Source organism: Delphinus delphis, chromosome 14 (assembly GCF_949987515.2).
Source record: "Delphinus delphis chromosome 14, mDelDel1.2, whole genome shotgun sequence".
Classification (NCBI taxonomy): domain Eukaryota; kingdom Metazoa; phylum Chordata; class Mammalia; order Artiodactyla; family Delphinidae; genus Delphinus; species Delphinus delphis.
This window is the reverse complement of record NC_082696.1, coordinates 72,443,896-72,588,074: the sequence shown is the minus strand read 5'-3', so window position 1 is coordinate 72,588,074 and position 144,179 is coordinate 72,443,896. Positions and strand designations below refer to the sequence as shown.

Sequence of the window (144,179 nt, the reverse complement as noted above, 5' to 3'; positions counted from 1 at the left end):
AACCAAACCATTTTGGTGCATCTCATTTTTGTTGCAAGGAATACCCTAAAAGACTTCCTCATCCAGGAAGAAGATGCTGGAAATACCTGCTGTGAGAATTCCTCCTGAGAAAGCAGAATCAGCATTTCTGTAAGAAGCTTAGAGTTTCAAGGCACCAAACACAGTAGTAGAGAAATTCTCTCTTCTAATAGTTTGCAGACTGGTAAGGAGAAGCAAGATATCCCAACAGGAAGGAAGCCAAGAGACCTGGGGCTGAACTGGCTAAGAGAACACACAAAAGTAAAATCAGGTTTTGCTGGTTTCAGAAGCCCCTTGTCAGCAGCTGTCTGTTACATTTTCTGTTCCAATTATATTCACAATGTCTGGGCAGAATAAGACCCTTCCACTAACCTCCTCTTAAGGATAAAATTATATGAGCCCTTCTGCGTCTCAGAAAATGACTTATTCTAGATGTATCCAGTAAATGCAGGGTAAGTGTATATGGTGTTCTGCATAGGATCGCCTCCTTTTTACTGACTAATTGAGATGGTCATTTTTATAGAAAAATAAATTTGGTTTTGAAACAAATGCTTTCAGTAAAGGGAACATGGGATGCTTAATAATGACATAATTGAAGATGGCTCTGCTACAGAGGTGATGAAATCATGTAAGCAAACAATTAAGGGCTGAATCTGTGTTTCCAAGGTTGAGTCAAACCACGGACCCATCATGACTTTACTATGTCAGAGAAATCTGTGAAATTGGTATTTTGGGGTCTGACAGATCTGAGTTTGAATTGAATCAGCCTCTTATGAATAAGTTCTGAGATCCTGAACATGTTATTTAATCACTATAAACTCACTTTACCCATATGGAAAAAGGAAATAATACCCATCTCAAAGGGTTGTTATAAAAATTAAAAGAGATCAAAGGAGGAGGCAGGTTTAAATAAAACGCTATTTGTCAAAAATATACACAGTATGATTTATCTCCCCTTCCTCCCTTCCTTTCTTCCTTCCTTCCTTTCCTCCTCCTTTCCTTGCTTCCTTACTTCTTTTTCAAAAGCAAAAATCAAAACAAAACTCTGTATGTGGCTAGATGGATTGAGGATCCTGAGGGCTTTAGAGAGTCACAAGTGGTCTGGTTTGTCTAAGGCCTTGGGCCTTGGCTTTGTTGCCTGGGGCATAGAAACAGAGACTGGAGAAGAATGTGAAGGTTTGAGCGTATTTGGGTGGGAGGGAAGTAGCACAATACCTCTGAGAACCTCTCTCTCTGTTCCATGTCACTAATTTTCCTGCGCCGTGGATCACTCCCCTCAGCTTACAAACACCCTGTTGTTTCTCATCTTAAAGCAACAACTCTTACTTCCCACATCAGCTCCTGCCTATTTCTGAGTTCCCATTCATAGCCAAGCTCTTCCCCCTGAGATTTATCTGTACTCTCTCTCTCTCTTTCTCTAATTCAATTCTTCTCCTTCTCTCCGGAATCCATCCTAATCCATCTGTCACACCACTACTCCACTTAAATTGCTCTCACAGAATCACCCGTGACTGTTACTCTGCTGAATTCAGTGGGGAATTCAAATGCTCATCTTGGTCTCGGTCACATTTGACACAGTAGATCACTCCCTCCCCTGAAACCGTGTCTGCTTTGACCTCCAGGACACAGATGCTCCTGGTTTGCTGCCATGGTCAGTAGCTGGCCTCTCTCACCATCTTCTGATTTGGTTTTTCCTCATCTCCCTGACCTCTTACAGTTGACGCATTCCAGGATCTTGTCTTTGAGCCACTCTCCTGGACCTTCCATCAGTGATGCCTTTTAGTTTTGGCCTCACGTGCGTGTACAGGCTTATAACTCCAAATCCATGTTTCTGACCCAAGTCCCTGCCCTGAGACCCAGACCTTTATATCCAGATGGTCGCTTCTAGCATCTCCACTTGATAGCTAATAGGTAATCTCTGACTAAACGTGCCTAAAATTTAACTCCTGATCTACCCCTAAAAACTTGCTCCCCTACAGTGTATTCATCCCAGGGGATGGTAATTCCGACATTTCAGTTGAGTCCCCCTTGAGTCCTCTCTTTCCCTCACTCCTTACATTTAATCCATGAGCAAGTACTGTTGGTTCCACCTTCAAACTAGACCACTCGTCCCCACCTCCACTCACCGCCCTGGCCCATGCTGAGATCATCTCTCTTTAAGTTTATTTTAATAGCCTGCTTTCTAGTTCCATTGCCTCCATTCCTAGAATGTACTGTCCAAAAGCCAGAGGGATCCTTTTAAAATACTGTTTGCTCAAAACCTTTTAGAAACTTCCCATAGCACTTAAAGTCAAAGTCTTTACCGAGGCCCCACGTGATCTGGCCTCACTTTACGTGTGAGCACACATGCATACACACATGTACACACACATACACCCTGCCCATACTCCCTATCTTCCTTCTTTGCTTTTATTTCTCTTTATCATCACATAATTTTCATTTATTTTGTTTAGTAACTGCCCCCCACTACATACACAAGAGCATAAACTCTGTGAGGACAGGAATGTTGGCCTATACTATTCGCTGATATAACCTTTGTGCTTAAAACAGTGCCTGGCACATAGCAGGTGCTCAACAAATCTGTATGGCATTAATGAATGAATAAATGAATTTGACATCATGAGAACCCTACATATTTACATTTCTGATAGACCTGGTCATGCAAGGTAATACCCTCTTATCAGCGCATCCCAAATGAAATAAAATAAAACAAAATAAAATAATATTATGGACCAACTAAACTTGTATCATGCCTTAGTTCCTCCAGAAACGTTTCTTATCAAGGTAAGTGAGCCGAGCCCCTGATTCCCCCCCAGAGGGGGAAAACAAAGCAAATACTTGGAGTATGGATACCAACAGAACTGGGTACCCTCAGTTGCCCTGGGAACTCTATCCAAGCCCATTTTCTCCATGGACTCTAACCTAGAATGTCTCAGCCATCATCCAACCTGTCAGAGCTTCTTTTCCTTCATCCTTTTCCCTAGAATCATTCCCTTTCTCATTTATATGCATGACTTTCTGCAACTGGCTAGACCACGAATAACACACTCATTGGATAAAATGACAATAATGACAGCAGCAGTAGAAGCAGCTCATCCAGCACTTGTGCCAAGCACTGTGATAAATATTTTGCACACGTGAGGTCATTCGGTGTTCACAACAGCACTCAGAAGGAGGTACTATCATCACCCTGATTTTGCAGAGCAGGACACTGATACTTAAACGAGGTAAAATAACGCTTCATCTCAACACAGCGGATGGCAGAGTTGAACTCTGTTAGGTCCTCCTAACTACCAGCTAACACACAGCACCTCCAAGCTTACTAAAAATATTCATTTTCAGGGCACTTTCCTGGAGGCCCTCATTCATCAGGATCTGAGTGGAGCTGGGAATCTGTGTTTTTAACAACAGCTCCACTATTGTGGAGGCAATTCTTTTTGTAAGTCTGTGAAAGACTACACTAATTATCCTGCCTCTCGGTCAGGCAGTTTGATAACTGTAAATTGAAAATGACAAAGAGAACGGCTGATTTATAGGGTGCTCCCTGCTGTACTCTCCCCTGCTAATCAGGATAAAAGCCTTTGTGACCCGTACAGTGCTACACAACAGGCGGTCACAGATGTGTGTGTGTCATCGTTGTGTTTAAATTTCATATATTTTCTATATTAGCAGCAGTCAGGTAGTTCTTCAGGCACCTGTCACTCCCTCTTATTAGGCCCTTTCTAATGCAATGCTCAGAATTATAACTGGAAAGAAAGAAATGATTCTGAATCAGTTAAGTCTTTCGCAGAAGTCGTTTACATTTTGTGTGCTTTTTGCCACTTTCTCTGAGCACACACCTTGTCCTCACCCATCTGCGCGTCCAGTGGTGAGGGCATCTAGGGCACCTCCTTCACTCTCAGCTCTGAGCTGTGGATGGTGAAGCATCCAGAAAAAGGATGCTGAAAGTCTGTGACCCCCACGCTGAAGCAATTTCTTTCCTTACTGTGGAGACAGATAAATAAATTGGCAAAATACGCAGCTAACTGTATGAATACATGGTACTAATTATTTAAAAATATAATTAAAAGAATGGTCCCAAAAGAAAGTGATTTCTGACGTCAGAAAGACCACAGACTTTTGAGCCAGTGATACTCAGGAGTCAATCCCACTTCTTGTTTGATGAAAACTCAGAATTCTTCATGACAAGGAATGTCAGTGTAATAAAATATATTCATAGAAAACATTCCGAGACCAGTTGCTGGATATGGACAGACTCTAGGGTTAAAATAGGGAATATCCCAAAGGAAGAACACATTGTTCAGCGGCTTTCTCACTTGGGACCCTTCTCATACATTCTGGTGACTTGCATTCTAATCTCTGGGGGAAGAAATCAATTTAAGCTCATTTTGCTCTTTGTCTTCTAGGCATAAGCTCTGTTTCTGGAAAGCAATCATACATGCTTATGAGATGAATCATAAAATGTTTCTCCTATTAATAATCATGTGTTTCCACTATTAATTCTACAAACTAACCACACAGCAAACTTTTAGTATGTTCTAATCAAAAATCTTCACACACACACACACACAATTCATGGTTAAGAGAGGCTGTATTTATTCTCCCCGTTATTCTTTCCTTACAAACTACGTATCTTAGTCTCTTGAACAATGGGCTATAAAATGAGGTTCCTTCAGTTCTTATCTTGGCTACCCAATCCCTTGGCCTTGATTTTGTATTTGACAAGCTGCCTACCTGGTCTGTGTCTCAATTCCCATTGGTAAAGTGAGAAAAGCATCACAAACAACTCAGCAGGTAACTGAGAAGAGGTTCCAATAAAGAACTTCAAGGAGTTTTCAACACTCATATTTGCACGGGTTCTAATGAATGCATAGCACTAGGTCGAGCCCAAGGATTAGATTTCAAAAGAGCAGCAGAGAGTAGGAGGGGTGAGTGGTGACCTCCATCTTTGTAGAGGCCCAATGTGGGTGGAAAGTTTCTTTAGTCTCAAAAACTTTAATGCAAGTACTAGAAATGCTGCTATGTGTCCAGATCAAGAGAGTCATAATATGAAACTATAGAGAAAGAGAATTCAAAATTAGCAAAGGATTTCTTTAAAATCCGGATACAGTATTATGGTATCACACACAAGTATATATATATATATAATATATATATAATATATATATATACACACATAAAGTGTAACAGGCATAATGGGAAAAGAAAATGGCACTGAACAAACAAAAACACAGAAAGTGATTCTGAAAAGTAAAGAGTATAATATGAGTATAATCTACTCGATAAAATCAATGTTTAAAAATATGTATTAATGGGGCTTCCCTGGTGGCGCAGTGGTTGTGAGTCCGCCCGCCGATGCAGGGGACACGGGTTCGTGCCCCGGTCCAGGAGGCTCCCACATGCCGCGGAGCGGCTAGGCCCGTGAGCCATGGCCGCTGAGCCTGCGCGTCCGGAGCCTGTGCTCCGCAACGGGAGGGGCCACAACAGTGAGAGGCCGGCGTACCGCAAAAAAAAAAAAAAAAAAAATATATATATATATATATATATATATATATGTATTAATAATCATTCGTATTTTGGCTTCCTTCCTTCCTCCATTTAATTCATCCTTACCGAATGCCTACCATTGGCTACCTACTGGTGAAACAACTGTAACATGGAGTCAAGGTCCATGTTATTTGTACATGCTAATGAAAGAAAGAGCTGATTTTAGAATTTTTTTAAAAATATTTTGCAATTTGCTAAAAAAAAGTCTTAAATAAAAATGTACATAGACAGTTCCTACCCTTGGTTATTGGTATTCTAAATGACAAAAGCACGTTACCAGGCAACACCTTGCTAAAACCCACTTTTAAAAACCTCGCGATTCTTCTCTTTGAGATAAAGAGTAAAAACCAGGAGGAAATACTAAAGGGGAAAGAAGTGTCAGTCACTGAAAGCCTTTGGTCCAGGGGATGGGGTGGAATGGATGGTGCCGTGGGAGTGAGAGGTCCTTCCCGTGAAAGAAGGCAATGAGAATGGCTTCCCGTGATCCACGACGCCTGCAGCAGTGACACCTAGGAAACACACTCACAAAAATAAACATGTAGCATATGGGTTAAGACCATGGATTGTGGAGTCAGACTGCCGGTGTCTGAATGCTGACTTGGACACTTACATCCCACACGACCTTGTGTCACGGAAAGTGTGTATCTCGGCTCTCTCACCTGTCAAATGGAAATGGCTGTGTCCACTTGTGCTCGATGGGAGAAACAGACACAGTCCTTGACTCCTCCCAATATCCATGCCCCCTGTGGCTCCTCTCATCAAAAAGGGCAGCCTCTTTCCCTTGACTATAGGCTGGCCTTCTGACTCTTTTGGCCAACAGAATTCACTGGAAGTGACACTGTATCAGCTCCAAGACCAGGTCTCAAGGGACCTTGCTCTCTTCCACTCTCCCCCGAGGCCCTGAATTCCCCTTGCAAACAGGGTGCTGCTGGGTGATGAGCAATCACATGGACCAGAAGCAGTGAGTCAGCCCAGTGGTCCCACGTGAGACTACAAGGATAGAACAGAGCTCAGCCCAGGCTGCCAGGAGACACACTGGCCTTGCCTAGATCAGGACTGCCCACCTGACCCACAGACTAGTGAGTAATATTAAATGATACGGATGAAGCCACTAAGCTTTAGGGTGGCTTCTTACACATAGAAAGCTAACTGATACACATCAGACAGGGTCAGTGTGAGGATTAAATGCAGTCAAATAATGTCTGGCATGTAACAGTCCTATGTAAGTACTTGCTATTGTTATTAAAAGAGATGATTTTCAAAATTGAGACAATTTGCCTAACAACCTCTAAATCAAAGCTGGACCTCTCACTGGCTTTGCTGGTGACAGATGGTGGCACAGTGGTTGTGGATATGACATCTACTAGTCAGGCTCCGATCTCTGGGATCTCCTAACTTTTTGTGCAAGTGATTTGCATCAGAGAACAATGCTTGTCTAAACCGTTCCAAAATCACTGACTAATTGGCTAGGTGGAAGGAAATTAAAAATGTATAAAGGATCAGGAAAGCCAACTATTTGATCATCACTTTTACTCACGAATCTCAATAGTCTGGTTAGTGTCTTCCCTCCTATTAATCATATATAAGCAACTTCTCAAAGCGAGCAGTAAACCTGGGAAATACTTTTATGAATATATTTATAATACACTGCAGTCCCATATTCCTGGTCTCCTCAAGCCAGAAGCATAAAGACAGTCACTGTTTTTGGCCAGAGGTCCATGGTACTTCCTCATGTTTCATAAACAATGTCCTTTTTTTAATAGCTCCTTTTGCTCTGTCACAATTAGCTTCTACTTTGTCTTAAAACTTAATACCAACCTATATGTCATTTTCAATCCATTACGATGCAGAGAAACTGTCTTATGCATTTGCGTGAGATGAACTGTGAATATCCCGCCAAGTTGATTTAATGAATTTCAATATGACATTCTTATCTTTCCTTTATTAAATTTAGTTCTTGGGAATTCCAAGGCCTTCTACAGAGGATCCAAATGCCCTTTGGTAACTGCCACCCACATCTTTTTTAACGATGTTGATACTTTTGGTTAATGTTTTCTTTTGTAACTACAAAAATTCATTGCAGAGAACATTGGTCTCTCTCTTTCTCTTTCTGTCTATCTCTGTTTTTCTGTCTCTCTCTGTCTCTGTCTCTGTCTCTCTCTCTCTCTCTCAGAGAATATAAGGGAATTTGAGGTGGTGTTTCTATTTCTCTACCCAACTTAGTGGACTTGCTAAATATAGAAATTTCACTTCCAAATAAGGAAGCTTTGATTGAATTACAATGTTAGAAAAAAAAAACAGGCAAGATTATCTTATTCTTTTTTTTAATCAGTATCATCAGCCATCATTTGAATGTAAAGAACAACAGCTGCTTGACTTCATACTAGACTCTTATCCTTCTAAAAGCTTAATGTATTCCCAGTCACCACATGCATAAAATATTGACTGCCCAAATAACAATGTATTTAGGAATTTAGAGAGTTCACATGTAAAAACAAATTGATAAAACTAGCATAGCAAATAATTTTAGTACTAGACTACAATTTATTAACTAGCATGTTCCTCACCCAGGAATCCCATGTGGCTGTACCACACTGAGACAAATTCTTTCACCTATTGGTAAGGCAGGAGGCTCATATGAACATTCAGAGGGCAGCCTTCCGTGGGTTGGTAAAGAATTGGAAAGTCAGGGAGGTGTCTTCCTAGATGTTCATAAGTTGGTTTGCACTGGGCTTCTCACTTGTGCTGAGATCAGAAATACATGATGTAGCTGATTCACTTCGTTATAAAGCAGGAACTAACACACCATTGTAAAGCAATTATACTCCAGTAAAGATGTTAAAAAAAAATACATGATACACACACACGCGCGCGAACCTTTATATATATATCATCATCAATTCTTCAGTACTTCTGAAACATTACAGCTTCTTTTAAATTATTTTTTAGAAAGCCATGGGAAAGGGAAGGTTCAACTGGTGCTACTGACCCCGCATTCATAGAGAACTAATTCTTAGAGTCTGCCAAACAGCTGGTCCCACCAGTGGGCCAAGAAGAGTCTGAACAAGCTTTTATTCCTCCTGGAATAACAGTGGGAGAATTGGGAGAGAAAACATCCAGCATCATAGGATCTTGGATCTAGACTATAAGAGATTTTAAAAGATAAAGCCTGACCCCTGTATTTATATTATCCAGCCAAAAGACACTGTTAAACTCTAAATCATACAAAATCCTCTAATGTTCCCTTTACTCACTCAGAAAATGGCCTACAAGGCCCTATGCTGTCTGTCCTCCCCTCCCCGACCACTGGCCTCATCTTCTGCTCCGTTCTCGCACTGACTCACCTGCAGCCACACTGGCCTCGCTGCCTAGATGCACTCCTACTGCAGAGCATTTGCATTCCCTGCCCCTACTCATTCCCACCTGGCTCTACCCTTATCATTTTGAGGTCTTTCCTCAAAAGTTAGCTTCTCTAGGTCCATCCACCTCACTACAAATAACTCAATTTCGTTCCTTTTTATGGCTGAGTAATATTCCGTTGTATATATGCGCCACATCTTCTTTATCCATTCATCTGTCGATGGACACTTAGATTGCTTCCATGTCCTGGCTATTGTAAATAGAGCTGCAATGAACATTGTGGTACATGACTCTTTTTGAATCATGGTTTTCTCAGGGTATATGCCCAGTAGTGGGATTGCTGGGTCGTACGGTAGTTCTATTTTTAGTTTTTTAAGGAACCTCCATACTGTTCTCCATGGTGGCTGTATCAGTTTACATTCCCACCAACAGTGCAAGAGTGTTCCCTTTTCTCCACACCCTCTCCAGCATTTATTTATCATACAGAGTGAAGTAGGTCAGAAAGAGAAAAACAAATAACTTATGCTAACACATATATATGGAATCTAAAAAAAAAAAAAAAGGGTCTGAAGAACCTAGGACAGGAATAAAGATGCAGACATAGGGAATGTCCTTGAGGACACGGGGAGGGGGAAGGGGAAGCTGGGACGAAGTGAGAGAGTGGCATGGACATATATACACTACCAAATGTAAAGTAGATAGCTAGTGGGAAGCAGCCGCATAGCACAGGGAAATCAGCTGGGTGTTTTGTGACCACCTAGAGGGGTGGGATAGCGAGGGTGGGAGGGAGGGAGATGCAAGAGGGAAGAGATATGGGGACATATGTATATGTATAGCTGATTCACTTTGTTATAAAGCAGAAGCTAACACACCATTGTAAAGCAATTATACTCCAATAAAGATGTTAAAAAAAAGAAAAAAAAAGTTAGCTTCTCAGTGAGGCCTTTCCCAGGCTACCCTCATTAAAACTGGAAAAGAAAAATCCACCCTCCGCACTCCTCATGCCCTTGCTTTTGGCACACCACTACTTAAACCACCTTCTAACACCCCCTAGAATCTATGTATGCATTTTGCGTGGGGCTCGCCTCTCCCCACTAGAACGCAAGTTCCACGAGCTCCACCTCGGCCTTTCACTGCCGTTTCCTCAGAGCCCACAGCACTGCCTGGCGCACTAGAGGCACTCAATCCATACTGAGAGAATAAATGAGAAACTGATGTTCCAAGGAGTCAACGATTTTCACAAAGTCACACCTTGGAATTCAGCCACATGGCAGGACTAGACACTAATTTTTCTGACATCCCCTTTATGAAAATTAAATAATATGATAGCAACATATTAAAGGCTTATAAATATAATACAGGTGCCAGTCTGAAACACAAGCCTCTAAAAATTTATATAGACCTTTTTTTACTTAAAAAGCAAGCTTACACGAATTCTATTTCAATTTTCCTGACCACCCTATCAAGGATAAATTAGTATTTCTATTTTATAAATTATAAACTTGATGCTCAAAGAGATTAAAAGATAAGTTAAGTTGGAAAGAGACCTATTAAAGATAATCTCCTGTCCATTGAAAGAATTCTTCATTTTGCAAAATGATGCAACGCAGAATTTCATTCAGTGATAGCTCTCCTAGTACCAAAGTTTAAAAATACAGTTCAGTGTGCCCATAATGTTTCAGATAAATTATTAAGGCAGAAAGCAAGTGTTCCATTAGTACCAGTTCATCTAGATTTCATCCTTCACTTTGCCTTAAGCTTTTATGAGCATAATTCCGAGGCCCAAGAATAACTGTATAACAGTTTACTTTCCTTTCTATATATTTTGATTTTATGTGGTTGTGTGTGTGTGTGTGTGTGTGTGTGTGTGTAATTTTGTTTTGTTTCAATTTGAGAGGATTTACCAGTCTATTAAAGGGTCTGGGCCTATCTAGAACGACTCCAATCACCAAAAGAGTCAGTGTATTTAAAAATCGAAACAAAACAAAACAAAAACACTCAGGGAAAACAAACAAAAAGAAACAGGAAAGAGAAAGGACAAATATTTTTTTAAATAATTAGCTGGGGAGAGTGCAAATGTTATCCCATGAAATTTTAATAACATTTAACAAATAAGCTGCCTTCAGCCTGCAACTGAGATTGGTCTCACAAGCAAATTGTACTTCCGTCAATCTTTTGTCCTAGGAGAGAAAGCCTTCATGCCCTCATCTTACAAGTCTGCAGTCAAAAGTCAGGTGGAGAATTTCAGAGTTCATCACGCAGTCCCAAAGGAAGCAGAGCCTGAAATGGAGCAATGAGCTTCATGGAATCATAAAGGTGACCTACGGCCATCTCAGGTGCTATGACTTTTTCCTTCCTGAGAGCTGAGGATCCTTATGGCTTTGTACTTCACAGGGCCGAGGAATGGAGGAAAGAAGCTTCCTACAAAGGCACTGTCAAAGGAGTCTCCCATTGTTTTGACTGGCCATACCAATTGACATCCTAGTTTAAATTTTTATCAAACTTATTGAGAACACCCCAGTGCACAAGGTGATTGCCTGGGGACAGACCACCATATGAGCATGACATTCTATGAAAAGATTGGAGACTAATCATAAATGAATTCAATCCAAATAATTTTAAAAGTTAGTAACTGAAAAAAAAAGAAAAGGAGTGATAATAGTGAACTAAAAAAAAAAAAAATTCCTTGAGTATCATCAAAGGGAAATATCTCTTTGTTAAGCATTCCAGGAATGTGATATATGTATCCATGGCTTGTGAGATCTCCACATTGTTTACAGTAGCTTATAAATTGCTAAGGTGCCTGAGTTAGGTACTGGCACATTCTTCTTAAACGCGCCCCAGTGAAGCAAATACAAACACCCAGCATTTGTGCTGAGTATAACCCTTACATCTATCTGTAGGGCATTCACAGGCATGTGAAGATATGAAATCTATCAGGTTTGATCACTCTAAGAATTAGAAAAGCTGGGCCTACAAGATATACTCAAGATACCTTAAGTAAACGCCCTTCTACCACAGCTAGATGGAATGTCTTTTGAAATCCAACTAAAAATTTCTCCCATTGCTGAGTCAATTATAATAAGAACACAGCTAGAAACTCACAAAAGTGAACTGATTTACAAGAAGAAGAAGTAGGGTCTAAGGTCTTTCCTGTGTGCAATGTGTTTACCACAGAGACAAAATTTATCTAGGGCAAGAATGTGTATTACACAACACAGGTCAAGTACTGATGTAACAGCCATCTTTATCAAAATAAATACAAAACTAATCGATTACAGGAAAAAGTCCCTAAGACAATGTTTCCTAATGTAGTAATTAAGAAACGTAAGTATGCAATGAATTCTCTGCAAACAGAACAGTACTAAATTTGTCTTTTACAGACATAAACGACACAAGAGTTTTCATTCTAAAGTAGAATATTGAAAAATCCTTAAGGTCAATGAAAAAACAACTAAAAAAAGGAAAATTCATAGATCCTAGGCTTCAAAGAAATATACAGATCACTTCTATCTTCAGCATTTTAAGGTACCATAATATTTAAGTCATTCTAGGGAGAGGAAAATTGATTAGCAACCACTACAGAAAATTCTTTAAAAACCAGCCTAGAAACTCCACTGTAATTATTAATTATAAACTTGATTTTTATGGACTTTTTATTTTTTTACTAAAACTAACCAAAATTAAGCTCCTGGCTCAATTAGATAGAGATGAACAACAAGACACCTTCCTGTTTGAGAGTTTAGAGTGTAAAAATCCTCTATTTTCTGGCTTGGTCTGAGAATAAGGCTCCTATGGATTACCCATTTTCAAAGTATTAGAAAGCACTAAAATTACATTTAGTGAGTTTAAACTTGGTGGCAGAGGACACAGACAGAATCAAAGCCGTTACAGAAATTTTCACTACTCCAGAATCCCAATTATGGCATCACTTGGCATAGAACTGTATATGGGGGGCGCAGGGGAGGGTTCTGGTCAACAGAATTCGGATTGAGTCATCCCTCAACTCTGCCTGTAAAAGCTGAATAATCTCAATAAATTACACCTTGTTGGATCTTATTTCTCAACCCTTTAATCATCTTTAAGACTCTCCTCTGAACAACTTGCAACTGTTCTTCATTCTTCTCTGGCTTCTAAGTTTTAAGCTACTGGATCAAATGTCAAAGGAAGCTATTATTAGTCTTTAGACCAGAAATTAGAATAATTTCAGGAATAGACATACTCTTACAAGTTATGACTTAAATGAAAGCTACATAAATTGAAGCATTTAGCTCTATCACCTCAATGGAGTAGGTTACCATGAGGGAATTCTTTTATAGTGTTTTATTATGTATAGAAAAGAGATTTTACTCAAATAACTTGTTATAAATTTACTTTATCTGAAATGTTGGGAGGAGCAAAACAGAAAGTGATTTCAAATGTTCGTTGGCTATACTTTTAGGAACACCAACTGACTTACAAGTAGGAAAATGCTTATAGCAAAAGTACATAGTTTTATTAGAACACGCATCTATTATTGACATAACCTTTTGATGGAAAATATACATACTTTTTCATAGGCACACATACCTATTATTGACATGACCTTTTGAAGGAAGGGGTATGCATTTTTTTATTAACACACATACCTGTGATGACATTTTGATATACATGATATTTTTGGTGGAGGATCCTGAATCCCTTCCTCTCAGGCCTACCTGAATAGAAAAAAGGAATCCAGTCATCCTTTCCCCTTCAGTGGGGTGTCACCTAGTCTATTTTTAATATTCTTCTCCATTCCCACCTCCAAATGCCTTTTAAAATACTCCTGGACCGGGCTAGAAGCCTGGCAGAGTTTTCCCAGGCCTGTGAGGGTGCTGGGGTAGAGATGCAGGAACGGAAGGAAGAGAGACAGGTGGGTTTAATCCACTCAGTCTGGAGACCAGCTCAGCCCCTCCGGTTCACATCCAGCCTGCGGCTTAAGGCACAGATTTAGTTAGATGGTGCCCAGTCACATCACTGGCCTTTCACTGTCCCCAGTCAGGTTAAGCAAAGCATGGAAGTGTTAGTATATGTTCACAAAGCCTTTGACACTCCTTCCATCAAAAAGTGGAGTCTGATTCCCAGTGATTTACTTCTGAAAAATAAGATGTGGCAGAGATGACCCGGGACAACTTCAGAGGCTGGATTAGAAAAGGTCATCGGGCTTCCACCTGGCTCTCTCCCCTGGGACATGTACCTTGGACACCCTGAGCAGCTCTATAATAAGTCCAGCTGAGCTGAAGCTGCCATGCTGGAGAGATCACGTGGAGAGACCACCAAGAGAAAGAGAGAGGGGCCTAGGAGCCCCAGTTATTTTTGTCTCCAAGTGTTTGGGTTCTCCCAGACCCCAACTGGCATCAACAGCCGGCCTGTGAATTGACAGCCTCTAGCCCAGATTCCAAGCCATCCTGATGGAGCGGACACAAGCCAGTCCCGCTGAGCCCTGCCCAAACATCAGCTTTGTGAGAAAATTAAATATTGATACAGTTTTAAACTACCTATTTGGCGGGTAGTTTGCTACATAGCAACAGACAAGTGGAACACAGACCTTACTTCTACCCGTAGAGAAAACCAGCTTCACGTAGGGTAAAGGTGGTGGGGGAGGGATGAATTAGGAGATTGGAATTAACATATTCCCACTACTATGTATAAAATAGATAATCCACAAGGACCTACTGTAGAGCACAGGGAACTCTACTCAAGACTCTGTAATAACCTATACGGGAAAAGAATCTGAAAAAGAATGGATAGATATATATGTATAAACGAACCACTGTGCTGTACACCTGAAACTAATGCAATATTGTAAATCAACTATAGTCCAATATAAAATAAAAATTAAATTAAAAAAAAGAAAAGAAAAATGGCTAAATTGGTGGTCTCCAAATTTTTTGACCACCCTCAATAAATGTTTGTTTACTTAGTCATTGATTTAACACACACGACTACACTAATGCACTGTACGTGAATTTAAACCTTTCGAAGGATCAGTTAAAAATAGAAATTCCTTTTATGCCAGGCCTCTAAGTTTCAGCCACTTTTCTTTTTTAACATCTTTATTTCAAGTATAATTGCTTTACCGTGCTGTGTTAGTTTCTGCTGTATAACAAAGTGAATCAGCTATACGTATACTTACATTCTCATATCCCCTCCTTCTTGCATCTCCCTCCTACCCTCCCTATCCCACCCCTCTAGGTGGTCACAAACCACCGAGCTGATCTCCCTGTGCGACGCAGCTGCTTCCCACTAGCTACCTATTTTACATTTGGTAGGGTATATATGTCCATGCCACTCTCTCACTTCATCCCAGCTTACCCTTCCCACTCCCCATGTCCTCAAGCTCATTCTCTGTCTGCGTCTTTATTCCTGTCCTGTCCCTAGGTTCTTCAGAACCATTTTTTTTTTAGATTGCATATATATGTGTTAGCATACAGTATTTGTTTTTCTCTTTCTGACTTACTTCACTCTGTATGACAGACTCTAGGTCCATCCACCTCACTACAAATAACTCAGTTTCGTTTCTTTTTACAGCTGAGAAATATTCCATTGTATATATGTGCCACATCTTCTTTATCCATTCATCTGTCAATGGACACTTAGGTTGCTTCCATGTCCTGGCTATTGTAAATAAAGCTGAAATGAATATTATGGTACATGACTCTTTTTGAATTATGGTTTTCTCAGGGTATACACCCAGTAGTGGGATGGATGGGTCGTATGGTAGTTCTATTTTTAGTTTTTTGAGGAACCTCCATACTGTTCTCCATGGTGGCTGTATCAATTTACATTCCCACCAACAGTGCAAGACGGTTCCCTTTTCTCCACACCCTCTCCAGCATTTGTTGTTTCTAGATTTTTTGATGATGGTCATTCTGACTGGTATGAGATGATACCTCATTGTAGTTTTGATTTGCATTTCTCTAATGATTAGTGGTGTTGAGCATCCTTTCATGTGTTTGTTGGCAATCTGTATATCTTCTTTGGAGAAATGTCTGTTTAGGTCTTCTGCCCATGTTTGGATTGGGTTGTTTGTTTTTCTGATATTGAGCTGCCTGAGCTGATTGTATATTTTGGAGATTAATCCTTTGTCAGTTGCTTCATTTGCAAATATTTTCTCCCATTCTGAGAGTTGTCTTTTCATCTTGTTTATGTTTTCCTTTGCTGTGTAAAAGCTTTTAAGTTTCATTAAGTCCCATTTGTTTATTTTTGTTTTTATTTCCATTTCTCTAGGAGGTGGGTCAAAAAGGATCTTGCTGTGATTTATGTCATAAAGTGTTCTCCCTATGTTTTCCTCTAAGAGTTTTATAGTGTCTGGCCTTACATTTAGGTCTTTAATCTATTGTGAGTTTATTTTTGTGTATGGTGTTAGGGAGTGTTCTAATTTCATTCTTTTACATGTAGCTGTCCAGTTTTCCAAGCACCACTTATTGAAGAGGCTGTCTTTTCTCCATTGCATATTCTTGCCTCCTTCATCAAAAATAAGGTGACCATATGTGCGTGGGTTTATCTCTGGGCTTTCTATCCTGTTCCATTGATCTATATTTCTGTTTTGGGGCCAGTACCATACTGTCTTGATTACTGTAGCTTTGTAGTATAGTTTGAAGTTAGAGAGCGTGATTCCTCCAGCTCCATTTTTCTTTCTCAAGATTGCTGTGGCTATTTGGGGTCTTTTATGTTTCCATAAAAATTGTGAAATTTAAAAATATAAATTCTAAGAGATTTTTTTCCCTGCTCCAAAAAGGTTATCATGCTCACCCAACTTTGAAAACTCCTGGAGTCAGAATGTGAACTGTTTAGATAATAGCTCTGAAGTTCCAAGTGATTAGACAGCACACTAGTCAGGAACAGATTAAAAGTGTTAAGGTTTGAGGAAGTATGGTATTTACTGAATCTTTTTTTTTTTTTTAATCATTTAGCAAACAACAGGGACTTTTGGAATAGAAGGAGGCCTTGGAAATTTTAGGTAAAATTTTCTCTACTTTGGTATCAGCCATGCAAGTAATTTGTTATAAATATCAGTTAAAATACAGCAATTCATGAAGCATTTCTCTTTTTAATAAATTTGAATGGGTCCCAGAAAGTCCCCATAATGAGCTCTACCTAGCTGCTTGTACTCAGTGATACTTCCTGGAGGCATCATGCATTGGTCAGGATCACCACCTTGCAAGCCACCATGGGGGTTAAATCCTCTGGAGTTGGCCCGCTGCTCTCGCACTTACAGTCTGTACCTTTAGGTAACTACTGAGCTTCTTTCAGTTTCTACTCCTGCAAATGGTGCCAATAATGATGTGTGACTCATAGGGTGTTTTGAGGAGTCAACAAAGGACGTAAAGCTCTCAGCACCATGCCTGCCCTGAAATGAGCGCTCAACTAATGTTAACCACCGATTTCTGTTGCGATTGTTGTTACAGAAAAAGGAAGAATTACATTTTTAAATTTGAGAAATGAGTCAAAAATACGTGTCCTGCCTGTAAACGTTATTCTTTCAGTCAAGATCAAGGCAAAAAACTAGCCCACTCCCCACCCAATCTCAGGCTCCCAGCTTCCCACTCCTCCATCCCAGCCCACCCTCAAGTTATTTGTAAGAGGGGCAGCTGAGGTATAGAGGAGCAAATAACAAAGCTGATTAATGACAAAGGCTGTACTGAAATTACAGAACTAGATGCACAACAGAAATACCAGTGTATTTTGGAGTAAGAAGATGGGGTTCATCATTTTCCTCTTATGTAAATTGGGAGTCATACTAAAATTCTTAATGCTCTTGTATAATGCAAATCAAAATATATGTAATATAGTGTTTGTTACACAAGTGTAAGGTGGTCATGCAAAAATGTTTTCTCACTAGACAAAATGTGTGAAGCCACCATACCAGTGGTTCCCACACTTCTCTGTGCCTCAAAATCTCCCACAGAGCTGGTTAGAAATAGAGATGTGCAAGGAAAGCGAGTTCTATAACAAGGTCCTGGGGAGATCCTGATACATGGGAAACTGAGACTCTCTGTGGTACCACTTTATAAGACAGACAAGTGAGAAAAACAGGTATACATTCATACATCCTCCACAGGTTCCTGACAATCAGATCTCTATTGCATCAATAAGATTTGGTAAGAAAACTACATATTGAGTACTTCAAACATGTATTGAAGGACTTCCCTGGTGGCACAATGGTTAAAAATCCACCTGCCAATGCAGGGTACACGGGTTCGAGCCCTGGTCTGGGAAGATCCCACATGCCATGGAGCAACTAAGCCCATGCGTCACAACTACTGAGCGTGTGCTCTAGAGCCCGCAAGCCTCAACTACTGAGCCCATGTGCCACACCTACTGAAGCCCATGCACCCAGAGCTCGTGCTCTGCCACAAGAGAAGCACCGCAATGAGAAGCCCGCGCCCCACAATGAAGAGTAGCCCCAGCTCGGCACAACTAAAGAAAGCCCGTGTGCAGCAACGAAAACCCAATGTAGCCAAAAGTAAAATAAATAACTTTACTTAAAAAAAACACACACACATATTGAAGAAAATGCACTGACAACCCCAAACACTTGATTAGGTCACCAACCAAAAGGGGGCGAGACTTAATCAATGAGTCCCTTAAATGCTTTCCACACACCCTAGAGAGCAGAGGGCTGGCCACTCATGAGTGAAACCAAACATTGATCTATTCTTACTTCCCCACCTGCAACTCATAGTCTGTATATAAGCTGCCCGGTATCTGTCAATCATTCATTCCATAAACATTCATTAAGCTCTATATTAGCAACTGGGGGTGCAGTGGTGAGCAAACAGCTCTTGGGGTCTGGAACCGTTTGGGCAGGTTCATTCTAGTCTTGGTGACAATCTACAACATGAATTACTTGAAGTACTGATGTTTTAAAGTTTTCAGATTTAAAACATATTACAGCTGTTTAAAAGAAATGTTATACCCATTATCTCATTAAGTCGGTATAGCAAAGACCTAAGTTATTTAGAGTTATTTACTACTAGTCCATTTTTACATTGAGGAAACAAAAATCCAAAGAGGTTAAGTACCTTGTCTAAAGTTAAATATGTTGTAAGCGGTGGGACCAGAATGTCTAGGCTAAGTGACACAGATTGGGCACTATTGGCATCTGCAAAGCAGGGGTTCTGAGCAGAGTTGTGCTTCAGAAACACTATGTAAAAATTATAGATGTTCTTGCATCACTCCAGGCTAAATAAAAATCACATGAAGGGGTTTCCTTAAGTGCCATCTTAGAAATACATCAACTAGTACTAGTACAGAACTAGAATCCAGGTCCTCAGCTCTGGTCTTGCCCTTCGCCCCCAATCACCCTCGACTATTTACCAAGTGACAAAGAATCCTGTTGACATTGTGTATTGAGAAAGGCTTGTGACATCATTAGGCAGACACTGCAGACTAGGAGAAAAATGCTAAGGAACGTTTCGGGTGGCAAAAGTAAACAGGTGTGATCGGCCTGTAGCACAAGAAAACTAATGAACATTTCAGGAATTATAGAAATGTATTCAGAGTTTTGTAAGAGGTTAGCATCTCTCATTACACTCTTTACCTTTCCTTTCAGACATTTTCTTCAAAATAAGGGAAAAAAACCCATATTCAAAAGCAGCCAGCTGGTAGCAAGTACTGTCAGTAAGACGTGATGTACGCCAGGCTAATTGATCACTTTTTAAAGATTAAGTGGCCCGTTCTCTGTAATACGACATACAGAAAACAGCTTTGACAGCACTGAAGTAGTTTGCTGAATTCTGAGTGCAAACTAAAAATTTAAATCATGCTTATTTTTTCTCAGGTAATCCACTCACAATAGGCAATTTACATGATCTCATCGTATAAGAAAAGCTCAGATGCTCTTCCTGAATCTTCTACCTGCTGTGTTGCTATGATGCACCTGCCATTTGGATAGATGGTTGATAGAGGGGGTAGAAGGACCTGGATACCAATTTGCCTTGTGTGTCTCAAGCAGAAATAGTCTCCCTCTGGGTAATCACTGAACAGGTTCCAAAGGCCTTTATGTCTTACATACAAGCTCTGTCTCTCTGGGTCTCATTTTTTTTTTACCTTAAAAGTGAGATTATCACAATACCCTTTAATCTAATTCTCAGGATTATTTTGACGATTAAATGGAAAACACAATTATTTAATCAAATTAAACATGTACTACTGATATTATACACTGTCCGGAAGGCCTGCTATGGGAACTGCTCACATCGTAGAACCACTTTTTCTTAGGGTTCACGCTAACTCAGCTGGGCTTGTGCGGCGCATTCTTTCTCCTGATCTTCAGTTTAGGGGATGGAGAGAAACTGCAGCACTGACCATCCACAGCCAAGGGTGAGAGGTGGAAGGGGGTGGAGAGGTTAGGACAGAGCAAAGAGCGTGAAGTTCAAGACTCGCCCTGGAATCCTCCCTCTTCTCCCTTCCAGCTGGAGAGCTAGAACTCAATCCCTCCTAAATTCCATTTCCTACTCAGTAAAGTGGTGAAAATATTGGTACTATTAGCTGTTAACAAGATGATAGATGATGTACGCCAAGTGCTAAGCATCGTGACCCCGAGGAAGAACTCAACAAACGTCAGGTCCTCCCTCCAAATGGCCTGGAAAGATCTCTCTCTCTCTCTCTCTCTCTCACACACACACACACACACACACACACACACACACACACACGGGACGGGGAACCGGAGAAATGGAAGACTTCTCATGGAGTTGGGACTCAGAATCCTGGCATGCACATACTGTCGAAGGTTGTCCTTTCATGGAAATGAGGAAAAACTATCTCTTTATATGCCCATCTTTTAGAGATTTCCTCTGCTGGCTCTTCAAACCTTGAGTTGATTCAGAAGCCCCACACCTACCTGCTTTATAATGGAGCTTTATGTGAGATGCTCAGTACTTTTTATGAAATATATCATGCTTGTTTCACTTCTCTCGACCAATTTCCCTCCCAACATCCCTTCTCATGAAAATTGCCATGGCTTAAGTGGTTTGGGACTTAGGACGAGATGGGGAGAGTTCAAGTTGGTTTTAATGAATACAAGTGGCAATAATGAAAGTCTGAAACTAACTTTTAAGTGATTTCTTGAAGTCCGGGATCCTTATTGCACCAGATCTTCAACACCTTTGGCAATTACAGAACCTCACCTAAAATCAGAAGCCTTACTGTGACCATATGCAACACCACAGCAGGCACGGGGTCTGACAACACAAGAGCATTCTGCAATTGGCATACTCCTGAAACATCAACAACAAATGGTCATGACACATATAAATGCCCCAGGACAGGGGGCATTTTGTTTGTTCCGTGAGGCTTGACCAGCTGAAGATGCCAGTGGAAATGCCAACAGTCTCATCAGCTGAAAGGGCTAATGAACACGCTTCCCTTTATACACTGGCCCCTACCCTTACTTCAAATAGGAGACAGACCTCAGTCTCTGTATTCACTGTCTGGAAAACTTCTCTCAGGGATTCCTGAGTTCTGAGAGATGTAGCAGGTGATGAAAAAGAGACTAGTCACGGCCCAGGACAACTGAAGTCCTCAGTTTACCGGGCTACCAGATGAGGTTTGATTTGGGAACAAAGAGAACAGACCCATGGGCGCTAGAAGATGGGCTTCCTGTCACTCTCGTCCTAAGCACCAGGCCACATAAATGCTGTCCACACAAGCTGGCCCACTGTTCTCAACTGCTAGAGCACAGGAACCAAGAAGAGGTTTGAAGACTCCTGCCCTAAACATCCCCACAGACACCGTCTCTCTCCTATTGTTTGGTGCTCCGTTCCTATCTCAAGCCTGGAATTTTTCCACCCGGGTCTCCTCTGGACCCCTTCCCCTGGACCCCTTCTTACAACTTCTTTAACACCTTCCCCAATAGATATTTTCGCTGCACCTCTCATCCTGGGCCAAATGGGATTCGGTCATTCATTCACTCACCAAAATTTAACGAGCATATCCTGCATAGTAGGCGTTATTTTGGACCCTAAGCACATGGTGGTAAATTAGACAAAGTTCTTGGCCTTCATGGAACTTCATTCTACGGTGACAAATAAACCATAAATCAAGAAATAAATCCAGTTATAGTACAATTTCAGGTAGAGACAAATGTACTGATAATACGCATCTAAAATTAGGATAAAGGCTTAGAGTAACTTGGTAAAAATGCTAGAGGGAAACTATTTTAAGTAGGAGTCTCTCTCTGAGAAACTAACATTTCAATAACTGATGATGGTAATAATAATAATAATAAAGTGAGGGTACAAGAGATGCAGAAATCTGGAGAAAGAGCTTTCCAAGGAGCTGGAACAACCAGCAGATGCTCTAAAGTGGGAACGAGCCTGGCCACTCATAGTTTGGCAAGTTCACTGCTGCTTTGAGTTTTATTTGTTTGTTCATATCCCTGTTTCGCTTTTCAATTAAGACTGCTAGTGAAAGGAGCCAGCTTTGTACAACCCTTTGCAACTCTTCACAGAGCATCAAGCCAAGGGTATGAGAAAGTATTAAATGTTTTGATGATGGTGAAAGCTGTGGATTTCTCCTACCCAATGCAGGCCAGGGGAGTACATAAATAACCAATGACAGTTAGAAATGTTCCTTAAATAAAATCTCTACCCTGACAAAACAAATACCCAGACTGACAACACAACCGGTGCTCCACAAATTGGGAGGGGGTAAGGTCTGGGGTGCGGGGTGCGTTTGGTGCGTTAGAAGCATCTGAGAAAAGGACATTCACAGCTCTGGAGAAAAAAAAGCAGCAAAGACTAAGTTGTAATAACTTCAAGATGACAGTTAACCAGACGTGCTTATGTAAGAAACATTCAAGGGAATTTTAATGTGCTGCAGCAAACAGGATTATAGGGCAGTAAAATTTCAAGGTGCATTCTAGTTAAGCCCTAAAGATTTTCGCAGTGGTTTTGAAAAGAGAACGCAAGTGTCCAGAAGGTCGGGGAGAATTTTTGCTTCCCTCTACAGAAATTGCAAAATATCTACTTTTTATCCTTTCCTGCCCAAACAAGCAAATGGCTAGTGCCTGTCCACACAGGGGCTACCTGTGGGGAGATCTGCCTCTGAAAGCTCCCAAGAAGGCACATTTCAAGGGCTACTACCCTCATCCAGACTCCCCATTAGTCCACAGGGCTCTTTACGGTACCCCACGCAGAGCTAAGCCTCCTGAGTAATTAACCCCAGGGTAGCTGAAAAAATTAAATTTCAGCAAGTAAGTTCTGCTTGTAAGTTGAACCTAGCCTTCTAAAGGTCAATGGACCAGTCCTTTCACTTCTTTTGGGTCTCAGAGTCTAGCACAGGCTAAACACATAAAAGGCATTCAGCAAATATTTAATGAATGAACCATGTTTCAAAGGGTTTGCTGCTACACATACTCTCTGTGAAAGCAGTGAGTGTTTCATGGTACCTGAAGTTAGATATTAACAAGCTATAAAGTGTTCTGGACTCTAATTGTATACTAGGAAACTTTTTCAGCCTTATTTTGTAATCCCATATAGGTTATAGGGTTACCTGATAAAATACAGGACTCCCAGTTAAATTTGCATCTCAGATAAATACAGATAAGTTTTCAGTATAAGTATGTCCAAAATATTGCATGGCACATACTTAACACTTTAAAAAAAAATTATGGCTTCTCTGAATTTCAAATTTAACTGGGCGTCGTGTGTTTTTATTTACAAAATCTGGCAACTCTAATTCAGCCTTTGGGCCTTGAACCTGATTGAATTTGTTTCTCTTCTCTGATAACTGGACTCTAAAATGCAGATATTTTAATACTTTTTTATTATTCCCTATTAAAATAAAGAACAAATGAAGCATGATCGTCTTTACCTTATTGGCAGAGATATACAGGAAGATACTCCAGACCTTATGCAATTCAGAATTATGCACAGAATGGCGTTATCCATAGTGCCTACTGTAGCTCGTTATGTTGAATTTTGCTAAAAGAAGAAAAAAAAAAAAGAATAGGGTTTCAGCCGTTTTCTAATGACATGGCCAGATGATGCCACAAAATCTTGGCGTTACTGATAAGTACACACTGTACTGGAAAATCAATAGTTTCTGAAGGGGATCCTGAAGGGAACTTTCCATTATGGAGGTTAGAAATAACTTAACCCCACACTCATAAATTCCTGCAGGTGGGGTGTTCCGTGTCCCTCGGCAGAAAGCACAGGCCTTGTCCTAACTTCATAAACAGCAAAGCTGGAATGACTGCTTTTAAAAATTACTAAGGGCATCTATTTTTGAAAACAGCATTTTTCAACGATTTTTAATGCCAGTGATTGAGGTGAGAAAGTAAACAGAAGAACAGCTGTCCCTTCACTTTAAGAAAACCTGATACGCTGAAAGAGCTTAGGTAAGCAGGTAAATTGTGAAAGTGGTTATTTATATTAAATAATAATTCATTTCAACACTCCATGAACTATTAGCCTCCCCTGGCATTTAGAAAAAATCATATCATTTACTCCCTCGCAAAGAGTTCCTCAACAACTCCCCAGGGTTTTCTGTATATTAGGGTGATGAAATTTTAGTCCCTTGCTCATTTTAAAACTCCACATTTATAGATATCTACACAATGGTTTGTAGTTACATTTAGTATTCCCTTTCCTTAAAACTCTAAGGTAATATGAACTCCTCCTGCTATTCTACAGAAAAACACTTGCCTATAACTCAGCTCTCTTCAACCCGTTTCATTTTCTCCAAAACTTGTAGATAAAGCTTCTCTAAAACTTTGGAGTAAAACACATCATTTTATTTTTACTGGTTCATACGCTCTCCTAACACTTCAAGTATGGTAGACATTAAAAAAATAAAACTCACTATTCATTATTCATTTTACAAATGGAGTCACTTCCCTAGAAATAGCAAAGAAGAATCACTCAGTCTTCATTTTTTAATAAATGTTTTATTTGAGAATAGTTTTAGATTTACAGAAAAATTGTGAAGAGAGTACAGAGAGTTTGCATATACCCTACACCCACTTTCCCCACTGTTAATGTCCTACATTAGCATGGTACATTTGTCATAACTAATAAACAGATATAAAAATGTCATTATTTCAGGAATACAGTACTTTATTCAGATTCCCTTAGATTTTACCTAATGTCCTTTTCTGCTCCAGATCCCATCCAAGATACCACATGACGTTTCGTTGTCATGTCTCCTTAAGGCTCCTCTCGGCTGTAGCAGTTTTCAGATTTTCCTTGTTTTGATGATTTAAGGAATACTAGTCTGATATTTTATAGAATGCCCCTCAATTTAAATTTGTCTGATGCTCTTCTCACAATTAGACATTACGGGTTTGGGGAGGAAGATTGCAGAGGCAAACTGCCATTTTCACCACGCCGTAACTATCTGTTATCTTCATGATTTATCACTGGTGACGGTCTGTCAGGTCTCCACGCTGCTACAGTTACTGGATTATTTGGAATTCTGCACAGGGAATTTATCTTTTTGCCTCCATTTATTTATTTATTTATGCAATCATCTATTTCTGTGTGGATGCATGGATATTTTACACTCTGCATTATAATCCAATACTATTTATTTTTTGCTCAAATTGTTCTAGCTTGGCCATTGGAGTTCTTTCAGGTGGCCCCTGTGTCCTTTTGACATGGCCCCCACCCCACATCATTTTGGGTTTTTTCTTTTTTTTTCTGGCACATCCTTTCTTTCTGGAACTGTAAGATGCTCCAGGTTCCTCTGGTATATTCCTTGCCCCAGCCCTTGATCCAGCCATTTGTCAAAGGTGGCCTAGAGCACAGCATTAGAAACCAAGACCTGGGCCTTGCTGGGTGAAAGCCCCTGTCATTTTAAAATCATTTCTCCTCCCCTCCCCCTCCTGCTTGACTGTATCTGCTATTAGACCGCAGGACATTCACATTATTTCAAACTTGGTTCTAAGAAGGAAATTACAGTTTAATTTCTTAGGTATCTGATGATTTTAACAGTTCTTATTCTACTTTATATTTTAAAACTATGATTTTAATTTCCTTGTTTTTGCTTTCCGGGTATTAATTTTTTGTGTTTTGTTTTTCTTCTTAAAGCCACTGAATGTTAAGGTAGTAAGATTCCTAAGGAAAAGAAGGGTGTGTTACTTCTCTCCAGGTTTAGCTAGGTGCAGTCTGGTAATTCAACTAGAAATAGCAGGGTGTATGTACCTAAGTCCAGGAGGAGCTTAATATATACTGTCCTTATTCAACCCTGGCTGAAAAAGGACTCTGTGATGACCACAGACATGCAAGGGATGGTTGTAAAAAAATGAAGAGGTTGCAACAAAGGAAGAAGAGAATGACACACAAATAACACTACCAAACCAAATAACCACCTCGTATTTTATGATGTATATGACAGAAAACTGGCTTTGAATACCAGGAATGGCTCTTTCATAGACGCAGAGTCAAGCATGTACTCTGTCCAACGTCAGGACTTTCAACGGTTTTAAAAGCCACAAGGACGTCCTATAATAGCTGAGGCTTACCAAATTCTCATGCTACTAGTACTGAGAAAGTCTCCAAAATGACACAAAGAAGAAAAATTAATAAATAAATAAATGGATGCTCCCTGGCGATCTGAACAGGTGAGATTACCTATTTGAAATGCTCATCGAAAGGGCAACATCTTTGCAGCCAGCATATGCATACAAAGCACAACATATTAGATCCTGTGATTGCCCTTCCTTCCACTTTCTCTTCCACTTAGTGCCTTCCTTCCTCCCGAGGCAAACACTCTGAATAACACTACAGAGCCTCAAATGGATGATATATATAAAACCAGGGATGACTGAATCACAACGCTTACGCTACTCCTAAAAACCAAGGCCCCCTCAGGGCTACAGCAAACCTACAGTCCAGAGCCAGGAGTCTCTACCGATCCTGGAAAACAGCTCTGACTGGGTCACTCAACACAGCTAAGCCCACAACCAGATTCAAAATGTTGGCACCCATTATCTAGATTCTAATGGATATTACTGAGCCAGTTCAGAGATGGGCTGGCTGCAAGCTGGGCGTTTTAATGACTTGCACTCCAATCAGAAGTTGATAAAGGTGGGTCGCCTCCAAACACTGCTTCATCTTTTCTCATAGACACAGGTTGGATTCAGAGGATATGGTCTTTAGCCAGCACAGAGATGGAAAACAACGCACAAATCAATAGAAAAAAATAACTTCTTTTTATTTACAAAAAAAAAAATCCAAATATTGGATGCTGTAAACAAAATTCACAATCTGTTCCCTCTAGCGCTGATTCAAATAAGTCAGTTTTTAAGAGTCCATTCTCCAGCAACTCCTTTTCTGCCTGTGACACAGACTAAAGTGAAAGTATTCCAAAAGAGTGACCCCAGGTGTGGCGTGCTGCCATCAGGGCCTCTTGGAGCAGGCGATGGTTGTAGAGAGGTCGGAGAGAGAGACAGCCAGCGGGCAGAGCATCCTCCATTCTGCAAGGATTTGCAGCCAGTCTCGCCAAGTCACTTGACATCTTCCAACTTTGTACTGTGACCATGGACTTTGTTAGCAAGCCATTATTACGACAAAGTATTACACAGAGATTCTTTCTTAGCGCTGAAAAGGCTATACTATAAGAGATCATAAAGAAATACTATATTCCAACAGGTGGTATATATGAAATTACTTTTTTTTTTTGGCTTTTTGGTTTCATCTAACACACGCTGTCTTCAAACAACAAAAAAGCCTACTTTCGAACTGCTGACAGCTTTTAACATAATACATTTCATTTACAAAATAGTTAACAATATTTATTTGACAAGCATTGCAATGAAAACAACTTGACGCACAATAAGGCAACCTACGATCAGCAAACAGAAAGGGGTGGCAAAAAAACGGTATGTTCACTTTTCTTGGCGTTTCCTCCTTGGCTTGGCTTACAGACATTCTTCCATCCTTGCAATTCTGGAGCCACGTTAAAACAATCCACCCAATATGAAAGAGAGCAAACACTTCATCCCGTTTCTGGAAGGGAAAAGTCCATCTTGATGTAGCACGTCTTGAGGCAACGAGATTTTACTGCAAATGAAGTCAACTTGTTAAAAGGGCACTGTCACAGGTGAAGTGTTCCCTGACATGCCAGGCTGAACAGGTGAGAAGAGACTCCAGAAGATAAAAAACTTCTTCCTGCTTTAAAGTAACAGCACACTCGACCAGATAAACACAAAGGTAAGCAAATCACAGGCACTAATCAGGAATTGAGAGCTGTCCTTTTCTCTGACCTATGACACACGGCTCTCTCTCACCAGACATTCAAATGTTTAGGCCACACATCCACAAAGAGAGACATATATTCCACTGTTTGTTCAACTACACGTGCACAAGACTATAGTACATACAAAAGGGAAATAAATTATATAAATCTTAAATGCTGAAGGTTGTCTTGAGTACAGCCTGTTCTATCTGAATGCCAGGTGCTGGCATTTCCAACTATGCTACCAGCCCCAGAGTAAGCAAGAAAAGAACATAAATATCTGAGAAAACAAATGAAAAGCGTATTTTCCAAGAAGGCCCCTCCAAACAAAAATCTGTGTCATAAAATAACACCAGATTGTCGCTATGGCAGAGCCAGAGACCTCCAGATTCTTTCTGAAATAGTGGACGACTCATCGGTCAAGAGTTAGGATGAGAAGGAAGAAGGCAGATCACCAGCTACTCCTCCTCTGTTCCCGAGGGTTCCCTTAGTTTTCTTTTAGGAAACATCCGAACAGGTAAGGAGGCGGAGCTCTGGCTGCTGACAGTTAAGTATCAGGCTTAATCTGCAAATGGAATATTTCCTGGGAATTTACAATGAATTTTTCAAACCCAGGGCTGGAGTGAGGGAGTCTGAGCCAACGTGGGAGAAGAAAGAGTTCCCTACATAACAGTGAGTGGCAGTGCAGTAGCTGTTACAGCTCAGACAGAATTCACAGGGACGCTGCTACGACAAACCCATCAAGTTCTGGTTAAGGCTTCAAAGAAAGATGCACAAGAAAGGTAGTGCGGGTGGATTAAACCAGCATTGAGCATCTGAAGGATGCCCAGATAACAAATAAATTACATTGCCAACAGGATGATGCTAGTTTCTTCCCCAATCCCTCTTTAACTGATGACAAAAATCTGGTCGACTCTTCACAGGAACGATCAGAGTAAGCAGTCATCCACCAGACTTGGTAGGGGTTGTGTAGCTGTTTCACAATACAAAGGGAAGGTTGTCGGGTGTTAGATTTGTTTTTAACAAATACATTTTCAAAGACCAGTGTCCAAAGGAATTAAGGGCTGAGAGAAGGGATGGGTTTGGGATTAGCTGTCACTGAACTGAAACAGTAATGCCGGTTCATTTCACAAAGGTGTAACTGGTCTCTTGGGAAACAGAAAATAAAGTTGGATCTGATTGAATGCAAAGTGAGTGAATTTAAAGTACAGTACTAAATACTTAAATGCAGTGTGACAAACAGGTCAAAGATGTTTCATATTGGCATGAATTTATAAAATTTTATATATAATATATATTTCATATATAAATTTTAAGTAATCGTGCAAATACTCTTTAAAAAGGGTCATTTCACATTTACTAAATTCTAGTGGTCCTGGAATGCACAATGCATTCATTTAAAAATTCATTTAAATATTAATAAGTAGTGTTCAGATCACCAGAAATTCTTTTTAGCAGTCAGGGATTTAAACAGACTATCACTGATCCATGATCCACTGGATTATACACCAGGGAGGTATGCAAGTATTACTAAAAGTAAAAGGGTTCAAACTATCAAAATGGCAGTTTAGTGTAAAAAACGAGTGCTCTGCCCAACAAATATTCTCCCATTTGTGGAATTCTATGACTCACAAAAAAAAAAAAAAAAAAAAAAGGAAAAAAAACCTCACTAAAAATGTATAATCTCTGCTCTTCCTATCAAATATATTAATTGTTTTCCTCCTTCATTCGCTTTAATTTTTTTAGATGTGGGTTTTAATTCATCACTGCAATATGCCCACGTCTCATGTCATCCTGTTGAAAACATAAAAGCACACAGTATTTAAACATTTCCTATATGCTACATTTTTCTAGACCATAATCAATGTACTGTGTGTATATACACATATCACAAATATGTATATATATACACATAATATACACACACATACACATGTACCTAGGATAATATCACACCAACAAGGTTAATTTTATACAAGTATTTGTCAAGAAAAAATAGGGCATCTCCTCCACCATTCACAAGCTTATGTGTTGTTTTATTTTCTTCTTGAGTCCCTGATAAAATAGTCATTAAACCATAAAATTTTTCCACTTCAAATTTTCAGAAGGCAACAGGCACTTTGATGTATATTGGTGTGTAACAAATATAGTAACTCTTTATATATTCTATTTCTTTTCTACTTGGGTATTTTTATCTGTTAAATCTTTGGTCCTTGAGCATACTTTCTTTGCTACAGCTGTTTTTGCTTGCATTTTCACATTTAAAAAATGCGAGCTATGCACGCAGCTGGAAATAATGGATTGTGTCATCATAAGTTCTGCTGTTTGTTATGAGAATTGCACCCTACTACTGCTCATTCGGAGCAAGCCATTTCTATTAGCGCAATGGGAGAGTTCCACAGAAAGCACTTGCTACAAGCCTCAGATAGTAATCCCAATGTTGGAGTCCCCCTTCCTCCTGTACAGTTGTTACTATCTGAACTCCTGAATTGATAATTTCGTTGGAGTGAGACCCTTTTTTCCTCTGTATTTTCCCTTTTGTGAATTCCGTCTTATAAGAAACTCTCCACTTGTCTTTTTTTCCTATGGCAAAGCTATGGGAGCAGGTACTGCAAACCCATATTGTCATCAAGCTTTTTTTCTCTTGTTATTTTAGGAGAACCTGGTTGTTTTTAATGACAGGTCTCTTTTGTTTCAGGACAGAATCCAGTTGGGTAGGAGAATGAGGGAAGGTTGGCGGTGGTGGTGGGGCGGGTTATTTTGAGATCATGCTCCCATACCTAGGAAAAGATCCACAAGCTTTGCCAAGTTTAAAACCAGGAGCAGATCATCATTGCACAAAACATATCCCTAATCATGGCTGGGTCACTCAGCCTTTTTCTTTTTTCTTTTTTTTTTTTTTTTCCTATCTTGTCTGAAATGGCTTCCCCACAGGACACTTTTAAATGATTCCTAATTGCAAGGTAGCCAAGTAGAGTATGTCTGTTGCTGGCATGTGAACACTGGCTGGACCTGTGCAATGTAGTAATTGCTAAAGTTGGCATCTGCTACATACGGGGCTGGCTGGTAATAGCAAGTGACATTAGCCACGTTAGGGATGACATTTTGGTCAGCTAGCACCCGGATAGCCAGCATTGTGATCAGGTTTAAAGTCTGTCTTCTTTCATGTCCCATCAGGCACACGGTACTCTCATTCACCACTCCATGAAGGGTCATGAGATAGTCATACTTGCGGTCTTCCAAGCCCACGAAGTGGTTCTGCAAATAGGACTCCAGTTTTCTCTGCTGCTCTCCAATGTCTGAGAAATCGATGAAAAACCTAGAACACATATACCTCTGAAGGGTCTTGATCTCATCAGAGGCGGGCCTAAAGCCCCTCACTAAGAGGTTGCAGTACTTAAGCAGGCCTCCCCCTCTGATTTCCTCCGGGTTCCGGGTGGCAATGATCTTGTTACAAAGGTGATCAAAGGCTTCGTGGAAATCGCCATAGACGCTCTCCCCGATTATTGTGGGGTGAAACGTTTCAGTCATTGGGTTCTCTGAACATTCGTAAAAGAGGAGAAGAGAGTCTAATTTGATTTGAAAAGAATCTACACTAAATTCAAACTGCCTCCGGAGGGAATCCACAAATTTCAGTTCCACATTTTTGCCACTGTTGTTTGACAGGGATATAAGACTCCAGCGGTCAGAGTCATTGCACACTTTAACCATTTTCTGCACATAAGCTTCCTACAATTTAAAAGACAAAACAAAAAGATGAGCAAACCTAGAAAAAAATAATCAATAAATAAGTACATCCTCGTCACAGCTGAGAATTATTTTGCTCCTTCCCTTTTGTTTTGTCAGGTTTCAGCAAAACACTACCTGCAGGCTTAAACATTAAACATAAACAGTCTTCTCAAAACAACAAGAACAAAAAGAAATACATTTAACGAGTGGTTTTGCCGTCTGGGAAAGAGAGTAGAAATAATGGTGTGAGGCTTTTGGCAGACATAGCGCAGTACTAGGAGGTTCTGTTGTCATGCCTGACTTTCAAAATGTTATTTTTTGAGAATGATCTTATAGGTACAATATTCACACAATATCACCACAATATTCAAAAGACAGAAGGGCCTACAGGGAAAAGCTAGTCTGCCTCTCACCCTAGTCCCTAGTCACCTAGTTCCCCTCCTGCTAAGGGAACCGATAGGATTTGTATCTTGACGGTCCCGCCAGGGCTCCTGCAGTTAAAATCAAATATGAACGAAATTAAGACATTCTGGGAGGCTGGTTCCTCGGATAATTTTACCTAATTGTATAAAACGAGCTTTGGACCAAAGTGGGGAGGAGGGGACCCATTATATCCTGAACACATGAACCAACCTGGAAAAGCACCATATATATGCTTAACACACGGCGTCACGTGAAGGCAGCTAGGAAATCTATTCACATTCTCCAATACAATAATAAGAACATTGACTAGCCTCTGCTGCAGGCTGCTCTTTTCCCAGAGACTAAATCATCAAATGACTCAAAAAAAAAAAAAAAAAAGAAAGGTTCACATCATTTCACTCTTCCACTTATCAGAATCTCCTCTGGACACGACTCAATAAAGGAAAGCCAAGAGTTAAAAAATGAGAAGGAAGAGAAGGCAGGGCAGAGGAGGAAGCAGAAGACTTGGAAGCTGAAGCAGCTTAAACACTCAACACAGTCCACGCACCTTGGTTTCCTCAGGAAAAAAACTCAAAAGCAAAATCAGCCAGGGCGCCCACCTGGGTCCGGGCCGCGGACGTGCGCCCCTCTGCCCGCCGCGCCGCCCCCGCGCCCGGCCCGCCGCCGCCCCCGGCCCCTCTCGGGAGCTTTACCTTGAGTGTGAGTGGTGTGATCTTCTCTTTGTTCACCCCTTCGGGTAAGAAGTCCAACAGGCAGTCCAGCACGACGTCCTTCACAGTCTGAAACTCCTCTTCCCCGCGCAGGTCGGCGCAGAAGATGAGGTCCAGATCCTTGTAGCCCAGGCCGCTGTCCTGGTGCAGAACGTGGCTGGCGGCCGAGCCGTTGAGGCGCACGTCGCGGACGCCGATGCGCTTCTCGGCCAGGCGCCGCCGCACCACCTTCACGATCAGGCTGGGCTGCAGCTCGAGCGTGGGGAAGTTGCCGCGCCCGTGGATCGGGATGGTCTCGCTCAGGATGCCGTCCAGCCGCTGCACTTGCTCCCAGTTCAGCACGTTGCAGTGCGCCGTGGGGCTTTCGCAATAGTCCAAGCAGTGCCCGCCGCCGCCGCCGCCGCCGCCGAAGTCGCCGCCGCTAAAGTCTCCGGCCAGGGGGATGTAAGGGCCGCCGGCCAGCTCGTCCTCAGCCATGGCAAAGTACCCTTCGCCTTCCGCCATGAAGTGCCCGCCGAACGCCACTGGGCCCTGGTCGGTCCTAAAAGAGAACAGAGGGAAGGAGCGCGCTGAGACGCGCGGCGGACTGGCGGACAGGGGCCCGAGGAGTAAGGAGCGCGCCCCCTCCCCGCTTCGCCCCCCGCCTCAGGGGCTCCCCGGAGACTCTCCCTCCCCAGGCCCCCGCGGCCTCCGGCCCGCGCGCGCCGCGCCCCGCAGAGCAGCCCCGCACCAAAAGTATCTCTGATGCATCTGGAAAGCGCAAGCGAGAGTCCCGTCTGTGTCACCTGGAGGCGGCCGCCCCTTCTAGGAGCGCGGCGAGCGAGGAACTGCGAGGCGGCAACACTTCAGGAGCCGCGAGTGCGCTCCCGGCAGCGGCGAGCGACTTAGTCCTTCCCAGACCCCCGCAGCCCGCGCCGGCCACTCCCGCCCCTCACCCCGCCCGCGCCGCCTCAGCCGCGGTGGTCCCGGAGGTGGCGGCTCCTGCTGCCGCCGCCGCCGCCGCCGCACACACTCCCGTCTGTGGAGCTTTAGCAGTTGTGCGGGAGAAATGTCCTCAGTACTTTTTTTATACCGGGGCCTCTCTGCGCTTCCGGGGCCCGGCGCCGCACGCTCGCCACACCCTCCTCATCTGCATAGGGCGCCGCCCCCACCCGCCCCGCGGCCGGAGCCCTTGCGGAGCCTAGCGCTGCAGCAGCGGGCCCGGTCCCCGGGGCGGGAAGCCGGCGGCGATTCCAGTGTGCACTGATGTGCGTAGACATATATTTGATGTATGGACCCCCCACACACCCCGCCCCTCTTATTCTTCCCTCCAACGACGAAACACTTCCGATGCCTCAAGTGTTCTAAATGGCCCTCACAACTGGTTCCCGGCTAAAGTCGCGCAACTGCAGCAACTTCCAACATAAAATTCTCGCCGTTTATGGCGCGTCATTGTAGCTTAATGACGGGGCTCCAGAGGTTCTTTCGACCCCCCCCCCCTTTTAAAGTGTGTGGTGTAGGGCTAGGCCGTTTACTCCGTTAATAAACCGGGCCTCAGAGTGAACTAAAGCGTCCACTTCCCCGTGCCAATCAGGCGCCACGCGTAAGGGGCAGGGGAAGCTCCCCAGGTTTCGATTCTCGAAATCTCGGGCGGCGCGGGGAACTCCGGGCGAGCCCACGGAGCGCGGGGGCGGGGCCGAGCGTGAGTCCGTCTCCCGCGCACGGGCGGCTCGGGGCGGCCGGGGGCGCGGCGCGCGTCCCCGACCGGACGCCCCGGCGCGTTGGGCGGCCCGGCGGGCGCGCAGCCGGGGGCCGAGAGCGAGGCGGGCCCGGAGCGCGGCGCGGGGAATGCGCGGCCGCCAGGTCGCGCGAAGGGCCGCTGTGCAGGGCCGGACGCTCGGCGGTGCGGTGTCTCGCCGACAAGTGAGGAGGCGAAGTGTGGTCGTCGTCGGGCGCTAAGGTTTGCCTTTTTCAAGTGAATGCGAATGTCATTGTGACACGAGCTAGTTTTCCACGACCCGCGATAGTACGAGTTCAAAGGACACAAGCGTTCCTCCCCCAGCCCCTCAACTTCAGTCGCCTCGGCGGCGCGAAAGGAGTGTAGCATTATGTTCGCGCGCAGTCGCGCTCGCACCCACGTCTTTGCCAGAAAGCGCGCCCTTTCTTCGGGCCGTCAGTTCCGGCCGCTAGTTGCCTTTCCCAAACTGAGAGTCACTTTCCTTCGCGTAGAGGCTGGGGGCGGGGGGGAGGGGGTGTTGGGAGGGTAGGGAGGGAAAGGGGAGAGAGGGACGCGCCTGGGAAGCTGAATACTCCCGCCCGTGGCCCCGCGCGACCCCAGCTGCCCGGTCTGTGAGGGAGAACGGCCCGCCCTCTCCAAACTGGGGGAGCCCCGGCCTCGTCACCAAAGCAGCGCGCCAGGCGCGCCGGGGAGGGGGCCGGTCACCCGCGGAGCACCCAGCTGCGTGGCAACGCCGCCCCCTGCCGGTGCCCTGCGGAGCTGCGTTCCCAAAGCGGAGGAACCGGCTGGACCTCAGACGGAGGCCCTGATCCCTCAGCGCCGGCCTCCACGGTGGGGTGGTCGGGGAAGGGACCCTAGGACGACCAACCACACAATTCTCACAGGCCCGTCGCTTCCCCAGAAGCACATTCATGTGTCCAGCCACCCATGCATAAATGCATCCATTCTGCTCCTGCATTCAGAAGAAGCACATATAGGCATGTGGCTTGACCACCTGTTATGTGCCAGGCACCAAGTTGAGTGCTGAGGATTTCAGAATTACTGCGTTTCGAGCAGTCTAGTGGGCATGACAGGCAAGTAGAGAATTATGGTTCAACTGTACATGTGTTATGGGGGAGGAACGATGTGACACAGAGCAGCGGTGGGCTCAGGGGAACTAGGGGAGAAGAGTGGAGGACAGATGTCCTTTGGATCGGATCATGAAAAGTGGCTTTTTCTTGGTAGTTGAGGAAGAAGGAGAAAAGCACTGTCAGCAAAGGGAAGAGTGTAAAGGAATTAGAGTTTGAGCAAGGCTGTATAGACCACCACGGTAAGAAAGGAGATTGGGGTATTTCCAGGAACTTACTGAGCACCTCTGGGATATACTCTGCTTAGGTCTTTACACCTAGCACCTCATTTAATCTTCAGTTGAGAAGATATTCTTCTCAGTTGAGAAGGGATTTGGAAACAGAGGAACTGGGAGGTAAAGAGATTTGCCCCTTTCATGGCTAATAAGTGGTGAAGTCAGGCCTTGAACCCAACCCATTTCTCTGGGAGTGCTGTTTAGCCATCGTTTTTTAGGAATGGGATACCTGTAGCTTACCAGTACCTCCCATTGGAAGGTAGCACAGCAGCAAGTACAGCAGCAAAAACGATTTGAAAGAAAAAGAAAAGGCCTGTTAAAAGTGCTTCTCTCAAAGGCTAATATGAATTCTGCCCCTGAAAACAAGGGCAAAGGAATAGATCATGTATTAGGTACACTGCACTAAAAAGAAATCAAGGGCTTAGCCCCACTGCCATTATTTTGTACTTAAACCCTTTTTCAAAAAATAAAGTGGAAAAAAAAAATCAGAAGAGTCTCAGAGCCTCTGAGCACCGGGGCTTCACTTATGCCCAGGATTTTGTTCTGTAGGGCTAAAGGAATCTGCATTTCAGCACGTCGCCCGTGTGATGCTAACACGGGCCCAGCCACACTCTACACCGAGCTAACAAGGGCCACTGCAGCCTGGTTCTCTAGGTGGGCACCCTCTCCCCAGCAGAGGCTGCTCTTTTCTGCCCAGCTGCTCTCATGGCCTCCCCCAAGAGTGGAGGGCATGGCTGAGAGGCAGAACTGGAGCCTGAGGCCAGATACAGAGAGACTGCGATGCATGAGACCCTGTGCAAGGGGAAAAGATGAGAGTCCCAGCAGCAGTGGGGCAAGACCCCTTCTCTCAAGCTGCCAGGGCTTTGTGGCTGACACTTCCCTGACCCCTTAACAAAGCATTCCCCATCCCCATTCGGGTTCTCCCTTCATAGCAACCTTCCAAATCTCCGTAATCGAGACCCACCGCCTCCTGCCCTGGGACATCTGGGATCTCTTACTGTTGGCAGCACTGGATGGTGCTTTGACTGGATTCATATGGGCCTGATTCATAGTGGCCACTGGATACATATTGTTGCATGAAAGCATCTGTTGTTCTTTGTCTCTCTTCTCCCCGTCTTCCAACTGAGATATTTACATTCTGGAGAGAAAAAAAATGTTCATCCTTACATGAAATTGCAAATTTTGCAATTGCAAGCATTTTTTTCCCTAGAAACCAAAGTAATTATCAAATGAGAAAGTCTGTACTCTCCAAACACATTCACAAGCAAGGTCATCGCTCAACACAGTTATCCTTGGATTAAATTTAGCTGCAGAGTTGTCATATATGTGTGTGTGTGTCTATTAGGCTTTAGCTTCTGAACCTTTTTGGTAAATAATGTACTTTTCCTCATCTAAAAGGGGAAAAAAAGATCTATGGCAATATAATGCTGTAAGTCCGTATCTGTAATCCTTAAAAGAAAGCTTTACATACATTTCTGAGGAAAACAAAAACAAAAAAACCACGATTAGTTGACCTTGCTTTAAAAGTTACAGTGACAATCAATCTGGACTTAGCACAATAAGGAGAAATTCAGTTTTGGCCTGAATAATACCATTATTGAGTTCGTTATAATGTGCCAGACAGTATGCTCAGTATTTTATATACACCATTTCTTTTAAACTTTCTCCAAATATCAGAGGTTTGCATATCACATCCCCATTTTCCAGATAGGGAAGATGAGGCAGAGGAAGGTTAAGGAACTTACAGAAGTGGCAGAGCCTTGGTTCAGAGCCATGTGTGTGTCTGCTCTCCATCTCTTTCCCTGCCTTCTGCCTGTCTTCTCATTTTCCTTTTAGACTTAAAACTGAACTGGAAATGCACTCTGCTCCTTCCTTCTTTCCAAGTTCTGTACGTTCAGATTGGACACATCACTGAAGCCCAAGGTGTTTTATCCCGAAACAGCTCTTGGGGCCAGAATGCACCTGCCTGGGCTGATGGGAGTCGCAGGGGGACCTAGCAAGCCAGCAGCCTTCCAGAGAGCCTACGAGAAAAACACACACACACACACACACACACACACACACACACACACACACACTGTAACGGGGTGGGAGGTTCAGAGTCTGCACCAAGTTCACTTAGCAGTTGTGCTGCCCTTCCCATTTTGCTTTGTCTGCTTCCTGCCTTTTCAGGAATGGTTTCAGAAAATAAGCAGCAAACAAGTATGCAGTGATTCCCTCAAGCTCTACGCAGAAGGAGAGAGAGAAGAGCTCAGAACACTGCTGTTAGGAACACTTCTTTTCTCTCCCCGGATTCTTGTCTCGCTCTTGATCTTTTCACACCAGCCCTGTCCACTCTTTCCATTGATTATCCACCTTCCCCTGCTTCTGCTCTTTGATCCTTTCCACCAAAAGTGACAGGACCCTGCAGAAACTCCTTGCCCCTCTCCCTCCCCAGGGTCAGAGCAGTGGCAATGTGGGGAATTTGGGCTACTCCCCACCTCCTTGCCATTCACCGCCTTCCTAGGGCGAAGCCCAGTGGTTCCTGAGGCAACTGAGGGACAGACAGGTGTCCTCCTCCGGGCATGCCCGTGCAGAAGTCCACATTGCAGGGCAAACCAGAGAGCTCTCTGCCGTCCTGTTAGGGTTAGTAGAACAGCAGTCAGTTAAAGGGCCTCGTGTAAAAATTAAAACTCACTTGGGAAACTACATTACCTCTTTTCCCAGGGAATGCTGCTTACAAAATGACTCTCCCCATGTTTTTTTCAGGGAAATAAATGTTTATTCAGGGCCTATCAAAGTCCAGAAACATGCTAAGTCATACAGCTTCTAGTCTTGGGAATAGCAGTCCATCATTTTATTACTTGTATGGTTATTAGCAATCAACAGTTTAGTTCTATATTTTAAACTATTCAAACCTTTTCATTCTGTACTATCTCATTTTATCTTCAAAATTATTCTGACCAATGTGCAGTCCTAATTTTAGAGATGAAGAAAGTCTAGGTAGTTTTTCGTAAGTTTACATAGCTAGTTCTGGAAAAGTTAAAGCAAGACTCAGTTGCTCTCAGTCACGGGCCAGCACCCCTTTCTTGGGATCACACTGTTTCATCTTCTATCTGAGTGTATTTAAATAATCGATAACAAATCGTTCAGTTTGAAGAGATCCTCTAGCCACACAGAGGGTCATTTGTATGGACTGCATTCTCACCTGTGAACATCTTATAAAAGCATCTGTACTCTACAGTTGAGCATCTTCTAAGTGTCATTTCCTAAGTTTATTTTTAAGAGTATTTATTTGAAGTATATGACCACATAAAAATAGTTCTTTGCACAGTCAGAGATCAGTGAGCTTAGGAAATTCAATATGCAAGCAACACAGTCCTGTGTCATCACTCTTAAAATCAAACTCAATACAGATCATCCTTTAATAAAGGTTTTCATCAGAAAGACGAGCCAGTATTTTCTTGTGCTACTGTCAGTGCCGATTATGCCGGAAGTTCTTCCTGTTTTGACATCTTGGTGAAACGCTTACCGTTTAAATCAATGTTGCAAGTCCCTTGGACCAGACTGTTTTCTTTCCTCCAAACAAAAGAGACATTCAAAAGTCACATTCATTTGGCAAAATGTAAACTAGAAATATACATGTATTTTCAAAACCTACCAAATATGAATAAGTAAACTGTTTTTCCCCAAAGTCATATTTATATTATGAGTTTTTCCTTCTGCAGTTTGTATTAGAAGAATGTTTAACTTCTCTGAAGAAAATGGCGATGTTTACTTGTGGTGCTTGTAAAGCTTTGAGAAGGGCACAAAGGGGGAATATAATGAATTATTCCTTTTTTCTAAAAGGAATTTGGCCAAACTATGTATGTACCTTATGAAAAGGGGGAAAAAAAAGACCATCTTCTATGGGTATATCCAGCTCATTCATATACATTTTTAGCCAATTCTTACCTTGTACCTATGTTGATATATTTATTGGCCACGGATAGTTGATTTATATGAGCTTTCAACATTTCAGAGATAATTAAACATGGTATATATCTATTTTACTAGCACCATTTTGATATGCCAAATCCAGAAATTGCATAACTACCATATGAATTTATAGCAGCTACAAAAAATATACTTGCTCACATGCTTAGACCATTCACTGATTCAATAATGCATATACTTCCTTGTTTGAAAGGATTATTTTTTAACATTTCTACCATCACTTTCTTTGTTAAAGTCTTTTCCTCTTCTTTCCCTTAACCTCAAAATTAGCTGCTGCAAAGAAAGAAATCACAAATTAAATAGTACAATTAATGTTATCCTGATGTTTGGGAGAAATTGCTCCAGAATATTGTAAGCAACCAAAAAGCACATTGTCTTAGAAAGTCTGAGAAGCTGAATACAACAAATAATCTTTAAAAGAAAGTTTTTTTTCCCAAAGCTACTAGGGTGATGAACACATTTAAAAGACAGGGTTTTTTTTTAAACTGTTCAAGTTGGACTCTGGGAAGATAAATTTGACCACCTTGAAAATTCTGGGCTCCTTAAGTAAAATATGAATGGGAAAACCAACTGCAGACTCTCTAAGCACTAAGACACCTGAATTTATTCTAGCAATACGGGATAAAAGAGATTCAAGTTTAACGTTCTAATAAAAGAAAGGCTTCAGGATGCTAGTGGATTAGGCATTACTTGAGAAGGTGTAGGGGGAAAGCAAGAGCTATCAAAGTTGTTAATATTTGAACCATGGAAGCTTCTGACTGGAGATCGATTTCTAAGAAGCCACAACTCTAGCCGGGGTCCTAGAGGTTAAAAGGGAGTTTGCACTAACACATAATTGAGTAGCCACAGTTTAGATAACTCTAAAGGGCCATAGAACTGCCCTCCAGGTTTTGATATTTGTAATCACTCAATGAGGTCATTGTTTAGCATAAAAGAAGTGACATTCTTGATTTTTTCTTATCAGAAAGCCATTTTACAATATTAAAAAAGAAAACAAATGGCACATGAGATTCTTTGCTCCACAACCTCTCCCTGGTTTCCATTAAAATTCTGAAGATATTTGGTTTTCCCTCCACTGGCATTAATCTGGTAGCCATACTGTCCCCATCTACTCAACGTGAGTTCTCTGTGAGCAGTAATTCAACGTACTTGCACTGACCAAGAATATATGACTTTACTGTGTGTTAAAAAGAAATGCTTCTTGTGAGCACTTGTGACTTGTCTAGTTTATTCTAATCTTCTACTCCTGACATGTCTTGGAACATTATCTCTGTCCTTCTTTGGGTTACAGGGCTTGTTGAGAAAGTCACCGGTCACAGGTGTGTACATGTGACACCGGCACCTTGAACTCTCTGGAGCACTGGAAACTCCTGCAGGTTAGTCCATTTCTTTCTCAGAGTAACACATCTATATTTTTAATTCATTATTTAAAAAATAAAGTCAATAATCATAAAAATAAAACAGTAAGAATAGTCATATTTAACTTTAAATTTTACTATAACATTATAATTATGTAGTACATTGCAATGTTTTCTATTTTATATGTTATAATTCTCGACCAAGTGCAGAGATGACTTTTAAATATTTCTGACATGAAAGTAATTACCCTTTGCTTATTGGATAGATCATTATTTTGAGTCACACTTTCTTCATAAATCAAAGAAATTGAGTTATCATGACTAATTCTTAATCTGCTTTGTGTCTAAAGCTAGCAAACATTTGGATTAAAACATTGAAAAACAAGGTAATTATTTAGTTGTTTTATCTACATGATATTAAACAGCCAGATGTCTGGTTAAACTTCTTATGCTTAATAGAGCAAAATGGAAATTTCAGTTGTCTTCTAAATTTAATTAAAGACCAATTTGATCAAAACATTTACTCTGGAACTTACATTATTGATTTTGAATGCCCGTATTGATCAAATTAACCAGACGCTTTGCAAACTGTACTTCAAGCTGCACTAAAACCTGGGTAGCCTGAGCCTTTAGCTTCCCTTAAATCCCAATGCAGTGCACAACCCCTGAATACGTGAGTTGCAGTTGTGTGTGTGTGTGTGTGTGTGTGTGTGTGTGTGTGTGTGTGTGTGTGTGTGTCTTGTGGGAGGGGGTTTGGTCACAGCCGTAGTGGGAAGTGAGCCTATGGGTATACACATCTGCTTATATCTCCCCTAATTTTTTCTCTAGGTGTTTGTTCTTTCCCACATCCTTTCTCATTCCCTATTCATTAATACAGATAAATGACTGTGGAATCAATCTAGTGCTATCAGCTGCTGTTAACCTTTTGTAAATCCTTAAGGTCTGATCACTATGGTTACCTAAAAATCACCTGGCAAATAATCTAGATTAAATAGCCTAAATATGTCCTGTGTGTCTCTAGTAAAAATTCTCTATTTAGGAAGATAATGTTTTCAGTTGGAATATGGTCAACTTTAAAGTTTTAATAAATATCCTCAATGCCATCATGAAACAGTTTCCAAACTTATGATCATTTGATGACTCATTTTTCTGAAGCCCCAATTACATATGATTAATGGATTTTATTGCAGATTTAACTTTTCTCTCTTGTTTATTCTTCAGTGTTTCTGGGAATACTTCAAAAGTTTCCACCACATTCTGTTTTTTAATCAAGTGATTTATGAAGAATACTCAGTTTTAGATTTCAAATTGTGCTTTCATACATGAGCTATAAAACTTAAAATATAACATTTACTTGTATAAGGATGTTATGTTACTACTTATTCAAATTTTATAGTAATAAGCGTATTGATAAAAACTTTTCTTATTTTCTTAGAACATTTAAGTATAGTGACTGTATAGCTCAAATTTTAAAAAGTATGTGGTCTGAAAATACTAATAGGCTTACGAGAACAAAGGGACAGTATATATTTTTTTAACATCTCTATTGGAGTATAATTGCTGTACAGTGGTGTGTTAGTTTCTGCTTTATAGCAAAGCGTATCAGCTATACATATACAAGTATCCCCATATCTCCTCCCTCTTGCGTCTCCCTCCCACCCTCCCTACCCCACCCCTCCAGGCGGTCACAAAGCACTGAGCTGATCTCCCTGTTCTATGCGGCTGCTTCCCACTAGCTAGCTATTTTACATTTGTTAGTATATATAAGTCCATTGCCACTCTCTCACTTCATCCCAGTTTATCCTTCCCCCTCCCCATGTCCTCAAGTCATTCTCTAGGTCTGCGTCTTCATTCCTGGGACAGTATATTTTAAGTCTGTTTAGTTCTTCAAAAATCTAAGATCTCATGGTCATCCATCCACCATACAGGATTCTGATTATGCCTTCAGTTCATTCCTCTCTGACAGCAGCATTTCATATCATCTGTTGGCCATTGTGAAGTTATAGCAGAAATGAAATGTAGGGGTTTCAGTTCAACATTCACAAACCCATAGACGTATCACCATACTCTCCCACTTAAAGATTTTGTACACCTAACTGAAGCACTGATCACAAATATCAGTTGTAAAATTGAAATGTAAATTATTCTCTCAAAGCCTGTGGACAAATGTGGTGTCTCCCTGAAGAGCACTATAATCTTCTCAAACGCAGGGGCCCCAGTTTTAGTCTCTTGCTGTGACTTTATCTATAAGGCTCCCTTCATCTTTGGCCTCAGTCCAATTTGCTTTCATTTGGGGCCAATGCCACTTTGTTTGTTTAAATCCAATTTTGGCTAATAAATGCTTACAATGTATTTTACTATGTTTAATAGCACTAGGAAATTGAACTTTGATTACAATTAAGTAGAACATAGCAAATATGATATCATTATAGCATAAGTTGTTTCAGCATCTGTGTTAGATTACATTATCCAAACACATGAAACAGTCAAATTTCTGACTTGACCATCCCCTGCAGGCAGTGACCAGCTGCTTCTTGCCAGTTGAAGTCTGTTTTTTGTTATTGCTTTGCCTGTCAGTGGCTCATCCTCATAATTCCAGAAATGCTGTTGAATTCCCAGTTGTTTCCTATATTTTTTATCTGTTACATTATTCCAGAATTATAATTGAAGGAGAAAGAAAGAAAGAAAGAAAGGATGGAAGGAAGAAAGAAAGAAGGAAGGAAGGGGAAATAAAGAAAGAAAGAAAAAGAAAGAAGGGAAGGAGGGAAGGAAGGAAGGGAAAGAGAAAGAAAGGAAAAGAATGGCTGCTCTTACAGAACTTCACAAACCATTTTCAATCAGGATTTAGGTAAGAGGTCAAACTCTAGTCCAAAAATAGCCAGTTCATTTTGTTTTTAATAAATTTTAATTCAAAGCATTTTGGCCCTAGGGAGAAACTAGGTTTGTTCCAAAGGTCCAGAGATGCTAGAGATCAGCTGTCTGTGTTCCTTTAACCTCATGGCAAGGCTGCCTTAGTTAATGCCACATTTTCCTTATTATTCATTACTTGGGAAAAGTCAATGGCTGACATAGAAATAGCTGAGTGCATTATTCTAAAATGAAGTGATTAAATCATGAGGTTGAGAGTCGGATGCAGGAACCCTGGGGATGGATATTTTTTCCTAGTTCTTAAGACAGATTTTTTTCTATGAGAACTCACAACAACAATTAATCCCTTCAAAATGACGGGGCCATAGTAAACTCTATTCAAGGTTGAGCCTCAGGGGGTGTGGGGAGGAGCAAAATAGTTAACACAAATCTCTGTTGAGGAATTATAGGGGCCCAGAAAGATGTGGACTGAAACACCCACATGTACATTTATGTCATAGATTTGGAGAAACGATCCCCCGGTGCTGAGCTGAGAAGGAATAAACATAAGATTATTATGGTGGGCCAAGCTGCAAGGGTAGACTGGGCAATAGGAAGTGAGAAAGTGCATGGTGGTGTATCCCAGAGCGTGCCTGGTGCTCTGCAGGCTAGCTCTACCGCAGGAGCTGGAGTGGGGCCCTAATGCTTAGGAGCAAAAGCCCCCAGTGGCAGAAGGGGTTACCCGGGGCCAGGTGGTGCTCTCCTGGGCATCAGGCCCCAGGAGGTTCAGATGATGCTCCCAATATCTGACTTCAGGGAATTCTCTCTAAGGACGTCTACCTTGAGGCCCAGCCAAATTTATCTTTTTCCAAGTCCCACCTGGACTCCAAAGCAGGTATATCCAGATCTCCATCCTCCAGCTGGCTGCTGGTGAGGGGTGACACTGTGTACAAAATCTGCTTGTAGATCTGGAACTGCTGGGATAGAAAGAGGGACCTTTAATCCCTAGGACAAAGAGGTTTACGGTGCCTCTTCACCAGGACTTCCGGTGTAGTAAACTGGTAGGTTATCCATGGTCTCCATAACAGGAAGGATCTTCAAAGTTAGAGAAGATGGAAACATCTTCCTTATTCAAACACCACATAAAACCCTCTAATTAAGTTCTGAGCCAAGAAGAGATCTCAAAAAGAACAGCCAGCTGGCAGGAGCTGGCCCTACCAGCAGCCTCTGACCCATGTACCTAAGCACTGTCTTTCTGTGCGGCCTGTCACTTTGATTACCTCTGTCACCACTAATTCTGGGACCTGATGGCTTCTCTTTAAATTGTTGGCCTACATATAACTACATCCTTCCTTTACTTCATTCTTCTGCAATAGAGACATGTAGCATTTTCAAAATTAATGTGATTCTATACTAAACTAAAAAGGCAAGATGCCTCACCTAAAGTCACATTTCCAAACTCCAAGTTCTTGATCCTAAGATGAATACGGCCCAGCCCCCAAAGCTGTGCGATTTCCTGCCCAGGGTCCTCCTCCCACCACCCCACCCTACGTGTTACTTGGTCAGTTCTCTAGCTGCCATATTTTTTCCCCGTTCTTGTAACGTGGTACATGTTCAAACAATAGGCTGAGATAGATAATAAGAAGGGATGGTCAGGAAAGGCCTCTCTGCAGAGAAAATAATTAAGCCAACAACTAAAGGATAAGCAACAGCTAGCCATGAGAAGTTGGGGAAAGAGTGTTCCTGGCAGACAGAGCATCTGATACCCAGGCAGCAAGAATCTGGTGTCCTGGAGGTACTGACACAAGTTCTGGAGGGCCAGAGTATGTTGAGGAAGAAGAGAGGTCATAAGATAAGGCTGGAGAGGAAGTCAAGGGCTCCATCTTGTAGACCATGGTGAAGAGTTCGGACTTTGAATGCAAGAAGCCACTGAAGTGTTTGTGCAGGGGAGTTACATGTTCTGATTTATCTTTTGAGAGTCTCCTTGCTGCTCTATGGAATAAGGAATCAAAGAGGAAAACATAGAAAAAGGGAAACTAGCTAACAGGCTGCTGCAGATATCCGGGCAAATGGTGATGCTAGCTTTGACTACTGTTTTTCAAACTCTGGATCACACAATCATTTTGGTGGTCTTGACCGGCAATATCAGTGAAATAGAATGGTGTGCAATAGAAAATATCAGAGGCCATCGTATACTTCATGATATTTTCTCTCAGTTTCTTATGGACATACATATAGATATTCAAGTAGTAGATTGTACTGTGAAGTGGGTTTATCACTCTGAATAGTGATCAAAGAAGCCACTGACCCATACAGGATGGCCACAGTGGAGGCAGAAAGAAGAGGAGATCCATCACCATAAAAATGTCTTCAAATACATGGAGATGGAAGAGATCACCTTAAAAAGGACATAGAGAGGAGACAGATTTCTATGATATATTTTATTTCATTTTCAGTATTGTATTCCTATATTTATACCCTGCCTATTCTTTAAAACATTATTTACAGTAACTTATGCAGAGTGATAATCAGATTGTACCATTGACATAGGAAAATGACAGCTAACCAGCCATTTTTTTAAATGGTACATTTAAAAAGAACTGTAATATAACCTGATGGTCACCAGTAGGTCTTTCCCTCACCTTTCCGCATTACTTTTCTGGATCACTGATGGATCTCTAGCAGAGTTTATAAACAAGTTCAGAATATTTACCCAAAAAGTGGCGTGAAGGGGAGGAAATATTAAACTCTATGTCTATTCAGTCTTCATTTCTTCTGAGGGAGTGTCCCTTGATCTTCTGAGGTAACAATACTAGTTTTGTTGACTTCTTGACAATGTAATCTGATCTGTGCTTGGTTTAATGTACAAAGTCACCACCATACAACTAGCTATTCAAAAACTTGCATTATCACCGCAGCGAGCGATAGAAAATGTATTGTGCCTTGGGTCAAATGCCCCGTTTATTTTTCATTTTGCCTAATATAGGATAGAATGACCTCTCTAAGAGAAGGTCATCTAAATGAGTCTCTCTCTCCAATTCTACTTGAGCAGCTTGAATTTAATCTGCTATTTGGGATAGTCTCTAACCTGATGAGAAATAGATTTATAATAAAACATCATTGAAATTCAGAAGCTTGCCTTGGAAAGAAAGGGTACATGCCATGGGCAATTAGCAAATGCAGAAATCCTTTAATTATAAACCATGACTTTGCCTGAGGAACTTTGTACTGTGCTGACGAGAGGTGGAATCTAATAGTAAGCCTTTTCATTTTAGGTCCACATATACACACACCCACAATCTAGGAACATGTTAAGACCCATATGCTCCAACAACCCATTTACAAATTACTAGATGAGAACAGCATTAACTCCCTCCTCCCTTTGCCATTTAAAGAAAGCAAGCTTACTACTTCATCACCTTTCTTCTTCCTGGGATTCTCTACATCAGTTGTAAAAACATGCCTCTCTCCCCTCCTATCAGAATCTTGTCTTGCTTTGGGGGTAGGTGACAACCAAAGACTATAGTGGTATTTCAATAGCAGACTCTTAAAGATTTCATAGTCAAAGGAATGAGTCTCTAATTGTAGAAAATTAACTTCCATTGGAAACTTTACTAGTTGCTACTTGAGGTGCCTTCCACATTGCTTCTCAAACTAGATCACCCAGGTAACTAACTGCATATGCTGAGTGTCCACACATTTTGATAAAGCCACCCAGAGAGCCTCTCCTGACCCAACTAGTTATGCTGCTGACTCTACTGTAAAGCCATTCCTGTGCCAGACGAAACACAGAATTTCAGCAAGTAAGGAGCTGAAGACAGGATAGCATCATCATTTTCAACCTGTTTTTTCATTCTCAAACCTCACAATGTTGGCCCTTTCTGCAGAATTTCAGTTTGACTTGTATTATTCACTGAGGAAGTCTGGTACATATAACAGCTTCCTTTTAACATAGATAAGACCAGCAGGCTAACAGTTCTTTGGGTGAGTAGGATAATTATCAGGAAGCTGTTGATAGTTCATTGCTGACCTGTAAAAACCTAGTAAGAATGAAGTCAGCTAAAATAATGGATCCATTTAAAGTTTGGGTCATATAAGACGTCATTAAGGATCACATTATTTCAGCAAAGAAAATATTACAGAGAGCTCTCCTCTTAAAAGAAAATAGTTTTTCTGCTGGAGAGCTTCCAAACCGCACCATTGCAAAACCTAAACACTCCAAACCATTGAAAGCTCATGTTTAACTGTCTGGTTCTGGTTGTCATGAAGACCCTTTCTCCTTTGGTAACTGATTTTTGTTGAAATCTAGGTGTCATTTGGCTTTTAATCCTAATTATGTGCCTTATGCTAGATGAACATACTTTCATTGACCAGGGGTTATTTTTTTTACATCCTCCATAGTGTAGAGTGTATTCCACCCTGCCCTGTGTGATTAGGAAAAGTAGTAATAAGCATTTCTGGGGAGTTGGGGAAAAACAGTAAAAGCAGGGCTGGCCCAAGGCATGATTGTGAAATGCCCGACATTTTTTAAGCCCTTGTCTCTTAATTTGTCATTTAACTATTTGGGGCCCTAATCTCTGTGAAATCTTGTTCAGCCAATATTTGGTGGCCCTTCTAAGCATCTTCTGTTGGAGCATGAACTGAGACTAGACATGATACAGTGCATGTAAGACCTGAGACATAGTAGACGTTCAAAACCTGTTAAGTCTGCATCATCCTCTGCATTTCCTAAGCCTCAGGACTGAGGGATACTTAATACTGACTTACGATGAAATTGATTGTAAGAACATTTGCTTGAAGACTGAAAAACTTTTTGAACCCAAAGGAATGTGCCTATAATTCTGACATTTTAGGCCTTGTAGGAGGTAGAGAAGAGACACGGTAGCAGGCTGGGGAAGGCTTCACTGCTCTGGAGTGATGACAGCTGCCTGCTCATTAGACCAGCCTTGCTGGAAAAAAATTGTTGAGAGTGTGGGCGAGGCATGGGGGCCAGGCAGTGTGTGGGACCTGATCATTCACACCAGAGCCTGAGAGCCCCCGTCCCAGATCATTTCTAAGACCTCTCCCCTGGCAGCCCATAGGTTGGATTCTTCCATCTTTCTCCTGCCACCAGCCATTCACGAAGGGTCTGGTTAGTTAGTGCATTTTTAAGGACCACAGTGACAGAGGCAGAAACAGGATTTGTGAGATCTGAAGCTTATACAATTACAGGAGCCCTCTTTCATAGAAAAAGTGCAAAATAACAAATAATAGACACAAATGTGACTATTTAATTAGAAGAAGAAATCACCACAAATTTTACACTTAAAAAGCTGACAAATGCCACAAACATCACAAAATCCATAAAATAATGTTTTTAATTACCTTCCTGATACACCCTATAGTATATTTTTCCTAATTTTTTTTTTCAGGTTGCATACTCTAATTGCTCCCTCATGAATCTCCTGATAGGAGAGAACTTCTGCATTAACCACATCCATGAGAACCAAAACCTTTGCCTACAGTTGTTCATGTGGGATGATTTGAAGAACTTTCCACAAATGGGCTTCTGGCTCTGAGCATTTCAAACCTTTTTAGTCCTCTATATCCACATATTTCTGGCATTGTAAGGATATACTCAGATCACATTATAACCTCTAACCCTGTGTCTTCATTCCATGACTGCAAATGAGTGGGTAGTGGGAGTATTTTGGAAATTGTGTCTGCATGAGGACAGATAGCAGAACTTAGCTACACCTGGAAGTGACCACAATCCACATAAATATACACATCCCACCAAACCCAATCTAAAAGGATCCCCAATTCAGTTTACCATTAGCCAAATACCCAAAACGTCCTCAGCCAATCTGACACCACCCAACACGAAGGGGCGTGGAGAGGAATTCCATGTGGAAAGAGAGAGCAGGCTTAACTGATGTGGTTAAAATGTTCTACTTTTTCAGATTTTACAAAAGCATATGCCCCGGCAAATTAGAGTCCCTGAAAATGTAAACTTCTTTAGCTTCACAGGAAACCCTCCTCTTCACAAAGGGGATATCCCAACACAGAATTCTGAGAAAGTCCTACCATCCCCCACCCCCACTTATGGGAAGAGCTCTTTTGTGCTAAAGTACTCAGTATCCTAGAAAGGCTTAGACATATGTCATAAAAATAATATCAGTATCATTACTAAACTCCTTTGTGCCCAAGCACAAGGCAATCTCAGAGGCAGAAATCATGATATCTGGCTCCCTGGGGAATGGAGGGAGAAACTTCCTGAACCATGTACCTGGTTCTCTCCTGCCTCTCCTTCGGCACTGCCCAAGGCAACCTGAAGAAGAAACTTAGATTATGTTAAGAAATGTCTCAGTCTAGTTTAATAATTTTAACTGTCTGATGCTTTAAATCCTAACTCTACCCTGCCACTAAGAAGCTGTAAGAGCTCGGACAAATTAGTTCACCTCCCTAAGCCTGAGCTTTCTCATCTCTAAAATGGCAATAATAATACTTCCCTTGCAGAATTGTGGAAAGGATTAAATGGATAGCATAGGTAGACTATTTGGAACCTAGTAGATGACTAAGATATTGTAGCTATTGTACTTACCGTCCACATTTCTAGTATAACTATAAGGGAAGAACCAAGAGGGGAATATTGGACAGCCCAGGGTCCAGGGCCTCCAGATGTACCACACATGGCACAGAAGGTCGAACTCTATAAATACTAAGGGGTGATGCTTGCAGTTTCCATTTCTCTACTTTGCCCCAGGGTCCAGTAGCAACCCAGCGAAAGTGACCACGGCAACGTGACAGCCACAGCACTCTAAGAACAGAGTTTGTTAGTAAACCTTAGGCTTTTAGGAGGCAACAGTAATTCAGATCAGGTTCAGATCGCCCTCATGAAGTAAGGTCTAACTCTGAAATCGCATGAGATTTGGGAAGTGTTCTAGGCTCAGATAGTTTGCTATTTGAACAAGAACAACAGATTGCCTCTGGTCATGGCTGCAAAGAGCTGGCACAGAATGCCTAGCAGGACAGGATGTAGGGGCTCTGTAAATGTTTTTTGAATCCAACTAAAGTGATCTGTTCTCAGAGAGCCTGGACACTGCTGGTTGGACGTGGTATAGGCTCTGAGTAGCCTGAGATGTCAGATAATTTGAGGCAGCAGAGCACTGTCTTTAGTGATTGACTGAAGCCAGACCACACTGGGACCAAAATCCCAGTTCTAGCATCTTTACAGTCTTGGGCAAGCTACTTAAATTCTTTGTGTCTCAGGTCCCTTATTCTAATGTGAGGATAACAAAGTATTCACCTGATCGGGATGGTGTGAGAATTCAATGAGAATTCAATGAGAAAATATTTATCTAGGGCTTTACATTGCACATTGCAAGTACTGACACATTGCAAGTACTCAGTAGTGACTAGCTCGAATGTTAAATGGGAAATATGGCGGAGATGTCCAGAGGTCTTTGATTTTGTAGATCTGGCACTCAGAAAAGAGGTAGTAATTACAGGCATATATTTTAGATTTTCTAGTTGTATTAGTTTCCTGTGGCCGCTGTTTAACTTGGGGTTTAAAACAGCAGAACTTTATTCTTTCACAGTTCTGGAGGCCAGAATTCCAAAATCAGTATCATTGGGCCAAAGTCATGGTGCTGGCAGGCCATGCTCCCTACCTACGGAGACTCTCGGGGAGAATCTATTTCTTGCCTCTTCCAGCTTCTGATGGCTTCTGGTACCTCCTGTACTGCGACCTCATCGTTCCAATCTCTGCCTCACAGTGTCTTCTCCTCTGCTATCTATATCACATCCCCAACTCCCTCTCTCTTTTAAAGACACAAGTGTTGTCATTGAGGGCCCACCTGGATGATTCAGAATAATCCAGGATAATCGCCCCATCTCAAGACGATTATCTTAATCGTATCTGCAAGGTAACATCTACAGGTTCAAGGGATTAGGACCGGATATATTTGGAGGCCATTGTTTAGCCTACTTCACTAGTTAATATACGATACTGTAAAACATGAATGAAGATGAAATTATAAGAAGAAAAGAAATCTAAATATAGAACACTGGGAACCATAAATATATAACAGGGAAATAAAGAGGAGCCACTATAGGGAAGTGAGGAGAGAGGAACAGCCCAAGGAGACAGTTGGGGTAGGGGTGGGGGGCATGTTTTAGATTCCAATCATACAGTACTTTCACAAAGGAGAGCATGCTGGAAACACTTCAGAGAATCAAGGCAAGTGCTGAGAAGGAATCACTGGGTTTGACTCATAGGAAGAATACCCATAAGTTTAGCCAAAGTGTACTTATTGGCATGGCAGAGAGAACGCCAAGTTGTGATGGATTAAGTTTGGGGTTACTTACTTCTGTGGTATACTTTGTGCATAGGCATAGGTGGAAGGGAAGATGGTGCAAACAGACATCTTGACAAGTCACTCTTCCACCTCACTCTCCGTTGTATTTTCTTTGGATTCCCAACAACAAAAGCTCAGAGGCCCCAGACTTGCCAAGGTGGACATGACCCATATTAAAAGGGGAAGACAGTGCATCCTTCCCATATAAAAATGCTTGCTCTTCAGCTCAGGAGAGGTCAATGACAAAGGCTTATTCATCCTTGTAATTGTTCAGCCTCCTCTCTCTCTAGGGTATCAATGACTGGACTAGTTAAGTAGTGATATTTTTACTCATTACACTCTTTTGCAATATCTTCAGAAGGACTCTAAATAGTAAATAGTTTACATTTTTTCTAATATGTGGACATTATTTAGTCACTCAATAATCTTTTAGATATCAGACAATGTGCTAAGCATTATACTGGAGATAATATAAATACGTTAGGGGGAATTCCCTGGCAGTCCAATGATTAGAACTCCCCACTTCCACTACAGGGGGCGCGGGTTTGATCCCTGGTTGGGAAACTAAAATTCCCCTCAAGCCTCTCAGTGAGGCCAATAAAAAACAAACAAAGAAATATATATAAATATATTAGAACTAATAAAAGATTAAGATAAGATTAATGGCTAACATTCTAGTGCCTTGTATGCAACAGGCACTGATCTAAATGTTTTACGTATGGACTTATTTCAATAATTTAATGAGAAAGGAGACACTAGTATATTATTGCTCTTATTTTATAGAAGAGGGAGCTGAGGTACAAAGATAAGGAAAAGTCACACGGCTAGGAAGTTTGAAGTGAGGATTATCTGGGCCTATTCTCTGAATCACTGTGACACACATTTCTTTCAGCATCTGCAAGAAAACATCTCTAACACACTTATTTTGGGCAGAAGCATGCAAATAAGCATTATTTCAAAGTGATTTAACAAAAATTAAGTTTTGATTTTAAAAAAATCTCATAATACCACAAATCCTTATCCATTATTCATATTCATGTTTACGGAGTACCTACAATGTACTAGGCAGTGTTCTAGAAACTGAACTTTCAAAAACGAGCAAAACCCCTTTCCCCCTATTTAACATGGAACTGGCTCCATCTTTCAATTTCATGCACTAGTCGACACTATCACCATAGTCCCGAGCTGAGATGAAACCAGCTCTCCCCTCACTGTGTATAAGAGACAGCATTTAATCATTGGAAGAATTACATTGTATGGTAGAAACTACCACTACTCACTTTTGAAATCCTCCTTCTGGGGGAAATTGTGCTATCCTAAACCCTAGATGAAAAATTACAGAGGAAAAACAAGGGAAAATCGTATATGGAGAATTTATTTTTATTGCAGCATCTAAATCAATAATCCAGGTTCAGAGAGGAACTATATTCACAATGTTGAGCAACTCATTTGACGTTTCTGGGTCTGTTTCCTGAGGATTGTCTAACCTGACATCGCAGATCATTTTCAGTCTGACTTTCCATGACCCCAAGCAACAAATATCAGGACTTAAGAGGAAGCCAAGCTCCACTTGTTCCACTTCCCACCCACTCGAAGGCAGGAATCAGGAAAATTACAGAACCTCAGTACTCCAAGTAAGGGAGCCTGGCCCAGGCCTTGCAGCAGTGCAAACACCTCACACTGCGTCTTAGCCCCGCCCCACTGGAATCTATCAGTGAAACTTATTCGTCCTTTATCCCAAAACAAAACCCTCAGGATTCCCTCTTCATCCCCCATCCCCAGCCATGGTTGCCAAATAAAATACAGGATGCCAGATTGAATTTAACTAGACATCCTGTATTTTTATTCACTAATTCTGGCAACCTAACCGAGGTCTTTCAGCCCCTCAGGAGGAAAGGCCATCCATATCCTGGAAGACTTCCCTGATCATCCAGCCTATGTTGAATTGCAATCTCTCCTCCCTCAATGCTCCCTGTCTTACTCCAGTGTTAATTTTCCACATAGCATTTATCATCATAGATACAGATATTGATCTATTATCATCATAGACTACAGATATTGATCTGTTGTGTTTACGCTATGTATATTTTTTGCCTACAGTAATGCCTGGCACAGAGTAAATGTTTGATAAATATTTGTGAATGAATTTGTAAACTGTCTATTTGATGTAAAAAATGATATTGTCATTATGATAAATATCATAGGTATATTTAATAATAATAATCATATAAATAACTGATATTTATTGAGCATATATAATAATATGTATCAGGCAGAATGCTAAGCATTTTATGTGGATTAACTCCCTTACTGCTCACAAAAATCCCTTGAGGTAGAAATTGTTATCCCCATTCTACAGCTGAGCTAACTGATAATGAGGGGAAAAAAAGTGACTGCCCAAGGGCTTACAGGGTAGTATTGAGATTCAAATCCAGCAGTCTGAGTTCTTTACCTGAGTCCTTTCCTAGAAGAAGAATGCTTTTCCCTAGGGACACAAAAATATGAAAAGGTATTTTCTCCCATTCTGAGGGTTGTCTTTTTGTTTTGTTTATGGTTTCCTTTGCTGTGCAAAAGCTTTTAAGTTTAATTAGATCCCATTTGTTTATTTTTGTTTTTCTTTTCATTGCTCTAGGAAGTGGGTCAAAAAAGATCTTGTTGCAATTTATGTCAGAGTGTTCTGCCTATGTTTTCCTCTAAGAGTTTTATAGTGTCTGGCCTTACATTTAGGTCTTTAATCCATTTTGAGTTTATTTTTGTGTATGGTGTTAGGAAGTGTTCTAATTTCATTCTTGTACATGTAGCTGTCCACTTTTCCCAACAACACTTATTGAAGAGGCTGTCTTTTCTCCATTACATATTCTTGCTTCCTTTGTCATAGATTAAGTGTGTGGGTTTATCTCTGGGCTTTCTATCCTGTTCCATTGATCTATATTTCTATTTCTGTGCTAGTAGCATACTATTTTGATTACTGTAGCTTTGTAGACACAGAAACACAAATATCATATGATACAGCTTATATGTGGACTCTAAAAAATGGGTACAAATGAACATATTTACAAATCACGGATATAGAAAACAAACTTATGGTTACCAGGGAATAAGGGGCGGAGGGATAAATTGTGAGATGGGGATTGACATACACACACTACTATATATAAAATAGAAAACAAATAAGAACTCACTGTATAGTACAAGGAACTCTACTCAGTATTCTCTAATGGCCTAAAACAAAAGAAGAGAAGAGATCTAAAACAAAAAAGAAGAATCTAAAACAAAAAAGAGTGGATATATGTTTATATATAATTGATTCACTGTGCTGTACACCTGAAACTAACACAACATTGAAATCAACTATACCCCAATAAAAATTAAGAAAATAAAAATATGAAAAAGGGGTTAAATGCTCACACAAACTAGTAAACGCTTTTGAATGAATAGATTACTGCCCCAGGCCAAAGAATTTTTTAAATTGATTGTTGTATGTGAAATAGAGCGTGATATGGACAATTAAGGGCTTCTATGTAACAGACACACTTCTGTCATGTTAATAGAGCGTTTGGCCGGAGGAGAAGATGAGAGAGTGAGGTCAAGGCTGCTCATCTTTCTTCCTCACTTTGAAGCTCAGAATCTTGACTCCGACATACAACTTGCCAAAATACTATGATACCAAACACTTAAAATATTTTTTAGGACTTTATAAAGATGGTAAAGGGATCTGAAGCCATCGCAGATTCTAGAATGAGAATGATATTCATTTTAATAACAAGTATTTTGAACACAAATATAAACAATCCTGGGTAGGATCTGCTTTACATTTCTAGTTCCTCCTCACTAAGGAACAGTCTATATCTCTACCACTCACATGAAGGGAATCCCTTCCACTCACTCTTTTCTTCCCCCTCTGTGTTGGCTGTTCTTAGCTCACACTGCTCTGTGCTGGGTTCCTTTTCTTGTGTCAAAATACTTACTATCATTTTCACATTACTTTCAGTCTCTACTAAAAGACCCCAAGTTTATGTTAAGGACTCCCTATTATTTGGTTTGAAGACTAGTGCACTGTACCACTACCAGCACATGGAAAAGCAGTAACCAAGGGCTGTTTCTGTTTAACTATCACTTGCTGTTTTATGCACAGTGCTTTGCTGGTCTTCTCCTGAGCAACCAACCCAAAGATCAACAATCTATAGCCAGCAGGCAAAATCCAGCCAACAGCCTGTTTTTGTAGGATGCCAGTAACTAAGGATGATTTTTACAGGAAAACATTTGCAATCAATTGGAAGGGAACAGTGAGGTTGACTCTCAAGTAAAATGTTACACCAAAAAAAAAAAAAATCCATTATTTTCATTAGTAGACTTGCATTACAAAAATTATACTCAATTATTATTATTATATATTTAATTATGTGAATAAAAAGTGTGGCAATTTGTTTTCTCTTTGCTATATAGGTACCTACTAATTATACTCGATTCGGTCTCTTGGCCCACAAAGCCTAAAAATATTGACGATCTGGTCTTTTACAGAAAAAGTTTGTTGATCTCTGAGCTAATATTGGGTTGGCCAAAAAGTTCGTTCGGGTTTTTCCATAAGATGTTACCCGAACAAACTTTTTGCCCACTTCAATATTTGACGTTGAGAAGTACAATTCAAAAAAGGTCAATTGCTAATTATTTTATTTTATTATTTTTTGGCCACATTGGGTTTTAGTTGCGGGAGAGGGAGCTTCACTGAGGTACAAGGTTTCTTCATTGCGGCTCTCAGGCTTCTCTCCAGTTGTGGCACGCGGGTTTTCTCTCTCTAGTTGTAGTGCGCGGGCTCCAGGGCACGTGGGCTCTATAGCTGTGGTGCGCAAGCTCCAGAGCACGTTGGTTCTGTAGTTTGCAGCCCACTCTCTCGTTGAGGCACGCGTGCTCAGTAGTTGTGGCGCTCAGGCTTGGTTGCCCTGGGGCATGAGGGATCTTAGTTCCCTGACCAGGGATCGAACCCACGTCCCCTGCGTTGGAAGGCGTATTCTTTACCACTGGACCACCAGGGAAGTCCCGCCAATTATTTTTAAAAAGAGAGCACTTACAGTTTCACCGATTCCAGATGTATTTATATGTAATTTAAGTATGCTGTTTTGTGGCATCATTTTTTAAATTCCTATTTATTTGCTACATTCAGGGGTTTTTTTTGTGGGGGGGGGATTGTTTTTGGTTTTCATTGTCAAAGGATGCTCACATTTTTCGCCTGTTTGTTACATTCCTATTGTCACAATTGACTAATTGTTACTAAAACATTTCGTCTGACAGGTTGTTTTTGGTGGGTGCAAAATTACATGCAGCACAGTGTTAAAAGATAATTCAGGTCATCTAAAACTATGTCTCAGTAAACACACAATCCAGAAAGCCTTTTTGTTTGCGATCATCTCTTGCTACCCACATCAGTAAAGATGTTAGTGATTTTATTTTTATTTTTCCAATTGACTACCATCTCATTTCAGAAAAAAAAAAATTAAACAGAGAGAACCTGCTGAAGAAAACTGAAAATTGTGTGAATAACCATCACTGATCCATCCCTTTAGCTGACCCTAAGAAAATATGGAGCAGCCTTAATGGAAGTAGAAAGACACAGTTGTGATTTGCCCCATATTAAACTTTTTTTTTTTAAGCTGTCCCTTTTTTTTTCTCGGTAGACCTTAAATCAGCAAGGGGAAGAACGCGTAGGAGTGACTGCATCCCTGAAGCTCGGTCTAAAGGCCATCCTTGGACTTAGCCAAGCCAGGTTTATGGACCAAGTAAATTCAGCCTGGACCTCGAGCTGTTTATTCATTATTTACTAATCTACTCAGCACACCTTTACTGAGAGCTCACTGTGAGCAGTAGGACAACAGTTTCTGCTTCAAAGGAATTTATAGTTCATTTAATCCTGTTCTGCCAAGGTAACCCTAGGCAAAACTATAGTTCAGGTAAATATAATTAGCCGTCTCACTTTGTTTACCTATACTGCCTTCACCTTTTAAAGTTACCAATATTGTTACCCGTAAGATACCAAAGATAGGTAGCCCAGCCTGCCATTCCTGGAAACGAGAACCTAATCCCCAGCACCACCTTCTCAGCCTTCCCTATGGCTCAAATCTCCAGACCATCCCCACAGCACCCCAAGCTAAGATTCCCCTCTTACTGCCCTATTATTCTCTTTACCGTCTCATTCCTTCAGGAAAAGATTCGGTTCTAAAAAGTCAACTCCCACTTTAGAAAGTGGACTAACTTCCCAGATTTCTAGATGAAAATACCAGCTAATGGTGATCAGCTCTGATCAATACACTTATTCTGTTCTATACACTTTACGCGAATTAACTCACTTTCCTCTCACAGTACCCTTATGATGTAAGCACTCCTATTATTCCACACTTTGAAGATGAGAAAATAGGCACACAAAAATTCAGTAATTTGCCCAAGGCTGTCTGTGAGAAGTAGAAGAGCCAGTATACAAAGCCAGCCAGGCTGCCCTGCAGCCTCTACTCCTTCCATTGCCTTTAACAAGTAGATCGTACAAAGATTTCAAAGGGTGGTCAGCCAGAGGCAGTCAACCTCCACAGTGGGCTTAATCCCAGAGACTAATCTGAGGAGAGGATTTCTGAGCTGAGCATGAGGCAATAGGCAGCTTTCCTTGGGGGGAAAGACACTTTAGTAAAAGCCCATCCTGCCATGGTCAGTGTTGGACCTGGAGGCCTTGAGTGAAAAGTCTCCATTCCTAAGAGATGCCTATTTCCTGAGAAGTTAGAAATGCACAGCCTTTTAAGCTTCAGTGTCCTGAGCTTGAAACACAAGGGAAGGGGGCAAGGCACAACCTTTAAAAGAATGATATAGCCATAGGACATGACAAAAACTGGTTAGAACCAGCTAGGTCCAAGATGGCAGACAAGTCAACTTCCAGTAGACCTTGAGCCTCCTTATGCACTCATTGTCATACATTAGCATATGCTAAATGACACATCCACCAGCACTATGACAGTTCTGAGATCAACCATAAAAGGTCAAAAAGTAGGCAGTGGCCCAATTCCTGGAAATCCCCGCTCCTTCCCCAAAATAATTGGACTAATCCCCCCTACTCATTAGCCTATGAGATTACCCAGTCCATAAAAACTAACCACACCATATTTTGGGGCCTCTCACCTTCTGAGATGGCCCACACTCTGTCTGTGGAGCGTGTTTCTCTCTAAATAAATCCACTTCTTTTTTAAAAAATTAATTAATTAATTTTTATTTTTGGCTGTGTTGGGTCTTCGTTTCTGTGCGAGGGCCCTCTCCAGTTGTGGCGAGTGGGGGCCACTCTTCATCGCAGTGCGCGGGCCTCTCACTATCGCGGCCTCTCGTTGCGGAGCACAAGCTCCAGACGCGCAGGCTCAGTAGTTGTGGCTCACAGGCCCAGTTGCTCCGCGGCATGTGGGATCCTCCCCGACCAGGGCTCGAACCCGTGTCCCCCGCATTGGCAGGCGGACTCTCAACCACTGCGCCACCAGGGAAGCCCCTAAATCCACTTCTTATGTATCACTTTGTCTCTCACTGAATTCTTTCTGCCATGAGACTTCAGGAACATGAGCTTCATTAAGTCTTGAGACCAGGTGTGTAATCTCAATTAAAAGACTGTGGGTTCAAGTCCCAATCTGAGGTGCATGGTTTCAGTTTCAAGCTGTCTCACCTTGTTCTGGTGGACGATCCTCCCACTGGGCCCACCTGGGGGGCTTGTTCACAGCAGTAATGGGATGAATCCAAGGCCAGATTGTGGCCAGATGAAGAGCTATGAAGTTCAGCCAGGCCTTGTGATGCATCCACTCCAGTCAGAGGCCAAGCCCTTCAGAGAAATCTATTCCTTTATCACATCATGAGGAAGAGGCTGGAGCCAGATTACCCAGGGTCTTCTGAGCTGCAAAAGCCTTCAAGTGCGGGACGTGTCACGTCATTCATTCACTGAGAGTGAACACATGACTAAATTAAAATGATCAGAATGAGCTTTGACTTTTGTGTATGTGCCTGTCCTCCAGAAGCTGTGTAGGATGTGTCTAAAAAGCCTTTACTTGTGAGCTCATACCAAATAAATGATGGCAGACCCAAGTTGTAAGAATAGCTTCTAGGTGATGAACCCAGAGATTATCATACTAAGTGAAGTAAATCAGACAGAGAAAGACAGATATCGTATGATATCACTTATACGTGGTATCTAAAAAATAATACAAATAAACTTATTTATAAGACAGAAACAGAATCACAGACATAGAAAACAAACTTATGGTTACCAAAGGGGAAAGGAGGGGAGGAATAAATTAGGAGTTTGGGATTAACGGTTGCAGACTAATATATATAAAATAAATAAGCAACAAGGATTTACTGTATATTCAATATCTTGTAATAACCCATAATGGAAAAGAATCTGAAAAACTACATATATATAATAATCCACAATGGAAAAGAATCTGAAAAACTATATATATATATATATATATATATATATATATATATATGCAGGTGCTGCACACCTGAAACTAAGACAATGTTGTAAATCAACTATACGTCAATAAAAAAAAAAAAATTCCAGAAAAACTGAGCTTGAAAACACATTCTTTCAAAAGAAACCCCACAGCTTCCACAACATTCCTGTGCTTTCTGCCATCCCACTCCTTCCGATGGGCTCTGGGGCTGACTGGCTTAGATTCTGCATACACAGAGAAAACCTGGCCCCTCCGTAGGACAAAGAGAGTAACCTCAGGCACCTGAAATGACAAAAATCTATGCCCCATAGCAATATGACCAGCATAAAGATGGGGTGAGTTCAGTTACTATAAGAATAATGTCAATCGTTCTTACCTCTTTTGCAAGGAGAGCTTTAACCTCAGGGCTGGCTGCTCAGTTCACCTTTTATCTCACACATAATTCTTTAATACGTGTCCTCTTGCTGTGAACTGATTTTGATGTTTAACCTGGATAAGCTAGGTAGCAAGATCCTAGTGTTTCCCAGCAAAGTTTGCTTGTTTGTTTGTCTCGTTTTTCTATTTGCAAGTGCCAGGCTCCATTCCCCATAAATAAAGCAATTTGGAGATTATTTGAAATAGATTTTCCAGGACATCAGAGGTGGCAAGAACCTTTCAGAATTCTCAGATATGCTGTGAAAATATGCTTTATGTTCCAATGCACAGGACAGAATCCACCAGGCTGCCCAGAGCCACATCTACACTCTAATGACTGGGCTATGGGCAGATAGGGAGACTGCAGAGGGGTTAATGAATGCTGGGTCAGGCTTACAAGGATGCAAGGACAGCATAGCTTCCTGGAAGTCCCTGTGCCTTTCCTCCCTCCCTCCCACCCTCCCTCCCTCTCTCCTTCCCTCCCACCCAACTTTTAATATTTGTTGTTTTGGAAAGAGTTAAAGATTTGAAATTCCAGTTTAAAATCCTGGCTTTACCTTTTCCTATTTGCTAGGGTCTTTCTCACACGTAAAGAGGATTTCTCCTTTGTAAAAACATATTCAGATCCTCTGCCCACTTTTTAATTGTATTGTTAGTTATTTTGCTTTTGAGTTTCTGAGTTCCTTATATATTTTGGATATTAATCCCTTATCATATATATGATTTGCAAATATTTTCTCCCATTCTTTATGTTGTGTTTTCACTTTGTTGATGATTTTATTTGCCAGGCAGAAGCTTTTTACTTTGATGTAGTCCAAGTTGTTGATTTTCACTTTCGTTATATTTGCTTTTGGTGTCATATCCAGAAAATCATTGACAAGACTGATGTCAAGGAACTTACCCTCTATGTTTTTTTCTAGGAGTCATATGGTTTCAGGTCTTAAGTTCAAGTTTAACCATTTTAAGTTGATTTTTGTGTATGGTATAAGATAGTGGTCCAGTTTCATTCTTTTGTATGTCGCTGTCCAGTTTTCCCAGCACTAGCTATTGAAGACACTATCCTTTTCCCATTGTAAATTCTTGGCTCCCTTGTCATACATTAATTGACCATGCATGCATAGGTTTATTTCTGGGCTTTCTATTCTGTTCCATTGATCAGTGTGTCAGTTTTTATGCCAATACAATACTCTTTTGATTACTATGGCTTTGTGTGTAATATCGTTTTCTTTTTTTTAAGTTGAGTTCTTTGCCTGATACTTTTTTTTAATTTTATTTTTTTAATTAATTAATTTATTTTTGGCCGCGTTGGGTCTTCGTTGCGGTACGCGGGCTTCTCATTGCGGTGGCTTCTCTTGTTGCGGAGCATGGCCTCTAGGTGCGCGGGCTTCAGTAGTTGTGGCTCGTGGGCTCTAGAGTGCAGGCTCAGTAGTTGTGGCGCACGAGCTTAGTTGCTCCACAACATGTGGGATCTTCCCGGACCAGGGATCTAACCTGTGTCCCCTGCAGTGGTAGGTGGATTCTTAACCACTGTGCCACCAGGGAAGTCCCTGTAATATAGTTTTAAACCAGGACATGTGATGCTTCCAGCTTTATCCTTCTATTTCAAGATTGCTTTGCTCTTCTGGGTCTTTTCTGCTTCCATACAAATTTCAGGATTGCTTTTTTTTTTATTTCTGTGGAAAATGCCATTGGAATTTTAGTAGGAATTGCATTGAATCTGTAGATTGCTTTGGGTAATATGGACATCTTAGCAATATTAATTCTTCCAGTCCATGAGCATAGAATATCTTTCCTTTTATTTGAGTCTTCTTCAGGTTCTTTCATCAATGTCTTATAGTTTTCAGTGTACAGATATTTCACCTCCTTCGTTAAATATATCATAGATATTTTATTATTTTTGATACAATTGTAAATGGGATTGTTTTCTTAATTTCTCTTTCTGATAGTCTCTTATTAGCGTATAGAAATGCAACAGATTTTTGTATCCTGAAATTTTACTAAATTTGATTATTAGTTCTAATGGTTTTTTGGTAGAGTCTTTGGGGTTTTCTATAAATAATGTCATGTCCTCTGCAAAAAGAAACAGTTTTACTTCTTCCTTTCTGACTTGGATGCTTTCTATATCTTTTTTCCTGCCAATTTTCTCTGGCTAGGATTTCCAGTATTACATTGAATGAAAGTGGCAAGAGTAAACTTGTATTGTTCTTGATCTTGGAGGAAAAGTTTTCAGTTCACCACTGAGTATGATGTTAGCTGTGGGCATGTCATATATGGCAATTATCATGTTGAGGTACATTCCCTCAATAGGCAGTTTGTTGACATTCTACTGTATTCTAAAAATAACAACAGTGACGCCTTGCTATGTGTTGTGTTAAGCCACTGATTTATGTTTTCCTATTTAATCTTCCCCAAAATTCTACTAGGTAGTCTTGCATTCATTTATAGATGAGGAAACGTATATGGCCTATGTGTGTATGACCCAAAGCCCATGCTATTAACCTTTACTTTAATAGCATCATACATTTATTAGTTAATTTAAATAACTTGAGACCTGAAAGGCTTTAGTTTTGCTTCAGGTTATTTGATGTAGCTTTCTCTTCAATTCACTGGATTGTAGCATATCTCTCCATAATACTAAATTGAAAACATTAGTATTCTGTGCTACCTGTTGGTCCTTCTTGTTTGTATAAGAAAATGGAATGAAGTGAAAAGTTCCACAGGCCAAAAAGTTTTTCTTATAAGTGAAAATCCTTTTGAAAAGTACTAGAACCTGTTTTTAGTTTCATGATTCATTGCAAGAGCCTTTGTTATTTAGAAAGCAAATGTTAGGAGCAGAGCTGAACATCTTCTATGTGCAATAAAATCCAGCCCATATCAGTGTGCTTTTCAAACAGGTGAATCTGGCCACCTTTCTGGAAGTGGAGGGAAATCTTTCAGTGTGTTCTGGCTGCTGTATGAAGAGGAATAAAATGCCAACCAGAATTAAGAAGCAGTGCAGAATTCTGATAACTTTTACGAATAATGCAGGCTTATTTTTTATTTTTGGTTTTGTATGTTGTTGTTGTTCTTGTTGTTTTGTATTTTCTCCACTCCCAATGCCAAGTTCAATTCGCTGTCCATCATATCATCTATAATGATGCATATCAAAAAGTGCTTTCCACATATAACCCAGGAGAAAGTAATGGACTTATATACTTTTATTTTGAGGATTAATTAAATTAAATTAAAATTAAATCATGGTTAATTATTCAGTGATTAATAATGAAATCAATTATAGATGAAAATAATAGTTTGTATTAACAGATTAATTTCAAAGTGCAAATAATCTGAGCAATTGAAACTCTAAAGAGGAGGTGCAAAAGGAACGATGCAAACTGAACATTTAAGCTAACTTGACATTGACAATTCCTATTATTACTTGAGAAAAAAACCACACACACAAAAATCAACAATCATTCATTTCCAGAAGTCCATAGTTACTAGGTGCCCTCTGGGCCAATTACACTTGTTTGACTAAAGCCCAATGTTGATTTAACCTTCATGACATTTCATGCTCTGAGTACACTGCTCCACAATGCCCTCTAAAAAGTAAATATAGGATAATGCATTAAATAAATTACATCTTATAAAATACTTTAATGCTTGTTACAAATCACGCATTATCCTCAAGCCAACACATACCACACATCTTCACATTCATTGTATAAATTATTAATTGATGTTCAAAGAGCTTAACTTAAACGAAGAAAAATTTAAGTACATTTGGAAAAAGGAAAGATTTTTGCCAGTCCGTTTTGAACGTGTATCTCTAAGGAATTAGGAACATACTTCTTCTACTGGTTAATGAAAGATAAACAGACTACAAAAACAACAAAAAACCTGGAAGTATTGTGCCATGTGATTCAACTCTGTGACTACAACCCTGGATTTCTGATTGTTTCCTTGGCATGTGCACAGCGTTTTAAACACCTAAAGGACAGTTTGCACTTTAAACTACATTCCGCTTTAATAATGGCTATTAATGCAATTCCTGAGCATCACATATTTGCTTAATTTTAAGATTTGAAGGTCTCTCCAGAAGAACTCTAATCTGTCTCACATCCAGGACTTTACTTAAACTTCAGAAATGGCTCCTGAGATCTGAAGGGTATTTCATAACTCTGTTGGTCTATGCCCATAACAAGTTGTGGGAGATTGTATTTTCCAAGAAGCCTGCAACAGTAGCCCCCATCCTGCAGTCTCTACTGCAGTGTGCCCCTCCTCTCGTGTCTATGCTGGTTTATATACACTGGTAACCATTTGAATGCAGCAAAAGCGATGCGTGTGATTTCCACGACTAAGTCAAAAAGCCAATGCAGCTTTCACCTTCCACACTGGAAGGCTTACTTTTGGAGTCTTCAGTTACAAAATGTTCAGCTATCCTGAGATGACCGTATTATGGGGAAGCCCTAGCATCATGAAGAGACCACAAGCAGCTGCTCCAGAGTCAGTCACCCAGCTGAGATGCCAGTCAACAGCCAGCATTAACCACCATATACATGAGATCAGTGATGTCCAATAAGAATGAACTACACATAAAACTTTAAGTTTTCATTTTAAAAATTAAAAAGAAACAAGGGAAATTAATGTGGTTAATATATTTTATTTCACCCACTATCCAAATATTGTTATTTCGATATGTAACCAATATACACATTATTAATGTGTTTTCATACTAAGTCTTTGGAATAGTATGTGTATATATGTGTTTATGTGTGTGTACATGTTTCACTTAGAACACAACCCAGTTCAGATTAGATATACTTCAAGTAGTCAATACCCACGTGGGGTTAGTGCCTCCTGTGTTGGACAGCTCTAGACGATTTGATTCCAGCCTCTAGTCGATCCATTCACCCCACCTGTTGTTGAGTCTCCCCCCAGCTGTTGAGTCTTCCCAGCTGAGCACTAGAAGATGTGGAGACCTCTCCATTGGTCTGACTCACAGGATACATATTTTAAGCTGCTAAGTTTGGGGGTAATATGGTAGGTAAACACTGATAGTGCAGCATAGGTACCACTAGGAACACAGGTTATGAAAATAGATATGTTTCTGCCCTCTGTTCAAGCTTAATTATTTTAGAGAAAGGTTAAACCATAGAATCTTAGAGGCCCTGAAAAAACCCTTAAAGAACATTTATTTCAACCTCCTACCCAATGCCAAAATCATGATTATATCATCCACACCAGTAGGTCTACTCAGCTTTGCTTGATTAGTTAACAAGTTATACCTCACAAGAAAATGTACTGAATTTTTGAGCAACTTTAATTTTTTTGAAATTTTTCTTTATGGTGAATAAAAAAATGACCTCAGTAATTTCTCTTCAGCAGTTCTATTCTGGCCTCTGGAGCAATATAGCTAATCCCTCTGATGCAGCAGCTGCTCAGAGCTCTGGAGACAATGAATGTATACTTTCCCTGCCCTAATCACCCCACCCTCCACCAGCACCACCAATATAACTTTCTCCAGGCTAAATGCCTCAAATTCTTTCAGCTGCTCCTTGTAAGGGAAAGTTTTCAGAACTTTAACCACTAATACGAATTCCTGGCAGTTCTCTACTTTATGACTCTTCATCTCAAACCTTACAATATAAAACTCAGAATAGAATATGTGTTCCATATATGGCCTACCAATACACAGTTCAATAGACGTGTTAGTCTTGTCCTGTATGATGTATTTTCATGAAGGTGAGTTAAGATTGCTACTCACCAAAGGTATTTTGATGGAGACAGGGCTTCCTCTATCTAAACACACATGGTCCCTTAGCTGCACACAGCACCTTAATATATTCTAGGAGGAGCCCAAAACTTAAAATCAGAAGACCTGATCTTGAGTTCAGTCAGCAATTGACTAGATGTGTGACTTTGGGCAAGTTGTTTGTAGTATCTGTATCACAGTTATACTGTCTGTATTTATTAAAAAGTGGTAATATAGGAATGTGGCATTTTGGGGTAGACATTGAATGGAATAAGTATGTGTAAATGATTTGTAAGCTGTGAAAATCTATACAAACATAAGGCCCTTTTATTATTAATATCAACCTAAGAATAGGGCTTGATGCTTGTTTCCATAAAACTTTGTCTTCCTGGTACTGGCTCACCATCACTGCTCTTGGAGAACTTTCTTTAAAACGTTACTCCATCTGGTTTAGTAATTCAATAAACACTTACGAAGCATTTATTCTGTGTAAGACTTAGCATTATCAGTTCGCTTCAGTGCCTTAGAAAGTCTACCAAGCCTTCAAAATCCCTAGGTCATCCATCAACTGCCCACAGGTATGTCAGAGTCTTTTAGTCAAAACGAGTGATTTGATTTAAGACTCTGTTCTTTGCACCTGCTGATCCAGATCCCTGGGTCAGGCTGCCCAGAACGGCAGCAGGAGGAACAGGGAGACCCAACTTCACTTTGGGGCCTGTTGCAAGAAGGTCACCCGCATAGTTTCCTGCTACCTTCCAAAGCTCCAGAAGTCAGAGCAAAAAAAAAAATTTAAAGCAACTTGAAATTCACTGTAAGTGGTGTGCCAGAGAATGGCGAGGTATTTCTCAGATACGTTATGGAGTAGATAGGTTACTGATTTCTCCTTGCCTATAGGTCATAGATACTTGGCGGGACCTTATGGGTCAGCTAGTGTGACACACTCATTTTAGAGGAGAGGACTGGCCTGCGGTGGGTTGTCTAAGACTCACAGCAAATTAGCAGCAGCACAGATTACAATTTCCTACCTAATGAATTTCCTCTGTGCTCCACTGATGAAGCAGTCAAAGAGTTAAGCAACTGAGACAATCCCAAACACACATACATACGCACACACTCATGCCTACACACATTAAGTTGGAGTGACCTTCACTTTTTATCTGATTCACAGCAGTTTCTCTTCATATAGGAACTGGACGGACTGCTTTAGGACTTCTGGGTTTTGTTTTGTTTTGTTTTTAAAAGAAAAAGCTGCGATGAACTGACTGAAATTATTTAATGGATCCACTGTCATTATGCAGACCCAGTCTTAGTTTCAGGTAGTATTCTAAAACCCCATCAACATCTACGAAATATGGGATCTTGCATGACTCTCTTCTAAATGTGGGGTTGAAAACAATCAGCAAAGAAGCATGGGAGTCAGTCAGGGAAGGTTGTACAGAAGAGGTAGATCTTAAAGGGGGTAAGAGTAATGCATTGCTCTAAAGTAAGGAGGGTAACCGGGGAAATAAAAATTCACCATCTAAAAATATAGAAGAGGAAGCAATCAAATGGTGTGAGGAAGATGGCAGGCAAATAGTCTTGCCTGGAGTAGGGAGGACGGATATATGGAAAACTAGTGGAATAGGGTGTGAAAAGGTACAGTGTGTTGACACCATCTGAATACAGGAACGTGAACAAGCCACTTCTGTCTGATGCTTGTTGCACAAGGCAATAATTCCAGGGTGCAAACAGTTGGGGGACACTTTATATTTGTAGTATCTTGTGAGGCCTGTTTCAAAGTTAAATGCATGCCCCCCAAACGTGGAGCTGATTAGGACGAATGAACACACAGGTTCTGTTGCACAAGATGAGAGAGCAAAAGCGCTCATACTTTACTGGTTTTCATGTAAATCACTTTGTAAAATCAAAGCAAGTACTTAATTTGAATTACCCTGTCAGGAACTATAGCTGCTCTGCACTTATTAGCATTTCACGGTCTACCAGGTACATTCACAGATATGTTTGATCTGACTCTCTCAACAACTCTGTGAGTTAAGCTATTATTACTCACATCTCACAGATGGAAGAAGCTGAGTCTTGAGAAGTTCAGTGAATTGCCTGAGGTCACTCAGCCTGTAGGTCTGTGCTGGAGCTCAAACCCGGGTTCTGAATCCACGTCAAGTCCTCTTTCGATTGAATCACTGCAGGGAATAATAATAGGCATCTCCTTGGGTCTGTCACCTATGGAACAATGTCTTCCTGACGGAGAGATTTCTGCTGAGGTGGTAGAGACCTTCCCTAGCCACTCTAAAGAGTTAAGTATTAGACCAGAGCCTTCTTCTCTGAAGGATAATTTTTAATGTCCTTAAATGTCTGACTTTCTGGCATGGGAAAGTCAACCATAAATATCAGGGCAATGGATCGTGTGATTGCAAAATTTATATATATGGGAATTTGGAATTTCTATGATTCTCTAAGAGGATTGAAAATGGAAACTTGAAGCATTGTTTTAATATGACACACAGAGATTTTGACCTTTACATTTTCTGGGGTAGATGAGGTTATCGAGGCAACAAAATATTTGGATTTACTTTTTTTTTTTTTTCTTTTTTACAGATCAGGGACTTCTTTTTTGTAAATATTTATTTATTTATTTGGCTGCGTCGGGTCTTAGTTGTGGCATGTGGGATCTTGGGATCTTCGTTGCAGCATGCAGGAGGCATGCGGGATCTTTCGTTGCAGCACGCTGGCTTCTCTCTAGTTGTGGCGCGAGGGCTCTAGAGTGAGTGGGCTCAGTAGTTGCCTCACGGCATGTGGATCTTAGTTCCCCGACCAGGGATCGAACCCACGTCCCTGCATTGGAAGGTGGATTGTTTCTTTTAAATAAATTTTTTTATTTACTTCTGGCTGCGTTGGGTCTTCGTTGCTGTGTGCAGGCTTTCTCTAGTTGCGGCGAGCGGGGGCTACTCTTCGTTGCTGTGCGAGGGCTTCTCATTGTGGTGGCTTCTCTTGTTGTGGAGCACGGGCTCTAGGCACACGGGCTTCAGTAGTTACAGTGCTCCGGCTCAGTAGTTGTGGCACTCGGGCTTAGTTGCTCCGTGGCATGTAGGATCTTCCCGGACCAGGGCTCGAACCCATGTCCCCTGCATTGGCAGTTGGATTCTTAACCACTGCACCACCAGGGAAGTCCCTGGATTTACTTTTTAATTGGCTTTTCTAGAATAATTAACACGGCATTTGCATTTCATCTTCAGAAATTGCTCTGTTGCTTATATTTTTTACTGTTTATATTTTCTGAGGCAGAGATATTATTATTGATAAAATATCCACTGCTGCTTTATATTTACCTCAAAGAATCAGAACTAACTAGATGAAAACCTTAGCAGGAAAAGAAAATGGTTACTTTTTAACTCCTTTTAAAGCACCAATAAATTGCATGATTGGCAGTGTAAGGAAAAGTCTGTTAATAATAATGTTAACAGACTTGGAATATTGCCATTTTGATTGACACCACTACTAGACTGGAGTAAGTAGTATTTATTCAGTGCCAGAAACTTTGATTCTCAGGCTGAGTCTGGAAATAAAAATCCAAAAGCTCTGTTTAGTTTGATTTTCTTAATTCTCAGGCCGATATTTAAAAAACGTTGAAAGACAAATCAGATAGTTTCACTTAGAGAAATATGATGCCCCAAGGACAAAACTTTGACACAAAGCTTAGCTATTTAAGGTCTGTAATAGCCTGCATTTGGAGAGCATATTTTAATTTACAAATATCGCTATGATACTGGCAGCAACCTTAAGAGGTTTGCAGACAGCACACACTATTATTCCCGGTTTAGAGCTGAGAGAGCTGGAGGTCAGAGGGTCTGAACAGTTTGCCAAAAGACAAACAGCTAATTGGAGGGAGATCCGAGTCTCCGAACTCCTACTCCAAATTATTTCTACTTATTTGAGTAGAACCATTTTTAAAATTGCTGATTCTAGATCATTTTTGACGAGTCCAAAGGGAAATTTGTATGGTCTTTCAAGTGTGCTTCCCACAATGAACATTAGTTGTTAGTGGTTTTTTATTGGGAGTCTGGAGGAAATGGAGTAGGAAGAAATAGGTTTGAATTTTGTATAGCTGCTAATTAGTTTGAAAATATTGGGCAACTATGTAACTTAATTTAATGTGCCTTTCCTCCTACAAAGCAGGAATTCAATTAATTACTTATCATAATTCTTAAAACTGAGAAGTATTTCCAAAAGAAAATCTGGATGTTTAGCTGGGTTTTAGCTACACAGTGATAGAGAGGAAAGTGTTTCCATGCAGATTTGACAACCCTTTCCGACCCACCTATTCCCAACCATGCCCAGCTGTCTATCATTCAAAGTATCAGTAGGTCTGTACCATGCCAGAAAATATCAGAGAAACAATTCGTTTGTCACTTCTAGATAGAGTCAGTCTGAAATGTGATTATGAAGGAGTAAAAGCATCTCTTTTGTGGCCAAACTTCATTATCAAAGCAGCTGATGCTATGCTAGGAAATTCCAAAACTTATAATTCTATCTGGTTTAAAAACATGGGGATAAGGGGCTTCCCTGGTGGCGCAGTGGTTGAGAGTCCGCCTGCCGATGCAGGGGACACGGGTTCGCGCCCCGGTCTGGGAAGATCCCACATGCCGTGGAGCGGCTGGGCCCGTGAACCATGGCCATTGAGCCTGCTGGTCCGGAGCCTGTGCTCCGCAACGGGAGAGGCCACAACAGTGAGAGTCCCACGTACCAAAAAAAAAAACAAAAAAACAAGAAAACATGGGGATAAGGAAGATACCTCATCCCCATCACCAACCTATGTTACCAAATGAAATATTTCATCCAAATACCCACTTTGCACTCTGATCTTCCTGAAGACAGCTTATTTCTTTTTATATCTGAGATCCTACATTCTTCTGGACTCTATCTTTGATTGATTTTGAAAGAAATTTCAGTAACTCTCAGAATGGAAAGTCAATAACTCAAACTAAATGGAATTGAGAAGGGGAGCGTGGCAACAGTTGCAGCCTAGAAAATTGTCCCCATTCAGTCAGGAAATAGAGAGCTCTTGACCTAAAGGGGATGCTTGCTCCCAATTAGGTGAGAGGGATGCGGTTGCTCTGTTGCTTGTGACTCTGCTGGAGCCGTGCCTTAGCCCGACTGCCATCTCCGGCTTCAGAGAGCAGCTTAAATAAGACATTCCAACCTGCGAGGAGGAATCAAGGAGCCATTCCTCTTTCATCAATTACTTAGTGTGTCATGCTCCCAGACCAGCAGGATCCACATACGCTCCGCTCTCTTAATGCCAGAAAGACGTCTTTATCTGTAAACAGCATGTTCCAGGAAGCTCCGTACACCTGCCATCAATAAAGCACCGCTCAGTACCTCAGAAGCTGGTGACTCAGTGGTGTTTTTTCTGTTTCTTTCATTGCCATTTATGGAGGACCATTGTACAAAGAAAATTAAAGCCTAAAAAAGCAAGACAGTTCTGCTAATACCGCATTGGTGAAAACGGCACTACTGATTCCTATTTGTCTCCCAGTTCACCCAGGATTCCTAACTGCTTTGTCTCGATTGGATGCTCAGATGTGGTGTGTTGAGGGACAAAGTATGCCTCATGGCCAGAGCAGGCAAAACAGTGCTCATGGTTAGAAGCGAGGGCTTTGGGGTGGAACACCTGCGTTTGGACCCTACTCGACAACTTACTAACCATGTGACCCTGGGCAAGTTCCCTAACATCTGTGCCTCAAATTCCCCATCTCTAAATGGGGATGATGATAGTATCTACTTAATAGGGGTTGTGTGAGGATTGTGTAGATTAATACACGGTAAGCTCTTAAAATAGAGCACAGCACAGGAGAAGTGTCCAAATGGACCTGTTGCTGTCATAAGTTCATGGTGTCATAAGTTCAGGTGCCCAACTATCCCAGTGATAACACATTCCTCTTCAGAGAGGTAACACCTGTGCGTAACCACACTGTCGCTCATGATGATGCCACAGAGGTTATAAATCAAAGGTCACCTCTGCTCCTCATTCAGGGTGTGGACAGCCCAATGTGCTGAATAGAGCTCTATATGGAAAGAGAAAAGACTCAGGTTTCAGTCCATATTTGCCACAAACTTGCTGTGAATGGTTATTGTGTGAAAAAGGTTATTTTACCTTTTGCCCCAGGTTTTCGAACTATAAAAGTAGGGGAATTTTCCCCGAGCCTATCCAGACGTAATTACTTGACTTTGAGAGGTAAAGGGAAAACCTGAATGTTTGGGTAAACTGGAAATACTTTATTCTGTGAACATCTGTGCACCACATACAGTTGAGGGTCCTGGCTGGAGATACGGTCTTGAACAGGACAGACAGGGTTGGTGCCCTCTGGGAGTTTACATTCTAGAGAAGAGATTCCATCAATCAATGATAAGCTAACAGATAAACAAGAAAAATCCCAGGCTGATAAGTGCTATCAGGAAATTAACACAGGGTGGAGGGATTTGGAAGGAGGGTTACTTTAGTTCTGGTGTTCAGGAAAGTTGTCTTCGAGATACCATTTAAGTGGAGAACTGAAAGGCAAAAAGTCAGCCATGTGAAGAGTAGGCCAACAGCATTCCTAGCAGAGGGAACAATGGTTCACGTCTTAAGGTAGGAACTAGTTTGGAATATTTGGAAAGAAGAAGACAAAGAACATGGGAGAGAGTGGAAAGAGATGAGGCCCAAGAGGCAGGGCCACTCCTATAATCTTCATAGCCCTGATAAGGAGTTACGGTTGTATTCTAAATGTGATGGAGCCATTAGGCTCTTTTAAACAAGGGGGATTGATGACTTATTCTGGTATATGGTTTATAGTGTCTATTTTAAAAGGACTGGTTCTAGACACCTCATTGAAGGAGGCAGTTATAATTTCCTGACAAGAGGGATGAATTGGTTACTTGTTAATTCAATGGTTCTGAGTTCTTGTCTCAATTTAGCTCTTAATCAAGAGGGCATTTGGGCAAGTCATGTAATTCATAATTGCTTCCCTTAACAACAGAAAAATAAGAATCAAAATATTGTCTCACCCAAAATTTGGAGATGTGATAAGCAGAACTGAGATTACCGCTGTAAAAACCCTTTGGGTTGCTTCAAGGATAATGTGTCTTACACATTTCCTATTCAGTGTTTTAAAGTGTTCCATATTCCTATGGGAAATGGGGAGAGAAAAAGGTAAGGAGGGGACAGAGAGTGGACATCTGCAGTAGCAAGTCATTAAAAATATAGTCTTAGGAGCCAAACTACCAAGTCAGTATCTCTGCAATCCTGAGAAAGTTGCTTAACCGCCTCTGTGAAATGGGAATAATAAGAGTGATAATAATACTTAACTGACAGAGTTATTCTGACTGTTAAATAATGCCCATATAAAGTGCTTAGAACAGCACCTTGTACTTATTAAGTACCCACTTAGTAACCACTACCCCTCTGGACTCTCAGTCTTGCCCACCACATTCCTATTTCGGGGGGCTCCCATAGCACTGTGTTTACGGATGCTCTGCCATCCATTGTGGAAGCTGAGGACACTGTTTTCTCCCTTTCCCCCCGCTGCCAGCCAAGCACATGTGACCTAATCTGGACCGATCAGAGTCAATATGGGACAACGATGATGGGGTTACTAGATTTTATTTATGTTCAGGCAGCTGTTGCCACATGAGAGATTTTGTGCTCTCTTGTGCCATTATCACACCCCCTCCCGCTGCCGCCAGGTACTTAGCTCCTGTCTATATTTTCCAAGTTTAGTCCTCTAGCCTCCCATGGACACTGTGAACCCCTAATAGCCCACCAATTCATTCCCCTTGGCTTTAGATAGCCAGGGTTAGTTTTATTTAATTGCAGATAAGCCATTCCTGATGAGTATTGGCTAGAACCTTCCTTCTGGCTCTCCCTCCAGCCCCTTCCTCTCGTCCCCCGCATTATATCTTCTAACATGGCTGAGTTGATGGATGACAGCTAGTGAGACTACCAGAGCTGCTCAGAATGCTGTAGAGTTAAGTCTTCCTTTCACTGAGGACACTTTGACTAAATCCCTCCTCCTCCAAGAAGCAGAGACAGATCCTCCCCCGACCATACCCTCACCACACGTAGTTAGGACATCAAGGAAAGCACGGACCACACTTTGTTTTGCATCAAAATTATCAGAGTACATACCTGTTTCTCCTCTGGATTGTTGGCACCTAGAAAGCAGGAGTTACACATTACTTACTTTTGAATTAGTATTATATATACATTTAATTTATTAACATAATCTCCTTTAAGAATTAAAACTTTTGGGCTTCCCTGGTGGCGCAGTGGTTGAGAGTCCGCCTGCCGATGCAGGGGACACGGGTTCGTGCCCCGGTCCGGGAAGATCCCACATGCCGCGGAGCGGCTGGACCCGTGAGCCATGGCCGCTGAGCCTGTGCGTCCAGAGCCTGTGCTCCGCAACGGGAGAGGCCACAACAGTGAGAGGCCCGAGTACCGAAAAAAAAAGAATTAAAACTTTCTAGATATTCCCCAAAGTTCCCTTTGATGATTATGTTTAATCCCGATCCCTTTCGCTCCCTGAAGTTAACCAGAGTCATCAGGTTGGTGTAGGGACATCAGGGAGGGCTGCCAGCCTGTTAGCAAACAACATCTCTGATGTGAATAGCACGCCTGCCACCGTGCAGCAGGGGGACCTACTCTGGAGGATATTTTTCCAGAGTTGTTTGCTATGCATCTGACGATTAGGGAGAAAATATATAGTATCGTGTATGTTTAGAGTTTCCTACTGAACATATCACTTTGTATAGTTAGTTATTCTCTAACATCAGAGGTCTGGGAATTCCCTGGCGGTCCAGTGGTTAGGACTCCACACTTTCACTGCCGAGGGTGTGGTTCAATCCCTGGTCAGGGAACTAAGATCCCACAGACTGCGCTTTGCGGCCAAAAAAAAAAAAAAAAAAAGTCGTAACATCAGAGGTCTTAGACACCTTTCCATGTGTAAATCTACCTCACTCTTTACAAATGCAGGATGGGATGGTTTTCCACTGTGTAGATATATCATAGTTTATTTTGCAATCTCTGATTGATAGGCATTTGGGTCATTTCTGAAATTTCACTGTTATAAACAATACTTCAGTGAATACTTTGGCCCATGTCTCCTTTGGTTCAAGTACACTTTCTAAGCTGGAGAAGATAAGAATCACTGGCTTTCTCATCCATGTTGTGTCCCCATCACATTGTCTAGTACAAAACTTGGCTTGCAGGAAGCCCTTCACAGATATTTTTTAGACTGATTTGAATGATTCCAGCTTATGCCACCCCTTCTAGCTCCTGTTCCCCAAATGAGAATCCAGTCCAGAGACAAAGTGAGCTGAGACCCCATACTGCCTGTGCTGAGAACAGAGGCACCTCCTCAATTCTAGAGAATTCTGGGAAGTCTTCCTACTACAGGACATGATCAGGTCCAATATTAATCATACCTTTTAAAAGACCCTGTTGAAACAGGCAGAAAAAAAAATTCAAATTAGCATCAAATAGGTACAATTTCCATAGAAGTAATTACAGCAACTGAAAGTATCAGCATCTCCTTTTCTGCAGCCCAAATGCCTCCTGTTTACAGATGAGAAAATTATTATTGTCTCAATCCTGAGCACTAAATGATATTTATGTAATGCCCATCTGCTCCACCACTTCCATACTCTTCATGTAACTTCATTCATTCACAGCAGAGGCATGTTAATAGCAAATGCTGAACGATGAATTATTTCTCACGGGAAAGATAGTTAATTTCACTGACCCCCCCCCATGTGTCACGATTCAATGCATCATCCTGTATGGGGAAGCAGACCTGTGGAAAGGAAACCACAAAAGAGACAAATCAATGCAAAGCTCTGTGATCCAAAGCTAAGGTCATTTTTAATGGAATAAAAAGGCACTCCAGGGCTTTAGTTATTATACCACAATCACATGCCACTGTGCCCTCAACTGTAATTAGAGCACAATAATACACATCCTAGGTTGTTTTCTTTAAGTGGCACTGAAAGCTGGGGGAGGGATAAAACAGAACTGTTTGTCAAGTAAGTACTGAGATTACAAAAAAAAAAAAAATCAGTAAATGCAACATTAATGAAAAAATCCATTTTATATTTTCCATTACAATTTCGAATTTTACTGTGCTTGTGCCTACCTTTGCTAGTCACAGGTACAAAGCATCTTCCCCTAAATGATGTTGCTATTAATGAGCTTATTACTACGGGTTTCAGACAGTTAGCAGTCATGAGGCCATTCCTTATTTTAGAGGTAATACAGTTTGACTGCAAGTTCCTTGATGGTAGGGATCATATGATGCATTTCTTGGGAGGGACAGCAGGGGAGGTATTGATGGGAACTGGGTTTCTAACTTAAGATAGGAATAATTTCTGTGAAGATATGAGAGCAATGCATGCTAAAAGTTCTGCTGCTTCAGGCCCTGGTGCTTTGCTAGTTCTGCTACTGTGTGAATCCTTCATTAAACATCTTTTCTTGCAGTGACCTGAGTCAATTTGTTTCCCTTGTATCGCAAAGTCCCCAACTTGAAGAGAAATAAAGTGTCAAGATGTATTATAACCTATCAAAAAGAATAAGCAAGTACATTCCTTAGATCATAAGGTCCTTTTTATGAATACAGCTTCTGTACATTAGCAAGGAGCCATACTTTCACCTTTCATTCCAAGTTACTTGTTTCTGTCCGTATTTCTTTTTTTTCTTTTTTCTTTTTTTTTTTTTTGCGGTACGCGGGCCTCTCACTGCCGTGGCCTCTCCCGCTGCGGAGCACAGATGCGCAGGCTCCGGCCTGTCCGTATTTCTTAAGCTAAACATAATTGAGGCTAGAAGCCAGAAGAGCATCCAGGGAAAGATCTTCACATAAATAATCTTACTCCACTTGGCCTCTGTCTAGTAGGGAAGGTTACTCCTGACATATGTGACTCTCTGAAAGTTTCCTGTTAAGCAAGACTCTAGAGTTCTCAGAAATCACATAATCTGTTTCTTCACAGGAATTGTGATTCTGCTCACGCGGTGAGGAATAGATTAACTGAAGCATTTTGGGAATAGGTTATCCTGAATCCTTTTTGAAGGTGGAGAGGAAGGGAAGAAAGGCTGGACATAATTGAGGTTACAGGGGACTGGAGGAGAGAGGATGTGAAAGAGATCACAATCAAGAGAGAGAAAAAAAGTGTGTGGAAAAGGATATGAATTAAATGTTCCTCTTTGGGTTAAAGTAGGAAATGGGTAAAAAAAAAAAAAAAAAGGAAAAAAATTTCACTAAGTTTAAGGAAAAGGTATTTTAATGTTTACTTCTAATTGCATAATACTACAGTCAGAAAGAATTCAGTTAGTGGCTCTAATTTTTTTTCATTAAAAAATATAAATTACTAAATCACAAATAGAATACTTCGTATAGTTCTATGGCAATAAATTTGACAATCTTAAGGAAAATGGATTATTTTCCAAGAAAATATTTATAAGCAAAACAGCAAAGTGGGCTAAAGAAGAGGTTGGAAGTTTCAGGAAACAAATAATTATATAGGAAATGAAGAGAGGTATCAAGGAAGGACATTCCACTTGCCGAAGGTACCTGACCCGATTGGATGTGTGAGTAGATTTCCACCCCCACAAATAATCCCTGAACAAATAATTCTCATGCTATTTAAATGGTTTTAGAGGGTAGAGAATGAAGGAGAGCTTTATAGCATATTTACATTCAGTTAGCAAAACCCCACTGTAGCACAATCTCACATATGAATTAATGGAAAAATAATAAAAATATTAGCATAACATGTCAAAATAAAATAATAACGTCCAACTCTGTATTCATTCTGTAAATGCAAGGAAGATTTAATAGTAGGACATTTGTTAATGTAAGTATGATTGATGTATATTACATCTCTTACGTAACATTATTCTAGGTGTGATTACCAATGCATTCAGAGAACGTGAAATAGGAAGTAGAAATATTGGAAAAGTGAAGACAAAATGATCGGTATTTGATTACAGATGATTATTTTACCTTCCTGGAAAACCCAAATGAAGTGGCTTTTAAAAATATGTTAGAACTAATAAGAAAATTCAGTAAGGTGATTTGTTACAAATTTAATACATTTTCCCATATTCTAATGATAACCAGATAAAAAATATAACATGAAAAATGATCAGTTCATAATAACACCCCAAAATAAAATAATCTAGGCGTGAACTTAGCAAGTAATATGCAATACTTCTTTATTGAGACTGAATGAAAATTTTCCATGTTGAAAAGAAGTTAATCATTTCCACATATGTCTAAACATTTTACTAACTAATAAAAGTACCCATATCCCAGTGTAACTTTCTGATAATTGATCAAGTAATGGTGGTGAACTTAATTTGTAGATTATAAAATGTATCACAAAGTCAATATTGAATAAAACATAATAATATTGGTGCAGGCATAGAAAAAGAGACCAATAAAAGAGATGAATACATTCAGAAACATACTTAGATAAATATAGAATTTGGTATATGAAAAAGATAACACTTTAAATTAATGGGAAAGGCAAAATATGCTTTTAATGGTGCTAGGACCACTGGCTAAAGTTGGAAAATGATAAGGTTAGTTCTTTACTTCATCTGTTTTCTTCCTGAAATAAATTTCAGATGGCATAATGATGTATGTTTAAAATAAAAAGAAAGAAAGCATAAAGTTACACTGGTAAATCATTATGTGTCATATGTAATCTTTATGTGGGGAAAGTTTTTTTAAGCATAATATTCAGTGCAAAAGCATAAATTACAAAAGGGTATTAGATTTGCCTACTTAACAGCTTGAAATGCACGTATGTCAAAAAGCATTTTTTAAAAGATTAAAAGGCAAACACAAACTTTGAAAATATTTGCAACACAATGGCAATATTACTTTATTGGTATAAATGCACACACATAAATATTTCGCATCAGCAAGAAGAAATTTAAAATCCCCATGCAGAAGTTGGACAAAAGACATACATAGGAAGTTCATCAAAGAATGCAAACATTCAATAGAAATGCTCTCCTCATAAGCAATCAAAGTGCAAGTGGACTTTCGGGTTGGCGACAGTTTAAGAAGATAATACTCATGTTATTTTGAGGTTGAAGAATGGACCTGCTCGTGTCATTCTGGTGGGAAAGATTGGAAATTAGCAAGACTTTTCTTGAGGACAAAATATGTATTAAAAATAGTTAAAAACTGCATATCCCCTTGACACAGACACAGCAATTCTAATTCTTATCTCAAATAAATAATTAAGAAAATTCATAAATAATGCTTATACAAGAATGTCTCTAGTGGATAAGAACTATAAATTTATTAAAATCACACCTCTAAACATGCACCATATGACCCAGCAATCACACTTTTGGATGTGTTTGTCCTAGAGAAATAAAAATTTACATTCACACAGAAAAACCTATATACATTCATAGAAGCTTTGTTTGTAATAGCCAAATAGTGAAAACAGCCCCCAATTTTTTTCAGCTGGTAAACAGATGAGAGTCTGTGGCGTACCCATTCAATGGAATACTATTCAGCAATTAAAAGGAATGGGCTATTGATACATGCAAAACATAGGTGGATCTTATGGTCTTAAAATATTACACCAAATGAAAAAAGCCAAGCACAAAAGATTGCATATTGTTTGGTTCTATTTATATAATATTCTTGAAATGCCAAACTGGAGTGATGAACAGGTCGTTGATTTCCAGGGGTTAAAATTAAAGAGATGGGGTGACTGTTAGGGGTAACATGAGGGATTTTCTTGGTGGTGGTGGAATAGATCTATGTCCTGACTGTGGTGATGGTTACACAAATCTATACATGTGATAAAATTTCATAGAACTGTGTACAAACACACACACATAAACACAAATGAACGCGTGTGAATACTGGTGAAATAAGACCTAATAAGGTCTACATTTTAGTTAACAGTATTGTACAAATGTCAATTTCCTGGTTTAGATAATAAGGTACTATGATTGTGTAAGGTATCATCATTGGGGAAAGCTAACATGAAAGCTATGCGAGAACTCTAAACTATTTTTGCGTTTCTAAAATTACTTTAAAATAAAAAGTAAAAATACACACATACATGCATACATATATACATACATAATACCAAAATTTCCAGACCCTTATCAATTGGTCTCACTTATGTAAATCTTTTCCTGTCACTTGGCCCATATGGGCATTCTAATTCTGATTGAACCTCTCTCTCTCTTCTCTCTTGTAAGACTCTAACAATATTCAGTTTTGTAGCTAGTAAGCTTTTGTCTTCTTACCCCACTAGATTTTTAAATTTTTGAGAACAGAAACCATACCATTTGCATCTTAGTATCTCTGCGTATTTGCCATTTACATTGAATGTGAACAAGACTCTCTCCAGGTTAGTTTATATTCAATAATGTTTGATTAATTAATTTCATTTAATTCAAATTCTTAGAATTCCTCATAGTCGTAGAAGAGTAATAGGAGCTAAAATACTTCCTCAACTACTTCCATTTTGGTGAATGTCCTTAATTACCCTGAGTATATAAAATAAAGATTAAAAGCATTGAAATAATACATAAAACATTTAGCATGTTGTGAAGTTGTCAATAATTATATTTACTGGATTAAACTAAAACTAAGATTCACTTTTTGTAAGGAAAAAGAAAAGAAATAAGAGTTTTCATGTGAAATCCACGTAAAATTTCTCTGGATTCTTGAACTGTTGATATTATAAAGAGGTTTGTTATTATAAATTGAGTTTTGTTGATGAATATTGGTGTGTTTTTGTTATAGCAGTTCCAAAAAATCAAAAGAAGAGAATCAAATTACCAAGTGTCTAAATGCTGCACTGTAATTGTATTGATTTTTTGAGGCACAAGATACAAAATTATCTTCTTTGAAACTTTCCACTGTATACAGCCTTTTAAAGAGTTTCTTGGGAGGAAGTTAAGAAGAAGTTTCCCAATTCTTCCCAAACCTCATAGTGTATCAGCATGGATGTGAGCATTTCATGTTGCCATCTTCTCACATCCTTAGTAAGAAATTGTCCCTCGTACTTAGCTGTTTTGATGGATTAGGAGAGAAAAGAATGTTCTCTATTTAGTTAAAATGGTTTTCTCTCATATGGAAAAAGAGGCAATTTTATATACTATTTTTCTGTCAGAAGGCTTTTCAGCAGAGATCATATAAATTCATATTAGTAGCATTTCATACAACTGCATGAGATTTGATCCCCACTGTATTCAACATTCTATGACAAGTGAATGGCAAAGAGTCATCATTTTATTGTGCTTCTTTCTTAGAGTATGTGTGGATAAAACTGAGTAACTGTTGGTACGTTATTGGCAGGGTGAAATCCAACCATGCTTTAAAAATCCATGCTGGGAATTCCCTGGTGGTCCAGTGGTTGGGACTCTGTGCTTTCATTGCTCTGGCCGGGTTTGATCCCTGGTCGGGGAACAAAGATCCCGCAAGGTAGAACTAAGAAAAAAAAAAAAAAAAAAAACACGCTATAAAGATTAAAAGGTTCTCCTACAATCTAGCTTCCTTTTAGACTATATGTTGAGTTCCTTTTAGGGAAAATAACAATGAGGAATGGACATTAAAATCTGGGATCTTCCATTTGTCATCCTGGACGTTTTGACTTGTTTTCTTGACTGTTTTCTGTTGGAGAGCTTCTAGAATTAATGTCTTAAGGCGAGTGGTCTGTGACTTTGCCTCATTTTGCTGATATAAAATGCCACTTGGGTGTGACAGTATGAAATGTATGCCTACATAGGAAACCAAAACTCCTATACTATGGGTCCTGTTAATATCAGCTATGGAGCAAAAACAAGGACAATTGATTCTTGATTAGATGACATGATTTGAGTCATGCATAGGATGCTTCACGCAAATTTACTTTTCCATTATCACGTCATTGACAGGGCCGGCTGATCGTTCATAAAGTCAGGATACTTATCTAATATCACTGAAGAATGAGCAACAGTATTTGCAACAGTATTTCTCACAACCTTATTGCTATAATATGGAAAGGTAGGGGAAAAAAACACTGACACCAGTAAGAATGCTGACTATGTCCCAGTCCACATATACTTTCCACCCTTCTCCACCCGACTCTTTTCCCAGGGCAGCAGCTGAGCTCTCTGGACTCTACCTCAGCTTATTCTCTTGCTCTTTGATATCTGGTTGGGTTTGGCCAATGGTAAGCAGAATCAAGAATTTGGAAGGCAGGAACGGAGAGAAATTGGAGTGCTGATTTCACAGGCCTCCGTCGGGCTTGGGTTGGGAGCGGCTGTGTGCCCCACTAAAGCTCCCATCTGGAGAACCTCTCCGATGGCTGCAGCCCTCCAGATTCTGGTAACCATTCTTCCCCTTCCCTCTTCAGGCTGGTGTGGTAATGGCTCCTGGGTACTTTGCCGTCCCTTCTTGGTGTCCCTGGCCCTGTCCACACCCTTGCAAATCATCTCTTTATTAATTCCTGTCAGTGTGTCAGTTCAGTCGTTCACCTGTTTCCTATCAGGGCCCCAACTGGTACAATACGGGAATGACTATAAATATTTTAATACAACCATATGATGACTATTATGTAATAATTAAACATCATTTTTTAACATCTTTATTCGAGTATAATTGCTTTACAATGGTGTGTTAGTTTCTGCTTTATAACAAAGTGAATCAGTTATACATATATCCCCATATCTCTTCCCTCTTGCATCTCTCTCCCTCCCACCATCCCAATCCCACCCCTCTAGGTGGTCACAAAGCAACGAGCTATCTCCCTGTGCTATGTGGCTGCTTCCCACTAGCTATCTATTTTACGTTTGGTAGTGTATATATGTCCATGCTGCTCTCTCACTTTGTCCCAGCTTACCCTTCCCCCTCCCCGTATCCTCAAGTCCATTCTCTAGTAGGTCTGCATCTTTATTCCCATCTTGACCCTAGGTTCTTCTGATCATTTTTTTCTTTTCTTTTTTTTTTTTTTTTTAGATTCCATATATATGTGTTAGCATACGGTATTTGTTTTTCTCTTTCTGACTTACTTCACTCTGTATGACAGACTCTAGGTCTATCCACCTCACTACAAATAACTCAATTTCGTTTCTTTTTATGGCTGAGTAATATTCCATTGTATATATGTGCCACATCTTCTTTATCCATTCATCTGTTGATGGACACTTAGGTGGCTTCCATGTCCTGGCTGTTGTAAATAGAGCTGCAACGAACATTTTGGTACATGACTCTTTTTGAATTATGGTTTTCTCAGGGTATATGCCCAGTATTGGGATTGCTGAGTCATATTGTAGTTCTATTTTTAGTTTTTTAAGGAACCTCCATACTGTTCTCCATAGTGGCTGTATCAATTTACATTCCTACCAACAGTGCAAGAGGGTTCCCTTTTCTCCACACCTTCTCCATCATTTATTGTTTGTAGATTTTTTTGATGATGGCCATTCTGACCAGTGTGAGATGATATCTCATTGTAGTTTTGATTTGCATTTCTCTAATGATTAATGATGTTGAGCATTCTTTCATGTGTTTGCTGGCAATCTGTATATCTTCTTTGGAGAAATGTCTATTTAGGTCTTCTGTCCATTTTTTGATTGGGTTATTTGTTTTTTTGATATTGAGCTGCATGAGCTGCTTGTAAATTTTGGAGATTAATCCTTTGTCAGTTGCTTCATTTGCAAATATTTTCTCCCATTCTGAGGGTTGTCTTTTTGTCTTATTTATGGTTTCCTTTGCTGTGCAAAAGTTTTGAAGTTTCATTAGGTCCCATTTGTTTATTTTTGTTTTTATTTCCATTTCTCTAGGTGGTGGGCCAAAAAGGATCTTGCTGTGATTTATGTCACAGGGTGTTCTGCCTATGATTTCCTCTAAGGGTTTGATAGTGTCTGGCCTTACATTTAGGTCTTTAATCCGTTTTGAGTTTATAAACATCCTTTTTACAAATAATACTTTATCTCATGAGAAACCGCTCAGAATGCGATTTTAGAAAGGGTATAAAATGATAGCAAGAGTATGATCTCAATTTTGAAAAGAGAAAGTGTTGGGGTGTTCATGTGTATAAGCAAACATTTAAAAGAAAAGATTGGAAGAAAATATATTGAACTATTAATTAAGGACTTGTTTAATTGACAAATTTTAGAAATGTTTAGAATATTTTCTTATATATACTTTTCTTTGTTTTCCAAATTACCCATCATGAGGTTACATTACTTTATAGTCAAATTCAAAAACAAGCTCTTACTTATATAAATATATATGTTGGTCTATATATGTGTTATATACACATTTTCTTCATCTAACACACGAATGTAGGTATAGTATAAGACATACATACCATTGTCTTTAAAGTAAATTTTACCTAGTAAAATTATTTTTATTGTCTTACAATGCCATATGGTTTCTAAACACAAAACTATCAGAGGAAACTGGATGAAAAATATCATTGATATTAAGTGAAGATTTTACAGAAGGAAGAAATTACATAAAATTCTATAAAATTGAAATCTTTCAAGACTTGAAATACAAGGCAATCCTTATCAAAATAAAATAATAATTTTTAAAGTAATAACAATAATGATTCCTACCATTTCTATAGTACTTTTCATTTCCAAATCCTTTGTGCGTACAGTAGTCCATTTTCTTTTCCTGATAACCCAAGGAGAGTTTTGTGACCACCCTCCTCCGCCCAGGAAAATTTTAGCAACATGCAGCATTTTGAATTATTGTCTGGAATCCACTTGCACATGTCTGTTTACAGAGCTGACTAAATGTGATTTAAAGTTACAGGCTATGGTAAACTGAATATTGTTCAGAAAAACTTTAAGGAGCACTGTGGTATCATTGTTCCAACTATTTCATAGTCTAATCCATTTTCAGTAAGACAGGAGATTTCATTCATTGCTACACATTGAAAGAGTAAGAAATCAAATAATTAGGACTAAGTAAGGACTGGAAAAGAAATCAGAAAATGAGAGAATAAAAGATAAGGCAAGAGCTAGTCATCATGACCTGCTTAATGTGATGCTGATTGCTTGGATTTAACTATTGTATGATCAATGATCTAAATGACAACAAGCAGAACAGATTTCTTTTCCCCCAGGTTTTGTTTTGTTTTGATTTTTAATCTAAAGTTTTATTTCAACGTCAGTTTATCCTAAGGTATGATGAAATAGAATACTCTGCCCTGGGCAACTGATGAGGGCGGTTTCGGAAGAGAATACCTGACAGTTTGTCCAGCTCACTTGGTCTTACCCACTTCTCTATATGTATCTGGTCCTAGTCTTTAAATTTTGTCTCAATAAAATAGATATTCATTGTAAAGAGTAAACGGTAAAACGTCTGGATTAAGTAAAAAAGTTAAAACTTTCTCATTTCCCCACACCAAACCTACTCCTCTGGTGTAACTGCTATTAAAAAATAGTTTCATGTGTATCACTCCACATGGTTTTATGTGGGCATCTGTGTGTGCATCTGTGTGTGTGTTCCTGTGTTCCTTTTCATAAAAATCGATCATACTATTCATACAGTTCTTTAATCTGGGTTTTTAAAAATTTAAATATAAATGATAGACATCTTTGCTTATTAGAACATGCAAATCTACTTAATTTTCTTTCCTACCAAATTTATCTATCCTTTTATTTTATTATTTCTTAGTTGAAGTATAGTTGCTGTACAATATTATATGTTACAGGTGTACAATATAGTGATTCACAACTTTTAAGGTTATGCCCCATTTATAGTTATTATAAAATTCTGGCTACATTCCCCATGTCGTACAATACATCCTTGTAGCCTACCTTATACCCAGTAATTTGTACCTCCCCCTCCCCTACCTCTCTGTTATGCTCCACCCCCTGAACTGGTAACCACTAGTTTGTTCTCTTTATCTGTGAGTCTGTGTCTTTTGTGTTATAGTCACTAGTCTGTTGTATTTTTTAGATTCCACATGCAGGTGATATCATACAGTATTTGTCTTTCTCTGTCTGACTTATTTCACTTAGCATAATGCCCTCCGAGTCCATCCCTGTTGCTGCAAATGGCAAAATTTCACTCTTTTTTGTGGCTGAGTAGTATTCCATTGTACATACAGATAAAGAGATGAATGGATACGTACATCTATCATTTTAAATTGCCTAAACATACATAAATACATTCTTCTTGTAAAATCTATTTCAATTTTCACTGCTATCTATTCAGGACTTACAGGATGGAAGGTCTTATCATCAGACTCCACCCTGTGACCCACCCAAGTTTTCCCTCCTTTTTCTGCTCCTGCCTCTGCTTCCTCTGCCCACTGTATATCACACTGCAGCACAGTGGGCAAGTACAAAGGTATGGCATGACTAACCCTGAAGGGGATGGATTTCTAGGCAGAAGCAATTCACTGCTCAGGCTAAATCTCAGCCACAGTGCCATGTTATGATGTTTGACGGCAAAGATATGAAGACATCTGAGGGCTGCCCCACCTCCTACCATTGCATCCTCGTTCATTTTTCTCCTCACCACCATCTCTCATCAAAATCACACCCTTAACCATGGAAAAGTTATGACTCTGCACTTCTCCATCATGCAACTAAAAATAAAGCAAAAATAAATATATTATTTTCTGCATTTGTAAAGTTTGTAATACTTGTCTGCTTTTTAAAAATTTGTGATTTATTTTTAACTCTAAAGAAATGCCCTTTTTATATCTAATTTTATATATACTTATATCTAACACATTTTTATATCTAATTTTGTGTTCATGGTTTTGTCTTTTCCTCTTTAAAGAAACCCCAAGAACTCCATAAAACCTGGATATGTCTCTGATTATTATTTTTCTTATACCTGTACATATTTTGTAAGTCTTTCCAGATATATTGAATATTTACTAAAAGTGATAAGATTTTTCAAAAGAAAGGGAAAGCAAAGATTTTTGCCTTAGAAAAAATCCTGATCTGCTATTCAATTCCAGTTCCAGCTTTAGGTTTACGTTTTCCTCCTGGTGCCTCAGTTCCTTTCTTAATACTTAATTCTAGTATCTGTGTTTCTATCTTATTTCTCCTTCTCACTCTTCACCTATTATTCCACCACACCTTCCAGCACACAGTCCTCCTTCATCTATTCCCTAAGCTAGAAAAGCGTCGTTCATTAAAATTGTAATCTTACCTGTTTCTGAAACCTAGGCTGCTGCTTGATTCCCCAGACACTTTGTTGCCGTCTGGATCCCTCTGTTGCCCTCTTGCAACATTATACCCATCACCTTCCAGGACTGACTGGATGCCTCTGGCAGGATGTCCCTGACCCCAGCTCTTCACTCTACTGCCCACTGCCAAGCACTTGCCTTACCACTAGTCTCACCCCAGGCCAGTTCCTGAGATGTTTATGGGACCATGCCTGTGTCTGACCTGGTCTTGGGGAGACTACCAGTCCCTTCCCAGAGACAGTAAGTACAATGGAGAGGTTACTTGCCTCTCTCCTACTGGCCTTATTTTCCATGAATACTAGTGGAATCATCCACTTTCTCAGGCTCCAAACCCAGAGTCCACTTTGATGTTGCCTTCTCTTTTGCTTCCTATATCCAGACTAATCTTGCCAACTCTTCATTTTTCCTTCCATTCAGTTTTTTTCTCTACTTCCATCATTTGTTTTCGAGCATTTCTTGACAACAACATGATGATGATCATTATTTATATTATCAGTTTCTCTGGTCCAGACACTGTGCTAAGTGTTTTGCCTTTATATTTCACTTAATTGTCACAAAAACATGATGAGAAAGATGCTATTATGATCCACTTTTAGATTTATTTTTGTATGAGAAATTTAGCTTTAGAGATATAAACGGCAGAGCCAAACATCAAATTCAGGATATTTGGCAAGAGTATCCTAACTGCAACTAAGTCACTCCACTATTTGCCTGATCTGCCTAAACTATCACTTCCATATTTCTACATACTAACTTCTCAGTGGCTATCCAGTGTGGACAGGATAAAGTCCAAACTTCATTACATTAACCTTAGAGCTCAACTCTTTTTGCATACTCATGCCCTCCTCCTTTATCTAACCTTATTAAATTCCCACCTGTCCTTCAAAGAATTTCTCAGTTCTCATGTTTTCTGAGGCCATTCCCAAGTCCCCAACCCATAACCATCTCTTCAGTTTCTTAACAATAATTGTCATATGCTACTTTATATGGTTATTTATTATTTATTTATTTTTGCTTCTTCATATGATCATTTTTTTTCCTCCCCATTTAGTCTGAAACACCTCTAAAGGTAAATATAAGGGTCTTAACATATCATTTTATTCTTCACAACATTTACAGAAACATCTATCATATAGTAGGAACTCAACAATTAAGTGTTCATTGATTTGCTGAATTTCCTACAGTAGACTGCTGGGTCTTATTTTAGTAATTCACAACAGTGATATATAAATTAATTTGAAAAGTTTTTAAATGTGGTCTTCTGGCACATTTCCCCCACAACAGACAACACTTCAGTGATGTCTCTCACACAGAGCTAATCACACCCACCCCCCCAAGGCCACTCAAAAAGACAGTCTAACACAAGAGACTGAGTCATAGCATCAGGTGTTCTGACGTTCCCAGACATTTTTGTCACCATTTCTTCCAAAGCAAATTGAAACTATTATTGAAAAGGAGCAACAGATTAAAAGAAGATGAGAAGTGAAATGAACCTGAAAGCAACCCAAAGGGTCAATTTTAAGGATGCTAAAGCAAACCCATTGCCTTGCTTTGAGTAGCTTTCAGCCTCCAAGAGACTTCTGGAAGGTTCAGGCACGAGAAACCAGGACTATGCAAAGGGACAGGCGACAGCTAAAGTGCCCAGGAGCTGTGTCATCAACACCATTTCCTAACTCTTGTCATACATCGTGGCAAAGGCAGTCATACCTCCTTTTCAGGGATACCAAGAGATTGATGGGGGTAGGCGGTTGGCCCTGGGAATTTCCATCAGTGATCCTGTAGCTACACCAATAAAACAATCTCTAGAAAGTTGATGCTGTCTCAAACTTAAGCAGTGTGAATATAAGCATCTTTAGAAAGCTCTGCTATTCTTATTGACTTAAAACATACATATGAAGTGAAAGCACTGCTTGCTATGCAAATTCAGCTTCCAGATCAGTCCACAATTTACCTTCCAGCCATTTTGTTGTCATTGAACCTGTTCTGTACTGAATTCTGGAGGGCCTCCATGGATAGGCAAATTTGTTGCCATCGATATCACTTCCCTTGCCATCCCTCTGGAGGAGGTAACATATTCAGTTTCTAAAAATTGCATCCTTTGGGAATCACCGAGCTCCTTTGAGACCACTGTTCCGTCACCATCATTGACCATCCCTCCTGTATGTAAGCTCACATCATCTAGATTTCCATCTCTCTCCATTTCCCTGTCAACTCCTTCAGGTCACCTCAACACAGTCCCAGAACACTGACTTACCATTTTCTTTTCTACTCTATGCCTTATACATTCTAATATAAACAATGGCCCAACCAATAACCTACTCTCCTCAATTGCAATGACTTTTATTTCCATTTCTGTTAAAAAAAAAAATTATGGCCACCTGGAGCTTCTTTACTTTTTAATTCTTACCTCAAAAGTTTATTTATCTGTCCATAGCTTTCTATACTGGCTCCCACTCCTATGTTCTATATTGTCTTAGGGTTCTCCAGGGAAGTAGAATCAATAGAATGTGTGGACGGACAGCTAGCTGGCTAGCTAGATCTATTTTAAGGAATTGGCTCATGCAGTTGTGGAGGGTGGCAAATCCACAGTCTGAAGAGTAGGTGTCTTAGTCCATTTAAGTTGCTGTAATAAGATATCACGGACTGGGTAGCTTATAAACAACAGAAATGTCTACAAATAACCCAATTTCATTCCTTTTTATGGCTGAGTAATATTCCATTATATATACATACCACATTTTCTGAAGTAAGTCAGAAAGAGAAAAGCAAATATTGTATATTAATGCATATTATGTGGAATCTAGAAAAATGGTACAGATGAACCTATTTGCAGGGGAGGAATAGAGATGCAGACATAGAGAACAGACCTGTGGACACAGAGGGGAAGGGGAGGGTGGGACCAACTGGGAGATTAGTATTGACATATATACACTACCATGTGTAAAATAGATAGCTAGTGGAAACCTGCTGTATAGCACAGGGAGCTCAGCTCAGAGCTCAGTGCTCTGTGATGACCTAGATGTGTATGATGGGGGGGCGGGGGTGGGGTGGGTGGGAGGTCCAAGAGGGAGGGGATATATGGATACATACAGCTGATTCACTTTGTTGTACAACAGAACCTAACACAACATTGTAAAGCAACTATACTCCAATTTAAAAAAATATAAAATTAAAAAATAATAAAATATGTGCATTTGAAATAAAAAAACAGAAATTTATTTCTTGTAGTTCTGGAGGCTGGGAAGTCCAAGATCAAGGTGCCAGCATGGTGGCATTCTTGTGAAGGCCCTCTTCCTTGTTCGTGGCTGGTGCCTTCTTACTGTGTCCTCACATAGTAGATGGGGCTAGGAATCTCTGTGGGGTCTCTTTTATAAAGCACTAACCCCATCCATAAGGGCTCCATCCTCATGATTTAAGCACCTCCCAAAGTCCCCACCTCCACCTCCTAATACCATCATCTTTGGGGATTAGGATGTCAACATATAAATTTGGGAGGTTCACAAACATTCAGACCATAGCGGTAGGACAGCAGTTTGCTAGCAGAATTCCCTCCCCATTAGGGGAGGTCCGTCTTTTTCTTAAGGCCTTCACCTAATTGGATGAGACCCTTCCGTATTATTATTATGGAGGGCAATCCACTTTACTCAGAGTCTACTGACTTAAACATTAATGCCAAACAAAAAAATATCTGCACAGAAGCATCTAGAATAATGTTTGGCCAAATATCTGCCTGCCGTGGCTTAGCCAAGTTAACACACAAAAGTAACCATCTCACACATACCAGAGTCTGCTCTTTGAACTTACCAAGGCTTCCGGTGGCCCAAGAGCTCCTGCTGATCAGTTCCTTTCCAGCTTTACTCCTCTCTCTTTCTCGGCTGCACGTGTCTACTTTGTGATTACTCTCAAGACCCTTTCCTCAGCCTTTCTGTCTTTTCTGCTCCACGTTAACTCCCCATCTTCACTACCATCACTTACTCATATTCACCTCCTCTCCAACCACACCAAACAACTCACCCCTCCAAGCATGCACCCTGAACTTCACACCATTCATTGCCTGTAATGCCTGTTTACCATAACCAGTCATTCTCATTCAGCTGAGATACCTCAGCAGAGACATCAGCAAACCCCCATTCTCCCTTCCCAGGCACCATTTATGCCTCCCTCTCTTAAACAGCCTTGGATCTGTATTCACACTGCCAATAACGTTGCTGTTCTCATTACTCAATTCTGAGCCTCATCTGGATATTGACTTCAACTTCATAATAAATTTGTGATCAAACGTATCTATCTTTAGGAAAGGCAATTGTACTTTTGTAAACTTAGGCAAGTTAAGTAAATTCTATTGGCTCCATTTCTCCATCTCTTTATTAGATACAAATAATAACAATACCTACCTTGCAGAGCGATTGTGAGGAATAAATGAGATTGTAAATCTAAAGTATGTAGAACAATACCTGGGATCTAGTGTGCGCTGGATGCATGGGAGCTATTATTGCTGTAACTAGAACCATCAGGTGTTTCCAATAACTTTCAGCAGGGGTGTGCTGGGGCCAACTCATTTGATTGTTAATATTTTCAGGAATTTAGAGATCCAGTTGTTAAACATGCCTATCATTAAAAATTAAATATTATAAACTTAGAATTCAATAAGCTGTATAAAAAATAAAGGTCATTAATACTCAAAATTCATCACATCCCACTTATTTTATTCTACTTTACTATTATTTACGCTCTTCCAGTTATGTAACTCTATCGTAGCAACATGGTGGACATGCCATGGGATGGTGTGCTGATGTGCATCTCTTCCCAGTTCCCTTTCAGGGATGCCATGTCGGTAGCTTGAAAAGGGTCAAGATAGCAATGTTTCACCACAGAAAGTATCTAACACTACAAATCTGGCCCTCATTTATTGTGTATTGATTGTTTAGGCTAAAAGTAATGGAGAAAACGTTACTAATGCAAATTACGCTTCACAGCGTGTTGTATCGAGTGCCAAAGTGAAAGAGTTTCAATTTAATGAAATACAACTTTTGTACAAGGGTTACATCTAGTGCAATGATAAATCATATATCAGATTTCATAACAAAAGATTTATTGGGAAAGAGGTAGCAGGTTGGAATGTAACTTTTGTCAAATCATGGTTGAATTGCATACAAGAGTTCTACAAAAACTAAGAGAAGCATTCTGTGGGAATCAACTGGATATGTGGAATTTACAGAGCACTGTATATTTTATTATTATTTATAAATAGTGTACTATACATTCTTTATATATGTAAAATTTATAATAAATTTATGTACATATGTACATATATACACACACTTTTTTTTTCCTAGGAGACTTGTGAAATTCTTACCAGCACACTGCTGCCTTCAGATTTTCTTACCAGCCAAAGGACATAAAAAGATAAAAATAGTTTTACCAAGGCTGGAAGTCATAGTGAAAGTAGATGGGGAAAAGGAAAAATGGGTATCACCTTAAGTAAACAGTGGAATCATTCAAATGAGAATATTTGAAATTAGTTATTATTATTTTTTTTTTTTTTCGGTATGCGGCCTCTCACTGTTGTGGCCTCTCCCGTTGCGGAGCACAGGCTCTGGACGCACAGGCTCAGCGGCCATGGCTCATGGGCCCAGCCGCTCCGCGGCACATGGGATCTTCCCAGACCGGGGCACAAACCCGTGTCCCCTGCATCGGCAGGCAGACTCTCAACCACTGCGCCACCAGGGAAGCCCTGAAATTAGTTATTATTAAGTAATAGAACTCAGAAGCTTAAAATAATGAGTTTTTGTTTGTTTTTATTGCTTAGCTGTGTAGTTCTGACCATCTGATTCAGGTTTAGCTGGACTCATACATGTATTCACAATCAGCTGGGGTGTCAGTGGGACTTAGCTGGTCAAGGATGGCTTCACTCACGTCAGGCGACGGTCTGGCTGTTGGCTGGGGTGATAGGAGTAATTGGGCTGTATGACTCCATCTACCAGTAGGATAGCCCCAGCTTATTTTCATAGCGTCTGGATAAGATTAACATAAGGCCTAGACTCAAAAGTGACATAAACTCACTTCCTCCTCATTCTGTTGGCTAAAGCAAGTCACACAGATCTAGCTCAGATTCAGGCAGTAGGGAACTAAAGTCCACCTCTTAATGGTAGTCTGTGAAGTCACATTGCAAAGAGGGTGGATAAAGAGAGGCATGAACAATTGGGGTCAACAATCTACCACAATGTTTTCTGCCATCTCCATACATTCATCTCAGGATAGAGCTGAAATATTATTTACCTTGGTTAAGCCCATGATTGGGGTCAAGCCAGCTGTAATCAAACAAAAATCCTCTTTGTTTTTGGACTCTGGTCCTGTACTTGTTCCGCATTTTCTCAATATTAGCAAAATATCTAGACCTATTCTAGATAATGGATAAAATAGCTAGAATTTATAGTCATGATTCCTTCATTCTCACAAAAAGAAGTCCATATAGTGTAAATAAGGAAGTAGAATCAAGTTATACAGGAAAAAATTTAAAGAGATTTAGTAGAATTAAGGAAGCCGAATAAAATTTAACATCCCAAACACCAAGAAAAATATGATCAAAATGCTGTGAATTTACAAAGGAGAAGTAGACACTCAAAATAAATATATAAAGGGAACAAAACGTAAGGGGAAAAATGTATTGCTTTATTTCCAGATAGAAACCCTAAGGTTAGAAAGGAACTACACTGTGATAAAACCTTTTCTCTCCCTTGAATGCCCTTATCAAAGTTTGTAAATTCTATATTTATTTATTGGCTGGTGGTTTTGTTGATTTCTGTACACTTGGTACCTAACATAATATCTGGCTCTGTAAACACTTAAATATTGAAGTAAGACCTAGATGAATGAGATGAAAATGATATTCATAGAAAAATTAAAAACATGTATCCATTTCAGTAACATTTCCCTTTCAAGAATCACTTCCTACATAGTCTTCAAAAGTAAGACAGTAGAAAGAAAGGGCCCCTCCTAAATATTGGGAAACATTTGAAGATGACCATAGTTCTCTTCTTTGGGACGCTGCAGAAGAATTCCAGAACCGTACTAATCTTCACATCTATTCAAACTAATCAGCCTTGTTCCTTCTGCACAGCAGTGTAATCTGAAAAATAATACTCATGCATCTGTTTATAATGCTGTTATATGCAGATCACACTCACCAATTTGGTTCTCAATCACAGTAGTGACTATCTCTCAAGTATTTAGTCAATCATATAAAATAATCCTGCCCACTGATTGAGAATAGAATTAGGGAAGAAAGGAGAAAGGTGAAATTTTAATATACATAGAGTGATTAAATGCAGGGACCTATCCTGGAGACCGTAAATACATCATCCCACTGGCTTCTCTAAAACAATTCTTCAGGATAAATAGTATAATCCCCATTTTACAGGTGAGAAATCTGAGGCTCCAAGAGGTCAAATAATTTGGTCATGTTTACAGTTCATAGGTGGCAGATGTGGGATTTGAACTCTAGCATGTCTGTCTGATTCTAAAGCTTTGGTTCATTCCACCTTCTAACTATACAATTTCATCTGCTCTATCTTCCATAATCAAGATGAGTCTGTTTCTGTTTTTAATCTTAATTGGGAAGAAGCTTTATAATTTGTTAGTGGAAACATAATAGAAAAGAAAAAATAATTCCCAAGCGTCTCCTTCCATTGATGGTGCTTCTGGAAACACTCTCGGCCAAGAGTATACCATGTTGCAGCCTCAGAAATGAACATTCTTACCAGCTGTGGTTCACGCTAAAGCAGAATGCTGATCCATGACTAAGATAAGCCCCTCTTTCTGCTAATGCAGATCCCAAATCTTGCTTTACCCCTAGTATTATTCATCCAATTCTGGTTGGCACTGGTCCTTGGCTCCACTCCCAGAATCAGTACATTCTCAAGCCAAACCAGTCTTCTATTTCATATTATGTCTGCTTTTCATGGTGGGAGTCTCAGAGAAAAGGAAACAGATATAAGCTATGTCAATAGAGCATATTGTAGGGTTGGGAGTGAAGTAATTTTAGAGGAAGTTTGAAATTTTGCTAAGTAATAACAATTATGAAGTTAAAGCACAATTACATGCAACCGCCATATATAATATGAAAGAGAAAGATACTATAAACAAGTGGTAAGAGAAGACAGAGGTGGACATCATTGTGCACAAAGGGATAAGAAAAAAGCCCTCCAAGGATTAATATAATTTCTTTCAGACTCAAGGCATTTTAATTCCACTCACTCTTCTATTTGACTAAATTGTTTTTATGCTCTATGCTATTCCTGGCCAAGTGCTCTCTAATCCAGTGCGTCTCAAACTCGAGTGCATGAAAATCACCCAGAGAATTTGTTACGAGGCAGATTCTAATCCAGTAGCTTTGGGATGGGGTCTAAGACTCTTCATTTCTAACAAGCTTGCAGGTGGTGTCCATGTTGCTGACTTGGAAACGCACTTTGAGTAGCAAGGCTTTTGTCCACAAGACGCTCTCTTGGGGGGTAAGAGGAATAAGAAGATCTAGTATTAGAAAATGAGGTCAAAAAGAACACTTATATTTTACATTTTTAAAAAGTTCTCCACTTTGGACCATGAGCACAGACATTCCATATGAGACTGAGTTCAGAAACCTATTATGCTTGTCTTTTAAAAATAATATTTATTTATTTAGCTGATTTCTGGGATTTGAGAGCAGTTAGTTCCTCAAATGTTAGGTCTGTGTTTATGCAAATGAAAATGAATCTAGACTTTTACTTTCAAGAGTCCAATAAGATGTCCTCCCAAGTTCCTTCTGACTTGGCACATATACTTATATCCATATGAATATTTATTCATCTATACTATGTGAAACTATATGGCACTCTTTAGCCCCATTTAACGCTGTTTGTCTCTGTAGAATTAGTATTTTACAACTGAATCAAGTGAATGATGGACATTCAAGAAATTTTCCATGGATCTAGAAAATTTCCATGAATACATATATGTACAAATTGAGAACCCTTCATTCCTCATACATAAATATACCAATAGTAGAAACATATATGTACAAATTGAGGTAGAAATAAAGATGATAAAAAAGGAGTCCAATAAGATTATTTTTTTCTTATATGGATGAATTTATGAAGCCACAAAAATAAACATCAATTTCATTCATTTTGTATGGGCGTACATATGTCATCTAAATCAAAATTGTGGCTTTTAAGGTAAAAATACATACAGCACAATTTGGGGATTTCTTTTTGACAAGCAATAATAAGTTTCAGTCTAGCCAGTGATAACCTAGTCTAAGAAAAGGTTTCACCAATATATGAGGGACACAGATTTGCTCCCTCTTTACAGAAGCTTTACACCAGAAAGAAGAAATCCGGAATAAGATTTCTACTTGCAAAACAAAGCAATGTCTTTATCAGTGATGTAGTCACTTTTGATACTCCTTACTTCCCGGTTTAGAAAAGCAAGGCACATAGAGGTTAGTCACCTTGTTCAATGTGGTGCAGTCATCAGCTCCAGAGGAGGCATGAGTGTGAAAGTCACCCACCGACATTGATGCTGGAGTTCCCCACTTCAAACCACACTGTGGGCACACTTAGAGTCTACCCAATGTGGCTTTTCAGTCCTTTGATTTCTTGCCCTCATGCATGTCATTGGTCCCTGTCTTTTATGATTGATATGATGGGATTTTCCCAGGCAGTCTCTAACTCAGTTTGCCAAGGAGATGTTAAGATTTGGGTCCCAGGAAGAATAACTATCCTATTTTTCATCAGTAATTTTTCCCTGATCCACTGGTGTCCATAGTAAAATTCACTTGCTTCTTATCCCACCCCTGCCATCCATAAGGAGGGTTTGAGAAACCTCCAATCTTCCCCTCCCACACCAGCCCACTTCCACTGTTTTCCCGTGGTTACTTCCAGTCCCAACTCATGGAAGCACATGATTCTGTCACTCACCCAGGTCAGTTACTCAGAGTCAAGAAGGAAAGGAAAAGTGAACTGTCTTATATTGGAGAAACTTCTCCCTTTACAACAAAAACATCTGCTCTATACTTCACAGCTAGAATGATCAAGTAATTTACAGTCTGAATCAGGATACTTTTGAAAATGAAAGGGACTAGAGTAAAATTAGCCCCAGATTATAAGCATCAGTTGGAACTGTCCTGGGCCCCCGACAGCATATGGCTGCCCTGTCCATGGCTTGTCCTTTGTGGACTGGTCTTGGAGAACACTGGGAAAGGTCTTGAATGCCAGGAGGTTTGGTGGACCCTGAGCGGTTACTATGAGTGAAATGTGGGCTTGAGCTTCTGGAAATTCACCACATTATAACCTTCAGGTTCCAATTGGCTCAATAACTTTTAAGAACTTAAATTATAATGAACACACGCAGCGATATACGCAAAGCAGTGGATTGAAGGAAGAGCTAGGACATTTTCTTTTTCGTTTTTTGTTCTTGCTTCCAGTTGATTTAAAACCTCTTACTGTTAGATGTAAAACATTTTATGTTTGCTGAGTGCTTACATCAGAAGTCAGTGTTGATCAAGAGAAGAAAACCAGAAAAGTTTATATTTAATTACCTTTGGCTTCCCATTCCCATTCTTTGTTTAAGAGCCAAACTTGTGTTTAATTTATAAAGGAAACAAGGTTTAGAAGTGATTAAATTATGCTAAGTAGGTGTTAAAATGCTTTTAATTGACAACCTTTTTTTTTCTTTTTTTTTGTCTGCACCGCGCGGCTTGTGGGATGTTAGTTCCCCGACCAGGGATTGATCCCAGGCCCCCAGCGTGAGAGCAGAGTCCTAACCACTGGACCACCAGGGAATTACCTACAACCCCTTTTAAAATACAAAAGTTCCCCTGTTGAGTGACATCTAATCACCTCAAGGACAATTACAACGACACAGAGGAGTGGGAAGCTGTATGGGTTTAAAGCTGCTTTACGGATTCCACTTCTAAAATATTTCCCTCTACTCCACAAATCCAATCTTTGCCTCAGGTAGTTTCCCAACTCTTAATCCTCTTCAGTTCAACTGCAGCCCCTGTTATCTTTGGCAAATGCTATTCTGAACCTGTAACTCTAGTTTAGATCCTCTCCAGGACACCCCTTAAAGAAATTCCAAGATCTTAAATCCAATTTACAAATCCCTGCATCCTCTCCACCACCAGCCTTATCAGTGAGCAAGTAAATTGCTCTCGTTTGTTGAATGTTTATAACTGAAGATAGAAAAAGATGTGGCCATGCCTCTCCCTCAAAGGAGGGGCTTTGAAAGGATGATCACCCTACGAGTGTGAAGATGAACTGAGGCTTCCCAAAGGCTAGTGTGAGAACAACTTGCCATTTTGTTTTGCTGAACTTGGTGGTAATTGGGGAAGCATCTAGAAGGAACTGAGAGGGGACAGAAAGTGATTCAGTCTAGAAAGCAGGTGGAGGAAGAGGATCTTAGACTGTAGAGAAGAGCTGAAAATTGCAGAAGGCTGGGAACATTGCATGGGAAGGGAAGGGAGAGGCCAAGAATGGAGAAGTTTCTGAACTATTTTTAAATCTCTTTCAGGTTGTAAGAGCTCATTCAAACAAGAGAAGGCTTATGTGTTGTGTCATAGATGTGGTCCCTCTGACTCAGTGATTCCCCATCTCGACTGCAGGTTGAAATAAGGAGGAGCTCTTTAAAATGCTAACGCCTAGGATTCATCTCCAGGTGTTCTGCTGTGTCTGCTGTCGGTTGGGACTGAGACTGTATAGTGTTTAAAAGCCCCAGGTGATTCTTGTGAAGATTCAGTGAAATTACGCATATGAATGCGCTTTGCACAGCACTTTCTAAAGGTTAGCTCTTATTGATGGGATTACTAAATCAATAGCCACTGAATTTCAAAGCAAAGGGGAGAAACAGCACAGTGATGGACTCTGCTAGGGCTTAAGCTCAGATCAGAATAAGTCTTTGTACTGAGTCTTGAAGCCAAAGTTAGATAAAGAAGGGGGGTCATGTAACCCAGGAAAAGGAAGAGCATATGAAAAGGCAGAAAGGTGAGAAATAACATATTCTATGCAAAATACATGTTTCATTTTCTGATTGAGTCAACGATTATTTATTGGATACTTAATCCATACTTATTGCACACTTAATCCTTGTTCACTGGGGGCATAAAGATAACTCTCAAGGAATTCACAGCCTGAGGCTGTCTTCCCCTCTACGGTGCTTAAAAGGGTGGGTTGGGGCTTCCGTGGTGGCGCAGTGGTTGAGAGTCCGCCTGCCGATGCAGGGGACGCGGGTTCACGCCCCGGTCCAGGAAGATCCCACATGCCGCGGAGCGGCTGGGCCCGTGAGCCATGGCCGCTGAGCCTGCGCGTCCAGAGCCTGTGCTCCGCAACGGGAGAGGCCACAACAGTGAGAGGCCCGCGTACCGAAAAAAAAACAAAAAACGGTGGGTTGGTCAAATAGTACTTTAAAAGCTCTGTTAGAGGAGCAAGTAGGGGACAGGAATGGCTTCAGACAGTGAAATTCTCATGCTTCAGCTAGCTAACCCAGAGCCAAAGAGATGGATGTCAGGAAGAAGGAACTTAAAAGTTCTAGTGTGATCAGGCTTCACAAGACTAAAAGGGGGTAATACATGATGGAGTGTCACATCCAGCCTCTTCCTGGCACACCACAAAGTACTCTTCAAATCTGAGACAGCATTACCAATACTATTATTACTTATATTGACTCTTCAAAATGAAATGTTAATAAATTGTTGAGAGGAAAAACTTTAAAAAATGTCTAGTAAATATTAATGTCACAGAAACCGATAGAATTCATTTGATATTTAATGTATTGAAATTGAAATATTTATTCAGATCTTCAAATGGGAAGTGACCGAGTTCTCCCAAATTTTAGTAGTTGCCTCAAATCCTTTGTAGAAAGATACATATATTCACAAACATATATACAGCCTTCTTGAAACTGCAGCTCTTCCCAGACATGTTTTTTCACCAGAATTTCCATTTTCCTAATGTATGAATTTGGAAATGAATGAATGTATGAATCAAGGGCAGATAAATGTATGAATCTTTACTCAGCCCAGGTAGAACCAGGACCAAGGACCAGGCAACCCCTGGGCACTGAGGCTGTTCCATAACAGTCCAAGAATTGACAGCACAAGTTGGAGGATCAAGGAAGGTCAACTACAACACATAATAAGTTAATGCAGTGGTTTGCAAATACGGTCCTAGGACCAGCTACAACAGCATCTGGTGATAGAAATGCAGATTCTCAGCTCGCACTCAGTATGTACTGAATCAGACATTCTGAGGCTTGGATTCAGCAACCTGTGTTTTAACAAGCCCTCCAGGTGACTTGATGAATGCTAAAATTTCGGAACCAGATTAGTGGTTCCCACTCCTGGCTACTCATTGAATCTATTTAAGGCCAGGACTGCCATAAAAAATACCACAGACTGGGTGGCTTGAATAACAAATATTATTTTCTCACAATTTTGGAGGCTAGAAGTCTGAGGTCAGGGTGTCACCAGGGTGTATTTTTTTCTGAGGCCTCTTTCCTTGGCTTGTAGATGGCTTTCTTCTCCCTGCATCTTCTTCACATGGTCTTCCCTCTGTGTCTCTGTGTCCTAATTTCCTCTTCTTATAAGAGTATCAGTCATATTAGATTCTGACCCACCCTAATGACCTCATTTTAACTTAATTACCTATTTAAAGACCCGATATTCAAATACAGTCACATTTGAGGTACTGGGTGTTAGGACTTCAACATATGAATTGGGAGTGGGGGGGGAGACACAATTCAGCCCATAACAAGGAATTTTAATTTCTAAAAAAAAAATCAATATTCCCTATGAGACCAACTAAATCTGAATTCCTAGGAGTGAGTCCCAGACACAGTATAAAAGTTCACTTGTGGCTCAGATGTGTAGCCAGGACTAAGAACAAGGCTATAATTGATAAAAGCCCAAAGAGGTGAGCACATGTCATGGGATCTGGTCATCAGTGGTCACCTGATGTGTAGTCAGGCAGGCAGACCAGGCAAAGATGGAGAGTGTTGTGAGGTATCAGGAACTCAACCACAGGAAGTCTGGCTTAGGGAAGCATATCCAGCTAAGCCCTGGGGCAAAAGTAGACAGGTTGAGGATTTCAATAATAGGTTTGAGGTCCAGGTGAGAGCCAGTTCACAAGAAAGCAATATCAGAACAGGTGCAAAAGATTAGAACTCAGCAGCGATCTACATAGCTGACTTGACTCTGGGAGCACAGGTGTCTGACCAGGGGGTCCTGGCCAGGAACTTGTCCCCAGGGCTAGAAGATGTAGTTGCAGGGACCCAAGATATGGCAGTGAAGGAAATCAGATGATGCCTGAGGCTTCTACCAGAATCCTGCCCTTAAATGCCTCCAAACCTCTATTTAGAGGGTTTATAGGAAAAGAAAACAAGACAAACAGCATCAACAATCAAACCACTGACCTGAAAATATAATGTGTGCATGGACTTCTAATGTTGTATAAAGAGCCATACAATTCTAGTGAATTCCTGGACTTCATTTCCTGTGGATGATACAACGTCTCAGAGTGGTTGATTAAACTTCCAGCCACCTTTGTCAAAGCCAATAATCTCTGCTTTGTTCTCCCTCAGAGAGGAAGCCAATCTTGTTCAAACTGTCATCATTAGCTCCATTTCCAACATTCCAAAATTAAAGGACTGTTGCAAAGAAACAAATGGAATCCAGGAACAACACACGATCTCTTTGAAAGAGCTCACTTCCTCACCCCATCCACTCACCTGGTCCAGAGATGGAAGCATTACAGGGAACCCAGCTGAGTAATAATATTATTGATTCCCTGTTAATCGGATTTTTCTTGAGTTCGCCAACAGTCAAGTGTTTACAATACTTCTCTTTTCAAAACAACTCAAAAGTCATTCCCAGCAGAGAAACTAGAAACCAGAAAATCAATAATACAGGAACTGTTACTAAGGATTTTCATCTACCCAGTGAGGAGGATATTTATTTATAGAAAAACTGGCCACTCCAGTTTAGTGTGGTAATAACATGGTACGTCTAGTTCAAAGAGTGCCATGGTTGAACACAGCCTTGTATTATGCCCACTGTAAATGGTCTCTATGAGGAAAAGCCTATAATTTAAAAAGATTTGCCATGAATGATAAAGCCTGGGTCATTGTAACAGATACTTTTTACCAGCTCTATTTGTGGAGAGGGCATGTAAAAAGGAAGGAAAAAGGTTAGCTTCAGGAAACCTGAAGGGGAAAGTAAGCCTCATTTGGTTTTACCTACGTGAGAGCTACATGACGCCCAACTTGAACCCTTGACGGTTGAAAACTTATTTCTTGCAAAGGCATAGACCTTTTAAAAATGGAATTTAAAACTTGAATTTAAAAAATTGTTGTACATGTTTTGCTCTCTGAAGAGTCATTTCCCCACTGTCCTAATTATACTTTGTCTCTCTTTACCTGCTCCTTGAGCTCTGGGGAAAACTATATATTCTTTCCAACTGCAATTTTATAATAGGGTTTATCACTGAGTGGCAGTCAGGAAACACTGGCCCAAAATGTCAAGCTATTTTGCAGAAAACTCCTTGGAGAATTGTTGTGTTGACCTTCTGTGGTGCATCCCATCAGTTTTGTAACTGGCAAAACAGAAGATGCAAATTGCAGGTGTGGCTTCTCTGAAAATCCATGCAGCAATTGCTTAGACTTATTTAAAAAATGAGCATCAAGTAAATACTCTGTCAGGAATTAGGGAATAGTCAATCTGAACTTTAGTCTCTCCATGCCTGTCTACCATTGTCATGTTCAGTTTCTATCAGACACTTGTGATGTATTCCCAAGGATGACATTTGTACAGTGGTATGCTGATAAAGGTTTCAAACTGGCTTTCCAGGGAAAATGGCCCTGATTTGTATTTTCGTGGTGTAAATATTCCCACATGGCCTATTTAAAGCTACCAGCATGAAGTCACTAAAAGCAGAGTTAGGAAGAGACCAGTTAGGAGGCAATACATAGCACTGTGTAGTATTTCCAGGATACAGATAAAATTAAAGTTAAAAAACAAACAAACCAACCCTCAGAAGCACACAGAAAAACAAAATGTAGTAAAAATAATTAGGAAGTGATGAGTTTTGAGTATTTATGTTTATGTCATTTAATTTTTTTATTGAAGTATAGTTGACTTACAATGTTGTGTTAGTTTCTGGTGTACAGCAAAGGGATTCAGTTATATATACATATATTCTTTTTCAGATTCTTTTCCCTGATAGGTTACTACAAAATATTGAGTATAGTTCCCTGTGCTCTACACTAGGTCCTAGCTGGTTATTAGGTCATTTAATTTTAATAATGGCTGTGTTTATTATCTAGCTTGCAAAATTTCAGAAAATCTAAAATTGGTTTCCGTTAAGCCAGTGGAAGCTAGCACCAGCACACCACTGGTCCTCCAGAAAGTAAAGCCTAGATTTACGAATTAAAGGAGAACCTAGACCCACAATATCAAGCACTAGGTACTGTGCAAAATCTGAGCTTGTGAACAGAGATGAGACTGATCAAATAGCATGACAGAGTTGCAGGGGGGTGGTAAACCCAGAAAGGCCGAAGTCACCAACTGGTGATCTGGAGATATGTTTTGTCGGGGAGTTCTGGTGCCACTGGGACAGCTTGTGCATTTTTCATGGCAGAAATCAGCTGGATCTGAGAGGTGGCTACCACCTTTGGGCAAGATCTGTGAACTCCAGTTTACCGCTCCTCAAGCCCCTCCCCATTGTCTCTCGCCCATGGCTCGTATCATTCCTGTACAGACCTCTGAAGGTTAGAGCACTTCAGAATCAGCACTTCACTAAATACACCCTCTCCAGGGGCTTCTGCCTCATGGCCTTAAGTAACATCTACATGCTGACCCCTACATATTTTTTTTTTTTTTTTTGCGGTACGCGGGCCTCTCACCGCTGTGGCCTCTCCCGTTGCGGAGCACAGGCTCTGGACGCGCAGGTTCAGCGGCCATGGCTTACGGGCCCAGCCGCTCCGCGGCATGTGGGATCTTCCCGGACCGGGGCACGAACCCGTGTGCCCTGCATCGGCAGGTGGACTCTCAACCACTGTGCCACCAGGGAAGCCCCTTACATTTTTTTTTTTTTTTTTTTTTTGGCCACACCACACGGCTTGTGGGATCTTAGTTCCCTGACCAGGGATCAAACCCAGGTCCCAGCAACGAAAGCACAGAGTCCTAACCACTGGACCGCCAGGGAATTCCCTGCTCACTCCCACATTTGTGTCACCAGTCTGGACCTCGCTCAACTACAGATGCTCCTATCTTGCTGCCTACTCACCATATCTACTTGGATGTTAAAAGACATCTTAAACGTAACACGTCCCGACCTGAACTCCTACCTCAGACTCCCAGGAGGAACCACCAACTCAGAAAATGGCTACTCCATCCTTCCAGCTTCCTGGCTAAAACTCACAGCCTCATCGTTGACCCCTCTCTTTGTCTCTTTCCCACATGCTATCCACCAGCAAACCTTGTCAGCTTCAAATTACATCCAGAAACTGAACTTTTTTTTTTTTTAACTGCATCCAACACAGCTTCCATAATCTCTCCCCCGCACATGATTGCCTCCTAACTGGTCCCCGGCTACTGTCCTTATCCATCCACAGCCCATTTGCAGAGCAGTGGGCGTGAGCCTTTTACAATTTATGTTCAGGCACGTGTATTTTCGCTGCTGAAAGACCTCAGAGTCTTCGCATTTCACTTAGAGTCACAGCCAGAGTCTTCAAGCCTTTGCTTCTGCTCATTCCTAACTGGATGTGCTTTCCCCAGATATCCCCATAGCCCTTGTCCCATGCCCTAGGCTTTTTTCCAAATGTGATCTCCTGACCTCTCTATTTAAAATTACCACCTCCAGCAAGATTCCCCCTTTTTAACTTTTTCTCCATAGCACGTATCAGCAGTATGATAAATTTTACTTAATTTGTTTTCTCCCAGCTAAAATGTAAGCTTCTTGAGGGCAGAGATTTCCGTCTTCTTTGTTCACTGTCAAATCCCCAGCACCTAGGAACAATGCCTACCATGGTAGGGACTCAATAAATATCAGTTGAAGGGATGGATATTCTGCCAGATGGCATTAGAGATATTTCTTTTCTTTTTTAATTTTTATTTATTTTATTTTTGGCTGCATTGGGTCTTTGCTGCTGCACGCGGGCTTTCTCTAGTTGCGGCGAGCAGAGGCTACTCTTCATTGCGGTGGCTTCTCTTGTTGTGGAGCACGGGCTCTGGGCACGTGGGCTTCAGTAGTTGTGGTGCGCGGGCTCAGTAGTTGTGGCGCACAGGCTTACTTGCTCCGTGGCATGTGGGATCTTCCCGGACCAGGGATCGAACCCGTGTCCTCTGGATTGGCAGGTGGGTTCTTAACCACTGTGCCACCAGGGAAGTCCAGGAGGCATTAGAGATATTTCAACACGATTAGGGAGGAGTGTAGGAGGGGAGAAGGGAAGGGAAGGAGAAGGGAGTTGGGGGTAGAAGTAGGAAAATAGATCCTTTCACTGGGCAACTGAATCTTCAGATTTCCTGCTGAGTCAGTGAAGGTAGTGGAACTCTGGACACTCTAAGTGCCTTGGTGTGGAAGAGGGGAGTATGTAAAGAAAGGCTCTCCCAGAAAGATCATTGCTTGTGCAGTCAGGTAAATGCTGTTGCTGCTCTTAACTGTCGTTATTTTCTTGGGTATGTGGCTTAATCCCTCTGAGCCTCGTCTCCTTCTCCTTTCTGTGAATTTTCTGCTCCCTTCTATGCAACTGGCTCCTGTGGCATCTTTCAAGCCCTTGGTCTCTTAAATGTTGTCTCCAGCACCCCGCCCACCGCCCTCTTCTCTTCTGACTCTCTAGCCTGACCAGACCAGTCTTTCGACCTCTGAGATTTTACTCCTGCTACTGCTCAGCCTGAAGACATCAGGCAAGTCCAATCTCACTGTCTTTTCAGATCAAACTGCCCATGTGCTTCCATGCTTCTTTCTCACCCGGCTCTCTCAGAATTGCAAGATGCCATGAGAAAGCGTAAGACTTGGAGAGAGAGCTGAGTTCAACACACGATCATCATTTCGTAGCCTGTTGACTTCATTTTTTTTTGGCCGCAGCATGCGGGATCCTAGTTCCCTGATCAGGGATATGGAACCTGATGTTCAGCACACACACCCATAAACTATGTACGTATGCTGAACATCTATTTACCTCTCTAGATCTACTCCCCAACTTTCTGCATCCTCCTCTGTGCCCCATGAGGTTGAGCTGGAGGGTCTCTGTCAAGGGCATCTTTGTCCTCTGTCTCTGGTCACGCGAATGGAGGTACTAGCAGGGGATGGGCTGCCTCTCTGGGAGGCTCAACTGGTCATCTTCTCTCTACTAAAAGCCACAGCTCCTGTCACATGGTTCTCTCTGCAGGGCTCTCTACTTCCTCTCTGGGAACTGGTAACCGCTGTCTGCTCTTGATAATGACTTCCTGCTATTATGAACTCTACGGTGCTACACTATCTTGATTTTCCTTCCCCCGTCTGCTCCTTTGTAAATAATCCCTTTATTAAACTCTACTCAGTTTGAGCATGCTAACTGCTTCCTGCCTGAAACCCAATTGACAGAGTGTATGTCAGAGTACTTTGTGAAGTTACAACACGTCTTTAGCCTACATGCTTATTTTCCCCCTGCATCCCTAACAACTAGCCGTGTTAAACATTTGAAAGAATAAAAAAAAAAAATCCATTCTTCCAGATAAAATAAATCTGTTGCCTCCCAAACATCTCCTAGATATCTTGTAGGAACCTCCAAATGACATGTCTACTACTGACTCATCACCCTGCTCCTCCTTTTGTATTCCTAAACACTGTTGCTCAGAAGATTGCCACCATTCTGATTGCCCATGGGAAAAGCTCAAGTCATGCTGGTCTCCTCCTAGGACCTCCTCTCCAACCTGTAGAAGGGAACAGGAGTAAGGCAAATATGACGAGAGCTGGACAGGTACGTGGCATTGATCGGGGTCCCACTCACTCGTCCTTCACCGCTATTTCCTCTGTGACGCTTTCCAGCACCCTCCACAGCTCTGGTCACAAATTGCTCTCACCTGATAAATACCACACAGCTTTGTTTTACCCCACAGACAATAAAGTGTAAAGATATACCCATCAGAGGGTAAAGATTTTTGAGGGTAAAAGTATGTCTTATTCATTGCTTATTCTGAACACTCAGCAGAGTTTCTGGCACATAGGAGATATTCAATTAATGAATCAATAAAGGAGAGAGATGTAGAAAGAATTAAGTCTTACTGAAAAAGTGGTATGTTGTTTTTCTGACTCTTTATGACCCAAAATTGGACACCAGTCACTTTGAAAGGGACCGACACTTTGCAGGATGACACTTTTCCCTCTTATTAGGCGTTCTTTGCTGAGCCTTTAATAAGAAGTATTAGCATTTCTCATCAGCACCAATGGACTAAAACCATTACCTGGTGCTAAGTGTCTCCCCCAGGTGAGCACCTTAGAGCCAGTGGAGAACTGAGGATGCCTACGTTGCTCCACAAGACTTTGCCTCTGTGATTTCCCTCCATCACCGTCAGTCTCAGGCCTCTCTCTCTAAGCTTCCAGGTTGAAGTCCCTTTGCTCTTTTCATTTGTTTGCTTGAACTACAGTTGTTCCCATCTGTTAGCTGTAGTGCAGTAACCATTTAAAGGCCTATCACACTTCCTCCTAGAGATAATTGTTGCTAACTAGGCATGAAAGAATACATTTGAATAACTGGTAGAAAAGTTTCAGGGATTTTTTTTGACCTGGAAAATAAAATCCCCAAACTTGATCATGTGTGAAAGTAAGCCATTTCAATGAAAGGAACTGATTTTGAAAAATGATCATTTGTCACTCAACTACCTGAACAGAGAAGGTGGTGAGGCTCAAGGCAGCAGAATGGAGATTCGTGTTTATGATTCCCTTGGTCCTGCCTTAATGGGTTCATGAGAATTGACTATAATGGACAAACAATGTTTCTGATGAGTGAGTTTACTGGTTAATTCGTAGAACATATGGCAGGCTTCCTCTGCCGGAGTATTTGGGCAAAGAAAAACAAATGAAACCCAAGAAGAAAGAAATGATATGACATAAAAACAATGTTTGAAGCAGACCAGAAAGGTCAACTAATTAGGGCTTTATTGATCTGGAAAAGAAGAAATCCGAGTTCTGTCCTAGGTACATCTGTGCAAAGCTCAGCTTCAAACTGAAGATGAAGACTGTCTCGTTAAAACCCAGTGGATGCTGTCCCTAGACTCACACCCTTCTGTATGTTATCACAGCCCTGCTCCATAAAATTCATGCTGCAAAGTCAATGAATGCTGTACACAAGGAGCGGTTACCACCCTCATACTAGTCTGGATAGATAAGCCTATGCTGTTCTAAAGAACAATTCCAAAACCACAGTGGGTTAACAACAGAAGTTTATTTCTGCCTCACACAAAGTGTGCTGCTCGTCTAGGTAATTCTTTGATCTGGTGTTACTTCCATTTCAAAATATACTTCCCAAGATGGTTGATCACTTCACCAGAGAAGAGGACCTTCTACCAATTACAACTCCAGCCAGAAAGTGTCACATAGTACCTGATGTCCAAGAAGGGACTCAGAATCATTACCATAACACAGAAGTGCTATAGAGCTGCAATCAGTACTGCCTCAGTTCCCTGATCCCCAAAGTGCAGACCATAGTCAAGCCTCCCCTTGGCTGGTCGTGTCTTCCTCAACCTTGGAGGATGCTACACGTTTACCAGAAGATCATAATAATGAGATTTATTCCAGGAATGCAAGATTGGTTTAACATACAAAAATCACTCAGTGTAATACGTGAGGAGTCTTCCTCCAGGCCAAAACTCTAGGAGTGATCTTTCAGGCCTGACCGAAGGTAATAATAAAGGTTTTACCCGACAGGCCTCAGAGGGGAAAGCTTCTCCCCCCATACACACCAGACTTGATGCATAGCCACTAAAACGCAATCTCTGATGGGAGTTGCGGCTCAGTCCCCTCTGGCCAGCCTTGCTTTTATGAATATCTGCATTCTTAGCTCAGGAGCCTCCATTTGAGGCCTCTTTATCAGAGGAACCTCAGCCAAGGCCTCTCTCAGGTGCCTCTGTCAAGCCCACCTTATCCGAGGAGCCTTGAAGATACTTTCTCCACCCCTAGCCCTTCTCCCTCTCCCTCCCCTACAACCCTGGGTCCATAAATCAGCAGGACTCTTTTGTCTGGGGCTCCCTCAGCAGTGAGATGGTCCCCAATATCTGCATTGATCCATTGACCTCCTGGCACCATTTTATGGGGAAAAATAGCACAGGCACTTTTTCCTATTTAGCTTCTTGTCTATACTATCACTGTAAGTGATGGAAGGCTTGACTGTTGCTTTCATTTTGGCTTATTGTTTTAACTGACCACCTAGAACGGAGACACCTGGCCCAACTCTCTCTAGCTCAGTTCTGGACAATATACCATATTAATATAATAAAAGACAAAAACCACATGATCATCTCAATCGATGCAAAAGAATTTTCGACACAATTTAACAGCATTTTATGATAAAAACACAATAAACTAAGACTAGAAGAGAATTCTCAGCCTGATAAAGGACATCTACAAAAACTCCCTGCTAACATCGTATTTAATGGTAAAAGATGGGAAGTTTTCCCCTTAAGATCAGGAACAAGGCAAGGGTATCCACTCTATTCAACGTTAAATTTGACGTTTTAGTCAGGACAATTAGGCAAGAAGAAGAGACAAAAGGCATCTGGACTGTAAAGAAGGGATTAAAACCATCTCCATTCCCACATAAGAGGATCTTATATATAGACAATTCTAAGGAAGCCACCAAAACTATTAAAGCTAATAAATGAATTCAGCAAGGTTACAGTATACAAGATCAGTATACAAAAATCAGCTGCTTTTCCACACACTAGCAATGAACAACATGAAATAAAATTAAGAAAATATTTTTATTTACAATAGTGTCAAAAATTATAAAATACTTAGTAATACATTTGACAAAAGAAATGTAACACTTGTACACTGAAAAGTACAAAACATTATTGAAAGAAACTTGAAAAGATATAAATAAATGGAAATACATTCCAGGTTCATGGGATGGAAGACTTAATATGATTAAAATGGCAGTACATACAATTTAATCCATAAGTTTAATTCAATACCTATCAAAGTCCCAGCTGCTTTTTTTGAAGTTGACAAGCAGGTCCAAAAATTCACATGGAAATTCAAGGAGCCCATGAAAGCCAAAACAACCACAGGAAAAAAAAAAAAAAAAAAAGGACAAAGAGAATTCACTCTTCCTGATTTCAAAACTTACTATAAAACTATAAACTGCAGTAATCAACACAGTGTGGTACTGGCCTAGGAGAGACATATAAATCAATGGAATAGGATTGAGAGTCTAAAAAGAAACTGTTACCTTTATAGTTAATTAATTTTCAACAAGGGTGCCAAGACAATTGAATAGAGGAAAGAATAATTTTTTTTCAACAAATTGTGTTGGGACAATGGGATATCCACATGTAAAATAATGAAGTTGGATCCCTACAACACACCAAATAAAATTGAATTCAAAACTTTATATGTAAGATCTAAAACTATAAGAAACCATAGGCATAAATTTTTGTGACCTAAATTAGCCAATGATTTCTTAGATATAACTCTAAAAGCATAAGCAATAACAATGAAAAAGTAGATAAATTGATTTTATCAAAATTTAAAACTTCCGTGCCTCAAAGGACACCTTCAGGAAAGTGGAAAGGCAACCCTCAGAATGGAAGAAAACATCTGCAAATTGTATATCTGACAAAGACCTTGTATTAGAATATATAAGGAACTCTTACAACTCAAGAACAAAAAGATAAATAAACCAGTTTTTTAAATGGGCAAAGGATCTGAATAAACATTTTTCAAAATAATATATACAAATGGCCAATAAGCACAGAAAAGATGCTTAATATCATTATCCATTTAAGGAAATGCAAATCAAAACCACAATATATACAACATCACACTCAATAGGATGGCTAGAATCACAAAGACAGACAAATACAAGCATTGGTGAAGATGTGGAGAAATTGGGACCCTCAAATATTGCTGATGGGAATGTAAAGTGATGTAGCCACTGTGGAGAACAATTTAGCAGTTACTCAACAATTACACATAGAGTTACAGTAAGATCTAGCAATTTCATGCCTAGATATAAACCCAAGAGAATTGGAAGCATCTGTCCATATACCAGTTTACACATGAATGTTCTTAGAAGCATTATTCGTAATAGCCAATAAGTAGAAACAACCCAAATGTTCATCAGTTGATGAGTGGATAAACAAAATATGGTATGTTCATACAATGGAATATTCAGCCATAAAAAGGAATGAAGTACTGATACATGATACAACATCAGAACATTCTAAGTCAAAGAAAAGAGACACAAAATACCATATATTGTATAATTCCATTTATATGAAATATCCAGGATGGGAAGCTCTATAGAGATGGAAAATTGCTTAGTGGTTGCCAGGGGCTAAGAGCAGAGAGGAATAGAACATGACTGCTAATGGGTATAGCGGTACGCGGGCCTCTCACCGCTGTGGCCTCTCCCGTTGCGGAGCACAGACTCCAGACGCGCAGGCTCAGCGGCCAAGGCTCACGGGCCCAGCCTCTCCGCGGCGTGTGGGATCTTCCCGGACCGGGGCACGAACCCATGTCCCCAGCATCGGCAGGCGGACTCCCAACCACTGCGCCACCAGGGAAACCCTAGACTCTTTTTGAGGTGTGATGAAAATGTTTTGGAATTAAATAGAGGTGATGGCTGTACAACCTTGTGAATATACTAAAAAACACTAAATTTTACATTTTAAGTTATGAATATTATGGTATGTGAATTATACTTCAAGCTTTATAAATCTATGGAAAGGTCTAAAAAGAAAATTGAAACTATCAATAACTTTATGACCTGGGGACACGCACCACTAACATTTTTGAATATTCCATTCCAGTCACTTTCTATGTATATATATACATATTTTATTAAGTCGAGTTCACATACATATACATATTTTATTACATATTTTTATATATGCATGTGTAAAATTTTCCCCCTTTAGCATTGTATTATGAGGGTATTTTTTAAGAAGAAAAATTAAGAAATATTTTAAGAAATCCTTTTTCTGAAAAGTTGACTAATCTTGCTCCAGTATTGCAGTTCAAGCTGATCTACTGCCTGGGCAAACGTAAGAAAATGTTTTCTAGGGGCAGGTCTTCACCTTGAAAGTGATTGAAGAATAGTGAAATTGAGAGTCAAGACTTATTTACTAAGTACTGGGATGTTGTAGAAAAATGGTTCAACATGGTATTTTGGCAAAACTTTTTTTCTTCTCCCTCAACCTTCCCTCCTCTCATAAATATTCTTGTTTTTGAGTCCAGGTCCAGAGTCAAAGGCTAACGATTAACCAGCTGCCCCGATTATTTGCCAAGCTAATGTTGTACAAGAATATTGCATGTTGAATGATAAAAACCTTAGATACCACATATTAACTCTGGTACAGTATGTATTCTAAATGTCCCCAATTTGAGTAGGAAAGTTCAGTACCTTTTAAGTGGGTTTTTTTCTGTTTGCATTTCATTCAGAGACTAAACCAACACACCGTTTTTTCTAAGTGCGCAAACATCTTCAGTGTCTTAATTTAGAAATAAAAATTAGATTAAGATACCAAATTAAAATACACAAGTACTGTGATCCTTCCTGGGCACTGAAGTGATATGAAAGATTTTTGAGGCAAAGCAATGTCTCTTGTAAAATAGACCCTATCTATATAGTATTGTAGAAGTATTTCAGAAGATGGGTTAGGTTAAATATATGTTATAGGGTAGCCATTAGAAAGCTTTCACATAAAACTTTGTTTTCGAGGTCCTTGACAATGATACATTGGTTATCCATTCAGCATCATAATGCCCCATTTTTCAGAAAAGGCAGTTGAGATGCTCATGATTAAATTTGCTCAGACCCTCTAATGCAGCTGGGTCACAGGCCTGTATAATAGAACTCATAAAAGTACATTTTATATGAGGCAACCAGTTAGAAAAAATATGACCTTTTAAATTGTATCAACCATTTGCCACATAAAAGCCTCAGGCAGCCTGTTAATTCATGCGACCTTTGGAAGCCATAAAATCACTTCCCAGGGAGAGCTGATGTAGATTTGATTGGGGGTCTGTTCCTTCTGACCCAGAGTGGGTGGGAGCCAACCACTCACAGCACAGCCCGGGAAATATCAAAATCCACTCAGCACAGGGAGAAATTTGCTGCCTTAGCAAGACTCATCTGAGCCCCACAACGGACTAACTAAAGACAAAGTTGGTTATGCTGGCTAAAGGATTAACCTTCATGTCTTGATTGTAAACCAAAGAAAACCTCTAGACTTGCCAAAAGCCTAGAGAGGAATGTTTCAGAAATGTTAACAAATGCAGGATCCTGTAAATAGAAATGCTAAGGGTATTTATGCATAAAAATTGAAGTCATCATTAGAGAAAACGGTGCCTGATGGAAAATTGGTATATTTAATGGAATTTCTGTCTTTTAATAAAAGCAGTTTTACTTTAAAACTTGGTGAATGGCTGGTGAAACAGAAGAAAGAGCAGAGGACTTAGAAATTTTATATTTCAATTTTTTCTAAAAGGTATCCTGTTTTTAATATAAACCCTTTTTTATACTATAGCTGCATTATAGAAAATACTAAAGAGTTGAATGAATGGAAAAACTACAACCAAAATTTTAAAATTTATGCTCAGTATTTTTCTAACATATAGATTTATATACACAGGTGAGATCTTATTTTGCATGTATGTTTTCATCTACTTTTGTTCGCAGACCCTCATAATATATTTCCCCCTTGTTATTACAAGTTCTGAAAACACCATTTTAAACTGCTACTTAATATTCCAACATGTAAATATACCATAATTTATTGAAATATTCCATTATTGGTAAACATTTAGATAGTTTTCAATTATTTTGTATTGCAAATAACAATCCAGGAACATAGTTGTGGATAAAAGTTTTTTGGAATAGGTGAAATTTTTTTTTTTTTTTTTTAGGGAGATTGCAGTTGACACATATACACTATTTTTAATTTATTTATTTTATTTATTTTTGGCTGCGTGGGCTCTTCGATGCTGTGTGGGCTTTCTGTAGTTGCAGTGAGCAGGGGCTACTCTTCGTTGCGGTGCACGGGCTTCTCTTTGTGGCGGCTTGTCTTGTGGAGCACAGGCTTTAGGTGCGTGGACTTCAGTAGTTGTGGCACGTGGGCTCAGTAGTTGTGGCTCTCAGGCTCTAGAGCACAGGCTCAGGAGTTGTGGCACACAGGCTTACTTGCTCTGTGGCATGTGGGATCTTCCCGGACCAGCGCTCGAACCTGTGTCCCCTGCACTGGCAGGTGGATTCTTATTCACTGTGCCACCAGGGAAGCCCAAGAAATAGATGAACTTATTATGTGTTAAATCACCTTCGTCTTTGAAGATGAAAATTACCAACAGCCTTTCTTTTTTCTTCAGGTAGATTACAGGCTTCTTTTTGCATTTATAATCACTGAATTTGGACAATAAGCCAAGGAATCAGGTTCAGTACAGCGCTTTCACCTGTCTGCTGCTGATATTCCATAGATTTCTTGGGTGATAATCAATCTGCCTTAAATAGCACCACAAACTCATCTAGGCTATGAAAGTGAACCTGAACAAGAGATAACTAGAAGAATTACATAAGAAAGAGGCAGAATAACTGAGAGTCTCAGCTCTGGTGGTTTTCAAACAGCTTTGAAAATCTTGTAATCTATGTTTTATTGCCATAAAACAACCCTTCTGGAGCCTGAAGGGACAGTTTTTCTTGTACAGTTTCCCCCTAGAAATGCCTACTGTTCTCTAAATTCCATTTGAAAACTCACTGGTTTGGGACATATAACATAGCAGATGGACTTTCTTACCTGGGTGAATAAACAGTCCTTCTCTGTTTCAGGGAAATTTTTAAATGCAAAGTAAAGCTTGCCCTCGTCGGAGAAAATGTTGGCATCCTGCGATAATTTCGGCCGTCTGATTCCTGAGTGTTTGGCCAATAGCTGTGGCCAAAATGGGTAATTGTGCCTGGTTAAATTTAGTTCTCTCTGACATCACACATTCTAGAGGAAAGCAGCCCCACACATTTTTCTTCAGAGAGGGTGGAAGATTTGCACAGATGATTCAGAATCAAGGAATGAAAATGACAACTGACATTCAAATGCAACACTGAAAACAAAAATCTCTCCAAGTTCATTGGCTAAAGAGAGAAAATTCCTGGGTGGAACCAAGAGATGTGACTTCCCTAGTTCGTGGCAAGGAGCCTCTTGCAGCCCCACCGGGGAATAAAGGGGAGGCAACAGAGCAAGGCCCTGTAATGTATGTTTACCAAGCTGTGTAGGCCTCCCCAGCTATCGTGCAGTCTTTTTGTGAAAAGCAGATAAACCCCGTGCGTCACCTTGGCTATTTCACTCCATCAGTGGAGCAGAGGAAGAGTCCTGTGAATTGCAGATATCATGCAAGCCTACGGGCTCTCCAAGCAATATTGTCTGCCCTCCCCTACTCCACCTTCCTCAAATCTTTACTTATCAACACTTGTCGATTGAGGAGTTGATGTTGTGGGTTTGCCTCTTCCTTGCACTAAGTTTTGATGGAGCCTCGTGCTTTCTTCTCGTCCCCTCTTCTTGGAGACAGGACCCTTCCCTGAGGGGTCTGGGGTGTGCAGAGAGGAACGTAATGCCGTGTGCACACCGGGGAACAAACCTATGCACTATTTATCTGTGCGGTTAGTCTTACCTAAATAGTATATTTAATTTAGAAAGCATTATCTGGCTCAGAAACACTTTGGTAGAACAGAAGTCATCCTTCCCTCTCTCTCACCCCTGTTCCGCCCTGCTCCCTTCCTATGCTGTCTTTTGGTTTGGTTTGGTGTGTGTGCTCCCAAGCAAGACCCCTGTGACTTCTCTTCTTCTCCATTTGCCCCAAACTCTGACGAAGTAAAAGTGTTGGCCTGAGAGTTCTGTCCGGGGAGGGAGAAAACTCAGGGCAGGGACCACAGTATAATAATGAAGAGGAAAATGTATTTGGAGTCAATTAGAACTAGGTCAGTATCCTGGCTACACCGTTTACATGGACAAGTCTTTTAATTTAACCTTGATGAATGTCAGTTCTCTCATCTTTAAAATGCACCTGGTAACACCCACTGCAAGGAATTTCTGGATATACTAAATAATGTATGTGAGATGACTGGTAGGTTATAGATGATCAGGGTCAGTTTCTTTCCCTCTTCCCCTCACTTTCATTCCTACTGTCCACACTCTTTCATTCTGAATTTGATACGTAGACAAAATTCAGTAGCTGTTGGCTGAATGAACTGGCGTGAACGTGCTGGAAGTAGGCCACGTTTGCCAAATGTGTACAGTGAAACTCCCAAATAGCCAGCCCAGATTCTTGCCGTGCATAGGCACAGGGACTTCCTTAGAGCTCCAGAATTCCCAGAGGGACAGTGAGATGCATGCTGTCATTGCATCTTATGTGCATCAATACCTACCTGCCCAGCAGCTAGGTATTTACACTGGACAACTTTGTACAAACTTCCTATCTCTAGGAAAGAGTTTCCCACATTATACTCTCTTCAATGTGTACCAGGAAGACCTTAAATAGTGTAGGCTCTGAGAACCTCTCCATTTCATTTCCCGCCATCCTCCCTCCCCTCCAGTACTCCAGCACCTTCTAAAGTTTATATACATGTATATACATATATATTTTGGGGGCGGAGGGGCCAAACCGCAGGGCTTGTGGAATCTTAATTCCCTGACCAGGGATTGAACCCACGCCCATGGCAGTGGAAGCACAGAGTCCTAACCACTGGACTGCCAGGGAATTCCCTAAATTATATTTTAAGTAATTCAAAAGCACTGCTACCTTCTCAGTGCCTCTGTATGGGTCATACCCTTCATTAGACTCACACTTCCCTCAATCCCTTCAATCCACTGTCTATTAACTAATCCTTTAGCTCAACTGTGACTACTTCCAGGAAGCCTTTCCTAATACCACCCCCTCTTCTCATGGTTCTCTGGACTTATCCTTTTCCACCCACCACGTTTATAATGTTATTGTCTGCTAGTTTGGTTGCTGAATTCCCCCCCCTAAATTCTCATCCTCATGTGAGCTGAGTCACATCTCTGTGCTTTCTTCTGTGTTCCTATGGGACACCATAGTTCCTGGCACATAGTAGGTGCTTAAAAAAATGTGTTGAAGGAATGAGTGGGGAGGTGAAGGTCCTTTACAAATTCACATTTTCTCCTCTTCAAGCAGTACTCCTCTCAGGAGGAAGTGCTTGGGTGTATTTCCCACAGGGTCATTTTATATGATTTGGAGAAATTGAAAATGACTTCATTTCTATCTGAATCATTGTTGTTCAATATTGTTAAAAACCAGTTTCTTGTAGTAAAATACAACCAAACTTCCAGTGGGCAAATAAAGAAACTACAGGAAGAAACACCCTTTTTAAACAGGCAAGAGGTGTGGCTCATTCACTTCTAATGAGCAGCAGAGCAATTTTTATTGTCCCCAATTGTATTAACATCTACCCATGATTTTTCAATAAGGATGCAACCACCTCTGATTTCCTTCTTAGAATCTCTGTCATATTGTAAATGCAAGTATACTCCTTCAGTAAGTACAGAATCATTCATAAGGTGTATAACATCACAGAGGTTTGACAAAGAAACCTCTAGGTAACTAGAGTACAATTGCTTGGCTGGTGTTATTAGGTTACTGTCCAATAAACCACCCACTTATCTTGGGCTTCTGGTGTTTTCAATTCCATTTAACGAACGTTGTGAAGCTACCTTGATGTGTCTAGCCCTGTAATTTATTAAAAGTCTGGCCAGAAAGGTAGCTACTCATAATAACAGGAAGCGGAGTGTTTAAAAAAAAAACAAACCACAGCTAGAAAAATGGACCAAACTATCAGGAAGGACAGAGGCAGGAAGCTTTGACTGACTTATTTTGATTGAAGTTCCTTTTCTTAGTATCTGACTGCCTGTAATTTTTCACAAGACTTATCCTACCAATATAAATAGGTAAATAGGTGCCAACTCACGGTAATAACATTTTGACCTGCTAGACACATATATTCTGCCCCTAAACGTTGTCTTTTAGCACAGGTAATAGAAAATTGCATGAATACTGTGCTTTTCAGTTGTTCGAGTTTGCCATTCCCCATTGATAAAAATATAAACATGGCTCAGAAAAATTTTAGTGGAAGTCCAACCTTCTCTCTCTCTCTCACCCCTGTTCCACCCTGCTCCCTTCCTATGCTGGGTTTTTTCCCAGAAATGTAAGAAGAATTATCCATAGACTGTCATAAAACATGAACCTTGAGTGATATAAATGGGACATAAAAAGGAGTTGTGGACTTTGATCTCTATTTAGGCGATCTAACAGAGCTGTCCAGAAAAATAAAAGAAACTCTTCATAAATAAGCAGGGTGGTTCATTCATTTATTCATTCCTTCAGGCAGGAAACCCTCATATATATATATATATATATATATATATAATTTTATTTGTTTTTATTTTCGTCTCTGTTGGGTCTTTGCTGCTGCACGCAGGCTTTCTCTAGTTGCGGTGAGCGGGGGCTGCCCTTCATTGCAGTGCGCGGGTTTCTCATTTCAGTGGCTTCTCTTGTTGCGGAGCACGGGCTCTAGGTGCGCGGGCTTCAGTAGTTGTGGTTCATGGGCTGCAGTTGTTGTGGCGCGTGGGCTTCAGTAGTTGTGGCACATGGGCTCAGTACTTGTGGCTTGCGTGCTCTAGAGTGCAGGCTCAGTAGTTGTGGCGCACGGGCCCAGCTGCTCCGTGGCATGTGGGATCTTCCTGGATCAGGGCTCGAACCCGTGTCCCCTGCATTGGCAGGCGGATTCCTAACCACTGTGCCACCAGAGAAGTGGTGGTCTTTTAACTGAAATCAGGCTAAAAGACCTGATCTCAGGTTAACACCTGGTTTCAGGACTTGAAGCTTAGGTTCTTGATGTCTCAGCGCAGAAAGTATTTAGTGAGAGACAAAGTGACAGGTAAGAAGTGGATTTATCTAGAGAGAAATGGGCCATCTCAGAAGGCGAGAGTGGCCTCTCACATATATTTTAAGCAGCTAATATGAGCCAGGGATAGAGCTGGAAGTAAAGGCGGAAGAGAATCAAAACCATGGTTTACAGACAAGGTGCTGGACTCTGGGAGTCAAACCCCCAAATTAAACACCGACAATAATCTGGGGCGAGTGCTTTCATATGTACACTAAGCACTGAGAGAACACAAAAGCGAAGTTCTAATGCTTCCTGGAGGGATCCAAAGAGGCTGTGGAGAAGAGATAGCCCTTGAACAGGAGTTCACAGACGGAAGCATATTTCTCCCCCAAAAGCTCTGTAGAGCTCTAAGGCAATCCATTATACTGCTGAGCAAAACGTCTATGAAGGAGAATCAAACATATGACACACATAGGCTAGACTGCTATTCTATTCTATGCATTGCTATTATGAATTACCTTGAAAAAAAAAAAAAGGTCCTTCACAGTAGATATTAGATTCACACAACTCCAAGGTGATATTGACAGCCACAACAATTCCTAGTACTGCTATTACTAACATTTATTCACAATCTTTTAAATTATCATTTATTAAATATTAAGAATCCATAGCCCTTAATGCTAGGTTCTCATCTTATTAAATTTCCACAGCCAGGTGACAAGAATATTATCCCCACTTGACAGATGAAAAATTTGGGATGAAAGTTTGGGATTACAAGATACATACTACTATATAGAAAATAAATAACAAACAAGGACCTACTGTATAGCACAGGGAACTATACTCCATATTTTATAATAACCTATAAAGGAAAAGAATCTGAAATATAGAACTGAATATAAATATAACTGAACTACTTTGCTGTACACCAGAAACTAACACAACACTGTAAATCAACTATACTTCAATAAAAAACAAAAATGGGGATGAGAAAGGTTAAGTAAATTGTCTAAGGATTTGCAGTCAGGAGTGGTGGAACAAGCATTCAAAATACATAGAATCTGTCTGACCTCAAGGTGTGTTTTTCTACTGTCTCCCAAACCAGGGACCTATTTGTGAAATAAAGTTTTATCTGTTTGAGGCAGAGAATATGACAAGTTCTCTTCAATGAACAGTGAAAATATGTGATTCACTGAAGCAAGAGGCAGAGGTGGAATGGGCCTCAAAGTGGTAAACGAGCCTCTTTTATTCTGGAAAATTTCAAACAGAAAAATACATAAACTAATAAAATAAACCCATGTGCTCATCACCTGCCTTCAACAATTGTTAATGTTTCGCCAATTGTGTTTCATTTCCCCCTTAACTTTTTTTTTCACTTGAATATTTAAATGCAAATCCCAGATACCAACTATTTTCTTTTTCTCTTGTGAATACTTCAGTATGCATCTCTATCTAATAAGGACGTTTTCCCTCTTTTATCATCATCAGAGCCATGTCTGAAAAGCATTATTCTCTCTAAATAGAAGATAGGATAGTACTGAATGTTTTCAAAATTAAAATGTAGCCTCTATAGGAATAAAACAACAAAAAATTTTAGCTCTACTATTTAAACAATTAGTCATGTTTACATCATTAATCAAATCACATGCAAATAAAATGACTCTGAATGATCAACTTTTGATCATTTTAGGCACACAGAACAGAATCCATAGGTAGGAGGAAGCAGAAATCCATCAGTGGCTCAAGATGAATGAGGACATGTGTTGGACAATGAGATACAGCTATAAAATGTGTTTCGTGTGAAAATACTTAGGACAGAATGAAAATGTCCTGCTCTTTAAATCCATTAGACAAGAAAGAAATGTACAAACACAAAGAAATTAGTGCCAGAAAACATAAGTATTCATTCAGCTATATATATTTTTTAAAAATTAAAGAGCTAGAATAAACTTAACTAGATATTTATTCTTGTCAACATCTATATCAAATATACAAGTGTCATTGTGGAAAGCAAGTTGCCTTTCCTCTTTCAAAACTCTTCATCTAGAGTACCTAACTCACCATCACCCCCAACGCAGCTATCTAGACCAAAGTCTCAGGTCATTATGTTAATTAAGGAGCCAAGTTCTAAGAAATACAAGCTTTCCTGTATCCAAAAGCTGAGCGTGTCTATGAAACCTTTCCTAAGCGAAATGGCATCAAGGGAAGAAGCAATTATCTACGAACACATCTTGCTTGTGGATGCACAAAAGAAATCAAGATAAAGCACAGCTGCTCACAGACACAGTTCAAAGTTATGATGGTCTGGTGCTGAGATGCTAAGTGTAGTTCCCAGGCAAGGAGCTTGGCAGTGCCACTCTTGCTGCTAGGGTTATTTTCCCTTTTCACCTTTTTTCGCGATAGCGAAAATCCTCTTCAGATTTCTTTCAGTTAGTGAAAATGAAACCAAGTCCCCCCTAAAACCGAGTTCCTCTGCTGAGCTTATGATTAACCTCTCTACGCAAAACTTCATTTCCTTTCTTGTCCCACACCTGCTCCCTATCAAGATTGAGGAGTATCAAAGAAAAGAGGGGATTGTAACGGAGCAGGACCCTATGCCACGTTTTGGGGACAGACACCTCCCCCCGCCTCTTGTTTGTAGAAAAACTTTAGCCTCCTAGGCCTTCTCCAAGTTCTAAAGAGCAAATTTAATCAGAGAAGTGAGAAAATGCAGAAACAAAGGAAAGCAGTCAAGCAAGACAAAATAATAATAGTTTAGGCATAAAACAAAGGGCTTCCTTTCAAGGGCTATAGGTAATATTCTGAGCCATATCCTTAAGTTATTTTGCAGGGTCTGAAACTCCCACCAGGTGGAAGAAGTTAACTGCATACTGAACACCATCACATAGACCCCATACCTGTTAGAAACAGAAGGTTGATGATGTTGACTCACAATTACCTAACCACCAATCAGAAGAATGTCCAGGAGCTGGTCAGGCACCCTGCGACCCCTTCCCTCACCCTGTCTTTAGAAACCTTTCCCTGAAAGCCACTGGGGAGTTCAGGTCTCGAGAGCATTAGCCACTTGTACTCCTTGCTTGGCCTTGCAATAAACACTGTACTTTCCTTTACCACAACCTGGTATCAGTAGATTACCTTTACTACGTGGGGGCCAGTGGACCTAAGTTTGATTCAGTAACAAAAACAGGTGCTAAAGTAGGTCTTTTGTAGAAGTGAAGTGGCATAAAGCTAACTGTCAAAAAGCAGGGGATACCTGTATAAGAGTCAGGGTAAAAATGATACTTGGTTAAATGGTTTACTGTCCCAATTTAAGCACAAATAAAGTTAAGCACAAAGTATAACTTTTCCAGAAGATTATGATAGAAACTTTGTGAGGGGTATTGAGATTGAGTCTACAAAAATTAAGCTAACTTGGACTAGAAAGGAAAGAAAAATTTTAAACAAAAACAGAACGAGAAAATTTCATGTCTGATTAGTCATAGCTTGCCAATAACTCCACCAGCAGCTAGAACCCCAGAAGTTTTCTCCTCTGCAGATCCTGAGGCCATCTTCTCAAGCCACCCTGCTCCCTAGAGGCCCTAGTTATAGTCAGCTGCAGCAAACCTGTGCTGACTCAGTGGAGGAAGGCCAGCCAGGCGCCACCGAGAGCTCACCTGGTGGAAGAAGCCATAAGCTGCTCTGTTAGACTCTGATGTGAGAGAAAGAACAGTTTGCTTCTTCTCTAATTAGATACTAGCCAACTAAATGAGTAGATTCATAAGAGTAGGCTATCATTTTACCACCTGGATGAGAAAACGAGAGATGGCAGAGAGATGATTCTTCAGCAAATTGGCTACAGCTGCCTAACTGCAGCTTCGGGCAGCCCAAGACAGCAACTATGTCACAGAATTATCTGTGTCAGACCTAAAATCTTCCTAAAATGTGTTTTTATATGGCTCATGTTGTCCATCATCAGGTGTGTCGGGGTCTATTCAAGAAGTGTAGCTTAGACATCAGTTTGTCTTTCTAACTGGACTGAGCTAAGGAAAGAGCAGGGAAAGGATGGATTCTTTGGGTTCATGACTGATTTCGTTTGGCCTCTATTTATTCATCTGTAAAATAAATGAGACTAACATCTGTCTACAGATACCTCCTAGTACTGAGCTGATAAATAATAATTTCTCAACTATACTTCAATTAAAAAAACATAAATAAGAAAATACATCTTAAGAGTTAAAAAGTTAAAGATGCAAAGTATAATTTTTATTATGAGTGACTTTCCTCCTTAAGCTATTTTTTATGTCTTGTTTTCTTTGTTTTTTGTTCCTACCTTTGAAGTATGGGAATTCTTAATACTTAAAAACACAAAGGGAAATGGGTCAGACCTAATAGTAAAAAACAGAATTAGATATTCATCTACAAAAGTGCTTACCTTTCCTAGGTCAACAATATTCTAAGTAACAAGCTCAAAAAGAACATGTAATTAATAGACAAAATAAACTTTCATTTCAAAAAATAAATAATTGGCAACCTTCTTAGGTCTAGTATTTGTAAACTTCTTTGTGGACCTCAGGAAAAGGATGCAGCATAAGAAATTATTGTTGTACACATCCCATGTTGATTTAAGGCTCCACTGAAGAATATGATTAGAGTTTGGCTCACAAATTGTTGACAGAAAAATTGTTTTCATATTTTATTTGGTAATCTTCATTGCGTGAAAAGTTTATGGAGCTAAGAAAGATTAATGTCCTTTTGGTCATTTATATTCTACCCCTCCCCATTCTGTCCCTTTTATATGTTTTAGGAGAGGATGAGAGTGATGAGAAGAAAGGTTTATTAAAAGAAGACTGTTTTTCCTGGTCTGTTTCCAATCTAAATATAAATTCCTAAGAAAAAAGACAAGTCTTCCATGGAACTGCTGCTAAGTAGACATTAGTTTTTGCTGCCATTTCTAGAATAGCACAGTGATTTAGTGAGTCCACTTTGAAATCAGACTTTCTGAGTTGGGATCTCTGCTGGGTTACTTACTAGCTATGTGACAGAGGACAAATTATTTAACTTTTCTGTCTCCATGATCTGATCCACTGAGTGGAAATAATGTACAGTTTTGAAGGTTCAACAAGCTGATACATATAAAGCACTTAGAGTCATTGCTCAATAAGCTTTACTTCCAGATATGTTGCATGTTAAAACGAACAAACAAAAATCCCTTTGTTTACAAGACTGAGTGAACTGATGAGGATGATTATAATTTTTGTGACTTTCTGTTTGAATTAAAAAAAAAAAATCCCACAAGGACTCAGAGGCAAAAGATACACAAATCCATTTCCACTGCAAAGTAAAGGAGCTGTTACAGTGTAGGATTACTGGACTGAATGTCAATATTATGGCATAGTATGAGTGTGTTTCATGTTTGGTAATTGCAATCATTGTTGCTTTTGTTGTGGCCATCCATTTACAATGCTTGGTGTCAGTTGATTTATCTCTTGTAAAACTAAAATACAGTGTGTGTGTGTGTGTGTGTGTGTGTGTGTGTGTGTGTGTGTGTGAAAATAAATAAATAAATAAAATCCCTTTGTTTTCTGTGAAAGGTACTTTAATCCTCTTTGCCACAGGTCCCCAACCCCCGGGCCGAGGACTGGTAGCGGTCCCCAGCCTGTTAGGAACTGGGCCGCACAGCAGGATGTGAGCAGCTAAGGAGCAAAGCTTCATCTGCTGCTGCCCATCACTTGCATTATGGCCTGAACCATCCCCCGGACCCCCAGTCCCCGTGGTAAAATTGTCTTCCATGAATCTGGTCCCTGCTTCCAAAAAGGTTGGGGACCTCTGCTCTTTACTATATTTGAAAGTGAGATGCTTAAAGTAAAAAGAGAAAGAAAAGAGAGTATTCTACTAACTGCAGAAGAAACAGATTTCAAATCTGACTTAAAATGAAATGGAAGACTCCTGATAAAAGAAGAGCCAGTCATGCCAGAAAAAAAGACTAGTCCATGAAACGTGAACTAGTGCTAGCAGTGGCCAGCACGGGAAAGCAGGATCCTGCACACATTGTTGTAGACACAATCCTTTTGGAGGACAGCCCAGGAATACAGATCAAAATGATCCAGTTTCATTCTCTATAACTCAGGGAGCTCTTCTTGGGAAACTAACTGCTAAGAAATCAGTCAAGAGATGGAATAATCTTGGGCTTCCCTGGTGGCGCAGTGGTTAAGAGTCTGCCTGCCAACGCAGGGGACAAGTGTTCGAGCCCTGGTCCGGGAAGATCCCACAGGCCACAGAGCAACTAAGCCCATGCGCCACAGCTACTGAGCCTGCTCTCTAGAGCCTGTGAGCCCGCGTGCTGCAACTACTGAAGCCGGCATGCCTAGAGCCCATGCTCGGCAACAAGAGAAGCCACCGCAATGAGAAGCCCATGCACCACAACAAAGAGTAGCCCCTGCTCGCTGCAACTAGAGAAAGCCTGCGCGCAGCAACAAAAACCCAATGCAGCCGAAAATAAAATAAATAAAAAATAAATTTAAAAAAAAAGGAGATGGAATAATCTCTATCATGTTCCTAAAAGTGGCCATTGTAATAGTACGTATAATCATGAAAAACTAAAGAATGACCTAAATATGTCATGAGGGAACTTCTAATTGATGAAATATTATGTCATTATTAAAATCATACATATAACAATTAGCAATATAGAAAATAATGTTTAATATTAAGACAAAAAAGTGACTTGAAAGTGTATATATCTTATTACTGCAACTTTGTGTAAATGCATATTTATAAATATTTTACATAATTATATAGTTACAGACAATAAGGAAACCGGGAATAAACAACTGGGTTTTGTCTGAAACGATCATGAGTAAAATTTCTTTGTAATGTTCTCTATTGATGCTTAAAGAATAAATACGAAATTAAAATGCAAACACATATGAAGTATAATGCTGAAAATAATCAAGCAACTTAAGTTTTAACAAACTGAGAGTTTAAACTCCTCCTGGATTTTGTTAATTCTTAGAGGATTTTTTAACACCTTTCTGCTGGTACTGATATGACTACTAAAACAATGTACATTTCACGTATGTGATAGGAACCCCGTATGTTACGACTTGGCTGGTTTGAAGTGAGAAAATATTTTGCTGATTTTTTTTTCCATTTAGAAAGTGGAAAACAGTTAGTTGTTCAGCAGTTAATTACTATAAAGAGTGGAAGGGAGAGTAGAACCCAGCATGTACTGAACACCTACTATACAGTATGTAGGCTTTTTTTTTTTAATTGAGAACTTTATTTGAAAGGTGGTACGATCTTTTTTCTTCTTTCTTTCTTTCTTTCCTTCTTTCTTTCTTTCTTTTTTGGCTGTTCCAGGCGTTTTGCAGGATCTTAGTTCCCTGACCAAGGATCAAACCTGTGCCCTTGGCAGTGAAAGCACGGAGTCCTAACCTCTGGACCGCCAGGGAATTCCCATGCAGTACATAGGCTTTTTAAAAACATATGACTTCTCATTGAAAAGACTACAGAAAAATTGATTCATGATACTAAAGTATAAATATGTACCCAATACCACTCTGGTCAAGCACCATGCTAGCCTCTACGAATTCCACAAACCACAAATGTAGACCGGAAAGGAGATGTGTCCAGTCATGTGTAGATCAAGCATTCCCTCGCTGCTGACTTTTGGAGCAGATTTCGACCTGCCACTCAGCAACGTGACCCCACAAAGCAGACCTGAGCTTAGTGGATCCAAGGGTTGGTCCAGCCACCCCACCGCAGAAAACAGCAAAAGACCAACCTGAGACCACATGACATCCTCCCAATGCCAAGAGGAACCATAAGGACAGACAGAACCTTGGGAAGGAAGAAGGGCAAGGCCACCATGATAAGGATTTAAACTTAGAATTCATGGGAATATTTAACCTCAAAAAGAGATCTGAAATCAAAACAGACCATTTGAACTGGAGGAGGTAGAGAAACCATTGGTTGGCAGTACATATCTTTTCCCCTGCTACCCAGACTAGTAAGGTGGGGTGGGGAGAGGAGACTTTGAACTTACAGGAACATTGGATAGGTGATAGAAAACGAAGCTAGTCTTTGTTTATCTAAGCAGTATATGAATACCTTTCTAGATTATGGGCTCTCTTAAAGCATAAATTACATTTTATTCTTTTACATATCCCCCATTAGAAAGTAGCACAGTTGCCCCGATAGTTATTCAAGAAGCGGCACTGAATGAATAAATTATGAGTTGGAAGGATCAGAGAAGTGTCCTAATCCATCACTCTGATTTCAGGTAGACTCACATAATTCAGCACAGAAACCTTTTTCTTGGGTTCCTGGCATATTATAATGGGATTTGCTCATGGCCAGTTGAAAAGGAAGATAAGTCATTTTCCACTAGGCCCACATTTCCTTTCCTTTCGACTTGCAGAGTTTTTTGTGTTTCTTTTTTACTTACTATTAACAAATTTCTGTTCTTCCTCTCCCCACCCCTCATATCAACTTACACTTCCAACTAAGAAAACACTAAAGGAAAAACTTGATTGTAAGGAGGGTAAATTATCACCACCCTTGTTTATTTGGATTTGTCAGAGGAACTTTACTTTCCTTCTTTCCAATGAGAGGCACCTCCAGATTACCTTTTGAGTATTTGAGTCCTTCTGATGTACTAGCAAATCAATTTTATATGTTGATCAAAATATAAAACATACCATATACACAATCTTCCAGCTTCATCAAGTTTTGTTTTGCAATTTTTTTCTCTTTGGTCTTGTTTATTTGCTGTTCTTTGTTTGTTTGTTTTCTTTTTTCTTTTAAAGAAAAGGAAGAGACGTCCCTAGTTGTACCTACTCTAGGGACATTTATTTGTAATGAAATAAGAATGACTTGTAATTATAGTTTAATGCCTCAAAATAGAAAAATGCCAAATTGCTTAACCAAATGACGATTTGGTTGGGATTCCGGAGTTACTTCTAAGTCAAGGCCTTGGAAAGTCTGAACCGTTGCTTATCTTTAATTTATGGTTCTCTGCTAAGAGCAGCACTGAACTGTTTGCTCACGTTAAAATTTTGGCTCAAGAAAGTTGTGCGTCACAGAACAGACTTCGAGACAAACTCACGTTGCATTCCTTTTCTTAGTTGTGACATCTGTTTTTCTCAGCTAAAAACTCCCCCATTTTGGTGTATCTAATCCCAGTTAACAGAGCCATCATCTACAGAAGTGTGGTCTAAGATAAAGGCAGAGTGTTGGATGAGCTCTCCTGAGATTTCTGAGCTCTTTCATTTCTTCTTTTCTTATTTTGGCCTTATAAAATGTGGCCTCTCACCAGAAGTGATCTGGAACATTTCAGCATTCTAGTCCCTGTAATTTAAAAGATGCATATATCTCCAACTTTAGAGTAAAATATCCTAATGTAGAACTATGTCTTTCTCGAGTTTTCTCAAACCTCCAGACCTTTGGCATTTTAAGTAAAGATCATTATGAAATGAAATTTTCCCTTTGTACCTGGATTTGTACCTGGACCAACTGAGCTTGTTTTTCCAGGGAACCAGAAGGTGACAGAGGTGACCATGGGGCACTGAAGGCACTGTGGCTTCAGGAGTGGGCTCTGATTGATCTGAGTCAATTGAAGTAATGGAATCTCCTTGTCAAAGTTTTTGGTTCAGTGATGGATACAGAACCCAGCCCAAGACAATCAGCATCTGACTATCCCCTGGTCAGAGCCAGTGGTTCAAGGGCAGGTATATGGCTGACAATAGCCTCATAGAAGTGAAGTTCAGGACTTTCGGTCCATGACTGCTGAAGAAGTTGTTTCCCCTGTCCCAGAAATATATGCTGAAGCGTTTGCTCCCGGAAAGTTCTAGCACTTATAGTAAGGGAACCAGCCTAAAAATAGGCTTGATGCCCAGAGGGAGAAAATGGAGAAAATCATTCACAACAATGTCACGAGTGTCAAAGTCGAATTATGTCTGAAGGCTGCCCTGTCTTTGTATTTTTCAATTACATTGGTCAATAAACTTCCTTTAGGTTTTTAGCTAGATAGAGTTGGGTTTTCTGCTGCTTACAAACAGAGACTTATTATAGTTCTTCTTGCGCTCTCAGTCATGAATAACTTAGGGTTTTTTTAATTTCTTCACTATCCCAACCATATGGGGCTAGGAAAACAAAACAAACAAAAAGAAAACATCTATTCAACCCAGAGTATTTCTTCAGCTCAACCCCGATGGATTTTCAGTCATTCCTGTATGTCTGCCCTTATTGGTGTTCACTTAAAAGTGAACGTGCCAGGAAATTTCTTGTACACACCCCCCGAGTCATATTCTCTTTCTGACATCGTCATTAGCGTGACTGCTATGATAATATCTTTCATCATCTATTATAACAATTGTATTTGCATTTGTACACATTGCCTCCTCTGAGTGAACACCTACCCAAAGTATCCTTTTCAAGCCCACAGCTGGATTTTCTTTTGGTTATTTGCATATTTTGCATTTAACTTGCTTACACACAAGTGTGAAGGTATAACTTATTAGAGACACTGCTATAAGAGGACATCAAAAAACACAAATTGAGGTTTAGTAACTCAGGAATTTGGTTAGTTTTAACTATCAGGTGTTAGAGTCCAAAAGTAGATTAAAATGCGTTAGCCTTAATGTCCATAATGATGAGAGTCTGTCTGAACACTTACCAGCCTCCCTGTATGTAATTTTGATCTCTTTAAAAAAACTCACTTCCATACCACCCCTCAGGAGCTGACAGCTACTCTGTTGACTGGAGAGGGACTGACACATATTAAAGCCTCCACAGATATTAGTAAGGCCCTGGCTTCACAGAATTGTGTTCAAGATCCTTAAGAAATGAGATAAAGTCTCAAGTGTCTTGCATGGTTTCCAACCAGTCTCTCTGGTTTTCTCCCTTTCTCTTCCATGCCTTACAGTTTACTTTCCAGCATCTTCTTTACACAATTCTTTTTTCTGTCTGTGTCCTTCCTACATGGCTTCCCTCTGCCTGGAATATTTTCTCAGCCTTTCCTCCATAAGCTTCCCAGCTTTACCTGGCCAACTCCTACCCGTGCTTTAGGCTTTGTTACCTGGCACTCCCTCCATGAAACTTCCCCTTTTACTCTTCTAGTAGTTGCTCTTCCTTCGTGTTCTCTCTTTATTTCTGTCCCTGCAATCTGCTATGAGTATATCTTTATGCATGAACTTGCCCACTAAACTGAATTTCAGTGATGACAGGGACAATGTTTTATTTCCCTTTGTGTTCCCAGTGACCATCAGAAAGACAGCCAGGCCCTTAAGGGATTCCACATACAAAAGAATATTTTTATCTCTAAAAACACTAGATTTAACCTCATAAAATATGGCTGAGTCAATTAAGGAAACAATTAGATTGTATTCAAGATAGACATTGAATTGAAATTCTTTATGAACTGTGAGTGGGGTTGACAAATTTAAATTCAAATAAGATTTTCAACTAACATTTAAAACTGGAAGTAGTATTTTGTTTTCCTAGATACTGTCATAAACAATTTTTTTCCTATAACTCCATAATCAGATTCCAAATACTATGGGCAACTGCTTTGGGTTACTGCTTCAAACAACAACAGCAAAGACAAAGACAAAAACAACTATTACAAAGCATACTTCAAAAATCTGTCATACAAAAAAAAAATTCTTGGTGAAAAACGTTAATTCCGAATTCTGAGAGGCTCGATTCCATCTGCTTAGCTGTCATCTACATTGGGCAGATCTTATAAGGGAAATTTTAAAGTGGAATTAAAAGGCAGTCTGATTATTCTTAGGATGAAGTCTTTGTAGTTGAAACCTGTCAAGAAACTCTTTCTTATCGAAAGCACGGAACACGCATAACTGGCTTGTCTGAGACTTTTGACCTAGTAGGCAAGGAGACTTCCTATCACCGCAGACTCTTAGTGGTGGTAGAGCAGACCTGAGCACTGGACCAGAATGAGTGTCCACTATGAGGCCAGCCATGGGGACTGTGTGGTCGCTGTGTTGGGGGCACTATGCAGAACAGCAGACAGGCACAGGTGGTCAGCTCTACTAGAGAGATATGGCCGGGGGACTATTGACCCTTGAGGCAAGGCTGGGATCCCTTCCTGGTTAGGAACACCATTGCTGGCCTTAGCATGCAGATGGCTCTGTACATGGGTGAAGAGCACAGCATCTGGCTGAGAAAAAGTGATAAAGTGGTGGCTGGGGCAGAGAACATTTTTAGAGGTAAAGACAGTCAACCCTGTTTCTTATAAATAACTAGACACTGGGGCAAAGGGAGGAAGCCCACAAGGCCCCATAACCGATTGTCAGAGACCAGCTTCAGAGTCAAGGGGAGAACACAGAAGGCTGGACCACTGAGGCAAAGGAATGAGGGAACCAAGACTACCTGTTCTCACCCCAGGTCACTGAGTTTAGGACAGAGACATTGGAGACTGACCACATTATTCTCTACTCTGATTAGTTACATACATGTCCAGGATCACTAAGAAAGTATGCATATAATTTGCCTAGAATTCCATTTTGATTCTTTTCAACTATTACCCTCTTATTCCTAAAATTCCATATTAAAGTTACTAGAAACTGTCCTTTAAGAGAGAAAAAAACCTGCCGATTTCATCATGATATATTGTCAACTGTAAGAGGCAAACTGATTATGGAGATAATAAAAAAAAAAAAAGAATGTCTTAGAACATATAAAATATGGTACCTGGACTCTATCACTTCATTTTGACACTAATGTTTGGACGAATAGTAACAGGAATTACTCAACTAGGATGCTGGGTCCCCTAGAAGTGCTCCCTGCTGATGCCTAAACAGGTATCAGTCCAGATTGGACATTGCCATATCAGTAAGGTATCTAAAATGATGCCAGGGGCTTCCCGGGTGGCGCAGTGGTTGAGAGTCCGCCTGCCGATGCAGGGGACACAGGTCCGTGCCCCGGTCCGGGAAGATCCCACATGAGGTGGTACGGCTGGGCCCGTGAGCCATGGCCGCTGAGCCTGCGCCTCTGGAGCCTGTGCTCCGCAACGGGAGAGGCCACGACAGTGAGAGGCCCACGTACCGCAAAAAAAAAAAAAAAAGAGAGACTAAAATGATGCCAAACAGGTGAAACCCATTTTATTTTTTTATTTTTATTTATCTATTTTTTGTTTGATATTTTTTAAATTGAAGTATAGTTGATTTACAATGTTGTGTTACTTTCAGGTGTACAGCAAAGTGATATATATATATACTTTTTCAGATTCTTTTCCCATATAGATTATTACAAAATATTGAGTATACTTCATTGTGCTATATAGTAGGTCCTTATTGTTTATCTAATTTATATATAGTAGTGTGTATATGTTATTCCCAACAGGCAAAACCCCTTTTAAAGTGAGCGTGAGGTATATTTTTTATTCAGCTATCACACAGTGTTTACTCCTTAGCCTTAGATAATATCAAACGTAGGAAAATTAAATTGCAGTGTCTTACAATTGCTGACAATCTAGGCCAACAGTTCCCAACCTGACTGCACATCAGAATTACCCGGAAAACTTAAAAAAAAAAATCTATTCCTAAAATTCAAAGGTTTTAATACAACCCCTATGGAGGAGAGTCCAGCAATATCCATCAGAATGTTTTTTGACCCAGAAGTCCCACTTTTAAGAATTTACCCCAGGTGATGAACTGCTACAGATACCAAAAAATCATATATAATAGGTTATTCATTGCAAAATATAGGAAACCAACCACCCAGATCTATCCATAGGAGGCAGGTTGAAGAAACCCTGCTACATCCACACAATGGAGTACTATTTAATGACAAAGTTATAAAAAAAAAAATGAGGATCATCTCTGAGAATGGGTATGGAGTGAAAAAATACAAGCTGCCTAAGAGGCTGCTACCATTTTTCTACATCTATATCTGCACAGATATAAAGTTGTTTTTTCCTTTATATATATGTAAGTAAATATATATATACATATACATGTATATATATATATGTATATAGAGAGAGAAAAAGATAGGAAGATGGAACTAGAAGTGAATATAAATCATTTGCTATTTGAAGGCAGAAGGAGGAAGAATGGAGTGGTGACAGGAATTAAAAAGTATATGAGGCTCAGAGAGAGACCTTCAAGATGGTGGAGGATAAGATGTGGAGATCACCTTCCTCCCTACATATACATCAGAAATACATCTACATGTGGAACAACTCCTACAGAGCACCTACTGAACACTGGCAGAAGACCTCAGACTTCCCAAAAGGCAAGAAACTCCCCATGTACCTGGCCGTGTAGCTGACAGGGTCTTGATGCTTCGGCCAGGTGTCAGGCCTGTGCCTCTGAGGTGGGAGAGCCGAGTTCAGGACATTGGACCACCAGAGACCTCCTGGCTCCACAAAATATCAAACAGCGAAAGCTCTCCCACAGATCTCCATCTCAATGTTAAGACCCAGCTGCACTCAATAACGAGCAAGCTACAGTGCTGGACACACTATGCCAAACAACTAGCAAGACAAGAACACAACCCCATCCATTAGTAGAGACGTTGCTGAAAATCATACTAAGTTCACAGACACCCCAAAACACACCACTGGAGGCAGTCCTACCCACCAGAAAGACAAGATCCAGCCACATCTACCAGAACATAGGCACCAGTCCCCTCCACCAGGAAGTCTACACAACCCACTGAAGCAACCTTAGTCACTGGGGACAGACACCAAAAACAGCAGGAACTATGAACCTGCAGCCTGCATAAAGGAAACCCCACACACAGTAAGTTAAGCAAAATGAGAGAACACAGAAACACACAGCAGATGAAGGAGCAAGGTAAAAACCCACCAGACCAAACAAATGAAGAGGAAATAGGTAGTCTACCTGCAAAAGAAGTCAGAGTAATGATAGTAAAGGTGATCCAAAATCTTGGAAATAGAATGGAGAAAATACAAGAAACGTTTAACAAGGACCTAGAAGAACTAAAGAGCAAACAAACAATGATGAACAGCACAAAAAATGAAATTAAAAAGTCTCTAGAAGGAATCAATAGCAGACAAACTGAGGCAGAAGAATGGATAAGTGACTTGGAAGATAAAATAGTGGAAATAACTACCGCAGAGCAGAATAAACAAAAAAGAATGAAAAGAATTGAAGACAGTCTCAGAGACCTCTGGGACAACATTAAACGCACCAACATCCAAGGTATAGGGGTCCCAGAAGAAGAGAAAAAGAAAGGGACTGAGAAAATATTTGAAGAGATTAGAGTTGAAAACTTCCCTAATATGGGAAAGGAAATAGTTAATCAGGTCCAGGAAATGCATAGAGTCCCATACAGGATAAATCCAAGGAGAAACATGCCAAGACACATATTAATCAAACTATCAAAAATTAAATACAAAGAAAACATATTAAAAGCAGCAAGGGAAAAAAACAAATAACATACAAGGGAATCCCCATAAGGTTAACAGCTGATCATTCAGCAGAAACTCTGCAAGCCAGAAGGGAGTGGCAGGACATATTGAAAGTGATGAAAGGAAAAAACCTACAGCCAGGATTACTCTACCCAGCAAGGATCTCATCAAGATTCAACGGAGAAATTAAAACCTTTACACACAAGCAAAAGCTAAGAGAATTCAGCACCACCAAACCAGCTCTACAACAAATGCTGAAGGAACTTCTCTAGGCACGAAACACAAGAGAAGGAAAAGACCTACAATAACAAACCCAAAACAATTAAGAAAATGGTATTAGGAACATACATATCAATAATTCCTTAAATGTAAATGGATTAAATGCTCCAACCAAAAGAATTGGCTGAATGGATACAAAAATGGATACTAGCTGAATGGATACAAAAATAAGACCTCTATATATGCTATCTACAAGAGACCCACTTCAGACCTAGGGACACATACAGACTGAAAGCGAGGGGATGGAAAAAGATATTCCATGCAAATGCAAGTCAAAAGAAAGCTGGAGTAGCAATTCTTATATCAGACAAAACAGATTTTAAAATAAAGACAATTAGAAGAGACAAAGAAGGACACTACATAATAATCAAGGGATCAATCCACAAAGAAGATATAACAATTGTAAATATCTATGCACACAGCATAGGAGCACCTCAATATATAAGGCAAATACTAAAAGCCATAAAAGGGGAAATCAAGAGTAACACAATCATAGCAGGGGACTTTAACACCCCACTTTCACCAATGGACAGATCATCCAAAATGAAAATAAATAAGGAAACAGAAGGTTTAAATGCTACATTAAACAAGATGGACTTAATTGATATTTACATGACATTCCATCCAAAAACAACAGAATACACTTTCTTCTCAAGTGCTCATGGAATGTTCTCCAGGATAGATCATATCTTGGGTCACAAATCTAGCCTTGGTAAATTTAAGAAAATTGAAATTGTATCAAGTATCTTTTCCGACCACAATGCTATGAGACTAGATATCAATTACAGGAAAAAATCTGTAAAAAAACCAAACACATAGAAGCTAAACAATACACTACTAAATAACCAAGAGATCACTGAAGAAGTCAAAGAGAAAATCAAAAAATACCTAGAAACAAATGACAATGAAAACACAATGACCCAAATCCTATGAGATGCAGCAAAAGCAGTTCTAAGAGGGAAGTTTATAGCAATAAAATCCTACATTAAGACACAAGAAACATCTCAAATAAACAACTCTAACCTTACACCTAAAGCAATTAGAGAAAGAAGAACAAGAAAATTCCAAAGTTAGCAGAAGGAAAGAAATCATAAAGATCAGATCAGAAATAAATGAAAAAGAAATGAAGGAATAGCAAAGATCCATAAAACTAAAAGCTGTTTCTTTGAGAAGATAAACAAAATTAATAAACCATTAGCCAGACTCATCAAGAAAAAAAGGGAGAAGTCTCAAATCAATAGAATTACAAATGAAAAAGGAGAAGTAACAACTGACGCTGCAGAAATACAAAGGATCATGAGAGATTACTACAAGCAACTATATGCCAATAAAAAGGACAACCTCGAAGAAATGGACTCATTCTTAGAAAAGCACAACATTCTGAGACTGAACCAGCAAGAAATAGAAAATATAAACAGACCAATCACAAGCACTGAAATTGAGACTGTGATTAAAAATCTTCCAACAAAGAAAAGCCCAGGACCGGATGGCTTCACAGGCAAATTCTATCAAACATTTAGAGAAGAGCTAACACCTATCCTTCTCAAACTCTTCCAAAATATAGCAGAGGGTGGAACACTCCCAAACTCATTCTATAAGGCCACCATCACCCTGATACGAAAACCAGACAAAGACGTCATAAAGAAAGAAAACTACAGGCCAATATCACTGATGAACATAGATGCAAAAATCCTCAACAAAATACTAGCAAACAGAATCCAACAACACATTAAAAGGATCATACACCATGATCAAGTGGGGTTTATCCCAGGAATGCAAGGATTCTTCAATATACGCAAACCAATCAATGTGATAAACCATATTAACAAATTGAAGGAGAAAAACAATATGATCATCTCAATAGATGCAGAAAAAGCTTTCGACCAAATTCAACACCGATTTATTATAAAAACCCTCCAGAAAGTAGGCATAGAGGGAACTTACCTCAACATAATAAAGGCCATATATGACAAACCCACAGCCAACATCGTTCTCAATGGGGAAAAACTGAAACCATTTCCTCTTAGATCAGGAAAAAGTCTAGGTTGCCCACTCTCACCACTATTATTCAACATAGCTTTGGAAGTTTTAGCCACAGCAATCAGAGAAGGAAAAGAAATAAAAGGAATACAAATTGGAAAAGAAGAAGTAAAGCTGTCACTGTTTGCCTATGACATGATACTCTACATAGAGAATCTAAAGATGTTACCAGAAAACTACTAGAGCTAATTAATGAATTTGGTAAAGTAGCAGGATACAAAATGAATGCACAGAAATCTCTTGCATTCCTGTACACTAATGATAAAAAATCTGAAAGAGAAATTAAGGAAACATTCCCGTTTACCATTTCAACAAAAAGAATAAAATACCTAGGAGTAAAGCTACATAAAGAGACAAAAGACCTGTACACAGAAAACTATAAGACACTGATGAAAGAAATTAAAGATGATACAAACAGATGGAGAGATATACCAAGTCGTTGGATTGGAAGAAGCAACATCTTGAAAATGACTATACTATCCAAAGCAATCTACAGATTCAATGCAATCCCTATCAAATGACCAATGGCATTTTTCACAGAACTAGAACAAAAAATTTCACAGTTTGTATGGAAACACAAAAGACTCCATGTACCCAAAGCAATCTTGAGAAAGAAATATGGAGCTGGAGGTATCAGGCTCCCTGACTTCAGACTATACTACAAAGCTACAGTAATCAACACAGTATGGTACTGGCACAAAAACAGAAATATAGCTCAATTGAACAGGATAGAAAGCCCAGAGATAAACTCACGCACATATGGTCATCTTATTTTTGATAAAGTAGGCAAGAATTTACACTGGAGAAAAGACAGCCTCTTCATTAAGTGGTGCTGGGAAAGCTGGACAGCTACATGTACATGAATGAAATTAGAACACTCCCTAACACCATACACAAAAATAAATTCAAAATGGATTAAAGACCTAAATGTAAGGCCAGACATTGTAAAACTCTTGGAGGAAAACATAGGCAGAACACTCTATGACATCAGTCACAGCAACATCCTTTTTGACCCACCTCCTAGAGAAATGGAAACAAAAACAAAAATAAACAAATGGAACCTAATGAAACTTAAAAGCTTTTGCACAGCAAAGGAAACCATAAACAAGACAATAAGACAACCCTCAGAATGGCAGAAAATATTTGCAAATGAAGCAACTGACAAAGAATTAATTTCCAAAATTTACAAGCAGGTCATGCAGCTCAATATCAGAAAACAAACAACCCAATCCAAAAATGGGCAGAAGACATAAATAGACATTTCTCCAAAGAAGATATACAGACTGCCAAAAAACACATGAAAGGATACTCAACATCACTAATCATTAGAGAAATGCAAATCAAAACTATTATGAGGTATCACCTCATACCAGTCAGACTGGCCATCATCAAAAACTCTACAAACAATAAATGCTGGAGAGGGTGTGGAGAAAAGGGAACCTTCTTGCACTGTTAGTGGGAATGTAAATTGATACAGCCACTGTGGAGAACAGTATGGAGGTTCCTTAAAAAACTGAAAATAGAAGTACCATATGACCCAGCAATCCCACTACTGGGCATATACCCTGAGAAAACCGTAATTCAAAAAGAGTCATGTACCACAATGTTCACTGCAGCTCTATTTACAATAGCCAGGACATGGAAGCAACCTAAGTCTCCATCGACAGATGAATGGATAAAGAAGATGTGGCACATATATACAATGGAATATTACTCAGCCATCAAAAGAAACGAAGTTGAGTTATTTGTAGTGCAGTGGGTGGACCTAGAGTCTGTCATACAGAGTGAAGTAAGTCAGAAAGTGATAAACAAATACCATATTCTAACACATATATATAGAATCTAAAAAAATGTTTTTAAATGGTTCTGAAGAACCTAGGGGCAGGATTGGAATAAAGACACATAGTGAATGGACTTGAGGACACAGGGATGGGGGAGAATAAGCTGGAACGAGGTGAGAGAGAGTCATGGACATATATACACTACCAAACGTAAAACAGATAGCTAGTGGGAAGCAGCCGCATAGCACTGGGAGATCAGCTCGGTACTTTGTGACCACCTAGAGGGGTGGGATAGGGAGGGTGGGAGGGAGATGCAAGAGGGAGGAAATATGGGGATATATGTATATGTATAACTGATTCACTTTGTTATAAAGCAGAGACTAACACACCATTGTAAAGCAATTATATGCCAATAAAGATGTTAAAAAAATTAAAAAGATAGTATATGAGCCTCTTCTGAGAACAACTTTTTTATAGTTTGGAGAGTTTTTGAGCCATGTAAATATTCACATATTAAAAAATAAAATTATACCAAAGGGGATGAAAACACCCTAATCTTTAATTCAATCAGAAAAAACTGAACACAATTTTATACTACTGTGATAACACGAACACACATTTTATAAAAAGGTTATTCAAATAACTCTTCAACATATTTCTCCAATATATACCCTTCATGAGATATTTTTCTCAGGGTACAGGAAAACAAAAACATCATGAACATTACTTGCAGGTTTGTTGTTGGTTCTTATTTGTGTGTGTGTGTCTATTGTAGGATAAAGCAAATGAGTAAATATTGGTGGTATTAGGATTCAAGTTTCTCATTGTGGGAAAAGCAGTATATAAATATGGAATGGGGAAGGTCAGGACCCCTGAGGTCTGGATTTGAAGTGGAGTTACCAGCATGAACTCATGATTTTAAAAATATATACATTCCTAGCTCTGTCCACTGAAGAGGCCCAGAAGCAATGTTACCCAGAGGTAATGAACGTACCAGTGCCAAGACCTTGGTTTCAAAGTACTGTTCATCACTGAAAGGAAGGACTGTTCCCTGGAAAAATGGCTGATTCCAGATCAGAAACAGAGAATGTACAAGGTGAGCCTGGAACAGCTTATGTCAGAAAGCAAAGAAAGTGTGCAGAGAATGGTAAGTACAGTTCAAAAGGAAAAGCAACAAGCATGAAGGGCCAAATACGGGACAATTTGGGAATTTTAAAAATTGAAAAAAAAAACCAATTGGATTTAAAACCATCTGTGGGTCCATAGAGATACTAAAAAAGGAGGTCTTTTCTTCACAAAAGAATGCCAGCTAATAAATGAAGAAGGAATAATAAAATTAGGAAATCACTATTTTGCAGTCTCCAATGTGGCTCAGACAAGGATCGTCAATGCATGCTAAAACCACTGGGTAAAATGTGTTGGGGAGTGTAATATTCACACAGTACCAAAATGTTATCCCAAAGATTACATATTAATCATTTAGGAAAAAGCATACCTTTAAAATGAAAAAAAAAAAATTGGCAGACATCCCCTGATGATTAGTGATGCTGAGCATATTTTCATGTGCCTGTTGGCCATCTGCACTTCCTCTTTGGAAAAATGTCTTTTCAATTCTTCTGCCCGTTTTCTAATCAGGTTGTTTGTTTTTTTGATGTCAAATCGTATGAGCTGTTTATATATGTTGGATATTAATCCCTTATCGATCATATCATTTGAAAATATTTCTTCCATTCAGTAAGTTGTCTTTTTGTTTTGTCGACGGTTTCCTTTGCTGTGCAAAAGCTTTTAAGTTTAATTAGGTCCCAGTGTATTTTATTTCATAATATACTGTTTCAAATGTAGGGATTGTTTTCCATTTGGTAAAGATAAAGATTGTGGCTCTTATGAATTCTTTTCTCCCTCTGCAGAACCAACTTACAATAATGGTATTACAGGTAGACAACCACATAAAAACCCACCACAGGAAGTGAATTGAAAAGTAGTCACAACAAATAAACCAAAGAAGAAAGCAAACTGAAACAATTCATGCATATGGACAAGAACCTTCGCTTTTTAATCCTTTTTTCTCATGTAATAGTTAGCACAAGGCTTTTTATATGACAGGGGCTTGTCATAGTTTAAGGTCCAGCCCAGTTACTGAGGAACCCTGACTGACTCAGAAATAGGGCGATGTGGGGATAAAGTTCCCTGAACATGCAACAAGATAGAAAAGCACTTGATAATTAGGGCTAGAATTCCTAATTAGGAATAGAGCTCCCAGTGATAGATGCTACATCCCAAAGTGTGGGCCGACAGTAGGGATGGTAAATACCTGATGTCATTCTGCCCCTGCCTTTTCAACATCCACTATAGAAATCTTTTTTTTTTTTTTTTTTGGCCACATCACGCGGCTTGTGGGATCTTAGATCCCCCGACCAGGGATTGAACCGGGGCCCTTGGCAGTGAAAGCATGGAGTCCTAACCACTGGACTGCCAGGGAATTCCTAGACATCAATTTTTCATCACCATATTTTTCCCTATTGGGTTGGAATGGGTTGGAACTTTGTCTCAACCCAGTGCTCAAAAGTCACCACCAACAGTCAATTGAAAATACATTTCACAGGAATAAGAACTACAGTTTTAAAATTATTGTTTCAAATGAAGGCTAGAATTGCAAGCAGAGGAAGGGCTGTATCCCCACAGCTTTGAGAGGAAGCTTGCCAGGCTGGCATCCAGGCAGGGATGAAAAATGCTCAACAGCCATTAAATTAGAAAGTGAACTAAAGTATGGAGGAACAGCAAAAAATAATTTCCTTCTACATTGCAGCGTGTAGCTTATATGACAAGCATACAGGTTGCAAACTAAGCAAGAACAAGAGGGCTGCCCCGCTTCATAGTGGCAAGTTGCTGATGGAGATATCATAAAGCAAGTCTGAACCAGATGGCTACAAAGGTGTTATTTCAGGGTTTTCATGGGGCTGCTGGGATCTGCTAACCTGTGGTGTTTGAAATAAATTCAAGAGAATTCTTGATTATGGTTTCTCTGACTCCTTTATAAATAACTCCCATGCTTTTCCACTCTTTGAAATTCCACCATTATCATTTTTTTTTCAAAACTAAGCTTTTAGGCGCAAAAAAAGGATATACCATAAAGTGGTTTGAAATTATATGTAAAATAACATGTTTTCAAGAAACGTTTGTGCAGTATTTTTTGTTTGCAAAATATTTTTTATTGCAAACATTCTAGCTAATTACCTTTCCTAGTTATTCAGGGGTTGGCTTACATTTATATTACATATGTGAAAAACAAGACAGAGAGATAAGTTCAACCTGAGTTAACTAAAATTTGCATGCTTCTTAGCCAATGGAAATTAAAATAACTTGCCCAAATTATACAGTAAATCAATCATCTGGACATGATGAAAAACCTTCAGCCTCTGAAGCTCCAACTCATTTCACTGAACCATTCTGTCTTTCATAAGGATTTTATGACTTTGTATATATTGATTTTTTTCTTGAAAGAGTAAAGTCTCCCTTTCAAATTCCATAGTAAAGTGTTTATTTATCAAAACTAGAATTGTTGAGTATTTAGGAAATAAGGATATCATTTGTTCTGCATCTCTATCTCCTATACTCCCAACATCGCCATCTCTTTCTCCGTAGCTTATAAACATAAATTTGCCCAAGAGTCTTCAACTTTAGGAAATCTCCTGACTTTGTGACTTGATCTATGTATTACTTTATTACTCCTTTTCTTTTCAGTCAAATTTTTTGACAGAGTGGTCTGTGTTCACTGTCTTCCTTCTGGCACTACCCAATCACTCCTCAATCCACTGAAATTTACTCTTTCGAAATCAATCAACGGATATGTTCTATTAAAGTGTATCAATAGATCTTATGCAACTTGCATAACTGAAAAGTATACCAACTGCTGTACAACATAGCACCTGTAGTGTGGTACTACAATGTGCACTTAAAATTTTGTTAATAGAGTAGATCTCATGCTAAGTGTTTTTACCACAAAAAAACTAAAAGGGACACAGAGAAACTTTTGGAGGTGACAGATATGTCTATTATCATAATAGTAGTGATGTCTTTGCAGGTGTATGCATATGCCAAACCCAACAAATTGTGTGCATTAACTATGTGAAATTTTTTGTATATAAATTATACTTCAATATATTTTTTTAAAGTGTATCAATAGCCTCAATTATC

At 40.1% G+C, this 144,179-nt stretch overlaps 1 protein-coding gene and 1 long non-coding RNA gene across 4 annotated transcripts; one reads left to right on the top strand and one right to left on the bottom strand.

The window, feature by feature from the left end:
* Positions 1 to 26,091: 26,091 nt before the first annotated feature.
* TENT5A (terminal nucleotidyltransferase 5A) lies at positions 26,092 to 34,031 on the bottom strand. Of its 3 annotated transcripts, none has more exons than XM_060030306.1 (3): positions 33,932 to 34,031; positions 32,979 to 33,537; positions 26,092 to 31,863 (listed from the first exon to the last, which is right to left on the bottom strand). In XM_060030306.1, the coding sequence occupies exons 2-3, from the start codon at positions 33,498 to 33,500 to the stop codon at positions 31,087 to 31,089; spliced, it is 1,299 nt and encodes a 432-aa protein (XP_059886289.1). In that variant the 5' UTR covers positions 33,501 to 33,537; positions 33,932 to 34,031; the 3' UTR covers positions 26,092 to 31,086. The 3 variants fall into 3 exon arrangements, with proteins under 3 accessions (XP_059886289.1, XP_059886287.1, XP_059886288.1); XM_060030304.1 differs by lacking the exon at positions 33,932 to 34,031 and adding an exon at positions 33,727 to 33,923; XM_060030305.1 differs by lacking the exon at positions 33,932 to 34,031 and adding an exon at positions 33,782 to 33,923.
* A 671-nt stretch (positions 34,032 to 34,702) lies between these two features.
* LOC132437375 (uncharacterized) lies at positions 34,703 to 141,436 on the top strand. Its single transcript, XR_009522017.1, has 3 exons — positions 34,703 to 34,935; positions 41,322 to 41,406; positions 140,926 to 141,436. It is a non-coding gene; the product is annotated as an uncharacterized lncRNA (long non-coding RNA).
* The last annotated feature ends 2,743 nt before the right edge of the window (positions 141,437 to 144,179 follow it).

Coding starts and splice junctions, on each gene's coding strand:
- TENT5A (XM_060030304.1), bottom strand. CDS start 33,746: ATGCATCAGAGATACTTTTG. Junction 33,538..33,726: donor ATGCATCAGAGATACTTTTG/GTGCGGGGCTGC, acceptor GTTCTCTTTTAG/GACCGACCAGGGCCCAGTGG. Junction 31,864..32,978: donor TCACACCACTCACACTCAAG/GTAAAGCTCCCG, acceptor TTTAAATTGTAG/GAAGCTTATGTGCAGAAAAT.